We start from the raw sequence: 121896 nt of genomic DNA, 5'->3' as shown, positions 1-121896 counted from the left end.
CATGGTTATATCACCTCAGCACAACCTAAATCCCAGTGTGCCAACCTTTGAACTTTCAAGCACAAGGTTTTCCCCCCTTTTTTTTTTTTTTTTTTTTACTTCAAATCCACTTTTACAGCTTTTTGATTCATAATCAACTGAATAATATTGACATAAATTTGTTCATAGAGCTAGTCCAATTCTTGAAAAAAAAAAAAAAAAAAGAAGTCGGATTCATGATGAATGAGGTGTTTTCCTTCACCAGATGGCAAAATGCGGGGACATCAGTACGTGTGTGTGTGTGTGTGTGTCTGTGTGTGTGTGTCTGTGTGTGTATGTAGTGGGGGCGTATGGTAGAAATAGGATGCTATAAAAACACTGGCTTTGTTGTTCTTTTGATTTTCACCATAGTCATCAACATCGAACAAGATATGATGTTTTGCCTGGCTGTTAAAAGCATCTATACTTGTGGTAGAGACCACTGAAATGCCCTCTATTTTTACATGTCATTTTTATTCGAGCCAGACAATGATTACATAAGCCGCTCATATTACTTTCAGAGCAGCTACAGTATGACACCATATTCTGGAATCATTCTTCGCTCAGTGATTCTGACATTTGGACTTGTTTTAATTAAGAAATAAACTGCGACCGTATCAGCAAGTCCGAATTAGCATGATGAACGGCTGTTACGTGCGTGGGAAGTACAGTGAAAGAGTGGTGAGTACCTCTACCTCACAGTTGTAAAGTTCAGGGTTTGAATCTCGGCTCAGACCTTCAGTTGTTTGCATGTTCTCCTCATGCCACATGGGGTTGCTCCGGGTTCCCCGCCTTCGTCCCACATTCCAAGTTAGACCGCGTAGGGGGTTCTGCAACTCCTTTTCACGAGTGGCCATCCATCAACAACTAGTTTTGTTGCGATTCGAAATTTGAATTGAAGCTGAACGGCGTTGCGACATTGCAGATGTAACGGGCCGATCGGAGATGCCATGTCGCATCATGTGATCTTTAACACCAAAAATGATGTCCCCAGGCGTGCCAAGAGACAGACAGCCAACGTATACCAATACAGTATATATCGCGAGTGTCAAACTCAAGACCACATTCGGCCCGTCGTGTGATTTTATGTGGCCAGTGAAAGCAAATCATGTGCGTCAACTCCCATGAATCTGTATCGAAACTCCAAATTGTCATATGTAAGAAGTAATAACGTTGCGCTATTGGAAGCGGTTTTTGTGGCCAACACCTTTTTTTTTGTACAGTAACTTGAACAATATTTGAACAAACTATTATCCTTGACTTCGGATTTCAAAACTAGCTATCCATCCAGTTGTTGTGTATGTGAAATAATATGATGATGCAATCAAATATTTATATGGTTTCACAGTCATAACGGCCCTCTGAGGGAAACCATAACTATGTGACCAACATTCCTGTATGGTACATGCAGTGTATATTCAGTGTGTATGCAGTGTGTGTGTGTGTGTGTGTGCGTGTGTGTGTGCACGATTTGTGCGTGTATATATATCTGGTGTATAGTGAGTACAATTCCAATGAAGTTGGGACGTTGTGTTATACTTACATAAAAACAGAATACAATGATTTGCAAATCATGTTCAACCTACATTTAATTGAATACACTACAAAGACAAGATATTTCATGTTCAAACTGAACAAAACTTTATTCTTTTGAGGAAATAATCATTAACTTAGAATTTTATGGCTGCGATACGTTCCAAAAAAGCTGGGACAGGTGGCAAAAAAAGACAAAATTGAGGAATGCTCATCCAACACCTGTTTGGAACATCCCACAGGTGAACAGGCTGATTGGGAACAGGTGGGTGCCATGATTGGGTAGAAAAGGAGCTTCCCTGAATTGCTCAGTCATTCACAAGCAAAGATGGGGCGAGGTTCACCTCTTTGTGAACAAGTGCGTGAGAAAATAGTCTAACAGTTTAAGGAAAATGTTCCTCAATGTACAATTTAGGGATTTCATCATCTACGGTCCATAATATCATCAAAAGGTTCAGAGAATCTGGAGAAATCACTCCATGAAATCACTCCAAAACCAACATTGAATGCCCGTGACCTTCGATCCCCCTCTGGCGGCACTGCATCAAAAAACAACACCGCATTGGCTCTGGAAAACTTCAGAAAACCAATGTCAGTAAATACAGTTCTGCGCTACATCCGTAAGTGCAACTTGAAACTCTATTATGCAAAGCAAAAGCCATTTATCAACAACACCCAGAAACGCCGGGCCCGAGCTCATCTAAGATGGACTGATGCAAGGTGGAAAAGTTTTTCCGTGGAAAAGTGTTCCGTGGTCCGACGAGTCTACATTTCAAATTGTTTTTGGAAATTGTGGACGTCATGTCCTCCGAGGAAAGAGGAAAAGAACCATCCGGACTGTTATGGACGCAAAGTTCAAAAGCCAGCATCTGTGATGTTATGGGGCTGTGTTAGTGCCTTACACATCTGTGAAGGCACCATTAACGCTGGAAGTTACATACAGGTTTTGGAGAAACATATGCTGCCATCCAAGCAATGTCTTTTTCATGGATGCCCCTGCTTATTTCATCAAGACAATGCCAAACCACAGTCTGCACGTGTTACAACAGCGTGGCTTCGTAGTAAAAGAGTGCTGGTGAATGTGAGTCCGAATGGTTCTTTGTTTCTATGTGCCCTGCGATTGGCTGGCGACCGGTTCGGGGTGTGCCCCGCCTCCCGCCCGAAGATGGCTGGGATGGATGGATGTTGTTGTCGTGGATCGAGTGGCCCATGGTGGAAGTGGGGTTATGGTATTGGCAGGCGTATGTTATGGCCAATGTATACAGGTGCATTTTATTGATGGCATTTTGAATGCACAGAGATACCGTGACGAGATCCTGAGGCCCATTGTTGTGCCATTCATCCACGGCCATCACCTCATTTTGCAGCATGATAATGCACGGTCCCATGTTGCAAGGATCTGTACACGATTCCTGGAAGCTGAAAACATCCCAGTTCTTGCACGGCCAGCATCCTCCCCCGACATGTCACCCATTGAGCATGTTTGGGATGCTCTGGATCGACGTATACGACAGCGTGTTCCAGTTCCTGCCAATATCCAGCAACTTCGCACAGCCATTGAAGAGGAGCGGACCAACATTCCACAGGCCACAATCAACAACCTGATCAACTCTATGTGAAGGAAATGTGTTGCACTGCGTGAGGCAGATAGTGGTGAGGCACACCAGATACTGACTGGTTTTCTGACCCCCGGACCCACACAATAAAGCAAAACTGCACATTACAGAGTGGCCTTTTATTGGGTTTTTATTTTTGGAATGACGTCGGTAACTCGCGTCTGCTGTTTTATCCAACTGCATCTTTTCTTGTCGCGAATGCTTATTTTCAACATTTGGCGTTCCAAGTTCCTTTGTGTTACACGTAGCCTTTGCATTTGTAGTCCAAGTTCCAACTACCGTTAAGTGAGGACTGGTAAAATACATAGATCGAAAACCTTTCTTTTTTAGCAAATGGGAAGATTGTTCTTGAATAAAACACTAAGCCTTCCATAAGCCTGCCAGGCAAGCTTTAAGCATCCATCCATCATCCATTTTCTGAGCCACTTCTCCTCACTAGGGTCGTGGGCGTGCTGGAGCCTATCCCAGCTATCATCGGGCAGGAGGCGGGGTACACCCTGAACTGAGTTGCCAGCCAATCGCAGGGCACATACAAACAAACAACCATTCGCACTCACATTCACACCTACGGGCAATTTAGAGTTGTCAATGAACCTACCACGCATGTTTTTGGGATGTGGGAGGAAAGCGGAGTGCCCGGAGAAACCCTACGCAGGCACGGGGAGAACATGCAAATTCCACACAGGCAGGGCCGGGGATTGAACCCCGGTCCTCAGAACTGTGAGGCAGACGCTCTAACCAGTCGTCCACCGTGCCGCCTGGTTTAAGCATTTCAACAGAAATTTTATCCAGACCACAAGCTTTTCTGGCCTTAAGTGAACTAATAACATTTTCACCCTCTTCAGGATACATGGAACTGGGTCTGCTTCTAGCTTTCCAAGGGCACTGTATAGGTTTGCATAAAATTCTTTAAGTTGTTGTACGATTTCTTGGCGGCTGTGACATAATCGTTCCATCTGCCGCTTTCAAACCAAACATTATTATCTTGTGGCGAACTAATGCGCGTTTAACATTTTTTATTCCATGTCCAGCTTCAAGCGTTTGCTGAACAAGCCAAACATTGTAAGTTCTCAATTTTTCTCGTGTCTTTTTCCGTATTCTGTTCTAGCATAGCCACGTCCGTTGTCCGTAAGCAGACATAATTAGCTCGGTGATTCTTAGCACCCTCTGCCGCCGAGCTTGTCTGCCCGCCGCTGTCGGCAGAGGCTCTTTGACCTCCGGGGAATGAGGGACGTGTTTTTTGTTGTATTGCCATGAAGAAGGTAATAGGCCCTAATGTGCCAACGCTGGCCCAATCCAATGCGTGTTGGCAGATTGCCCGAATTTAGTCCCGTAGTTTTATCTACAGTTAAGCCCCTAAGCGATATATGGGGCATATATATACAGTATATACTATATATATATATATATATATATATATATATATGTGTCTTGATCAAGCGAACTAACTTGAAACGAATGTTAAAGGTCTCTGGTGATGGCATCCTCTTGTTGATTTGTTTGATGTCGATGGTAATCATGTGCAATTGAAATTCCTTTTAATCTCCAACTTTTGAACAGGTGCCTGCCAGGAGGTTTTGTGCCAAAATTCCCTGTTCCTTCTAAATAAATAGAAGCCCATTTCCAGAAAGAAAAACAGGCCGAAAGCATGATGTTGTCACCACCATGCCTCACCGTTAGCTATGATGTTTTTGTGATATTTTTGTGCCAGAAATGTCTTTTGAAATCATGGCCAAAAAGTTTTTTTGGGGATCTTATTAACTTAGCCCCTGCTTCTGTGAGACTTGTTGTATGTTTTTGCCAAAATGTGTCCAGTTTGAATGTTTTTCTTTATAAGAAAATGCTTCCGTCTGACCACCTGACTCCCTCGCCAAAAACATACAAGAAGTTGCTGTCACAGAAAGTATACAATCTGTACTTGCCAGAAATTCTTACAGCTCCCTCGATGTTGCTGAAGGCCTCTTGGCAGCCTCCATGACCAGTTTTCACATGTCTGCCAAATTTTCTCCACTTGTTGATGACAGTCTTCACAGTGGACCGTAGTATATCCTCGTAATTATTTGTAATATTTCCCTGACTGATACCTTTCAACAATTATTGCTTTTTTTGGACCGGGGCTTTTGTTGTTAAATTATGATTATTTTTTTTAAATTCATTTATTTATTTACAGTGGATAACCCTTATTTATCCAGGTAAGGCAATTGAGAACAGATTCTCATTTGCAATGCCGACCTGGCTGTAGACAGCAGGGTCAAAGTAAGTAAAATAGCAACAAACAGAACAAACTGTACAAGGAGATATATATGAATATTTACTGCATATAGTACATTACGTTACATCACAGCATATGATGAATAAAAGGTTCTTGATAGGGTAAAAGCTAGTACAGGGATCATGTACAGTATCCCTCACTAACTTTTTAAATGATGATATTGGGATAAATGAGGTAAGTTTACTTATTTGTTGCAGAGCGTTCCGTTCGTTTGGGGCAAAAGATTGAAAAGATGAATGGATGAAAAAAAAACAACAGTGTGGACTTTGGGAACAAAGAGGTTAATAAAATTGATGGATTGGAGAGTGGGCGAGGTGGTATGAATGGTGAGCAGCAGGGTTGGGTCTTGCCAATGAGTGTTTTGTAGATAAACATGAACTAGTGAAATTGTCTGGGTGAGTAAAGTGAAGGCCAATTAACAGTTTAAAAAAAAGTAAGCGCCATTTTCGATACCGGTTGTCCTCATTAGAGTCACAAGGTAGCTGGAGGCTATCCTACCCTGGACGGGTCACCAGGGAACATCTAAAGAAACAACCCTTTATACTCATATTCACACCGACTGGCAATTTATAGTCTTCAAACAACTTGCAAAATCCACACAAGAGGACCTCAGCCAATCTTCAAACTCTAGACTGTCATGCTGCCCACATTTTGGAATGCGTGTGGAAGCTTTGAAGGACTTTATGTTCATTGATTAAATAGGCAACATCAACCTCACAGTGAGGAAATCTGGGTTCATGGCTGTGTGGAGTTTTGATGTTCTCCCTGTGTTTGCATACTGTAGGTTTTCTCCAGGTACTCAAGCTTTCCAAGTCATGCATGTTAGGTTAACAACTCAGTAATCTGGGATAGGCTCCAGTTAGCAATAACCCTAATGAGGACAAGCTATCTACAAATTGGATGGATGATTTAAATAGATGAATTCACTGCTGGATCCGCTCGATCCCTCTCGCACAAAGGGGAGCAGGGCTGCTCCTGGGTTGCTGCAGCCTCCGCCGTCTCTCCCGGTGTACTGCCTTGCCTCCTAGTATGTCCTTCATGATTTGAGAATGTGCTGGGAAACACTGGGAACCTTCTGACCATAGAGGATGTACCATGCTTTTGAAACACCGTAAGCCATTTTCTAAATGTTAGAGACCTGGCAAATGACAAGGATAAAAAAAATCAGCGTGCTAAATCAGTGTGGTCTTAGTGCTTTTATACCGTAAACCGAGCTATTCGGGGTGGGGGTGATCGGGACGATCCCTGCTACAAATAACGACAGCCCCCACCCACCCCCCGTGCTTATCATTTATTGTGTATATTAATTGTTCAAACTGCAAATATACCATAAAGCCACACACACATAAATATCATTTCAATCTAATCTTTCAACATTAGCCTTAAATCGAAAAATTATTTGCAATTATTTGATTTAAAAAAACAACAACAATAATAATATGCCTGTGTCCATGCGGCAGAGACTCTCCATAACGTCCGCTAACAACCCAGGCTAAACTGAACTCCTCCCCGATAGACAAAAATCTGAGTGTCTTCTTTAAGATTTACAATGGATATAAAAAGTCTACACCCCCCTATTCAAATGCCTAAATTGTGCTACAAAAGAAATTTGACCAAAATTAAAAACTTTTTTTCACCATTACTGTAGCTTGTAACCATTGCAAAAGGATTGATTAAAACAAATAAATAAGAGGAAGTAAAGATAAACAACTAAGATAATGCAGTGGTACAAGGGTGCACACCCACCTATAACTGGGGATGTGTTCAGAATTAACCAATCACATTTAAACTCCTGTTTAATCGTAGTAAGCACACACTTGCCACTATTTAAAGTGCCTCTGATTAACAGCAAATAAAGCTTCTAATAGGCTTCTCCTGACATTGTTTTGCTTTCATAATCCACAGAGAACCTCCGCAGCATCATATTGTTTAAAGTTATCAGTCTGGAGAAGGGAAAAAAACAATTCTAATGTATTAAATATACAATGGAACCCTGTGAAGACAGTTATAATTAAATGGAGGAAATATGTCAAAACAGTGATAGTACAACGAATTGGACCCATCCATCCATTTTCTGAGCCGCTTCTCCTCACTCGGGTCGCGGGCGTGCTGGAGCCTATCCCAGCTATAATCGGGCAGGAGGCGGGGTACACCCTGAACTGGTCGCCAGCCAATCGCAGGGCACATACAAACAAACAAGCATGTTTTGGGGATGTGGGAGGAAACCGGAGTGCCCGGAGAAAACCCACACAGGCACGGGGAGAACATGCAACCTCCACACGGGCGGGGCCGGGGATTGAACCCTGGTCCCCAGAACTGTGAGGCAGACGCTCTAACCAGTCGTCCACCGTGCCAACCAAAGAATTGGATGTCCCTCCAAAATTTTTGCAGACAGCAAAATTACCAACATTGTAGAAGCAGAAGCGATTTCTGGCAATTACTGGCTCTTTAGTATATGTGACAACCATCTCCTGTCTTCTTTAAAGGTCTGGGCTGTGGAGCAAGGTGGAAAAACGGCAGCCATATTTTACAAAGAAAAACATCCAAACCTGGCTACATTTTACAGAAAGACACTTGAAATTTCCCAAATGCATACAGAAAAATGTTTTATGGTCCGAACACACAAATAGGTGAGTTTTTCATCAGATAACTAAGGATAGGTTCCAAAGAAAAAAAAAGAGAATCGGTGAATCAGAATCACAATCAGCTTTATTGGCCATGTATATTACAAGACACACGTGTGGGGCGGTGGGTGGGTGACATTGGGTCCCTGCGGCCCCCACCACTGGATGGCCGGTTGTCGGGGCGCCTCGTTGGGGCCGGCGGACCGCCCTGGGTCTCTCGGTGTGGGACGTGTCCCGTCCGCCGGGCTGCTCTCGGGAGGGCCCCGGGGCCTGATCCCGCCCCTCGATTGATTGGGTGGGTACTCAGCCGCCGCGGTGCGGCCACACCAATTACAGAACACATCTGTCAGTCTTTGTGCATGTCAAATAATAATAAAAAACAAAAATAATAATAATTCACATAATTAATGCCACTACACTTCAGTTGTACAGTCGGGTTCACGACCCTTGTCCCGCATGCTTCTTCTCCTGTCCTTCTCCTGTTGTATCTTGTAAACCTCAATTATAATACCACAGCAGAAGCTTAAAAACTCCACTGTGACACAGTAAAACTGTTCCAGCATGAAAGGGATATAGACTTTCCATTTGCTTGACCTAAAAGCCGAACTGGACCAAAAACAAAAAAAAACAAAAAAGACAGTCTTGACTGCCCATTGCAGTCTGATTTTGTCCTTTGTGGCAGCACCAAACCAGACTGTGCTGGATTAACACAGGACTGATACAAGGGCTGCTTTGTAGAACTGTCTCAACAGCTCCTGTGGCAGGCCGTGCTTCCTCAGAAGCCATAGCAGGTACAGTACATCCTCTGCTGGGCCTTTTTGAAGTTGGAGTTGATCTTGATCTCCCTCTCTCAAGACTAAAAGACGAAACAGAAAAAGCTCAATCAATGGTTAGTCTCTATGCTAACGACATTGAGGTTGTAAACTCTACTTGCCTTTTTTCTTTGTGGTAAATGACTTGGGAAACAGGCGGCACGGTGGTTTTCCCCGGGCACTCCGGTTTCCTCCCACATCCCAAAAAATTGCGTGGTAGGTTGAATGAAGACTCTAAATTGCCCGTAGGTATGAATGTGAGTGTGGATGCTTGTTTGTTAACAGTATATGTGCCCTGCAATTGGCTGGCGATCAGTTCTGGTGTACCCTGCCTCTTGCCCGAAGATAGCTGGGATAGGCTCCAGCATGCCCGCGACCCTCGTGAGGATAAGCGGGACAGAAAATGGATGGACGGAGGGACTTGGGAAACGTGATGCAAATACTCAAAATTACCTGCTCTTCCCCTATCTCCCAGCACAAAGTTTAGGTCACTTCCTAATTGGATATTGTTTCGTTTCACATCACAATCACAAAGTCCAGGGATCAGCCAAACTTGGTGTTGACTGATTACCACACAGGATTTGCAATCGGTAAATGTTGTACAAGTTTACCATATATACGCTTGTCAGACCCAACTGTTTCCCAACAGAACAAGGAGGAACAATTTTTTAACTCACCCCAAACCACGGGATAATCGAGACATACGGTAATCGGGTCTTTACTGACTTTGATCGGAAGGGAGAAAGAAAATGCTCACATCTGCCTAATTGTTGGTACATGGGTACTCGGATTGAGCAACTTTTGTGGGTAGGAGATACCACGTTAGTTACCACAAGTGGAATAATTCCTTCAGAGAGGTTATTTTGCTTATTGTCTGTCTTGATTCTTTCCACCTTTTGTCAGGGCTATTTGCACAACTACAGGTAAAATGTACAAATATTCGTTATTGCTTCCTAACTTTGACAGATTGATATCCCAGAAGTGTGATTAACTTGGAGTTGGCTTATGTGTTCCCTTTATTTAGCAGCGTCGTAGTAATATTACACAATCCCTATCATAAAGGTTATGAAATTTCTGGTCTTGGTCTCATTTCTTCACAATCAAAACCTAACAATTTGCAAATAGAGTGGGTCACGAAAGTATTCAGACCACTTAAACTTTTCACTCGTTGTTATAGTGCAGCCATTTGCTAAAATCATTTAAGTTCATTTCTTTTCCTCATTAATGTACACACGACACCCCATACTGACAAAAAAAAGAGGAATTGTTGAAGTTGTTCCAGGTTTATTAAAAAAGAAAAACTGAAATATCACAGAGCCCAAAGTATTCAGAGCCTTTGCTGTGACACTTATATATTTAACTCGGGTGCTGGCCATTTCTTCTGATCATCCTTGAAATGATTCTACACCTTTATTGGAGCCCGGCTGTGTTTGATTACACTGATTGGACTTGATTAGGTAAGCCACACCCCTGTCTATAGAAGACCTGACAGCTCACAGTGCATGTCAGAGCAAATGAGAATCATGAGGTCCAAGGAACTGCCTGAAGAGCTCAGAGACAGAATTGTGGCAAGGCACAGATATAGCCAAGGTTACAAAAAAATTCCGCTGTACTTAAGGTTCCTAAGAGCACAGTGGCCTCCATATTCCTTCAACGGAAGACGTTTATGACGAACAGAACCCTTCCTAGAGCTGGCCGTTCGGCCAAACTGAGCAATTGGAGGAGAAGAGCCTTGGTGAGAGAGGTAAAGAAGAACCCAAAGATCACTGTGGCTGAGTTCCAGAGATGCATTTGGGAGATGGGAGAAAGTTCTAGAAAGTCAACCATCACTGCAGCCCTCCACCAGTCGGGGCTTTATGGCAGAGTGGCCTGACCGACGGAAGCCTCTCCTCAGTGCAAGACGCATAAAAGCCCACATGGAGTTTGCTAAAAAAAACACCTGAAGGACTCAGCGTCATGCTGTGGGGGTGTTCTTCAGCTACAGGGACAGGACGATTGTGCGATTGAAGGAAAGATGAATGAGGGCAAGACTGGGACCAAGATCCACCTTCCAAAAAGACAATGACCCTAAGCACACAGCTAAAATAACGAAGGAGTGACTTCGGAACAACTCTGTCACTGTTCTTGAATGGCCCCACCAGAGCCCTGACTTAGACCCAATTGAGCATCTCTGGGGAGACCTGAAAATGGCTGTCCACCAACGTTCAATATCCAACCTGACAGAATTGGAGAGGAGCTGCAAGGAGGAATGGCAGAGGATCCCCAAATCCAGGTGTAAAAAACTTGTTGGATCATTCCTAAAAAGGCTAATGGCTGTATTAGCTCAAAAGGTTCTTTCTACTAAATACTGAACAAAAGGTGTGAATACTGATGGCTGTGTGATATTTCAGTTTTTCTTTTTGAATAAAACTGTCAAAATTTCAATAATTCCATTTTTTTTCTGTCAATATGGGGTGCTGTGTGTACATTAATAAGGAAAAATCATGAACTGAAATTATTTTAGCGAATGGCTGCAATACAACAGAGAGTGAAACATTTCAGGGGGTCTGAATACTTTCCGTACGCACTGTATGTGTACAATTGTTGAATATCTACCATATATCTGTTCAAAGTGGGGAGTTTTAGAAAATAGATAATACATTTTGAATTGTAATAACAATCAGTTTTAAAACAAACGTATGCTTTGATGTAAAAAAGCAACCTCTGTTGTATCCGACTTTTGGATTATAAACAAATCTTGCTGAATGTTAATGTTATCCAAGGTCCTTTCATTTCAACAGATGGAAGGAAAACTGAAATCAAACGGCCTGGCTTTATATTTCAGCAAGAAAATTTGCTCAATGTAATCAGCTTGTCCTGCCCAATCACACATGTAGGAGCACTCCGCCCTCCTGGGTCACAGGCTAATCTGTCTCTAATAACACTGATCAGGGCTTTAACAGGTGAGGTCATGGCACAGGAAATGCGAGTCAGCTGAGATAAAAAGAATGATGTAAGGTCATGACCCAGACTGGGTTTCGCTGCTCAGCTGGTGGTTTGGCAAATGCTCAATAAGGCTGCCACCCTCACACACTGTCATGGATTGTAAAGCGGAGAGGGAATCAATGATTCAACAATGATTTGAAATCAGAAACACAGACTGTGCAAAAGTCTTACGGCGCCAAGAAGTTTGCTGTTTCAGGAATTCTCAAACTAATGTCACTAACTAGAGAAAAGACTTCCATCAGTGTCAAACTATTAACAAAAGTAAACATTTCTCGCACCATACACTGTATTTGCGATTGTTTATCCATTTGTTTGTGACTTAGCATGCTACTTTCTGGTTCATGTCTAAGAAGAAGTTGGAGTCAAGGAAGTATGTTGAGGTGGTTCATCTTGACCAAGAGACAAGCTTTGTATGTTAGGGAGGGGTTAAATTTAGCCTGGGTTGTTAGTAGAAGTTACACAGACTCTTTGCTGCGAGTGCATGTGCACTTTCGGTGCAGTTTTTTTAAAAATCATTCATCTGTAAACAATTTCTAGATGAGCTTGAAATTATAGCAAAGGGTTTTAGGATCATAGTTTGTTTACTTACAACCCCCAATTCCATTAAAGTTGTGATGTTGTGTAAAATGTAAATACAAATAGAATACAATGATTTGAAAATGCTTTTCAAACTATATTCAATAGAAGAGACTACAATGACTTGATACTTAATGTTCAAACTGATAAACAATTTTTATTTTTTTTCAAATATTCACTCATTCTGAATTTGATGCCTGAAACATGTTGCAAATTAGCTCGGACAGGGGCATGTTTACCACCGTGTTAAATCACATTTCCTTTTAACCACACTCATTAAGCGTTGGGGAACAGAGGGCACTAATTGTTGAAGCTTTGTAGGTGGAATTCTTTCCCATTCTTGTACAACATTAGTTTTTTCAACAGTTTTGGGCCTCCATTGTTGTATTCTGCAGTTTATAACACACCACACATTTCCAAGACTGGTCTTGACTGCTGGCAGGCCAGTCTAATACTCACACTCTTTTACTACAAAGTTATGCTGTTGTAACACATGCAGAATGTTGCAGGGACTTCCCTGAAAAAGAAATTGCTTGGATGGCAGCATATGTTGCTCAAAAACGTGTATGTATCTTTCAGCATTAATGGTACCTTCACAGATGTGCACGTTAGCCAATCCAGATGGTCTTTCTCCTCTTTGGCTGGGAGGACACGACATCCATGATTTCCCCCAAAAATCCGAAATGTGGACTTGTCAGAACACAGCACACTTTTCCACTTTTGCGTCAGTCCGTCCCAGAGGAGCTCAGGCCTGGAGAAGCTGGCAGCGTTTCTGGGTGTTGATATATAGCTTTACATGGTAGAGTTCGACTTCACATTTGTAGAAATAGTGAGGAACTGGGGCGGCACGGTGGGCGACTGGTTAGCACATCTGCCTCACAGTTCTGAGGACCGGGGTTCAAATCCCGGCCCCGCATGTTCTTCCCGTGTCTGGGTGGGTTTTCTCCGGGCACTCCACATCTGAGAGCTCAAAGGGCTTTCCAATTAACCTGTTCACCTATGGAATGTTCCAAGCAGGTGTTTCTTGAGCATTCCTCAACTTTCCCAGTCATTTGCTGCGCCTAAACTTTTTCGGGAGTATGTTGCAGGCATCAAATTCAAAATGAGAGAGTATTTGCGCAAAAAAACAAAACTACCATTCATCAGTTTGAAAAGTAAATATCAAATATCAAATCATTGCATTGTTTTTATTTACATTTTGCACAATGTCCCAACATCATTGGAATTGGGGTTCGGACATTATAAACAATTCATATAGGCAATTATTAAAGGACCCATCTAATACTGTGAATATACGCACTGATTCCATCGTTCTGGACTTAAGAATGATGTCCGCAGAAAGGATGTCCCCCTAAAATACGCTCAGTATTAATTTCAGATCTTTTTTTTCTGATGGCGGACTTTGATTTTCGGCTAGATTTTTGACCGCCTACATTGAGGTCGAAAACCTGCGTGAGTCACACATCGGCCTGCTGACATCAGCGACAGAACGACGCGCACATTTCCTTAGACTGTCACATTGCATCGTACATGTTCTTGGTGTCTTCACATATCCAAACTATTCGTCTGTCCCCACTTCGTCTGCTACAGTATTTTTATGCAACATTAACCTGCACATTTCGCTCCTGAAATCCCTTCATGGTCTTGAGATTTCATTGTACCCTTCACAGATAAAACACACTCTGTGCTGGAAGCAGCAAAGCATTCTGAGAAGATAAGCAAACCTCCTCCATTTGTTTCCAAAGTAGGTACAGTATTCTTTTCTTCGTATGCTTCCTTTTTGTGTCTGCATAGGTTATATTGAGCTGACGTTACTTGCCAAAGATTTCTATTTTTGTCTCATCTGTCCAAAGGACATTCTTCCAGAAGCTTTGTGGCTTGTCAATATGTATTTTGGCAAACTCTAGGCTTGTCAGTTTCAAGTTATTTAGTGACCATCGCCGGTTATTCTTTCTTTAGCAAAAGGGCAGCAGCAATTTTGTCTATGTGTGGAAATTCCATATCTGCACCTTTATCCAGATCCTCAACAGAAATGAATAGGTTCTTAATTGGACCACACACCACCCCTTTACAAAGTACTAGTTACTGTCAACAATACTGCTGCAGAAGCATTCTTAGAAAAAAGCAAGACGCTTCTCTTAATAGTTTGTTTCTTTAGCTTTGCCGAGTCAGAAATTCATCCGATCACATGACTGGTTGGGAGCTGCCAATCGCTCCTCCCCTCGTTTACACAGCGCGACTAACGACACCCGAAATGTGTTAAAACACCGGCGATTCACAGGTCAGTTGGCTGACTTGGGATTGGCATTGAAAAAGGCTTAATTGGGTTATTTTGTGTTCCATCTTTTTTTTATTCAAGTGACAGACACCATACATAAAGCAGTATAAAATGGCCCTCATCTATCTGACTCATTTGCATGGAGATGCCTCTACAACAGCATTTTGGGGATTTGGTGGGTCACTGCCCCACCTGGCAACACAGCAACCAAATTCCAAGATCAAAAAGTGAAAATAAATTCCTCTGTACACACCCTTTGCCAGATGTGCACCAAAATGTGCCACTCCTCCGCCAAGTTTCATGGGGAATCAGTTATTTGTAGTTTTTGCAAAATCCCGATACCTAACTAAATAACCAACGGCAATCATAACATGAGCTGTCACTTTCAAGCTTGGCGAGAGAATGTTTAAATTGAATTCAAAGTCTTTTAAGACAACACGACTAACACAGCACTCGTGCATCGGAAGTTTGTGTGAATAAGAGCCTGTTAAAGTTTGCTTCAGCGCTTTGGCTGAACAGAGCTAAGCTGCAGCCAAAATCACCAAGCTGAGCTCCAATTCCAGTCAAACACATTCACTCCCTTCAGCTGTTCTACTGTAACACAGGATGGAATTAATTCTGCATATCCTGCTGTGACCGACAATCTGAAGAGTCAGGTGGCTTGGTTTCACTCCAGTGCATATGAACACCGAAGGGACCGAGGTTATGGAATCATTGCTCACCCAAAAAATATGAAAGAAGGTGCCCCATGACCTATGACTGTGCAAAATGGGCGCGGAGACCATCTATTCCGCCTGGGTGCCGCTGGGGCATCATTGATGATTTACACTTCTACTACAGACTACTTTAATGCGAGTGAACGAAAACAGGATAGCAAACTATTCGTACATGGCCAGACCTGCATGAAAACACTCCAGAGCTAATATTCTCTCGAAAATGTCCGCAAAACAATTATTGTCAGTGTTTAGGTGTGTTTAAATGTGTGTTTAAAAACTGACAAAAACAACTTCAGCTACCGCAGACATTTTAGTTCATAAGGAATGTTCTTATTTAGAGCGACAATCCACGAATGTCCCTTCTCACCTTTGACCAGTGTTGACGTCTTTGTTAAATGTAAATTTAAAAAAACAAAACAAAAAAGGAATATAATATCTGACGGTTGAAAGTAGATTTTCTGAAACATTAATGGCCAGAACCAGGAGTAAGACATAGAAGAAGGGAGGCATGTGCTAGAAGAAGGAATAAATGTACAACTGAGGCATAGAGCGATGAGTGACGCAAAGCGCGAGGTAGGTGTGGGGGTGGCAGATTGCAGATTCTGGGGTAAATGGAGCATGAATGTGTTCATATTTGACTGGCAGATGGAGGAGATGTTGAGGCGTTACATTGCTCAAACCCACAATTACTGACCGGCATGTGTTGGCAATACAAAGGTCAAGAAGTCAAAAATGAATGTCCTTTTTTTTTCTTCTACCTTATCATTCAGAATGCAACAAAGGTTATAAAAAAAAGTGGGATTCTGCCCAAAACACTTTGCACAAAAACTTGGACATCGCACTGTCATTATGTGTGACATTACACAAGCTCTCAGAATATCGCGTAAGAGTTCAGCAAATCGATCTTACTGAAGCCCAGTTCGGCCACCGTCAAAGAAATACATTCACAAATGTTTTGCCTTTTGACTGTATTTGTGTGTGTGAGCGTGCGTTTGTGTGTGTGTGTTTAGAAGAACATGGACCACTTGCAGGTATCAAAAAATGCTTATGAGCACTGAGCATTTTACAGGACCATCCCGCGCAGTCTGTTTGTGTGGCACATGGTAGGAGAACCTCACGCCTGTGTGAGAAAGAACGCAAAGGTGATTTATGCCAGCTGGATGTACGTCATTCAGCAGGCATCAAGTCAGCTGTCTGGGATGGCAGCTATTAGTCTGTCATGTGATGCAATATTTGTGGCAAGAGGAAAGAAACAAATAACATGTAACAATGCGGTTACTGTGGAGAGGCAGCTTCCTATTACACATAAAAAGGATGCAGTCTTTTCAGACTTGCATAAATCCTGCACGTCTGTCCTTATTTTTATGGATTGTCACTGGAGCTTCATTAATCGCCATGTCACTTTAAGAAATATGTATTGGTTCCTTCCTCGGATGAACGGGGAAACACGACAGTGCTATTTCCACCGACCCTACTCTCATCTCATCTCAAAGTTTCGACTTGGAGATCTGTGTCATCAGTGCAGCGCTGAAGATGCGCTCAAAACATCACACGCAACCAGCTTGAAGTCAGAGGGTTCAATAGAATCCCGAAAGAGAGTGTGCTGGAGAGCAGAAACAGACAACATCAGCTGGGAAGACCGGAACAAAGTCATCTAAATGTCAAAGGTCACTGACGAGGAGTTAATGGATGAAAGAGGACCTCCGGACTTTGGAGGCGCTGTCTAATGCATTCCATATCATGAGGAAACCAAGCATGCATCACAACTTCCTCCTCAAGATGTTTTGTAACGGATCACACACATTCTTTCATTCCTTCTGGGTTTTCCGGGTTTAATCCTCGTGCAGTGGACAGGTCAGCAAACTCCGTGTTTTCCAACCTGCGTTTTGTCCTGTGTAATCTGTTGGGTTTTTCCCCTCTTGTGCGATTCATTTATGCAGGTCTGAACACTGCCATTGTGCTTGGGCACAAACCAAAACAACCCACGCTGTGACCCTTGGGCGGCCTCGTCTTTCTCAAATTGGTTGTTTGTGGTGAGAACGTCATCAGACCTCAATCCAAACAATCTGGGAGGCTTAATCAGCAAGTTTGAGCTAAATGCTTCTTTTGGTCAGGCTGACCTTGCATGCACAAAAGCTGATAACCATTAGGACTCGGGTCATGGGCGCACAACCATACAATAAGTATCAAACTCTATGAAGTGCAACCTCCAAAGTAAAATGTTTCTTCAATTAAGCACTTGCACTTGTCTGTTCAAAACAACCACATCGCTTCACCTTTCAGTCCGCTAGCTTAATGCTAATGCTGAAAGCATCTATTTTGCGGAGCTATGACCCTTTCAACAACGGCTTGAACACAAACGCTGCAGCAACCCCGATGATATAACAGTACTCACAGTCATATATTCTTTATCTTCTGCGAAGAATGACTAATATTAGTGCCGTACTGATGAACGAGCGAGGAGTTTGGCTTCTCAATGAACATTATACGCACCTGTCTGTCTTATACTGTCCCCAAGTGGCCAAGGCGGGCACCGGGCAAACAACCGCACAATGGCCATTCAATTGATGCAGTGTATGTGACAGTGTACCATACGCTAAACAACATTCGTGTCAACATTGTTAAAGGCCTTACATGGTCACCTCAAATGCAGAAACACATATTACTGCGAAATAGTGTTAAGTCTTTCATGACAGATTGTATCAATGCGTTGGTTGAACTGGAATGGATGAAAACCTTTTTGAAAGCGCGTCTGTCTTGTCTCGCCCGTGGTGTGGACTGCTTGTGCTGCACTTTGTCAATGTTTGGCAGCCGTCACCTCGCCCCATGACATCATTTTTCATACTCCGAGCAGAACATTGACGTTGCAACTCGGGCTGTTTTTCCCTCTCTGTCGTCGTTGTCAGGTAGCATGTAAGAGACCCTTGTCATGCTAGCCCATGTTAATTGGAGGAAAGCCTTTGCCATAGGAACCAACGATTGAGCGGGCATGTCGAACTTTTGAATCAGAATGTTTTCACCTCTCGGAGCAAAGTGGCATGGGCTCTTGTTCCTCTGGCTACACCCACTGGGTTGGTATTTAAGCTAGAGTCCCCCACCATCCTTCTCATCAGTCAGCTCAGGAGCACAACAAGACCCAGCCTCTTGCCACAGGAACCGATACAACGTCAAACCGAGTGGACGCCAGCTCCTGAATAACCATGTCTGTGGAAACTCCAGCAATGTTCTCTCTTCTTCTGCTCATAGTCTCATCGGTAAGTTTCATTTCAGCACATCACATCATCATATCATATCATCAAAGTTACCGGCAAAGAGTCATATTAGGTATAAGTGCATCACTGTATGAATGTGTAATCATACTATATGACATCTACTGCACCTAATCGTAGGATCTGAAAGTTACTAATTGTCGGTGGGAGTAAATTACATTAGTTCCCACTTGTATGTATATAGTAAAAATACTGTACTGTACTCAACTGTAGAATCAAAACATTAAAAGCATGCGCCAACGTGACTGCAGTCCGACGTCGCCCTCTTGTGGCGATCTTTACATGTGTTAAACGACGGCAAAATATATGACACAGCCTTTTTTTTTTTTTTTTTTTTTTTTTTAAATGACATGTAATTAGCCTGGACCGTCATTTGCAGTTATTTTGAATTCAAAATCCATGATGACTTTCCACTAAACTCGTCGGCCACAACATTAGGTACACCTAAACAGAGTCATAGGATGCATTCCAACAGCTTAAATCAACATTTTACAAAGATAATACTGCTCAGCGTGGTTTATTGCTTCTAATACTATGCTGTGTTTCAGCCACACCTGAGTGCAAACTATTACAAATACTTTGAAGTTTGAAGTGGTTTCCATGCCATTTCCAACACACAGGCCTGCTTGCAGCTTTTCATGAATTGAGTCGCCTTAAATGTTTGCGTTGGTGCAGACAGTGGCCCAGGAGTGCTCGAAGCCCTGTGCCTGCCCCGCGGACGCCCCCCCCTGCCCAGTAGGCACCAGCTTGGTGCTGGATGGCTGTGGTTGCTGTAAAGTGTGTGCCAGGCAGCTGGGAGAGCCCTGCAACCTGCTGGAGCCCTGCGACCACCACAAGGAGCTCTACTGTGACTACGCCCTGCTGAGCGACGCCGACACCGGCATCTGCATGGGTAACATTCATTGTCAACTCTGTGACAGGCCCAGTTTAGTGGTACTTGTACTTAAATGATAAATATTCTTCATGCTATCAAATTCAAGTTTTGTTTTATCACGAAATTGAGTAACGATACAAGTTTCATAAATAAATACCTTCTAAACTCTTAAGTGGCCACTAAAAATATCTAACCCTCATATACAGTGAAGTTTACCCTATGTATACTAACGCAACAGCATAATAAAGAAATGCATTTGAAATGCACTTAGTAAACTATATGCATCCTTTTATACTGTATGATATTATATACTGTATATTATGCGGCACAGTTGTGCGGTTGAAGGTTTGAATTTTCGGCTCAGACCTTCCCATGTGGAGTTTATTTGTTCTCCCCATGCTTGCGTGGTTTTTCTTTGGGTGCGCCGGCTTCTTCTTACTTTCCGACAACATGCGTGTTAGGTTAATTAAAGACTCTAAAGTGTCCGTAGGTGTGAATGGGAATGGTCTTTTGTCTAAATGAGCCCCGTGATTGGCTGGCGACCAGCCCGGGTTGTATGCTGCCTATTGCTCGGTCAGTGGTATAGAAAATGGATAGACGTATGTATGTGTTATGTAAAACGAGTATACAAACTGCAGGGCAATCACCATTGTCCTTCTGTGTTTGATCAGTGGCAGTTGGTCAAGTTCTCTGTCTCCATATTTGTCCCCAGCTCAAGAAGGTCAGCCATGTGACTTGGGCGGAGTCATCTACCACAGCGGAGAGTCTTTCCAACCGAGCTGCAAACACCAATGCGTGTGTATGAATGGCGAGATCGGATGCGTGCCGACGTGTCCCAGTAACGTCCGCTTACCGTCCCCCGACTGTCCGTACCCTCGCCGCATCCACATCCCGGGAAAATGCTGTGAGGAGTGGGTGTGCGACCAGACACCTCAGGACCACCACTATCAGTCAGTGATGGGCGGTCAGTACCAGCGTTGTCACGTCACTCAGCATTCATTACAAATGCATTTTTATTTATTTTATATATTTTTTAATATATATGTTTCACCTAGAAGAAGTCAATCTTTATATTTGCGCCTCTGTCCTTGCAGGAGCTTCTCAGATTCATCCACTGCCCTCTTCACAACCCATCTCGGGATCGAAGGAGGCGCCCCTTCATGGGCCGGAACCAGAGAGTCCAAGAGATAACTGCATAGTCCAGACGACAGAGTGGAGTGAGTGCTCAGCCACCTGTGGGATGGGGGTCTCGTCCCGCATCACTAACGACAACCAGCGCTGTCAGCTGGAGAGACAGACGAGGGTCTGTATGATTCGACCCTGCAACATCCAGCAAGAGAAAGAAATTAAGGTAGGCTAATTTCGAGAGGACAATTACATGCTGAACAGTGGACAAGTTCTTGCGACAAAAAGGCGCCGTCGCAGTGACAATGTGCCCCTGACAATTTTTGATAACCCCCTCCCCTTAAAGTAAATGCTACACAATCAATCAAATATCAATTGTTATGGGTTACTCGAGTTCAAATGATGCTGTATTGATAAGATTATCGTCTTCTTCCACAGCGGGGCAAGAAATGCGTGCGGACACCGAAAGCCCAGCAAGGGATGCGGTTGGAGTTGTCAGGCTGCACCAGCGCCAGGTTATACAAACCGAAGTTCTGCGGCGTTTGTACCGACAACAGATGCTGCACGCCTCACACCACCATCACCGCCGAGGTGGAGTTCCGCTGCCCCGAGGGAGACGTGTTCACGAAAAAGATGATGTTCATCAAGACGTGCTCCTGCCACTTCGACTGTCCACGAGACAATGACATCTTCCTGGCTTCCAACACACGAAGGATGATGGGTGACTACGACCACAACATGTGATCTTGAGAAGGCCTTTCACATTGACTGCATCCTGTCCTCCTTTTGCCCACCATCTGACCACTACGCAAGACACAATTTAATCTCGAGATGCCATGTAGGAATAGGATATTTGTTGCTGTAAATGTAGTTTTGAGGACGGTACATCTTGCTTTGAGATGTTATTCTTAAAATGATTCAAAGTAACTGTAATATCTTACTCGATTGAAACGTACACAGTTTGTAGTGTGGAAGACAAAAAAGACTATATGGATGAGAAACACTTTAATCAATTCATTAGTTAATCGGGGGTTAGCACTGACCTCTTAGTCCCCCCCTGAATCTTTATTCTTCTACATAACTTGACATTTCGGTCATGCATGCCTTCCACATAGTGCCCCAGTGGAGAAAGCAAAGACCGTGAAGGCACGACTGGATGAGTTGGGTTTGCAAAATACCCTGGACAGGAACTTGACGTCAAGCCCATAAAAGTCCTTTGGTCGGGGGGGGGGCACACTAGAACATGAATCGTCAGCCAGACCCTCTCATTCTACATGACTCACACATGTTCTGGATGATTGTCCAAAAATGGCCACAGATACTCTCCAACAGATTGTTGAAGGCCTTACCAGAAGAGTGGAAGCTGTGCTTTTTTTTTTTTTATTTTTTTTTTAAGGCTACGATTAGAAGTTCTTGGAGATGCAATGGCAATCAAATTGCTTTTGCCATTTGGTGAATCCAAAATAGGAAGTACTGTATATAAATGTAAAAACTAAAACCAGTTCATGGGCAGCTTTCCCACCCTTTCATACAGATTATTCAATATGAGCCTGAATATCTTTTCCCCATGTCAGGTCACTCTGAAAATGCAATGACACACATACGTTTTTCTTTTCTTTTTTTTTTATAACCAAGAGTTACAGAACTCATCATTGTATCTTTAGGTGCAAATTGGCTTATCACCTGAGCGGTGCCCTGAAAGATATTACTTTTGTACCATTGACACTTGACTTTTGTTGCTCGAGAACAAAGTTAAAGGTACAAACAGTGCGATGATTAATTGACTCTTATTGACTACTACTGTTTATCCCTGTCTGACAATGTGTTCTTGGGTCTGAAAATGTATGCAGGGTTTGCAGTTAGTGAAAAAGATCATTAGTTGTTGTTGCGGTATATTTGGCCCAAAGGAAAAGCTTTCCGTAAAAACTACAGTATATACAACTGGTAGCTGATGGTGTACTTGTACATACAGTACTCCTGACTTTGTGCAAGGCCGCATGGTTCAGTTCCAACTCTGTGATGGTGTGAACGTGACTTCGAACGGTTGTCTGTCTATGTGCCCTGTGATTGACTGGCGACCAATACGAGGGCGAAGTCTGCCTTTCGCCCAAAGTCGGCTGGCTCTTAACTTGAACAGACGACATTGTCGCATGTAGTTACTTGCAACCTTTTTCCTGTTTAAAATGTCAACAACAAATATTTCCAAACATGGCCACATTTTGGCCACATTCAGACAAGTTGTTGGGCAGGTTTGTGTTGATGTGCCCAACTAACAATTGTAATTGACAAAAAGCCACAAGAATGTGGAGATGCTGATAGACTGATAGGTTGGCTACACACACACACACACACACACACACACACACATATATATATATATATATATATATATATATATATATATATATATATATATATATATATATGTCTTACATTCAGACAATGTTGGGACCCTACAGCATTCATTCAGTGCTTTGTAAAACATATTTGTATTTTGTATCTTGACGCACTTGTAGCACAACTAAGTGATTGCTGATACAACTTGATTATTTTCATCTTATTTAAAAAAAAAAAATTAAAATTAAAAAAAATAAAAAAAAACATAAGAAAAGACACATTTGGCAGCCAGCAAATGCATACCTAGTGCGAATACTTTGAGACCGTGTACAGTTTTGTACTATAATTTATGTTTCACGCTGACTGTATTATATTGTTTTAGTTTTTCCACTGTAACCACGACTAAGATTCTAATGAGTTATTGTCTGTTGCACTTTTCTCTTTTTCAATAAACAAAGTATATTTTTATACATACGCTGAACACTTGTTCTTGTGGGTAAATGTAGAAAATGTGGCGTTGTCTGTGTTCATTCTTGTCAGTTCTTCTGCTCCATAAGCAGCAGCTGCAGGTGAAGCAGTAGGAGGAGTATCAGTTTGTCTTAAGAATAAAGGGGGTTTGCAATACAAAAAATAATTTTGAAAAACACCGTTTGTTAACAAACGATTATTAACCTACAAAATAAATGTAACTCATCAGCAATTATTTAAGTACAGTTTTTGATTTTCAAGCACAGTGTTAATGTTTAAACTGTGCACATTGTTACAGTGGTTTACAGTAATGTTAAGTATACATTTCATGAATAAAATCTCTGCTGTGTTTTTGATGAACACCTTTGGGCCTACTATGCTACTGTATAATCACTATTAGTCATTAGGGTATTATTTTTCAAGGTGGTACTTGGTGTAAACAGTTTGAGAACCACTGTTTTAGAGCACAGAAGATGTAGTATCTGAGTACAGATTAGCATTTCATTCATGTATTTAGCATTTCATTCATGTATTCAGGACTTAAAACATTTCGTGATCTATAGACAACTAGCAGAACTTTAAAATCTATTCTCAAGCTGACTGGAAGCCAGTATAAAGACTTTGGAATTGGAGTAACATGCTCTGACGTCTTTGTTCTGGTCAGAACCTGAGCCGCAGCATTCTGAATGAGCTGCAGCTGTTGAATGCTCTTTTTAGGGAGTCCATTTAGAGGACCATTACAATAGTCAAGCCGACTTGAGATAAAAGCGTGGATGAGCTTCTCTTGGTCTGCTCGGCACATGCAAGCCTTCACTCTGGATAGGTTCTTCAGATGGTAGAAGGCAGTTTTAGTAATTGATTTGATATGACTGTTGAAAGTCAGGTCGGAATCTATCAGAACACCAAGGTTTTAGACTTGGTCTTTGGTTTTTAAAGAGAATGACTCCAGGTATTTACTAACAGCAATTCTCTTTTCTTCTGTTTAGACTGCACAGACTGGAGTGTCTTTGAAAATTCAGCTGGCAGCCTGGATGAATATACGGACACTGTCACATCCTATATCAGTTTTTGTGAAGAGGTTTGTGTACCAACAAAATCATTTCGCACATTCAACAACAACAAGCCGTGGTTCACTGCTAAACTTAAGCAGCTCCGCCAAGCTAAGGAGGACGCATATCAGAGCGGGGACAGGGCCCTGTATAATTGAGCTAGAAACCAGCTTACAAAAGAAATTAACATTGCAAAGAGGATCTATGCAGCAAAGTTGGAAAAACAGTTTAGCGCAAACGACTCTAAATCAGTCTGGCATGCATTCCAATCGCTGACTAATTACAAGCGACGATCCCCCCAAGCTGAGAATAATAGCACACTAGCCAACGACTTGAATACCTTCTACTGCAGATTTGAAATGGACAGTTTCACGCCACACACCCACCCGGGCGCACCCGCGACCACAACCACACCTCTGACTTATGCGTTAACCATCGATGAACAGGATGTGAGATGCATCTTCAAACAACAGAAGATTAACAAAGCGGCAGGCCCGGACCATGTGTCCCCATCCTGCCTCAAAGTCTGCGCGGACCAGCTCGCTCCATTCTTCACTCAGATCTTCAACAGATCTTTGGAAATGTGCGAAGTTCCATCCTGTTTCAAACGCTCCACCATCATTCCAGTCCCCAAGAAACCTGCAATCTCTGGTCTGAATGACTGCAGGCCTGTCGCTTTGACATCTGTGGTCATGAAGTCCTTTGAACGTCTCGTGCTGGACCACCTCAAGAGTGTCACAGGTCCCCTGCTGGACCCCCTGCAGTTTGCCTACCAACCGAAAAGGTCTGCGGATGATGCAGTCAACATGGGACTGCACTTCATTCTAGAACACCTCGACAGTGCAGGGACCTACGCGAGGATCCTGTTCGTGGACTTCAGCTCAGCGTTCAACACCATCATCCCTGAACTCCTTTCAACCAAGCTTCTCCAGCTCAGCGTCTCACCTGCCATCTGCCAGTGGATTTACAGCTTTCTGACGGGCAGGACACAGCAGGTCAGGCTGGGGGAGGCCACCTCATCCACACGCAGCATCAGCACTGGGGCGCCCCAAGGTTGTGTCCTCTCTCCGCTGCTCTTCTCTCTCTACACGAACGACTGCACCTCAGCGCACACGACTGTCATACTCCTGAAGTTTGCAGATGACACCACTGTCATCGGCCTCATCAAGGACGGTGACGAGTCTGCATATCGACAGGAAGCGGCCGACACAACCTGGAGCTGAACACGCTCAAGACTGTAGAGATGATCGTGGACTTCAGGAGGCATCCTTCGCCACAGCTGCCCCTCACGTTGTCCAGCTGCCTTGTGTCAACCGTCGAGACCTTCGAGTTCCTGGGAATTACAATCTCTCAGGACCTGAAGTGGGCGACCGACATCAACTCCGTCCTCAAAAAGGCCCAGCAGAGGATGTACTTCCTGCGGCTTCTGAGAAAGCACGGCCTGCCACCGGAGCTGCTGAGACAGTTCTACACAGCGGTCATCGAATCGGTCCTGTGTTCTTCCATCACAGTCTGGTTTGGTGCTGCTACAAAAAAGGACAAACTCCGACTGCAACGGACAATCAAAACTGCTGAAAGGATTGTCGGTACCCCCCTACCCACCATTGAGGACTTGCACGCTGCCAGAACTAAGACAAGGGCGTGCAAAATCCTCTCGGACCGTCTGCACCCCGGTCACCAGCTCTTCCAGCTCCTTCCCTCAGGTAGGCGCTACCGATCAATGCAAACTAGAACTAGCAGACATTCCAACAGCTTCTTCCCTCTTGCGATCAACTTCTTAAACACATAACCTATAATTCCATTACAACAAGCTGGAATTGTTTTGACTTTTTTTGACATTTCTGTGGGGCCAATTATGTATTACTCGTGCACTCACTGTAGTTGTCTCGCCATGCTGGACTATTTGCATATACTGGCCACTCATGCCAGAGTAGCATCTGCTCCATTTGCACACTGATTGAGGAGTATCTGTAACATTTGCACAACCGACATTGTCCCAGATGATCGCGCTACTCGTCACTTTAAACCGCATACACTCCTTGAAGCCTCGGCGCCCTTTGCACAGTGGTCATTGCACCGGACTACTGCAATATTAGTCATTCGAACTGCTCTAAGTGCTAGAGGACTCTGCATCTTTTTGCACAATTGTTTTTTTGTCAATGTCTTTATGTCTCCAAAGTGTTCTGTAAATTGACTGTCTGTTGTACTAGAGCGGCTCCAACTACCGGAGACAAATTCCTTATGTGTTTTTTGGACATACTTGGCAAATAAAGATGATTCTGATTCTGATTCTGATTTATTGCCCAAAACAATTATCTCAGTTTTGTTGTGGTTTAATTGAAGAATATTTTGTCTCATCCAGATATTTATCTGTTTTAGACAGTGACACAACACCTCAATTGAACTGTAGTCATCTGGAGACAATGCTAGATATAACTGTGTGTCATCTGCATAGCTATGATAGTCAAGATTAAAGTTCTGAAGAATTTGACCCAAGGGTAGCATATACAGGCTGAACAGGAGTACAGTAAATAGTATACAAAGACCTGCACCTGGACCTGAAGTTCAGTTACAAAGTACCGTTTTTTTACAGTGTTTCTTGACTTCCCAGCACTGCTGTACTGTATTGCGATCCCAGCTGCTACAAGCACCATTCTCTCATTGTGTCAACGAGGAGGATTTGGTGCATAAAAGCCGCTGCTGATGCGAGGGAGGGCGGATGTTGCTGTTGTCTGCCAGCTTTGCTGCAGTGCGATCACCTCATCTGGCCTGCCTGCTCCATCCAGACTGACACAAAGCCTGCAGCTCATCATCCACCCTGCAGGTTATTTTGTCCATAGAGCAGCATCAGCACGTTTGATGCATCCTCACACCATGGAGTGCACAGGTATTTAAACGTGTACTCCAACATGACATCGTTTTATATCCTGCAAATACGATCGGAGGAGATCAACTTTTAATTTGGGGTGTAATTTGAAGGTTTTACGTGTTTCCGGTGTTCACGTGAGCTTGACTCAGCAGTGTCGGAGCCGCGGCGACCACTCCCACGCGTAATCGCGGTGCGTGGACGTGGAGAGGGGTCCTCTTGGAGATGTGCTGCCGGCCGGCGAGGATGGTTATTACACTAGCGGGAATGTAAGCTGAGGAGTGGATGAGAACTCAAATTCTCACTGCCGTTGAAGGGAACCAATACCAAAGGTAAACAAACTATCCACTATCATTCTTTCTTCTTATTATTATTATTATTTTGTATTTTAACGACGGCATAACTGCATTAGTTTTGGCTGACAGCTATTATGATGATGATTTATTATTATTATTTAGGATTTTTAGGAGTTGCAGTGGTCAATGGCTCTGATTTATTCATATATGTGCTACCCCCCACCCCCCTTTGCATGCATTTAATGTAAAATATGTCGGAGTTCAACCTTCACTTCTGTACCAAACCTTTGTAGTCACATACTTTGTATACTTTCACAACTGTCAAATATAGTTTTTGTATTTAGGCGCTAGTGAAATGTTTCATTTTGAGATTTGTTGTAGCATGATAGTGATCATTATATAGTTTTCATGGCAGCTCAAGCCTACAAAAAAATATATCAAAACTAGTTCATTATGATGTCCAATCCTCAAGAATTGCAGGGATTTTCAAAGGTGTATTATTGGGTCGCTACGTCGACTACAGCGCGCATGCTGCTGCGGCACGGCTGATCAAATTCTCGAGTCATGTCCTGTGAGAGCTGTTGTGGCCCACACCGTTTGGCCTGCAGAACTTGCCGGTCCGGTTAGCTCCACACTCCCACAGTGCATCGCTGGCACTCTGCAAAGAGCGCTGGGCTTTAAGGCGGTGCAGACGTAATAAAACGTGGATTTTGCAATGGAAATGAAAAGCACAATAGATACTGTCAAAGTTTCACGATTCAACTTTTATACTGCCAGATGTAAATACTGTATGGAGAAGACACTTCAATTGGCATAAATGACGTAAGGATGAATGTTTCACTGCATGTTCTTTAACCCTAATTATTGCTGTTTTCTGCTTGAAAGGAAGGTCAGCCCGCATATTCAGTCGATTTAGTACATTCTACTTTTTAGCCTTCGTCGTGCAAAAGCGAAAATATGTTTGCTGCTATTAACATGAAACTATAACGGCGATATTTACTCACCCTTAACTCATGGACACAAATGGGTCCCGATTATCTTTCTGTTTGGGGGGAGTTCGACATCAACTCATTATTAAAACCTGCAAGAATAGTGGCGTACCACTAGTAGCCAGGAAGAAATTTGATCAGTGATAATGTGATTGGAGATTACTTAAATGTCAAAATCAAATCACTGCACACGTTACCAATTATGATGCAAATAATATTTTTCTCTGATTCTCCTAAATCTGACATCAACTTGAACCAATACAGTATAGTTTGAATGTTTTCAATCAAACTTCCAAATTATAAGGGTAAAATAATAATAATAATCATAATCATAAAGAATTGCATTCTTTTAAATTATTATGCACAAAAGTGTTTCAAGAGACTTTTAAAGAACTGAAAATTGTCCTATGTTTAATTTGCAGCATGAGGAGGTCATGTTTCATGAAATCAAAAGCTATTTCAAACAGGAACATCTTACTGGTCAGGTTATATTTTCAAACGCAACCACCTTATTTGATAGCATCTTAACATTTCTTGCATCCATTGGACTTGTGAGTCTTTGGAGAGTTTCTGCTTAAATTCCTTTCCCGGATGTCAGAATAACCTCCCCGAGTTGCTGTTTGGACGTGAACTTCCTCCCGCGTTCATTGACCAGCTCTTTCACCCTGATCCCAGCCCGAAACGTGACTCTGTCGCCCCTTTGCTGACGTTGCAGCCTGGTTGGGACATGGTGGCCATCCATTACTTGCACAGCACTCATCAATGAACCATCTCATGCTGCATCGTTGGCACCTATGGGCAAAAAACGAGAGAAACTCATAGTGTGGCCCCAATCCTTCCCTGATCACAACCCTGTTGAGAATCTTTGGAGCATCCTCAAGCAAAAGATCAATGACGGCGGGAGGTAGTTCACATCCACAAAGCGGCTCCGGGAGATGATTCTGACATCCTGCAAATAAATTCAAGCAGAAACTCTCTAAAATCTCACAAGTTCAACTGATTCAAAAATTGCGAATCTGCTATCAAATAAGGGGTTCTGTTCAAACGTAACCTGATCTGTTGAGACGTTTTTGATTGAAATAGCTTTTAATTTCAGTAAATGTGACCTCCTCATGCTGCAATTTCAACAAATGACTATTTTCAGTTCTTTACAATCTATAAAATATTTTGAAACTATGTTGTGCATAATAATTGGGAACAGTTTTATATTTTTCAAAATATACTGTGCTGTCATTTGTATCATCCTCAAGATTTTAATTGAAAATTATGCTGCATTGAGATCTTAGGAAATGAAGAGAAAAACTATCATTTGCATATTAATTTGGACGTCGCAGCTGCATTAGATATAAAAGGTCGACACACCCCGGTTTAAATGCCCGGTATTTGTGATATAAAAGAAATGAGACCAAGATAGATCATTGCAAAAACGTTTCCACCATTAATGGGACATGTAAATAAAAACGAGCTTTTTGAGATGCGAAGTAAAAATAAACAACTGTGGTCATGCGGTTGCAAAAGTGCGCACACACTCTGGGAATACGTCTGTGTTCAGAATTAACCGATTACATTCAAACTCATGTCAAATGACAGTCAGCGCATGCATGACACAAATATATTTTAGGTGTTCTAGTAGTCCTCTCCTGACAACACGACAACATCTGCCAAACAGGTTTGAAAATGAGCTATGGTCCAATGAAACCAAGGTTGAACATTTTGGCTAGAATTCCAAAATGTATGCGTGTCGCAAACACAACACTCCTCATCACCAAATAACACCATACCTATAGTGAAGCATGAAATGATGTATCTTGGTCTTATTTTTGTTGTATGGCAAAACTTGACATTTGAACAGGGGTGTGTAGACTTTCAATATCCACTTTATGTCTAATACTGAAGAAACCATAAGAGAACTTACAGCTGTGCACCCTGGTAAATAAACGCTTCAGTTCGCTAGCGAACATAATGACTGATAGCCGGCCGGAGCAGGGCACACACCTTCTAAAAATGTTTGGATTTTATTTTCAAAGTTTTCCTCTCCAAGATGTGACAGCACTGACACTGTCACAGAATTGAAGAATTTAAGGGCCGAGTCAGCAATTCAATCCCCGGCCTCGCCTGTGTGGAGTTTGCATGTTCTCCCCGTGCCTGCGTGGGTTTTCTCCGGGCGCTCCGCTTTCCTCCCGCGTCCCAAAAACATGCATTCATTGGAGACTCTAAATTGCCCGTAGGTGTGCATGTGAGTGCGAATGGCTGTTTGTTTGTATGTGCCCTGCGATTGGCTGGCAACCGGTTCGGGGTGTGCCCCGCCTCCTGCCCGATGACGGCTGGGACAGGCTCCAGCACGCCCGCGACCCGAGTGAGGAGAAGCGGCTCAGGAAATGGATGGATGGACGGAGTCACATGTAATAATTAGAAAGTGCTCAAGGACTAAACGAGAACTTAAACATAATGGTTCTGAAGTGAACCGTGAAGCCTGAAAATAATACAGTATGCTGTTGATGACATCTGATAACCTTTTTTTTTTTTTTTTCTTCTTCTTTTCTGGTCCACTCTGTGAAACTCTGACTCATGACTGCTGATGATGACATCTAAAAATGTTCCCTTTGGTGGAATGGTGAGTAAAAGAGCATTCCTCCCTGCTATATTTAATTGTTGACAGTATCTATAAAAAGAGCTGCACAGTTGCTCAAGTTTGTCTCATTAACAGAGGGCAAACTCATATTTTGAATATTATATTCACATTACGTATCTATTACGTACTGTATACGTATAGATCATGTAAATATTACATTTGAACTGCCTCAGTGTACAGCACATCCATATACTGTATAAGCTAAAAGCGCTCAGCGCTGTACCGTGTAATGCCTCATTGCAAATTGGCCTATCCCATCGTAGACACTTCTAAACGGTAATACGATTCATTTAGAGCACGGGTGGATGTCTGCTGGGATACAATACATTTTTGTTGTCTACAACTGTGCATTTGCAGTTATTTTTGTACATGAAGAACTTATTACAGTCTTTCAAGATTGCTGTGAATCATCATCCACTCACCGACAACCACTCACACTCACCCCCATGGGCCATTAATAATAATAATAATAATAATAATAATGTACATATTTTTTGGCGAACCTCATTATCTGAGTGCAGACACTTATTGATGTAGCCAAATTGATTTTTCATTTTGTGCCATGGGTGTGTGTTCCGGTTGTTGTCTTCCCCCTGTCTCGTACACACCTGCTCCTGAAAGCATCTTCCTCGTTTACCCTAATGACCCCATGCATTTAACCTCGTGTCTCATTCGTTCTGGTCGCCATTTCGTCGTACGTTGTTGCCACGTTCCAGCATTCCTTGCTTCCACGTGACCGACTCATAGTAAGCTTCGATGGACCTTGGCGATCCGATCCCCGGCTACAGAAACTGGCTCTAGGGACGTGGAATGTCATTTCTCTGGCAGGGAAGGAGCCCGAACTGGTGTGTGAGGTCGAGAAGCTTCGACTAGATATAGTCGCACTCGCCTCCACACACGGCTTGGGCTCTGGTGCCAGTCCTCTTGAGAGGGGTTGGACTCTTTTACACGCCACGGTGAGAGGCGCCGAGCAGTTGTCTTATTGCCCCCCGGCTCGGTGCCTGTACGTTGGGGTAGCCTCCCTCCGCCTTCGGGTGGGGGGACGGGTCCTGACTGCTGTTTGTGTCTATGCACCAAACAGCAGTTCAGAGTACCCACCCTTTTTGGTGACCTTGGAGGGGGTGCTGGAGACCGCTGTCCCTGGGGACTCCATCGTTCAGTTGGGGGACTTCAATGCTCATTTGGGCAATGACAGTGAGACCTGGAATGATGTGATCGAGAAGAACGGCCCCCCCCGATCAGAACCCGATGATGATCGACTTTGTGGTCGTGTCATCGGACTTGCGGCCGCATGTCTTGGACACTCGGGTGAAGAGAGGGGCGGAGCTGTCAACTGATCACCACCTGGTGGTGAGTTGGCTCCGATGGTGGGGGGAGGTGCCGGTCCGACGTGGCGGGCCCAAACGTATTGTGAGGGTCTGACAGAATCCCCTGTCAGAAGGCGTTGCCACTCCCACCTCCGGCAGAACTTTGCTCACGTTCCGGGGGAGGCGGGGGACATCGAGTCCGAGCGGACCGTGTTCCGCGCCTCGATTGCCGAGGCGACCGACCGGAGCTGTGGCCGTAAGGTGGTCGGTGCCTGTCGTGGCGGCAATCCCCGAACCTGTTGGTGGACACCAACGGTGAGGGATGCCGTCAAACTGAAGAAGCCTGTGGGGTGGTTAAAAAGCTCCTCGGTGGCAAGGGGATTCGCCCGGTGTGAGTCGCCCTGGCACGTCCCACTACTACTTCTTTCGGGCGGCCTGGGAACGCCTCGGGTCCCCCCGGAAGAGCTGGATGAAGTGGCTGGGGAGAGGGAAGACTGGGCGTCCCTGCTAAAGCTACTGCCCCCGTGACCTGACCTCGAATAAGCGATAGAAAATGGATGGATGGATGGCCTGTCTATCAGCCCCTATTATCGGGACAAATTCATTCTTAACACACCACAGACCACAGGATAATCCCATTGGATAATATATTAACGCATAAAATAGTGTGGCGTTTGCCATCCTTGGTCAGGGAGGGAGACTCTTTTAATACATCTTTGTATACTTTTTAGGAAATGAATCAGGTAATTTAGATGGTTTTAAATAGCGATTTGAACAATTCTTTTTTTTTTTTTATGCATCCAACTCACATGTCACAGACTAGTTTTGTTTGTGCAGGCCGTGTTGCCATGCAGTTGATTTCAGTTGTTCATGTTGTACCAAGTGTATCCAGAAGATCGCAGCAGAGAGCAATACAAATGAAATCACTGAACAGGTGGTCTACTTTAGAATGGATTATCGTCATCAGATGACATGGTGTTGATCCACAATTACATGTAAAGTGCATTCTTATCTTCTGGCAGCTCTTTACCAAACGTAATAATTGTTAGTGCTTCGGTTTGCAGTGTAAACATAAACATTGGAGCATGCAAATCAATCACTGGGAGTTATGAATACACTGAACTGGTTTCAACTGACTTTGTGTTTCATTCAAGTGATTTGGTTTCTTGTGTCAGGTTAATGTCAAATGGCTATACATCTTTTCAAAGTGGGTTAAATATGACTCATGTAAAAATAGTCATTAGTGCATGTCATAATCCTGTATCAGTGATATTGGTTTGGACAATTCAAATGTTCTAGAATTAAAATGGACACCATTGGCTTCTGAGGCATCCATTGTTTTATTTTATTTTAGGCCTGGTGAGGATCAGCGGTAATGAAAATGGATGGATGGATAGGCTGGTCAGCACGACATTGACAAATTGCTTTCAACACAAGGGGTGGACACGGGCTGTGAATGTCGCTGGTTACACTTCACACGCTTCACAGCGGCATCGGGAGGCCTATTTTAGGGTGGCTTCAGCCCCCCCCCCCCCAATGATCTGGTTTGAACAAATACATACACATTTTTAACCCCAAAAAATCTTGAGTAAGCAGGAATAAACCACCAACAAACGTTTTTGGGGAGGCCCGCAACGCCCCTCAAAAAGGAAATTGAAAAAAGAAAAAATGTATATATAAGAAAAAAGCTCCTGGCTTCGCAATGCCATTGTGAAGCTCATGGTTGTTTGCATAAAGATGAAGGAAGTTATAAAGTGAACTTCACACACTATCAAACAGGAGCTGAGTTCATTCACTTATAGTTGTCCATCCATCCATTTTCTCTACCACCTATTTCAAGTGAAATGTAGCTCGAAAGAAGTGAAAACTGTCTAAAAACAAGTTATTTTTCAGGTGATGAGTCTTATCTTAAGAGCAGAGCAAGATTTCTGACTGTGTTTGACCAAGCTAGTGCCTATTGTTGTGCTGGCGGTGGGTTAATTGAGTGGAAGCCGCATGCACTCAACGAGACGCCACAGATGTCAGTGGGAAAAGGGGGTGGAGAAAGTTCTTGAACATTGAGGCAGCAAAACAAGGGATTTATGTCAAATGCAGGGTGTGAAATCTTCAGCCGAACTGAGGAACTGCAGAAACCAGAGATAAGACGGGCTTAACTGTGGTTCAGTAGCCGTGAGAGGATGTAGATCCAGGATGTCACAATGGTATGACTTGTTCTCTGCTGGGGTCCATCTCCTTTTGAAGTCCACGGTGCTCTAATTTAACATCATGACCTGCTTGCTTACAAGAAAAGATACATTTATGTGTGGGAAATAGATATGAAAATTTCATCATTTTACAAGAAAACGCTCATACTATTAGGTTTATTATATTAGGGACAGACAATTTAATGGGACGATATTAGCATTTTTCAAATCAGCAAAAATCTACAGATTTTTGGGCGATTTTTTTTTTTCTTTTTTTTTTTACACATGAACACATTACAACATAAGGCAAAGATAAGAACATTCAAACAAACAAACAAACAAAAAATCGTCAATCAGCCGATTTCTCTCAAAATATTCTCTGTTGTAAAGTTAAACAAATATTACTAAGTATCATAGAACAGTCAAATGCTGTGCCTGTAATTCATATCTTTATTGTGGTAAGCGTTAAGGGGCCAAAAAAAAAAAAGGTTTTTAATTCATTATATTTTTTACAATTAATCGGCCGATTAATCAGTTATCTGAATTTTATTCTGCCAAATATCAGAATCAACCTACAAAATCCATATCAGTCGGTCCCTAATGAATACCCATAAAAGTCAGATATTCAGTAGCAAAAAAATATAGTCAATATTTCACCTTTGTTTTTTTTATGGCTCTGCTAAAAAAAAAAAAAAAAAAGGTTACTTGATTATGCAACATAATCCCAAATTTTTCAATAACCATTATGGGCTTTTTGATCAAGCCAAATATTAATCACTCCTTAGACATGCTAAAATTAGAATCATAATAATCTTTTACCCACCTTATATGATAAACTTACAAGTGTTTGCAGGCGGAAAACGTCATTATGTGGACAGCATTACCTCCATTGTAGCAATGTACAATTTTTTTTTTATTATATACAGTAATAGCACAATAATAGCAGTGTGTGTTTAAAAAAAAAAAGAGTATGTACGTGAGTGTGTGTTTGAGTGTGTAGGTTATATATAATGTCTAAAATTTTACACATTTCTTTTTTTACCTTTTCATATTTGACCATATTTTTCTACAAATATGAAGCATTCTCCCGTGCACACGGTCTTGAGTGAGTGGCGGCGCGTTAACGTTGAAGCGTGGCATTCTCCCGGCATCTCTCCAGGGAGGCTGTGGTGCTCGCTGCTGTCACTTCACCTCGGCAGACAAGTCTGGCTCAGCACCTGCTCCTCACACTGGGAGGAGGGGATGCTGCTATGATAGTGAACACGGGGGAGGCGGGGCGGGGGGATGCGAGGGCAAAGGGCGGCCTTTTGTGCCGCTGTGGGGGGTGGGGTGGGACGGGGTGGAGTGTGTGAATGTATAAGCAACGCTAACTGTACAGACTGCTGATGCATGGCGCGTCGGTCTGAAAATGCTGCTCCCCAGACAAAAGCGTTCCAACTGGCTTAGATATGCCAATTACAGGCAGACTGCTGCATGTGTAGAAAGGCCACTTCATATAGCGCTGTACACTGGTGCCGTACGTGGCTGCTTGTTTGGTCTTCTTTTCTACTGATCGACCGTGATGTTGCAGCTGATTTGCTTGTTCGTCTTTAGTTTTGACGAAGACGCTGAAATTGGACTTTCAGCAAACGTGTGTACCTGTTTATATTTCGTAGTAACTGCACCGTATTTACTTTGTATTCAATCTATATTCTGCTGGATTTGTTGTATTACCAAATTTTTATTTATTTTTTAAATGATGACTTGAAGGGAGAGTATGCAGTTTTCCAACAGCGAGCAGGATTTTAATGTAGCCTCAATTCAGTGTCCTCATCCTCCCCTGCCCCCTGATGAGGATAAGCACTATAGAAAATGGATGGATAGATGGATGGATTAATAGAGCGCTTCTCAAGGGACTCAAGCAGGGGCGTCACTAGGTTTTGTGGATGACGGGGCGGGGGGATGGGGGGGGGGGGGGTCGGGTGCTTAATTCCCATCTTAGAAATTACTTGGTTGTTGGACAGATTTTAAAACAGTACAATACTGAGTAAAAGTTCAAAGTAGTTATTTTAGTCCGTTTTTTTAAATACAGTACATAAACACAGGAAGTATGTTTACAGCATCAACTGTGAAAAAAAAAAATATATGTACACACTGTTACTGTGTATGCAAAACTGTATGCAAAAAAACGGTCACTGTGTTGTCATAAACTCAGCTGAGCCAATTATTTACAAGCGACGACAAAATGACAGAGAATAATTTCCCTTCGAGGAGTTAACAATGTCATCGGAATCAAATTAACACCTGCTATCACCAGCTACAGAACTTGGGGTCTGGAAGCATCAATGAATGCTGTCTGTTTTTATGGGTGGCAAATCGGTCTATCACTATGTTGCGACTCAGATACTGAACTGTGTCTTTTTCAAATGACAGTGTAAGACTGTGACTTCGTCCCCTCCAAAATACATCGAAGCCCAATTAACAACTGAGCAATGCAGAGGGTCATGAAATATTGAATTCCATATGATTCCTGGACTGCAGAACAAATGGCTTTATTCTGCGAAGTCCTGTCGACTCACATTTCCAGTAGTAATTCCTAAAGTTCAATATGGGTGGAGGAGTTCTTGTTATCATTACGATTGTTATTATTATCCACTGATGACAACTATAAGTGAATGAGGTCAGCTCCTGTTTCGTGATGTGAATTCCTGCACAAAGTTCACTGGTGTAGGACGCAGAGCTGAAGTCCACAAACGCAATCCTCGCATAGTAGTGCAGTCCCATGTTGACTGCGTCATCCAGCATGCCGGTTTGCTCCATAGGCAAACTGCAGGGGGTCCAGCAGGGGTCCTGTGATGCTCTTGAGGTGGTCCAGCACAGAAAAAAAAAAATAAAATAAAATAAAATTCATGGCACTGTAGAGTTAAAAATGATACGTTTCGTTTCTCTTGACTCTCTGTTTCGCTTTTAGGCAGCAAAAAAACGTGGCTGGTTGCGGGCAAGTGGTGAAATCATTCAGTCTCCGCTGCTTCAAGAAGTAGCAACTACACACCATGACCATATTCAATGGGGCCTTCTCACGATTTCGACATCATTCTTAGTGATAAATAATATCGATTTGTCATGCCAATATGGGACTGCAAGAATATGACCACATTTTAGTGACGCATGAAACAATTTGAGAAGATTCATGTTTAATGGCAGCCTTTCGTCATGTTGCAGCACCTCTCATAGGAAATATTTACGAGGCTAAATATATGACTGTCTATCTTTGCGTTGAAAGAACGTTCTCTCGAGAACTCCATGTGTAAATATGACTTCATTATTCACAGCTCATAAGTGCAGTACAGGGAGATATGAGCATATTTTACAATCATATTTGACATGCCAGTGCTAGCACATGACATTATATAACCAACGCATTCCAAACACAGACAACTATGATCCTCTCCGCCTCGCACAACCTGTTAAATAATAAATTCAGTCCCTGGAATCAAATTAGCAACCAGTCGCTTCCTTTTGAATTCATTGCAACGATTTCAGCCTGCGTACAGTTCCAATCAACTGAATGAAAATGGATGTATTGATTTTTATATGACTCGGGGATCATCAGTATCCTTGGCTACTGATGCCAGGAGAACAGCAACACAAAGGATGGTGATTGGTGCAGGCTTCTCCCGATGCTGCTCCCATTGGCCGGATCCAGAAATACACTTGCTTCATTGCACCGCAGCCACGCGCGCGCGCACACACACACGCACGCTCCTCTACAACAGTGAGGCACTTTGTTGCCTCCCCGAGTGTTGTCTGACAGGATTAAAACACACCTCGTACAACAGGTTGATGGCGGCACAGACAGTGGAGATGAACTTGGGTGCGAAATATTCAGCAAAGAAAATGAAAGAAAATGCTTCTTGGCATTCACGTTGTGCTTCTTGTAATCGGTTTATGTACAATTACTAAAAGATACAAGATGATTAATTCTGAATTATACCCATACGGTCACTCCCGAATTCGGATGACTAAAATCATGATACAGAAGAGTGAATTTTAATATTGCGTCTCCTAGTTAGTCATGGCTAATTATGCACCAGAAATGACGATGAAGACAAAATTATGACCTTTTGGGACCATTCAGTCCCGAATAAATGTTTCTCACTCATAAATGTTTTTTGTTTTTTTTTTCTTTCCATTGGATACATCATTTCTACTCCAACAGTTATGTCGTCTTTAAGTTTATGTGTTTCCCGAATGTTCTTTTTTTTTTTTTTTTTTGCCAGTGAGCAATGTATACTAACGGCTCGAAATATGAATAGGTATCGATATGGATTCAAACCATTATTATAGAGCACTTGAGTAAACTAATACAGTATTTGACCAGGAGTACTATTGCCTATCATAATACAGAAGCGCGTTGACGAGCTGTCGGCGCCTCTAATGCCTGTGAGACAAAACTGAGGGTGAAGCGCTAGAAATCCACGCTGGTATCGCAACACATTGGAAGCCTCTTGATAAACGCTTATGAATCACTACTTGGCTAATTCCACTATTAGACGGGATCTATCACTTGTAACTTTAACACGTTGTTATTTCCCGCTGGATGATCAGCGCTGAGCGGGTGAGTGATTTTCAACATTTCTGTGCGCGCCTGCTTAAACACAGAGAATTTGTTGACATCTTTGTCATCCCCCCCCCCCCCCACACACACACACACACATTCAGCGCCATTTGCAGACAGGTGCACCCACCGCCCTCTTTATTGGTCCCGCCGTAAAACGAGCTGTTTTATTAAAAATAAACCAAGTATATATCGGCAAAATGATGTGGTAATACACCCCCCCCCCCCCCCTCATCTGGAGAGGAGCGCGTCTCTTTTCGTCGATGCTGTTACTAGTGCGCACATGAACAGATGTGATTCAATGGTGGTTGGTCTTAACATTTAATTGTGAGTTTTATATATATATATATATATATATATATATATATATCTGAAGACGTTACAAATGTATTTAATTTAAATGTTGCTGATCCATTAACATACAGTGAACTCAAAATAAACAAACAAACAAAAAAAAGAAATCACACCACTTTCTCAGCTCTGTATGCCGTTAAATAGGCTACACCTCTCAGTCGACTGGAGTTCGGGTTGTAAACTCCAATACGATCATAAATTCATATTTTGTGGAATGAGTGTTGCCATTGTTACCCGGGGACGGTCAAGGATGTGTCATCGGTGCATGAGTGGATTGTGTTGGTGCCAGTAAACCGACTGTACAATGACACATTCACAGACATTGTCATGGTTGTCAATGGAGACCGATCAGAAATGAATTATGTGACAGAAAAAGGGAAAGCGTCACAACTGCCCCCTGGTGGCGGGTGGCGTTGTGCATGGAATGCATACATGTCCTGAGGCAAATGTGGAAATGTCACTTGGGTGTGGACTGTCAACAGGGGAACGTGTGGAAAAGTGCTGTGAGACAGTTATGATTGACACTTTAGGGGCTGATGAGGCGTGTAGAAGAGGGAGCCACTAATCATTCAGTAAGTGTCTCTTCAGAATCAGAATCAGAATCAGAATCATCTTTATTTGCCAATTGTTGTGTATCATGCGCACCCATGTATAATACACCCAAAGTTGACCTCAAAATTCTGGAAAACCCTTCTACCTATGTATAATGCATTTTTACAATGCATGTTTTTGCTTCTATCCATATGATCAGAACATTAAGTATTATCTGTATTTTGTTAGGTTTTTTTTCAAAGAATTATTCTGAAGTTAAGCACTTTATTTGAACACGTGATGCTTTCTTTTTTATTTACTTACTCTTATTTTGAAATTCACAGCCCTACTTCCATCCATTTTCTGAGCCGCTTCTCCTCACTGGGGTCGCGGGCGTGCTGGAGCCTATCCCAGCTATGTATCGGGCAAGAGATGGGGTACACCTTGAACTGGTCGCCAGCCAATCGCAGGGCACATATCAACAGACAAGCATTCACATCTCCGGGCAATTTAGAGTCTTCAATCAACCTACCATGCATGTTTTGGGGATGTGGAAGGAAACCGGAGTACCCGCAGAAAACCCACGCAGGCACGGGGAGAACATGCAAACTCCACACAGGCGGGGCCGGGATTTGAACCCCGATCCTCGGAACTGTGAGGCTGACGCTCTAACCAGTCGTCCACTATATTTGCATAAATACATTGAAACCTCTTTAGAGGACCACTTACAAACTAGGCCAAGCATGTGAACGTATATTGCAGACCTATAAAGTAGACGAGGAAATTATTTTCCGTACAACAAGCCGGTGTGCCATCCAAATGATCATGAAGCAGTTGTTTTAAGTTAAAATTAGCATGAGTCTCTAAATTTATCCTTCCTCACATTTCATATCACACACAGAGGCGAAGTGGTTCATTTGAAGTGAGTGAGGTGAACAAAACAAAGTGTGAAGACAGTTGTTTGAAGACATCTTGAACTCTTCCGTACCTTTGTAGTCTTCACTGATTCAAAACTGTCAAGTGTTTTGCAGATAATGATGAACAGAAAAGGCTGCTCATTTGTATTCGTGTCCATGGCATGTAAGCATATTTGTTTTGTCACGAGTACTTTTTGGAATACTGAAAACGTTACCATCAAGGCAATGAATTGGAACATACATTATCTTTCATTTCCTCCATGGTGATATTGTGGAAAATCTGCATCTGCTTGTACAACATCCACCCATCCATCATCTGACTCTTGCTCCATGACCTATGGGTATTTTAGTATATTTCATATACTGTACTGTGGCATGTCAAAGGTCAAACAATATCCGTTCAAGGATGCTGGCCGACCTTTTTGCACACTTCAAAACAATTTCAAAATGAAAATCATAACAATTTAAGATGCATTTCTAACTGTCATACAATAAAGGTCAGCATGTCAGCTCAACCACTCTTAATATTAACATGAAAAACAATTGAAAATAACAAAAGACAATTCATAACCAATGTCTACGCACGACTGGAGTCTGACTACATCATACATTTCGTCTATGATGGAGGTTGGAACTCTAAAGTTTATTTATTTTTTATTTTTTTTTTATAGGACATTGGCGGCATACTGCTACAAGAGATTCTGGCCAAATTCAAAATTGTTACTCCGTCAGAGACATTTGACTTGTGGGAGGGATTCATTTTTTAAGAACGAACAATTAAGTCAAAGGGCTCCATTTTCGTAATCGGTGCATCTGTGGCAGAGCTGCAAAACTGGCGTAACTTGATTTTCGTACAAGTGCAAGGCTCGCTGCACGTGTTTTGCCAACGCAACCTGGGCGTAGCGGCGCAACGAGGGTGTGACCTTTGACATGCGCCCGGCACATTGACAACTCTGTGGTAGAATGTCAGTCTAAACCAGGGGTGTCAAACTCATTGTAGTTCAGGGGCAGCATATCGCCTAATTTGATGTCAAATGGACCGGACCACGAAATTCAAAGCATAATTGATATATGTATATATAGCAATTATTAGGTTTTGCTCTTTGTTTTAATGCAAAACAAGTACATTAGGAAAAGCTTTACAATTAATGACTTCTTTTGTTATCATTTTACGCACAAAAAAAAAGCATTTTTTTGGGGAGAAAAGTTTGGTTCAGTTTGTCTTCTACACACGTGTGGCTAATAACTGATCACTGTGATTGTATTTTAGGGCACAAAACATTAAGTCACAGGAAATTTGAAACTGGAAACTGCAGTATTGCACTTTAAGCTTAAATCAATTTATGAAGATGTCGAAATTATTACCACTCCATTTTCTGCATGAGCATAATAATTCTCAAAATTAGCCATAGTCCAAAATCTTGTGTATCTTTTCACTTTAAAGTTCATCCTGCAGGCCGATTGTGACCCGCGGGCCGCATGTTTGACACCACTGGTCTAAACCTACACCTACTGAGACCATGTCTAACTTTTGCTAGCTAGCTCGTGTGACGCGGGTTTTGGTGAATTTTCAATTCAATTAGCCCGTTCTCGGGTTTATTTAGTTTTGTATTATTTACCCTTTATTCTAAAATGATAATCCATTTATTGTAAAGTTTTATTTTGCATCGTTTCCCCCTAACATGATTGTGATTACAGTATCGCTCCAAATAATCGTTATTATTTCGGCCACAGGACCTGCTAACGTTCAATGCCCCAGTCAAGCACAGATCGCCGCGTGACTATTTTGCTGCCTTTAAAGGAAATGAAAGGAACGCCTTCGATTAGACACGCTACAAGTCGGCTGTGGTGTGGTACCAGTGCAAACGTCCCTCTTTTCAATGCGCTGGGGGTCCGCCGCCCCGCGAAATTAACCTGCCTCCTCGCAGAGTTACGCCACGCGTAGCGCTGGATTTACGCCAGGTCACGAAAAAAGGGCCCAAAATGTTTATTTTTTTAGGGTCTTTTAGCTCTTGCGGCGGTTGCTGCTCATGCTTCTTCCTTCAGAAGATCTAAAATGGGTTGATGTTAAGAGTCTGTTGCTTTTTATGAGCTGCTGTCTGGCTCACTGTAATTGTCTGCTTTGACTATGATAGAACAGCATCTATCTATAGCACAATAGTTGGATGCAGTATTCACTTCCCTTCTACTTTTTTATTGAAATTTTTTTTTTTACTATTGTTACTTTGAGTGTTTTTCTGAATTATTTGAATACTGTGCTTTGTCATCTCTTTCATCCAGCGCTTGCTGCCTCTGATTTCATCTGGGTCAGGCTAGTTTCTGTATCTTCTCCACAGCTCGTGCCAACCGAGCATGTGTGTGTGTGTGTGTGTGTGTGTGTGTGCGCGCGTGTGTGTGTGTGTGTGCGTGCGTGCGTGTGTGTTTGTGTGGGTGGTTGGGGTGATGGGGAGGACGGCTGTACGCCACATCAGCGTCCTTTAATCCCACACAGGGCCCGATTAATTTTAAAGCCGCTTTCTGTTTTTAAGCTTACTTTCAGCACTCTGACTCAAGCTAACATGCAGGCAGCAACACCCCTGCTATACGTATGTTTACTTCATGTTCACAAATGCCTTTCTAATAATTGTTTGACATTTCGATTAATTGTGAAGTTCAAATTTAAAGCAACGTCAATGAATGAATTTTGCTTTATTTGGATTTTAAAACTTTGGTATATATATATATATAAAAAAAAAACATCCTTAGAACATATATCGTAACTTTATGTCTTGTGCCATATGTTCTTAAAGGAGCTGGGTGAATCACTGCCCTTTGATTTCAAATCGGCTCAGTTGCCAGACATCTGGAGCTTCTCTTTTCATTTCCGATTTTATTACCAATTAGTTCTGAGCAGTATATTGGACACGATTTGATTCCCTATCTAATAACTGAATTGTACCAGAGATCATTTTTTTTATTTTTTTAATCCAAATATATTATAGTGAAGTTGTTTGATCTCCACATTAGAGGAAAGGCTTGCAACAAGCATCTTAACAAATAAAGTCATCAAACCCTTTCCACTGTGCACACATTACACTCCCCTCCAAAAGTATTGGAACGGTGAATTTTGTTTTTGTCGTAGACTGTAAACATTTGGGCGGCACGGTGAATGACTGGTTAGAGAGTCTGCCTCACAGTTCTGAGGACCGGGGTTCAATCCCCGGCCCCGCCTGTGTGGAGTGTGCATGTTCTCCCCGTGCCGGCGTGGGTTTTCTCCGGGCACTCCGGTTTCCTCCCACATCCCGAAAACATGCATGGTAGGTTAATTGAAGACTCTAAATTGAATGTGAGTGCGAATGGTTGGATGGATGGATCAGTAGATGAATGAGATAAGAGCGCTTTTATTTCCACAAATTTACATCTGCACATTTTAGACATACACATTTTAGAAGCACCTTTTTTTTTTAATCCCCCCATTTTTAAGACGAAGAATTGGAAGACCAATCTGGGATTTGCCAAAAAGTAAAGAGGAGCGCCTAAAAAATTCTTCTTCACTTCATGCAACAAGGCTGAGGATGCACTAGCCAGTGTTTGTGTAGAAGACTATTTATGCTCCAATTTAGAGGGATGCTCCACACCATGTATGGAATCATTCTTTTGGAATGCAAAAAACGAGGATAGACTTTACACCGATCTGATCGGCTTGATCGGTATCGGCCGATCATTAGCATTTTCTGATGATCGGCCGATCGGCTTTCGTGTCATAAATCGCTGATCCGATCAGTGACGTCATCGATCGGCTCTGCAAAAGACATTTATTCCGCGTCGCGTATGAATCCAAAAGCTAGTTGATTATTAGCCTTGTCACGTGTCTTGTGGAGTAGTACTGTAACTATCTGACGGCCAATAAAGTTTTTTTCAATCTTGTCAGTGAAAAAACACGTCGTCGGTGTGGCACTATTTTGCTGAGTCTCAGACAAACAACATGTAAGTTATTTGCATTACTTATGTCAGTGGCCAATTCTTGAATGCACTCTAGAGGTCACTGATGTTTTAACTTTTGTCTAAAATTCTGGAGAACACTTTAAGATACTCTGTATACAGTGCACAAGTATAACTCCTCAGGTCAAGACTCAGCTGTCTTCCTGCACGTCCAAGAGAAAAAGCACAAAAATGTGTATATTCAGGACAGGGAAGACAGATGGTTTGGAAGAGGGGTGAGAGAGGCCATTTAAACACATGTGGAAAAACCATCACTTAACAGAGAAAGGGGCTTATGACATCACCTATCCTACGTACAATGCCGTCCTTTTGTCCATTCCAAAGTAACTCAATAATTCTGACCCCAACAAACAGCACAGCCTCCTTGACTGTTAGGTAACTCCACGACCACTTTTTAACTGAATGGAATATCAATGAGGGAGTTTCCGCCCAACAACTCCGGTGGACGGACAATGGCCTCTCGGCCCGCGGGCTTGACGGCTCTCCTCCTTTTATTGCATTCCGAAAGAATGATTCGATATGTGGTGTGGGGCGTGCCTCTAAGTTGGAGCATAAATAGTTGAGTCTTCCACAGACACACTGGCTCGTTTGTTCCTAACTAAGCCTTGTTGCATGAACTGATGGACCCTACTCGGATGAGAAACGAAACATCTTCTAAGACAAACAGAACAGTCCAGTTGCGATCGATTCAGTGCCCCGAGAATGAAACGACCCGGAAGAATTAAAATATTCACAAGCAACTGTAAGTATTGTCATGGCTTAGGCGTTCATGGCTTCTTCCGGGAATATCCGTTATTTACTAATACTCAATGATGATGTAATAAACGATGACAGCAGCAAATTAAGGACGTTTACAGAAACATGTTCTCTGCCAATTTAAGAAAGAAGCAACCAAACTGATTGGGAAATCATTCATCATGCATCATGACCAAAATACGCAGCTAAAACAAAAAAAAGGAGTTGAACACAGGAAGAAGTGGAAGGTTTTAGATTGGCCAAGTCTCTATCCAAATTTAATATAGGCGTGCATTTTACCTGCTAAATAGGTGAATGAAGGCAGTAACACCCAAAAGAAACAAACAACTGCAAGAAGCTGTGGTGAAGGCCTGGAAACACTTTACGGAACAAGACCGCAATCGTTTGTTTATGGCAGTGGGTCACAGTCTTGATATAGTTGTAAAAAGCAAAGGATTTGCAACAAAATATTAAGTCTATTCACTTCAGTCTATTTAATGCTGTTGTAATTTGCATGCCAGACCAGTAGATGGTGGTGTAATTCTGTTATCACTCAAATTGCGCACAGCTAATCACGTTGAAAAAATGGATTTGGTGATTCCGCAGGCAAAAATCTGTAGCGCTGACCCGGACTACAAAAGTGCACCCAGTCAGTTTCAGCAGCCATATGCTGCTGAGTTCCAGCACATGCTGACTGAACACTCACAGCCATGAGAACAGTTTGTTTTGATGGAACACAGTGTTTAGTCCCCCTCCCTCTCTGTGTACACCTGGTGCTTTGGAGCCCGCACTCTCATTGTCTCTGCCCCGTCAGCACTTGTGTGGCGCTGGCAGCAATAAATCAACAGTGCAGGTGGCCAGCAGCTTCTACAGCTCCATAGATTGGGACTTTTAACCTTTATTAACCCACAAATACTAATCGTTTAAGATGATTCAGAAATACCAGAAATCGCCGGTATCGAAGTTTTGTGAGCCTAAAACCCAGTCGTCGACGGGGTGGGGGGTTTGCGGATGAAAAATGTCCAAATGTAAAAAAGGGGCATTGTATTACCGGTTGACTTGCTCATACAGTGAATGTTTAATTTTCTAAAACGTAATTGTAATTTTCAGGGGGGTTGAACATCAGTTTTAGGGGGGCTAAGAAAATAAATCTTCGCCATATAGTACCAAATAATTTGTGTGGTGCTTGAGAAGTTTTTAAGTGTGTCCCCCTAAATAGGCTTGGCGACGCCCCTGTGTGGTAGGCAGGGACCCGACCCCTTAATTCTTACCTTGTCTTGTCTTATCAATACAAACAGTGCCACACGCTAAAATGATTAGACAATAATACATAACCGAAATGATTTTGTAAACCTAACCCTAACCCATCGTGGCGTATTTGGTTAGCGCACCCGTTGGTTCTGAGTTTAAATTCCAGCTTGGGCCTTTCTGTGTGGTGTTTACATGTTCCCCTCATACTGTAATTGTGTGTGTTTTCTCCTGTTACGTCGGCTTTGTCCAAATCGTGCATGTTACGTCAATTGAAGACTCGCCATTGCCAATAGGTTTGAAAGTGAGTGTAAATTGTCGTGTGTCTATAATGTTTAGAGATGAAACACAATGAACATTTCATATCACAATTACAGTATAAAGACCAAAGTTGTCTCTGTTATTGATATTATTGCCATATTGCTACCAGGAATGTAAAAAAATTAAAAATAAAAATACAAATATGGCAAGACGGTCGCCTGCAGTATTTTCTGGTAGACAGCAGTATTAATTATTCTATTAATCAGAGCAAGTTGTCCAGGTCCTGAAGTAGCAATACAGCCCCAGATAGTCAAACCGCTGCCAAAACCATATTTGATATTGCCAACACCATATTTGACTGTTGGAATTATGGTTTATTTATTCTTATTTTTTTTTTATCAAATGCTTTTATTTTTACGCCTGATTTAAAAACTTTTTTCGCATTAGCCCACACAATATTTCTCTAAAAATCTTGGGGATCGTCAAGCTGTGTCTTGGCAAATGTGAGACGCAACAATTTTTTTCGTTGTCATGTGTGAGGTCTCTCACGTATTAAAAATAAGTATGTGTACTGTGTACCAAGCTTCAGAGGGAACTGAACTATCGCTGACTACACAAGTCAGATTGAACCACAAATTCAGTGACCTGAATTTGACACAAAAAATGTAAATAATTAATCTGACCCCAAGTTAATGAAATTGCTATCTAATGTGTGAAGATACCAAATAACAGTCTTTTTATATAACCTTCTTTTGTGTCATTAGGGAGTTACTGTACCTCAAGAAGATTTTATATGACAGTAATGGAATATGGAGCGTTGTCAAATAATAATGGCCTATCTCTTACTATGTTTTTATAGCAACAGTCTGTACATCGCTGTCTTCATTAACAAATTGAATTTGCTCTGTTGCCATGGAAATAAAGCAGTTTGCGTCCTGTTTTGGGAATAGAAATTAAATCACAACCTTTCTGTGCTCCAAAAATGACCTTTGACGTCAGATGCGAACGCCCTCTTGAATCTTTCTGCAACTCTCTGAATCCTCGACCTTTGACCTCGCCACCGTGATGCTGTTATTCTGTTGAGCCTGGCGGTCTGACAGCTGCTGCCTGTCTCGATATTGCTTCCTATTTTTTTGCAGTGCTTTGCAAACTGGCTATGCCACATCAGAACCTTTTCGTTGTCAACACATTTAAGACAGAAGTAATGCGGCCCTCTGTATAAAATGCAAACAGCTGAAACTAATGATATAATGTTCCTCTCTTGCTATTATTATTGCCATTGAAATCTACAATATATCAAAGAAACTGTGTGATACGACACAACCTCGAAAGAACATACATACACATGCATTATGACCTGTCCAGTGATATGCTTTGTTTCTAAAAATGGGTCAATTCAAAGTTTATTTCTTCATTTATTTGTCATTGATTTGATGAAATAACAATTTAGTTGACTCAGTTGACTAAGTAACAAATGCAAATAAAAAAAATTAACTTTTCTACATAAGCATTTAATTCAAAACCTGGTCAACTAATTACATATCATGAGATTCAAAAAACAGGCAGCATTGGCGAGTGTTTAGCACATCTGCCTCACAGTTCTGAGGTCGGGGGTTTAAATCCAGGGCTCTGGCCTTCCTGTGTGGAGTTTGCATGTTCTCCTCGTGTTTGTGTGGGTTTTCTCTGGGTACTCCAATTTTGTCCCACATTTCCAAAACATGCTTGTTCGGTTAATTGAGAGTCAAAATTGTCCTTAGGTGTGTCTATGTCTGTCCATATGTGGCCATCGATCTGCTGTCGACCAGTCCAGGGTGCAGTGGCGTGCAAAGGTGTGTCCGGGCCCAAATAGGCTTCATGTTTGCCCACCCTAGCTCTGTAAAGTCATTCTTGTCAGAGTACATGTTGCTGATTGCTCATTCTTTTCCCCACTTTTAACACTTCGAACTTGGTGCTATTCTAGTCTCTGCTTTTTTTTTTTTTTTTAAATTCCGTTTTCCTTTCTGAACAGATTGTTGTTGCTGCAGCAAAAATCTGCTCCAAAGCCGTGGCTGGGTGTAGGTGGTGAAATGTAAATTTGAGAACACAACTGTCATATGGTGACGCTGGCCCCAAGCCAAGTCTACTGCTACCGATGGGGAGCAGAACGAATGATCATGGCGCCGACCTTCTCCTTTATCACATTTGTCACAATCACAGGGGTCTTTGGAGGTCCGTGCCTCCCCCATCAGCTAACTAATATGTAATCATTCACTGCAGTAATTCATTTACTGTATTTATTAACTGATTTGATTGTACTGTATATGTATTTCTACATAGTACAAGGCATAGAATAGAAAAGAGCTTTGTGACCTGTAGAGCCAAAGAGCGTATAAATTACAAATACAGTAAACTCACGCATATTCGCATTTTGAAATTTGAGAACATTTTGGGGGGGCTTATCCTCCATTATGAAAATCTTGCAATTAGCTGTTTTTATGCTCAGTTAAATTGTTTCCTTTGCACCATTTATTGGAATCTTGGTGTTGTTGTTAGGTTTGAATCATTGAGAATGTTTTGTCTGCCTTTAAGATGACCTTTTTTTTTTTTTCTTCGTGGTCCTTGAATTCACCTCATGCACAGTCAAACCTGAAACGGAAAGTATGCTTCTGGTTCCCTCCCGTTGCAGCTACTTTTGTAGACCATGTAGACTACATTGCCATCACAATTCGCCTGTTACTCCCTTCCCTAAAATTTCAAAAGTTGAATTTCATTACTTAATACCGTTTGTGTAAAGTGCCAGCGCGCGTATCTTTTTGCCCATGGATGATGTCCCGTTGACTGCGCCAGCATGTTATTCAGGCTAAATGCTAGCTAATACGATTATTAAGCCTCATGTCAATGTGGTTTGTTTGTGTTGAAAAATGGAACTACTGGATATAGTTGTTTATGTAACATGGCTTCATGATTGTGTACATGCTAGAGCAGTGGTTCTTAACCTTGTTGGAGGTACTGAAGCCCTTACTGCCTTCATTGAAGCATTCATATCTGGATTATTTTTTTTTTCAAATCCAAAATAGTTATATTCGTGCATAAAATCAACCATGGATCGGTTGCACGCAAAAGGAATGTGTGCAAAGAACAAAACCAATATTGCATGAATTTCACACCAAAACCCAACTTAACTCATTGAATATTTACTGCAAATCAACGTGACTTTTGCTATTGCCTTAAATAAAAAAAGTTTAGAAATACGCAGCTTTACCTTGACAATTGCCACTCTCCATATTGTATTCATTCATTTAACCTTTTACTATCCAGGTACAGCAATCGAGAACAGATTGTCATTTGCAATAGCGACCTGGTTGCAGAAAGCAAAGTAAAACAAAAACAAAAAATGAACTTGCGCAGAAAATGACATGACATTGAAGGCATCTATGTTACATTCCTTGTAAACAGTGAAAAGGTCAGAAAGTAACAGTTGCATGTGGTTGTGTCCTTTAAAATGTCTATCAAGTTACATCAATAATTTGTCACTTGTCAGCACTTAAAAATGCGGATAATTGAGGCCCATTAGAATTGACTCTAAATTTGCCCGTAGGTGTGAATGTGAGTGTGAATGGGTTTTTGTTTACATGTGCCCTGCGATTGGCTGGCGACCAGTTCAGGGTGTACCCCCACCTCTCGCCCGAAGATAGCTGGGATAGGCTCCGGCACGCCCGCGACACAAGTGAGGATGAGCGGCACAGAAAACGGATGGATGGATATAATTGCGCTGAAATTTAGCAAAACACAGAAAATGCGAGCACAAAACATGACTGCAGTTTTGTTCTTCTTGGTTCTTTTTCTTCTATGGTTTCTATTGACAGTTGGCAAACTAGCTAAATGACACATTACTGCCACCGTCTGACATTGCCCTTCCACTGCAAGGAAGCCGATGTGAATGGCTGGTGGCTTGATGTTGCGAAAGTCTGTTTGAGGGGTTTGGGTCTGAAGCGCACTCGTATCTCAAATTCTGCTCATATCCCAAGACCCCAAACATTGCTTTACTGACAGCTTGTATCTGGAAAAACTCATAGGTCAAGGCCTCAAGGCATTCGTATCTCAAGGCACCACTGTATTTAGGACATTTTCTATGCTGTTTTGAAAGTGAGTGTTTATGAAGGCTGTGCAGCAAAAGATAAAAACATAATATTGATACTTTCAACAGCACGGTGTCACATTTGTTCGCTGTTTGCCTTACAGCCAGGAAATTCAGGTTAAACTGTCTCTTGGAGCATCTTTGTTTGGAGTTTGCATATTCTCCTCGTGCGTATGTGGCTTTTCTCCAGGGACTTTGGTTCCTGGATATTAGTACTTCTATACCGTTTTTATCTTGTGTTTTTTTTAACGGGCACTTCAATACAGTGCGACGCAACTGCTGCATTGACAAAGTGTGACGAGAACCTTTTCAATCAATCAATAGAACATTATTTTAGCCAACGATAGCAACAAAGAAACATGAATATAACCTCTCACTTAATTGTCCGCTTGCAATTTTCATTTTAAAAGTGAATTGCCTTTTCACCGCATGTTATTAGCTGTCGCTGTGGTGCGTGATCATTTGTCATAATAATATGGCTTAGAGCACAGGTGTCAACCTCAAGGCCCGAGGGACAGATCCGGCCCGCCACATCATTTTATGTGGCCCGTGAAGCAAATCATGTGCATCAACTCCTGTGATTCTTGCTAAAATATGTACCAAGATTTTGAAGTGTCATGTGTAACAAATAATGTTCAAATATTGTAAGCATTTTTTTGTTACCAATCCCCCTTTTTTGTTTTTACAAAACTGAACAACCTTGACTTCTGACAACGGAATTGGTTATTCATCTATTTGTTGTGTATATGCAATAATATGAGGCGATTAACCCTTTACATGGTCTCACAGTCGTACAGTCGTTTGTGAGGGAAATCGTAACTACAACGTGGCCCGCGACAAAAAGGCTGAGAGGTTCAATCTGTCGCAGCTGCCGCCGCTGCTGCGGCCGATATAATTTTAATGTTCTTCTTAATGCTATGGTTAGACTGTGAAGACTGCATTTGTATAGAACCCATAGTTTTTGCTTATAGTTGTCCCTCCACACTTTCAAAAGACAGCTTGAATAGAGCTGCCCTTATTATTTGGAACCTGATATTTCTGTTAAACTCCCTGTACGTCATATAGTATCATAAGCAATTCAACAATACATTGGGATTGTCTACAACCATGCATTGCTAGACTTAAACTGTAATACTAGTATACTAACACTGAACAAGGTTTTCTTTGTCATTATTATCTCTTTATTTCTCTCTCTTTTTAAACCTCAATCCTATCACAGGTGTCACCATGACAACAGACGAAGCAGAGAGTCACCAGAAGAAGCCGAGGCAGCAGGAGGAGGCTGGCCAGGACGCAAAACCGTCCTCCCCAGACAAGGAACTCCTCCGGCCTCGCAACCGCAACTCAGCCGGGCGTGGCCTCTCCCGCCTTTTCTCCTCCTTCCTGAAGAGACGCTCGCAGTGTGAGAGCGAGGGAGGGGAGAAGGAGGAAGAAGAAGAAGCAAAAGCTCCCATTGCTGACCCGGAACCTGAGTTGAAGATTGAGGGAGAGGTGGCCCACGACCAGCACTCAGTCAGCAGCGCTGAGGCCCAGGTCAGGACACATGGGCACATCATTTTACATCTTTACCTGTTGTAATTCCATAAGAAAATGTTTTTCCTCGAATAGTGGTTTCTGTTCTAAGAGATGCTTTGGCCCAATTAATCATCATCCCCTTGAATAAATATGTGTGTGTACTTCCAATTGACACCTCCTTTCCCCCCCCCTCAGGAAGACATTTAAATATGAGACGAGACATCCACAGTTCCACTTTTATTGCTACTTTTTTTTTTTTTTTTTTTCTTTTCACATCTTGATCGGATATCTAACTTAGAAGATTTTTTATTTTTTTTATGTCAGCAAAAGTATTGGACCAGATAAATGTCAGTGAATAAGACCGTTTACGTGCAATAACTGCATCAAGCCTGTTAGCCATTGACTTCACTAGAATTTTACATTCTTTTCTTGTGATGCTTTTCCAGGCTTTGCTTTTTTTGGGGGGAGGTTACTACCGTCACTCATGTCTTTAGCAGGAAAAATGTATGCGCCATAGGGTTTAAGGTAGGAGAATGATTTGGACACTCTAAAACCTTCCATTGCTTGTCATTTCATAGCAGATGTTTCTATAGACTTCTTAGTTCCTTTTGCTGCTACCGTCATGCGATCCATGAACAAAGATTAGTCAACCAGTTCCAAAAGAAGCCAAGTCATAACATTACCTCCACTGAGTTTCACCGCTGATCTTGGGCATCGTGAGCAGATCCAAAGCTATAGCCTTTTCATCACATTTCCTTATCAGTCCATACAACTTTGACGCATCGTTTTGTAGGCTTGTGCCTATACTTTTTTGGGCTTCCTATTCCTCTTGCCAATAAGTGTTTTGCATGTTCGAGTGTCGGATCTGTACATTTGCAAATACAACGAGGAAATACAGTAATTTTCATTTTCAAAAACTACAATTTTATTTTGATTTCTTCATGACATGTTCAAAAAAAAAAAACTTTTGTCTTTTTCTTTCAGTTGTTATACTGGTGATTTTGTTTTGATTGATTGATGACGGATTTTTGTCAACCTATCAGTGGACTTAATTGGGCCTGGCACGACTGTTTAGTTACCGTAATGCTGCAGTAACACGACCACACAGAGAAGTGATTGTTCGTTCCACTTAAATGTGTCAAAAAGTGCCGTGATTACTTTTCTTCCTTTTGCAACTTTTGACAAGGAAAAAAAAAAAATCCAAAATAGGTGTGATACTAAACAAAACCAAACGGTACTGCTAGCGAGATAGGGCTTTAATGTACATCACTATATGCTGTCCGTTAAGCTTTCTATACTATAGTCAAAGCAAAACGTCCTCACAATGAGTATTTAACGATTGTACGTTTGATCAAATTGTCTTCCTCAGGCTGCCCGGGTAGAGAAGAAAGAAGCTGAGGAGGGAGAGGAGGAGGAGGAGGAGGAGGGTGGAAAAGACAAAGAGGTCAACAAGGAGAAAGCAGAGGTGGCTACACTGGAGAATAAGGAGGATAACAAGGAAGAGGAGGAGAAGGAGAAGGGGAAGGATGAGGGAAAGGAGGGAGGCTCTGAAGTTAGCAGTAATGGAGAGAAAGAAAAGAAAGTCACAGAAGAGGAGTCTAAAACTCCCAAAGCTCCACGTCGCCCCAAACCCATGCAGATTAAAGTCACTCTGCTGGATGACACTCTGTATGAGTGTGAGCTGGATGTAAGAAGCAATAACATTTGTTTATTTTTTTGTGCAATAACATGAATGTGAATGCAACGTGGATGTTTTTATATGCTCTTATAACTTGTAAGTAATCCTTATAATCTGCAATTTAAAATGCAGAGAACATAGACGTGTTGTCGGCATGCAGAAATGAGCGGCGCTTCCACGTCTTTTGTGCATCACATGTTCATAATTTCACTTTAAAACGTGCAGAAGAAGTCCAATGTTTCTAAACCAATGAGTGTTCAGTCTGTGGAATATAATATATTTCCTGAGCCAAATGAAACAGTTATTATTACATTAATTTTGTGAGGTGAATGCTTTGTGTTGCTTTGGTAAACTAACTAAAAAGTCTCACTTACCCTTTTTTGTAATGTCACAAAAAGCTAAAGAAAGAAACAAAACGCGCATGTTCACTCCTTTGATGCTCACTGAACTGAGGTCTCGTGAGGTACGAGCAAAAACCATTCAGATACTTGATATCTTATTTTCTCTAGAAGTGCCACTATCACAGATAAGAGATACTTTTTGGAAGGAAACAAACATCTCTCGTTTGCCTGCTTCAGTCTAACTCTAAAAGCTGTTAGCGGTCCTTTGGGCAAGTCCACTATTCCCCCGAGTCCTCTCTGTGCTGTTCTCACCATCCGCTCACCCATGTTCGACGCAAGAATGTAATCAGTGTCCTCTGTAAATCACCGTCTGTTACGTTATCAACTTGTCTCGTTCTTTTTGTGTTTGTGTCAGAAACATGCCAAAGGCCAAGAACTGTTCACAAAAGTATGCGACCACCTCAATCTGCTAGAGAGAGACTATTATGGGCTGGTCATCTGGGAGACACCCAACGTGAAGGTGAGTCGGTGGCGAATTGTCAGTCATTTGGAGTCGCTCCAGCCACAGCGACCTTCGCATTCCATCTGGATAGGATCAAAAAAGCACCTTTGAATATGGAAATGTCAATTTGAAGCAGATTAACCTGTGGCGCTGAGGAGTTTGGGATCCTCATACACTATAAGGTTGATGCTGACATGCCTTATTTTTTTTTTTTCAGACTTGGATGGACCTAGCCAAGGAAATCCGCAGGCAGGTGCAAGGTGAGGTCAATATGGGCTACAAATGTACCTCCCTTCATCATAATGTTCCCCATGGATGTCGAAGGCTATTCAAATACAATTTATCATCACTTTTACAGGTGCCAACTATGATTTCACGTTCAATGTGAAATTCTACCCACCGGATCCAGCCCAATTTTCTGAAGACATCACAAGGTATAGCGCAAGTCCGATTTTGTCAGCCTCAGATTATGATTTGACTGACTTAAAAGCTTATTGTGGACAGCCTTTTTTAGTCTTGAGGGATAGCTACAGTACAACCTCCATCCTAACACTAACAGTGACCTTGGTCCACCTTTGATTTCTGAAAAAAAAATCTTCAGAAAGGAGGGATAGCTGCGCTGGTGTTAGCTGTTCACAGTCGCACTTCAGTCCTCTCCAATCAACGCAGCTCCTCTCATTTCCTTTAAATGCAGCGCAATAGTCTCCCATGCAGACATCTCTCTGTGCAGAAGGGAAACTTACGTCATCGTAATTGTCGCTGGTCTTGACCGGTGTGGCATCATCCGATGTTAGCATGAATCCTCTTTAAATACAGAATGAGCTGGTGAAAACCGCTGGCGACTTAAGTCCGCAATCATTCGTGTGTAGCTGCCACGCTCTTCTCTAATTATGTAAAAAAAAAAAAAAAAAAAAAAGTTTTGTTTAGCCGAATAACGAAGTCAAAATGACCACATTAAAAAGTAGAATTTATCACATTAAAACGTGACATCACATTATTACGTGATACTGAACGTTTGTTCACTAGATTTGCATTAACGAGTCTGTAACTTCATTTCTGCTCATGTTGCATAAGTGTCAGAAAAAGCAAATGATGTGCAGTTAATGCTTGCTGCAGCAGCTTCCTCACACAATATGCTGATATCTCATCTGAAGTTTTGAGTGACATTAAATATGTTTTCAGAAAATCCTGGTCGAATTGTACAACCACAGGGGCGTTCAACTGTGCGTCATTATATCTTCCGGTGTACAGTGACTTATCACTGCTGGGTTACACTCAACCTTACCTTTGAGTACAACAATCAGACATCATTGTGGGATAGTACAATTCCATATTGCTAGCGTCGAGCGGAATCCTCGTGTGTCCAAAAGCATCACTTTTCAGGAAATCCCCCCAAAAAAGCATCTCATTTGTTGAACCATTTAAATTGGATCGTCAAAGAGAGCAAGCCATTTTCAATAATTGAGATTGGTCAATAAATTGTACACACAATGGGGGCTGACCAGTGGTATAGACATTTGTGAAGAAATATGAACTTGACCAAATTTGGACATAAGAGGGTTTGGAAAGAGGAAAGTCGCACAGAGCCAGGTTGCGTGTGTTGGGAGGTTGCTCCAGAACTTCTTTTTCTTTTGTGACACTTTTCCTGCTATTTTATTGACACGCCTCATTTATATATGTATATATGCATTTAGTTATTGTTTTTTTTTTTTTTTTTTCTGGCATGGTTGAAACATATACACCATTAGTTAAAAGACTTTTGGAAGTAAAGGGTTTCACTTGATAAAAAACTGTTTATAAAGTGACCAAACAATGCTCTACGAAGTCATATTATTCGTTTTTTTCTCCCCCCTGTTTTCTCGCCGATCCACTTTTAGGAGTTCAAGGTTTGCATTATTTATTGTCATCTGAATTTGTCATTTTCAAGGTACTACCTGTGTCTCCAACTGCGTAAGGACATACTGCAAGGACGTCTGCCGTGCTCTTTTGTCACCCTGGCCTTGCTTGGCTCCTACGCTCTGCAATCAGAATTGGGCGAGTATGACCCTGAGGTGCATGGCAGTGAATATGCGAAGGAGATGAAGATGGCTAACGGGCAGACCAAGGAGCTTGAGGAAAAGATGATGGAGCTGCACCACACTTACAGGTCAGAACACTGGCTCCATCAGCCAGTGGTGGAAGTGCTCAGATCAATTAAAGACAATGCATTTATATGACATATTCATATACAAGCCCTTGAAATGGTCCATGTTAACATAGAATAAAGTGCTACCTTGACTTTTTACACGGGGGGGGGGGGGGGAATGTGTGTGAACCCTTTGGGATTTCTTACATTTCTGCATTAATTGGTCATAAAATGTGGTCCGATCCACATTAATCCGGTATAATTTGCAACCTACTTCCGCAGTCGGCTAAACAGCTGAAAGCGCTTCCTCGTGGCACGGGTAAATACCGGAGTGGGACTGGGACAGAGCAACTGTCGGAACTTTAAAGGTCTGCAATGTCTTTTGATTAACACGAGATGTCACCACAGAGCCGCCAAGGACGACAATATCCAATGTATAGGCTTCTTTCATTCTTTTATTCATCTTCCGTTCCGCTTGTCCTCACTCGGGTCGCGGGCGTGCTGGAGCCTATCGCAGCTATTTCGTGTTAACATATACTGCATCATATATCATATCATATATGTATCAATTAAAGGATGTCCATGTACAGTATTTAACTTTTGCCTGAAGACACCAGCCATCAAGAAAACATTTGAGCAAGTTCGGCTTCCAACTATCATGTCATCAATGCTTAGTCGTGCTCATTAGCACAGCATACAGAGGAAGTCCACGAACCTGTTTTCTGGGTTTGGTCACATGATGTTCTGCATATAGTGGCTCAAAGTGCAAGTAACCCAAAAAGTCTCACATACATACGCACACATACACACTATAATATTTTAGTGTGTACCTTTAAGGGGCGTGGCCTAGTAAGTGACATCAGGAGCTCTGACTCCTAGCACCGGTTGGCCATTAACAATGTACAGGTAGTTGGTTTAGTGTTTGCGACTGCTCCATGCTCCTTGCAAGTGCGATCATATTGTATTTGCATGTTTGACTGTTTGTCACGTTCAATGAACGGCCGAAAGTGCATCAGCGACTTTTCGACGAGCAACAAGCAGCAGCGTATCTGAAGCTCCCTTGTAATTCAAATTTTGGCTGGTAACGCAAATCAACCAGAGGCTGATAACGAAAAAAAATCATAAGTTGGGTCACTCGTAAGTCAAGGTACCACTGCATAATATTCAGTTTCGTGGTATGTGCAGTTTTTGAGTCACACTAGATTGACAATAGGTCTTGGGGAAACACCACTGTCTTCTGTACTGGATTTATTTATTGTTCATTGTGCTTGTGGAGTTCTAATCCTGCAACCCGGATAGTTGACTTCGCTTTGGTTTTGCAGGTCAATGAGTCCAGCTCAGGCTGACATGATGTTCCTGGAGAACGCAAAAAAGCTGTCCATGTACGGAGTCGACCTCCACCAGGCGAAGGTGAACACAGCGGATGTACAAGCCCAATTCCAATGAAGTTGGGACGTTGTATTAAACATAAATAAAAACAGAATACAATGATTTGTAAATCATGTTCAACCTGTATTTAACTGAATACACTACAAAGACAAGATATTTCATGTTAAATAACTGATAAACTTGATTGTTTTTAGCAAATAATCATGAACTTAGAATTTCATGGCTACAACACGTTCCAAAAAAGCTGGGACAGGTGGCAAAAAAGACTGAGAAAGTTGAGGAATGCTCATCCAACACCTGTTTGGAACATTCCACAGGTGAACAGGCTGATTGGGAACAGGTGGGTGCCATGATTGGGTAGAAAAGGAGCTTTCCTGATTTGCTCAGTCATTCACAAGCAAAGATGGGGCGAGGTTCACCTCTTTGTGAACAAGTGCGTGAGAAAATAGTCAAACAATTTCAGGACAATGTTCCTCAACGTACAATTGCAAGGAATTTAGGGATTTCGTCATCTACGGTCCATAATATAATCTAAAGGTTCAGAGAATCCTGAGAAATCACTGCATGTAAGCGGCAAGACCGAAGACCAACATTGAATGCCCGTGACCTTCGATCCCTCAGGCGGCACTGCATCAAAAACCGACATCAGTGTGTAAAGGATATCACCGCATGGGCTCAGGAACACTTCAGAATAACCAATGTCAGTAAATATAGTTCTGCGCTACATCCGTAAGAGCACCTTGAAACTCTACTATGCAAGGCAAAAGCCATTTATCAACAACACCCAGAAACGCCGCCGGCTCCGCTGGGCCCGAGCTCATCTAAGATGGACCGATGCAAAGTGGAGAAGTGTTCTGTGGTCTGATGAGTCCACATTTAAAATTGTTTTTGGAAATTGTGGACGTCGTGTCCTCCGGGCCAAAGAGGAAAAGGACTGACCATAACAGCCCATCCGGACTGTTATGGACGCAAAGTTCAAAAGCCAGCATCTGTGTTGGTATGGGCGGTGTTATTGCCAATGGCATGGATAACTTACACATCTGTGAAGGCACCATTATTGCTGAAAGGTACATACAGGTTTTGGAGAAACATATGCCGCCATCCAAGCAATGTCTTTTTCATGGATGCCCCTGCTTATTTCAGCAAGACAAAGCCAAACCACATTCTGCATGTGTTACAACAGCGTGGCTTCGTAGTAAAAGAGTGCAGGTACTAGACTGACCTGCCTGCAGTCTAGACCTGTCTCCCATTGAAAATGTGTGGCGCATTATGAAGCGTAAAATACGATGACGGAGACCCCGGACTGTTGAACAGCTGAAGCTGTACATCAATCAAGAATGGGAAAGAATTAGTGTCCTCAGTTCCCAAACGTTTATTGAATGTTGTTAAAAGAAAAGGTGATGTAACACAGTGGTAAACATGACCCTGTCCCATCTTTTTTGGAACGTGTTGCAGACATAAAATTCTAAGTTAATGATTATTTGCTCAAAACAATAAAGTTTATCAGTTTGAACACATAATATCTTGTCTTTGTAGTGTATTCAATTAAATATAGGTTGAACGTGATTTGCAAGTCATTGTATTCTGTTTTTATTTATGTTAAACACAACATCCCAACTTCATTGGAATTGGGGTTGTACTTGTCATAGCAAAGCAAATAAATGATGATTATGTGACAAAATTACAGATATAGATAAAAAAAAAATGGCATGCATAGGAGACGAAACACATAAGGCAGCACATCCCATCTCCTAAATCTGCCTGTGTGGGCCCAACAACAGGAGGACATGTGACTTGCCAGATTTTATAACAGAAATCAGGTCAATCGGCATCAGACCAGGGATTTAATACAGACATGGTACCTTTTAGAAGAGTGTGCTGCCCCCTTGTGGTTTCAAGTAAACAGTACAAGACAATCGTTAAATATAGCCTCTAACTGCAGAGCTGTATAATCCAAGTACATTTTGCAAATTTGTATACTTAAGAAGATAATCATTCATGATGTATATATGTAAAAACATGTAATACATACAAGTGTATATACATTCGCAAGAACAAAGGTTTTTTTGAAAGGTAATATTACTCAATTATGTGCGTTATTAGATGTACAAATGTATGAAATTATAAAACATAACCCAAACAAATTGAAAATACATCATCATTGTGGCTTTTTTTGTTTCAGGATCTCGATGGAGTGGACATCATGCTGGGAGTTTGCTCCAACGGTCTGATGGTTTATAAAGACAAACTGAGGATCAACCGTTTTCCCTGGCCCAAAGTCCTGAAGGTCTCATACAAGCGCAGCAACTTCTTCATCAAAATACGCCCGTCAGAGGTACAAAGTCCGAAAACATTCACCGACTTGTGCAAATTGGTTTGAATGTCTTCAGGTTGTGGTCAGCTGTCTTGTCATCTCCTCTATCAGGTAGAGCAGTATGAGAGCGCTATAGGCTTCAAACTACCCAACTACAAAGCAGCCAAGAAACTGTGGAAAGTGTGTGTCGAACATCACACCTTTTTCAGGTAAGAGGAAATCCTTAAATCCTCCTCCTCACAAGCAGCTGTTCAAAGTTCCAAGTTCAAATGATGAGATGATTAAACTTGCCTGTGCGTGCAGGCTTACATCCACTGAGATGGTCACAACTCCCAGGAAGTTTCTGGCTCTGGGCTCCAAATTTCGGTACAGCGGTCGAACTCAGGCTCAGACCAAACAGGCCAGCTCTCTCATTGACAGGCCAGCTCCTCTTTTCCAGCGCACTTCCAGCAAGAGGAACTCCCGCAGCATGGATGCAGGTAGAGTATTCTTGGTGTTTATCGATTGTCCTCCGAGTCACTGATGGTGTAAAAGGTTCACCCACTCAAAACAGTATAGAAAACAGATGGATGTTTCCCTTTATTTATATTAATGGCATTGAATTGTTTTCATACAAAGAATTCATGTCATTGTGCCTTCACCCCTTAGGGATAAGACTAAAAATCACGTTTCCACACATACCTTGTTATTAAGTTCACAAGTTGACACCTGTAGCCGAAACACTTCTGCAATTTTGACATCGCTTTACTGTTTCCCCTCTGTGCTTACTCAAGCCATGGCGTCCACCCCAGACAACAAATCAAGCCGCCCAGTCAGCGCGCCCATCATGTCGCCGCTGTCTCCCGGGGAGAACACGCCATCGCCGCTCTTGCGCACCCTTCATTTCGTCAACCGGAGCAACAGCCCCACACCTAAGTTCCACCGCTCTGCAGACAGGAAAGCAGAGATAAAGGGCCGTAGTCGGAAAACTGATTCCACCAAAAGCCAGAGCCCCAGACCAGAGTCCACTCCAGAAATGAAGGTATTGCGCATTACTGCACTGTTAAAGAGGAATAAGGCTTCTTTTATTGATTTTTTTTTTTTTTTTTTTTTTTGGGTGTCCAAGCACGCTCCCATTAACCATCAGTGTACGTCGTGTTTGGAGGAATTTATTAGCTTTTTATTCAAAGGGTGAAAAGAAATGTATTTATGACAAGTTGGAGTTTGCGAGTTGTGGTTGGAGTCGATCGTGATATGTTTGAGCTGTGTCTGCACTACCAGACATTGGCCAGGAGAGAACGGAGACGTTCCCCCTCTGTGACCACCGCCAATGGGGAACGAGAGAAAAAGAACCAGGTTTGTTTACGCAATGCATGATCGGACCAAAAAAAAAACAACAAAAAAAAAAGAGAGATTATGTTCAAACAGTTTTCGTTAAGAAGAGGGATGAGATTTTGAAAATGGAAATGAAAAGAACATTGTGGCAGGATAGACTCGCTGGCCTCTTCATTAGGTACACCTGCACGACCAAGAATTGCGCCGAAGCAAAGTCAGGGAGGGTATTCGTTGCTTTAATCTACTTCAATCTCATTTCTTATGGTGGTTGTACACGTTTGCCACTTAAGTAGAACTGTGCTTCGGTTACCTAATGTTATGGCCGCTGAGTCGTAAGCGTGAAAACCGCCCTTCCATATGGCGATATTATACACTATACTGCATATTATGTTGATTTAATAATGAGAAATCTTTGCTACTATAAACGTAAACCATATCAGGATCCTTTGTGTTGAAAATAGTGTTGATAAGTGTCTGATATGCTGCAATTTTAGTGCATGATTGACGATTTGTCTTTAATATAACAACGTCATTTTCACCACTCTATGTGAAATAATTTTCAATTTAAAAAAGAAAAATGACTTCCTGTTATTATTTTCATAGTATGCAGTATATACTGTATAACGTTCCTAAATTTCGGCCTTTATCAGGGACTGCTCGTGCTTACGCTGGATTAATTATACATTCCATTATTATTTTACTTCATGCGAATGTTCCATTTGTTAGCTTACATGTTAGATCACTGGAAGTACTTGCACATGTATGCTCTCAGTTTTACAAATGATCTCAGAGGCAGAACCATAACACAAGCATAACTGTTTTTTTGGGGTTTTTTTTTTCTCTCTCTCTGATGGGAGAGCAGCACTCTCCTCAGGACAAAACAAAGACGGAGATGATGCGAGTGAGGAAGGTTAGCATGCATCTGCTAACTCGCTTTGTTCATGCTAGCATCACTACCACTTTTATTTTCTTTGCTGTCACATAGACATTGTTTTGGCTGCCTTTTCTGTTTTATGTTATGCCCATGACCTGTAGCTGACTTCATTTTGCAAATATTTTACTGACTGTATTTACTCGCTGGATTATTATTATTATGTTTTTAAATCAAAGGGTGGATTTTGCCTATATATATATATATATACACACACATCAAATATTTTGATGGATTACTGTAGGTGTATACTAAAGAACATAAAGTTAGGGCTAGGAATTTGTAGTTACAAATCTGAAATGACATTTACTATACAGTCAACCGCACCCTTTCACAACTCGCTGTTCACAAATTCACCTTTTTGCGCTTTTTTTCCCCCTCTTCTTCTGTGAAACCTGTCCACAGCATATTTTTGGTCTCTCTTTGTTACACATTATAATATGTCACAAGATGCTGTCAGAGCCATGGCCAATAGGGAATAGGAAGTACCTTCTAACGTCTTTGTATGTTAGGGAAAAGCTAAGTTTAGCCTAGGTCATTATCGGAAGTTGCCACATGTTTTTTTTTTTTTGGTGCTGAGTGGCTATTAAAAGGTTCATGCTAACAAACGCTGGTGCTTGAGAAATGGTATTTTTATGCCTTGCAAAGTGGCCCTTCTGGTGCTTTTTTTTTTAATCACATCATATTTTGTTATCACGGTGAGCAACTGGTTAGCGCATCTGCCTCACAGTTCTGGGGACCGGGGTTCAAATCCCGGCCCCGTCTGTGTGGAGTTTGCATGTTCTCCCCGTGCCTGGGTGGGTTTTCTCCGGGTACTCCGGTTTCCTCCCACATCCCAAAAACATGCAGGGTAGGTTGATTGAGGACTCTAAATTGCCCGTAGGTGTGAATGTGTGCACGAATGGTTGTTTGCTAATATGTGGCCTGCGATTGAGCCATAAGTATTCAGACCCTTTGTTGTGACACTCATATATTTAAGTCGGGTCGCTGTCCATTTCTTCTGATCAGCTTTGATTTGGTTCTACATCTTCATTGGAGTGCAGCTGTGTTTGATTATACTGATTGGACTTGATTAGGAAAGCCACACCCCTGTCTATAGAAGACCTTACAGCTCACAGTGCATGTCAGAGCAAATGTGAATCATGAGGTCAAAGGAAGTGCCTGAAGAGCTCAGAGACAGAATTGTGGCAAGGCACAGATCCGGCCAAGGTTACAAAAAAAGTTTATGCTGCACTTACGGTTCCTAAGAGCAGAGTGGCCTCCATAATCCTGAAATGGAAGACGTTTGGGACGATCAGAACCCTTCCTAGAGCTGGCCACCTGGCCAAACTGAGCAATTGGGGGAGAAGAGGTAAAAAAGAAAGCAAAGATCACTGTGGTTGAGCTGAGAGATGCAGTCGGGAGTTGGGAGAAAGTTCTAGAAAGTCAACCATCACTGCAGCCCTCCACCAGTCCGGGCTTTATGGCAGAGTGGCCCGACGGAAGCCTCTCCTCAGTGCAAGACGCATAAAAGCCCGCATGGAGTTTGCTAAAAAAAACACCTGAAGGACTCCAAGATGGGGAGAAATAAGATTCTCTGGTCTGACGAGACCAACATAGGACTTTTTGGCTTGAATTCTAAGCGGTATGTGTGGAGAAAACCAGGCACTGCTCATCACCTGTCCAATAGAGTCCCAACAGTGAAGTATGGTGGTGGCAGCATCATGCTGCGGGGCCCTTTTTCAGCTGCAGGGACAGGACGACTGGTTGCAGTTGAAGGGAAGATGAATGCGGCCAAGTACAGGGATATCCTGGACGTAAACCTTCTCCAGAGTGCTCAGGACCTCAGACTGGGCTGAGAGTTCACCTTCCAACCAGACAATGACCCTAAGCACGCAGCTAAAATAACAAAGGAGTGGCTTCAGAACAACTCCGTGACTGTTCTTGAATGCCCCAGCCAGAGCCCCGACTTAAACCCAATTGAGCTTCTTTGGAGAGATCTGAAAATGGCTGCCCACCAACGTTCACCATCCAGCCTGACAGAACTGGAGAGGATCTGCAAGGGGGAATGGCAGCGGATCCCCAAATCCAGGTGTGACAAACTTGTTGCATCATTCCCAAAACGGCTCATGGCTGTATTAGCTCAAAAGGGTGCTTCTACTAAATACTGAACAAAAGGTCTGAATACTTATGGCTGTGTGATATTTCAGTTTTTATTTGTTTTGAATCAATCTGCAAATATTTCAACAATTCATTTTTTTCTGTCAATGTGGGGTGCTGTGTGTACATTAATGAGGGAATAAATGAACTTAAATGATTTGAGAAAATGGCTGCAATATAACGAAGAATGAAAAATGTAATGGGGTCTGAATACTTTTCATACCCATTGTATACTTGAAGTGCTTTGGTGATAAGCAAATAAATGTTTTGGTCACTTCATGCAACTTCTGCATCAGTGTGCCAGGAATTGGGGCATTGAAAAAAAAGTACCATGTTGCTTGGAGTGTAGAAGTAGAAAAGCAAATTAAAACTGTATTTTTTTTCCCTTTAAAAAAACAACAACAAAAAAGGAATGCTTTTTAATAACAACCAATCATGGTTAAGGAAGGACATCAACCCAATGAATGAAAACATTACAGAGTCTTGACAAACAAGAAGTTGTACAATTACTGATGATTTAAATATTAACTTTATATAATATAGAAACGGGCGGCACGGTGGCCGACTGGTTAGAGCGTCTGCCTCGCAGTTCTGAGGACCCGGTGTTTGCTGCGCTCACTCGCACTACTGCTTTGGCGCGGTCTCACCTTGATTCTTTTCATACACACGCAACTTGGGTCCGCGTGTGGGAATTTGCCTTTTTTTTTTTTTTCCCCCGAATGCGCCCACATCACGCTCTGTGTTCTTGCAACCTTATTATTTTTTCACGGTTCATGATTGTTGCCCTGGCTGGTGCTTCTCATTGGATTCCATTGCGAGACAAATGCAATATTCCTTGTTGAGAATGACTGCAAAGCAATTTTCAACCAGATGTTCTGTTTTCCCGATTTCCTACAGAAGCGAGCTAAGAAACTCGAGGGCGAAACTATTTATATCAGACATAGCAATTTAATGTTGGAGGTTTGTATGGGCTTCACTTCTGTTTTGAATGTTGTGTTCACGTTCCTCCGCCCGCTTCATATTTCTGTCGAATCTTTTTTTCTTTTCTTTGACTCTTCTGTTTTTCTTTATTCATTGTATTTTTTCCAGCTTGACCCTAAAGGCTTGGCATGCACCATTTTCCTCTCTGACTCTGATGCAAGTAACTTCATTTCTCTTTGACATTGTCACTTTCGTGTGTTGCTTTCATGAACTACAGTCCACTCTATGACTGGATGTGGTTCCCTTCTGCTGCGTTAGGATAAACTGGCCGTCCAGCTTTAGCGTTGGTGTCGCAACAAACAACGCGCAGGCGAAATGTGTTACAGTTACTGTACACTTCTTACTATTTAAGGGTTGTATTAGCTTTGGTTTGTCCCAGAAAGACCACTGAATTTGATCTACAGTGGAACCTGGCACCTCTGTATTCTCTCAACTATACTAACTGTTCATACATTTACAACTACAGTATACATTTATTTGCAACCTTGCTGGCTAAGCTGTCAATTTTAGGCACTGATCCACCCTCTTATAGGGTTACAGGATGAGTATTAGGGACGTAACGCATTACACGAAAATCATTTTGATGCACTAAATGACATAATTGGTCTGGTGTCCTGACAGTCTTCCTTGAGAACTAAATGAGTTCTGCTTCCCAGTCATACAGTGCACAGTGTACAGTATTGTCAGTGAAAAAGCCATGGACGCTGTTGTTCTCTTTGTGCAGTCACATTATTTAACAATCATGCTTACTTCCTGTCCGTTTGGTTTCTTCATTGTACACACCCGCATCGTTCCTTTAACACTCACATGCTGTTTGTTCGTGTCTTTGTACTTCTGCTCTGAACATTGTTCAGTGAATACCTGTCTGATTGTGCGAGTCGAAACTGAAGACAAATATCTTCAAATAGCTCACGTATTTTTTTCTCTCTTTTGTCAAGTCATAATATTGCGCCTTGGGAGTGTACATTTCTGCTCGGTGGGATGAAAGAACGTTTGCTTTAATGAAACATAGATCATTCAAATGTTTCCTTCGGTCATCAGCTGCTATTTTGTATTGGCTGTTAACTGAGAATGTCATCAAGATAATCGTGTTTCTATTTGATTTGGATGACAGGAGACACATGATGACCTCTCTTAATTTAGTCTAGTGTCCATCCTTTCCCTCAGCATGAGTGTCCAGTAAATATCCGTAAGCCTTCCGTCCACAGTTGAATTTGGAAAGTTTGGGATGTGGGCCTCCGTGACTCTGCAGTCATCTGGGCTGTGTACACCATGCAGGATGCACATTTCCATTTATTTTGTTTTAAACCAGGATTACAATTGAATATATTTTCATTCCAATTGTCCCATTATTCCAATGCTGTTTTTCTCTCCTTTCCATGACCTATTCTCACACGTTCGCTCTTTTCGAAGGACGTGGATAAAACCCAGACTGAGATCATGCGTCACCACACAAGCATCAGCGAGTTGAAGAGGAGTTTCATGGAGTCCGTACCAGAGCCCCGACCCAGCGAGTGGGACAAGCGTCTTTCCACCAACTCGCCTTTCCGCACAGCCGGCATCAACGGCCAGCTGCAACCAGCGGTGAGTCCGGCAGCCGATAATGCCGCTTGACTCTGTTGTTGGTGTCAGACATCGTTTTATCATACAAAAAGAGTGCAAAAGTACCGTCATATTTTCATTTGAAACAAATGAATACATAGAGCACCCGTACGTTTATTATGCTGACTTACTCGAGCAAAGCACACAGCGCAGAAGCCGACCTCATAATTTTGAGGAAGCTTCTAATGTGAATTGGACAAATTCGCAACCCATTCGGAAGTTGTTCGTTATTACCAGCTGAGCTGAAAACAATCACAAACAAACTTTGCATTCTATTCTTACATTATTGCGTCATGCAGTTGCCACCTGCAGCGAATGTTATGGTAGTACTTTACTATCAATTCCAAATAAAAATAATAAAGTCCCTCCCAAAATTTAAAACCTACCTATGCTGTTTTAGGAGGTTTGCAATTGTGCATCAGAGCTTAGCAAGTAGCAATTCAAGCGACAACCAAAAGGTTTTTGGTGACACTCGGGATATGCCATTGGCATTATTCTATTTGTGATATCAATTCTATCACTCTGCCCGGCCGCAGGTTAAATCTTTGTGTAAAATTTGTATTTGAAATGTTCAAAATGTGATTTACACACTTGCATGTAGGCATGTTAAGGGCGAGAGCCTTAGCAAACAAATGGAAAGGCTGTCCATGATTGATTTTGCAGAGGGTTAGGGTTGTTGTTGTTGTTGTTTTTTTTGTTTGTTTGTTTGTTTTTTTTACATTACAGCAATGTTCCACTTGGCGGCGCTGTTGGCTTCTGTCATCACTATGCTTCTGCATGAGTAACCGCATTCAACAAGGGGGCTATTGTCTTGTTGTTAGGGTTAGTTTATTTTTGTTTGTTTGTTTGTTTATGTTTGCTGAGGTGAAGAGTGTGCAAGGGGAGGATGTGCGCAGTTGTAGCACACCAGCCACATACAAAGTAGCTGCGTGCTGCATCTGAGGGAAAAGGTGCATTGCATTTCCGTTGTCTTTGACCCAGGCTGCAAAAGGCCAACGTAGCCACGGCTTAGTGGCGAGAATGACATCCCATCCCTAACATCAGCACACTGCGCTTGGCTGCCAAAACTAAAGAATTCAGTACGCTTCGAGCAAAGCGAGAGGAGAATGCGGTGCAAACGTAAAGAGTTCGACTCGGGTTCCAAATGGTTCCGCGCAGAAGCGGGACATGTATGCAAGGCAAGTCAAAAGATTATAAATGAGAAATATATTGGGGAAATGAAGCCACCGAGCCAGGTAAGCACTTTGAAGCATACCGCTGGTGTGTTTCAGCTCTTGCATCCTAACTTCCCCCCCCCCAAAAAAAAGAAAAAAGCCTCACGCTTGGCTTTGCTTTTCCAATGGCTGCTGCACAACGTGTCATCCTGCTTCATCGAGCAATGGCTGGGTTGACCCTGATGATTTTTTTTGCATGTTGTGAGCCTGCTTGGAGTTCAAAGAGCAAAAAGAACACTTGGAAAACTCGACAGACCAATAGATAAGAACTAGAACTTTCCTCCCCTCATCTGTAATCTGTCTCATTCTCTCACCTTTCCTTACTGTCCCTCATTGTCTCTATCCCCCCCCCCCCCCCCCCAAAAAAAAGTTTTGGTGTTTTTTTTTAATGTTTTTATTTGTTTTATTTAAAACCAAAAAAGAAGATTTTTTTTTTTTTTTTTACAGTAGACCTTTCACATCTAGACAATGTAGATAAGAGATGGTCGACCTCATTCTGTATTATCTTAAATATTGGCCTTTAACTCTCATGTTTCCATTAACTACCGTGTGCTTAGTCCCTCAGGGGGAGAAAAAAATGGGACTAACTGTAATTACCCCTGTCAGAGCTGCTATAGTTCACACCTGGGACGGCAGTAGCTCATCTGGTTCGCTCTGTACGCTGTGCGAAACAAAATACAGCAGAGTTCTAAATTGAAATCCCCTTTGAGGCATTATAATCAGTAGAATGAACTAAATCAAGGAGCAAAAACATGGACTTTAAAGAATTCAATCATTTCAAATCAGTTGCCAACCAAAACAGTCGTAGATAAATGAAAGTGTGGAGTCTGTTGTAAATGAAATGAAATGAAATTAAAGTATTAAAGAATCATGCATTAAGTGGAAACTGTCATTTTCTGGCAATTAGTGTTCCTGTAACTTCTGTGCTCACTCCACAATATTGTGTGGAATTTTGCAACTTATTATTTCTATTATTTTTATATCAGATTGGAAATTAACATATTTGTGGAAACGTTTGTTTGTTTGTTTGTTTGTTTTTTAAATCTCTAGTCTTTGACAAATAAAGGCCTTCCCGTAATAAACGACTCATCACTAATGAATGCCTGGTCCTCTTTAAAGTTGTGTGACATAAATCCACTGTATTGTATGAGGAAATGCAGGATACTTCTGTTAGCACACATCTCCACTTTAATACAAAAATTCAGTCATAATGGAACTTTTTGGACAGTGCCTGAGGCAAACCTCTGATCAGTTTTATTGCAGAACGTTGGGAAGTATGACGACACGCAAGATAAAAATGAGAAATCTTCTCCACTGCATCACTTAGTTAATACTCCTAGTGGTAGTAACATTATTTTTATCCTCCATCAGGTCATGTGCAAAGCCAATACAGTACTATGCAAAATGATTTACCAACGATTATGTTTTTTGTCATGACAATTTCCCCCAGTAATCGTTTTGACATAATGAAACCGTAGATGAGCAGGATGAGAAAAAAGAAGAAAAATACAAAACCGATTTTCCACAAAGAGCGTATGTACATGTGAAAAGAAACATCCTGTTCAATCTTGGTGAGGATCTCGATGGAGCTGTAACTGTAGGAAGCTATTTGACTGCTCGTACAAATGACTAATAATCATTTTGAAAGCTATTAAAAACAAGTGTACATGTCATTATTTTAGTTAAGGGTGTGGTCTGTCTGTTTGTTCTCAGTTAGTTTGATCATATTTGGGGGGGAAACGTTGAAGGCATCTTTACGTGCAAGACTTTTGCACCCAAGATCTAACGAAGAAAAATTCCAGAAACCGGAAATTCTTCATTTGTGGCATCTAGGGGTGTAGCACCAAATTTTGTATGAGCGAGCTCGACAAGAAGTAACAGCAAACAGCGGCAGAGGCTAATGTTGCTTGCTCCTCGGGACACGCACACCCTCACGCCCAATTTTCTTGAAACTTGGGTGTCTCACAGTTTCCATTTGATTAAAGCAACCTCACTATTGAACTTTCGCAGCAACATTTATTGTATCTTAATATTTCTGACGTTGTCGGTTTGTAATTCTGACATTGTTAAATAAAAAAATTTAAAAAAAAACATCAGCCCTTCAGAATCCCTATATTTCTGTCCATTGTAAATTTCAGCTCTGGAGTCAGTGTGTGTTGTGCTAAAGACATGCTAGCAGTCATAGCAAAAGTAAGGAGTTACCTAGTGGCACCATCTGATATTTTGTTCCTGAAGGGGGTTTATTTGAGGTCTGGCATTTATTTGTTTAAGTGGACACCCCAGGGATTAATCCCTCTAATCGAGCGGAGGCCGCTATTTGAGGAATTCTGGTCCTTTGCAAAACATTGTTTAATTGTGTTCCATTAACCATAACCTTTGAAATAAAAACAGATTTTGTCAGTTGTAACCCTTTTATACACATTAAGGACAAAATATAGGGGACACATTTTCAGTTCCAACTCGACTGTGCCCCAATGCTTAAAGATGCACAAGAACGAGAGATTGTCCGACATCTGTGAGCCGTGACCTCGTAACCTTCCATTCTGGATGAATACACAAAACTTCCCACAACATCTACAAAGTCTTTCCAGAATCGTGGAAGCTGTTAATACCCAAGTGTTACAATATTTTTGTCCATATAGTGTTTTCTCAGCAAATAAATCTTACGTGATACTGTATCAGCTGCCTAAACCAGCAACCTCCAGCAATTCTGCCATACCTTTTCGCCAGTGTCTCACTTGTCCATTTCGTTTTCCCTCTGTCCACCTCTTATCTCCTCCTGTGAGCTGACCATATTCCACATGTCTGTTCATTGTTATTTGTCTTTCCTGGTCTTCCGCTGCTGAGCACAGCGAGGGAGGCAGTCACTGTTTGGACAAAAGGTAAGAGCATGTAGCTCGTCCCCGACGCCAGGGGAATCGCCGCTGTTCAGACACGGTCTTCTGCTGGACGACGAGGACAGTGAGATACATTGGGTAGATGAGGAAGAGGAGGAGGAGGAACATGAGGAAGAACAAGCCTGTGGCCACACTTTAGAGGTGGCTATCAGGGTGCCGGATGAGGCGAGGCGCTCGGACAGTTCTGGTGAGGTCAGCACATCCAGGCTCCACACACACTATAGGCACTCTCGGATGTCCTTCTTCCTGTCAGGCCTTCTTGCGATGGCTCTGACCATGCTGTGGTTGGCTTTTATTTGAACCACAAATGTATGATAAGCTTAAAAAATGTCAAACCAGACGACGCCCTCAGCAGTCTAAAGGGCTCCGCATTCAAATGCTGTTTTCATCGCTCTACTTCAGTCATTCCGCTGGCTCTGCAGAGATTTTCGTCTGTGTCCGAAACAAAAAGGCACACTTTTTGATTTGGATCGACAACCGCGCATGGATCTAGTTTCTCTCTCATCTGTTTGCACCTTTCTATTGTTCCTCCCGCGTCAAACTTTAAAACATCTTCATTGGGTTAACTGCGAAGCGCAACATTCTGCACACCGGATAGCTCCAGTTTGCATAATTAGGAGAAATCCATTGTAACTCTTTGGTTGAACAGCTTTATCAGCTCCAGCACGTAATTTTATTTGTTGCTTCAGACTGCCTTGTAAAGCTACAATCCATATACACATAATCGAGTCTGCCAATTGAATCGATTACTTTAATGCCAAAACTAGACCCTCACCTTCGAGTTAATCAGGCACCTAACAACAGTCACTAGGATACGTTCATTGATAAAACACAATTGCTTTTGTGATCCAAAAACATATAGTCGGGTATTTATTGACAGTATACCATTAAACAGTTCTAATGAAAATAACACTAATGATTGTTTACTTGCTTCCCGTTCCTGGAGATGTCCTCAGAATTGTGCTTCGAATTCTGAGTGCTATTGTACCATTCCAAGTGTTTCTCGTGTTTTCTTTCACTGTAGTAAACACAACTAGTTTAAATGACATGCATGATCGTCATGTTCATGTTGGACCAATTGAAGCAGACAATCAAGGCCGTATGCTTGACCACAAACAATCGCTGGGCGTAATAAATTTCTCAGGACTATAACCCAGCATTCTTGTTTTAATTCTTTTCCATATAATTCAAATATTGGTTCCATGAAGTCTTGAATGGTAGTTGCCAGGTAAACGTCGAGACCAGATTCAAACTCTTTCAGAGGAAAAAAAGCATGTGGCATAAGCCTTATTTTATAACAAAACAAATTGTTGGAGGGGTTGTTGTACTAAGGTAATAGGAAGACAAGTGGTGCCAAGACCGTTACGAACATAGCTTTGAACATAATTGTACACTATCAAATTATTGTAACACCGTCACAATCGAGGACATTTGTATTTTCCATACATAGTATAATGTTAGCTGCATGACAGTAAAAAAGTGATACTCTTTGTTTGCCTGTCTGCAATACTGTACACTATATATTTTCTCGCTCAATGAAGGTGAAGTTTCTACCCGAATTTGTATTGTCCAGCTCTGTGAACCCGTGAGACTTGCAGCGAACTGAGCAGAAAGGCAAAGCATGAATGCCTAATATTGTGGTTGTAAGGCAGGGGTGTCAAACTCAAGGGTCGGGGGCCAGATCCGGAGCACGGTGGTTCACGGACCGCATCGGTTTATGTGATCCGTGAAAGCAAGTCATGTGCTTCAGCTTCCATGATTCTTGCTCAAATCTGGACCAAAATTTCGAATTGTCATATATAACAAATAATGTTAACATATTACAAGCATTTTTTTTGTTTCCAATCCCCCTTTTTTTTTTACAGTAACTTAACAACCTATTATCCTTGACCTCGGATTTCAAAATTGGTTATCAATCAATTTGTCGGGTGTATGAAATAATATGAGGCAATTAACCATTTGTATGGTTTCACAGTAATAATGGCCCTTTGAGGGAAATCATAACTACAACGTGGCCTGCGGGACAAAAAAAAAAAAAAAAAAGTTGGACACCCCTGTTTAAATTGTCACGGTTGTAGCATGTTTGCCCAAAGTGTTCATTGAATATGTGCTCTTGTTGAATAATCATGTCCACTCATTCTACGCTACAATATGGACAAAAGTATTGGGCCCTAGAGAAATCACACACTTACAGCTGCTATAGATCACAATCGACAGTCTCAAAGATTTTGGAGTGTGTCATCAACCGTTTTCCCCTTTCATCCAAAAGAGTCGAAGATGACCGTGTGGACAGGAGGGCCTAGCGTCCATGGAAACATATCTCGATGGACCTTACCGGGGTACAATCATGCTGTACAAGAATAAGGCCTTACCCAAATTATTCCCGCAAAAGAATTGTCTAAAACTTCTTGGAAAGTTGAACGTTTAATAAGCAATTAGAGGTCGTGGCCAAGTTAATAGCAGCATCCCTCCTCCAGGCAACTTTAATGTTGGCACAATGACAGGCAGGTAATGTTCTCTTGGCGTTCAACAACCCTCAACTCATCCATCTGGCTGCCAAGTAGAGAATTGTGATTCATCACTCAAAAGGACACTAAACTGATTTGTTCCAACAGTACCTTCCATTGTAGTATTGTGCTCCAATTCCGGATGCTCTTTAAAACAACACATTGGTTCACATCATGTTTGCAAAAGCCAGGCTGCATACAGTGTATGGCCTGATGTGTGATTGTGTATTGTGTGACAATCAGACAGACTCAAGCAATGCGAGATGAGCGGCCCAACACATTTTCCATATGAACTAGAATGTGTTACTATTTCTATTGAACTTGGATCCAGCTGACTGTGTCGTGATGTATGCGGTGGTTTTCCACACTCAGCCATGCAGCCGTCCACGTATCGCACAAACATCACCATTATATATCTTTACCATTGATTTGAAGTAGCGCGCTTCCTAATTCCTTTTTTTTAAACTTTTGTTGTGTACCGGAGTTAAATAAACCGGCCAAGAAATGTTAATAGTCTACTCTGCGAGAGGCTGTGGTACATCCTTGCAAGTCCATGTGCCAGACATATGACAGACTCGTCGGCCACGCCTCCTGTCACTATACTCATTGGCTATTCTTGTCCCACCGTGCCCAGTTGTAAAATAATAATTAAAATTAAATTAGAGGCATTAGAAGTGGTCAGAGAGAGCTGATTTTTCAAAAGACCATTTTAATAATAATATACTGTCAGGTCATACAGTTTTAACATATCACAATAAATGTTTTTTTATTTTTTTGGGGGGGGGGGGGAACTGAAAACTCTCTCTTTAATTGTGGAAAATGTTTTGAAATTATTTTTGTCTTGGTCTCTTTTTTTGTTGTAGTTTCACAAAAAACTGGCATTCGAACTTTTCCGGTTGCGCCCATCTATTGAAATCTGATAAGCTTCCATCTCTTTCAGACAAAACAAGTGTATACATAAACACATTTCTTCCGAATGTTGTAACAAACATCACATGATCTGCAAAATTGTTAACCATCAAAAATCAGTAAATTCATTGATCATTGCCATCCCTAACTCAGAGCAAAGCTATCGTATTTTCACGACCATAGCGCGCACCGTATTAAAAGGCGCAGTCCCAGTTACGGGGTCTATTTCTGTATTTAACACTTACATAAGGTGCAGGCATGGTAAAACATACGCTAGCTTAAAACCTACGGTAGCATGCATGCACACTAAAACAATGTTTTTAAAAAGGCAGCAGGAGCAAAACTGAGTTCGGTTGTACTTTATTGAAGTATTTAACAATGTATGTTATTGTTTGATTAATCCTCATCCACAAATCCGTCAAAGTCGTCATCTTCTGTATCCGAAATGAACAGCTGGGCAAGTTCTCAATCAAACACGGCAGGTTCGAGTCAGTCTCGTTGCCGTGCGGCTCCTCAGAAATGATGCCGGCTTTTACCAAAGCTCGAACAACAGTGCAAGCAGACACGTTAGCCCAAGCATCCATAATCCATTCACAAACTCGCCCGGCGCTGCCTCCTAGTCTTAGTAAAGCTGTCTTCGCCATCTGTCATCCATCGCTCTCACGCCAGCTTTTCCTTGTAATCCGCCGGAAGTTGCTGCGCCACGGTAGTCCTTGCCCGGATGGATAAATGGCGTCGTTTCATGAAACGAAAGCACCAAGACAGACCTCCTTGGAAATGTTCAATTTTCATTTCTTCTGCAAGCGTTATTGCCCTCAGTCGAATGGTGACCGTAGAGACGCTTCTCCCGGCTGTTCTTTGCTCATTAATCCATTGCTCGAGTTGGTCTTCCAACTCGGGCCACCTCGCCTTGTTTCCGCGGAAACTCAGCTTCGTCTTCTTGACTTGGCGAAGCTCGTTTTCCTGCTTCCTCCACTTGCGAACCATGGATTTGTTGATCTTCAATTCCTCCCCGTAACTGATAGCTTGCAGTTTAAACTGTGCTTCGTAAACGTGTCTCTTCGTAGGTGCCATTTTCGGGGGTCCTCAGCCAAACCGGTGTTGTTTTGCACAATGCACACCTTGGCGCTATATGCCTACTGGGGGCGTGGCTTTAGGATCCTCCTTCACGCGCACCCTTCCCGCTTTACGTCCGCATGCTGTCCTCAGCCACGTCGGCTTTTCCTCTGTATAAGCAACGTGTCGGCAGGAACAAAAAAAAGAAAAAAGCGGGGCGCTCATCACACAACAACATTTGTAGATGTTGGAACTCGGTGCGCACATAAAGTGCGGCGCATTATAAGGCCCCGTCCAGTTTGGAGAAAATGTAAGACTTTTAAGTGCGCCTTATGGTCGTGAAAATACGGTAGTCTGTAGCTTAATCATTGTTTTCCAATGTTACACTAAGCTATAGAGGTCAATGCCCTTAATTTGCAAACACTTGTATGCATCATTTTGTATGGCATCAAACCAGCCTTCCACTTTCCAGCAGTGTGTTGCCTGCATAGTACCCAAGCAATAATAAGCCTCCTTGTTTTAAGGTCTGGGTGTGCTATGATTTTAGTCTTTAAGTCACAATCTTTCAAAATGCGTTCACTTGGCTGGCTGGCCCCTGAGCAAATGCTTGTGGTATTGACTGAGCTGACAGGTGTTATTACTCACAGTCATCTCGAGGCCTCCTTATGCATGCACTGCCTCGCTTCTGTTACCGATCACTTTCGGGTTTTTACTGTGCTGCTGACAGTGAATATCGGCAATTGCCCACCTCTATACAATTGCTACCAGGCAGAGTATCTACATTCCAGGGCCGTAATGTACATGTATATACAGTGACTATAGTTAATGCATTCATTGTGGAACTAAAGATGCTCTTGCATGCTCATTGAAGACAACTGTCAATGATTAGCAGGCTTGGAGAAAAAAAAAAAACCAAAAAAAACACTTCTTTTTATTTTTCCTTTCAGCAAGCACGATTTTGGGACAATTTTCTATGTTTTCCATCATGAATCAAAATAATCATGAATCTGCTCTACCGTTCCAATAAAGACAATCGCCAAATGATGGCACGTGCCGAACAAAGACTCCTAGAGACTGAAACCCTATACTGTATGTAGTCTCGTCAAGTTGTTTACCTGCAATGTTTTTCCTGACTTACTATATGTTGATAAGTTAAACTATATTATGTCTGAAGGAGAGAAAAAAAATACTCTGCTGTTTTGCTGTCTCAAATTAACTGAGTTAAAAAAAAAAAAGTGTTTTTGCATGTTGTACCCTGATTGGCGTCCACTTGGAATAATCATGTGGGATTGAATTTTATTTATTTTGATTTACAATAACTGTTTTCCCTTCAGGGCTGTTCACTTGAATAAAAGGGAAATGCCCCCAATAATTTTAACAATGTATTAAAGATGTTTTTTTGTTTTTTTTACCCACTTAATGTTTCCCCCTGCAGGTTTTAAAAAGTTATCCATAATATTACATTATTGGTTGTGACAGTTATTGGGACTATTAGAATAGTCCTCACAACAGTTTCATGAATATTATCAAAGAACTTTGTATGACTGCGAATGTGTCCTGTTAGCTTTCGCAGAGAGTTTGTCTCTGACTGGGTTTGCTCTTTGCAGTCTCCAGTGCTGAAGACCCAGACAATCACCATCTCAGACATCACCAACTCTCTACGAGGAACTGTGGCCTACAAGGACATCCCCTTGGTTCACACTGAGACAAAGACAATTACATACGAGTCAGCCCAGGTAAGAGGCATTCTGCGCCTGGAGATTTTAAAAGATTATTTTATTTGATTAAATATGGTAAATGGACTGCACTTATGTAGGGCTTTCTCTACACCATCACATTGCCCGAAGCGCTTTACAAAGCCTCACATTCATACACCAAGCAAGGCGCTGCCAGGCCCACCGGGAGCAAATTCAGGTTCAATGTCTTGTCCAAGGACACTTACGACTGAGCCACAGCCGCAGGCAAAACATCTAGGGCTCTGCTGGGGTGTCCTGATTTTCATGCAAGCGCAAGGCTCGCTGTGCGTATTTTACAATTCGGAAGACCAGTCTGCGCCAAGTTGGGCGTTCTGGCGCAGTGATGCTGTGTCCTTTGTGATGCGCCTGCTTTTTTTTGGTGGCGAATAGTCGCTCTAAGCTTACGCCTGCTGAGATCACGCGCAGGGTAGACTGCTCGTCTTACGCGATTTTGGTGAACTTGATTGGGGCATAGGCAGACAGATACAATCTCTTGCCGTGATCAAGAGCTTATTCTTTATACCCGCTCACATTGTTTGTTGCCACACCATGGCCAGAGAAGTGACAATTTTCCACTCAGTCACGGACCGCTGCAAGGACGCGTCGTCCTCTTCACCGATTTCACCGTCGAGACTGTCACCGCGCCACATTTAATGGGAAGAGGAGACGCTTTGATTGGGGGCAAATGAAGTCGGATTTAAACACTCACAGTAGTGCAACACGCCCACTCTGGCACCACCCCTGGCGCATAGTTGCGCCGCCCGCTGCGCCAGATTTACCCCGTTCACGCAAAAAGGGCCCATAGCGTCTACTTGTCGCAATGTGACTGCTATGTATTATGTTCTGTTCTGTTTTCTGTGTCGTGGTCGTATTTTACTGTTTGGTGGCATTATAAAAGACCCCATACGTAAAAACACAGGATTTTTAAATGCTCACTGATCTTTGCGCACGTATTAAGAGTATTAAGAGATATGGTAATGTTTCACGTGATGCCATGCAGGAGGCCGTTTTAACTGTTTTTTTGCGACATTATACAGTAGGTTCATTTTCCAGATGAACAACAACCCTCGTTTTAATTACACAGTCGGTCATTATGCCAAATTTACTGAAGTTTCTCGTGTATAATGCACATTTCTTTCCACAAACCGAGCATGTTATATTTCATACGAGGATATTTTACACATGACATGAGTAAAATATCCTACAACAATGCACAGTTGTTTCATCTCTACTTACTCTATCAAGGATGCTTCATTTCATACAAGTTGACTTTTTGCCGAGCGTTAGTTCTTCGGAGAATTAAGTGCTTAATAAGGTGATTATTTGAGGTCTAACACTGAAAAGGTGTCTCTCCCGCAGCCGGTGGACACCTTGGCAGAGCGGGACTCAGGAGTGCTGCTGAGTGCCCAGACCATCACGTCCGAGACCATCAGCACCACGACCACTACCCAGATCACGAAGGTCTGCCTCACCGACCAGTACAGATCAATACAGTCATTTGCTTGAATGCTGTGACGGCTCTTTCACCTTAATCAATTGCAGCTGCATCCAAATCCAGCAAATGGCCTTGTAGTTTCAGATGTTACAGTACACTACAAAAAAACTGCTTAGTCGTAGCTTGTCATGGCATAAATTATATATAAAATGATGAATCACTTACAGTATATAGCAGGAATGATCAGCATGTTTTTAATGAATGAATCTGTTATAAGTGTTATTACTGTTTAATGCTCTGTATTTGCTTTTGGTCTTGACCAGTGTGAGCAACAACAAAGCTCTCCCCCCCTTTGCCACGTCTCCCACTGACAGGACATAAAACAAGTTGACCTGGCATTTGGAATAATGATGCTCTTTAATAGGCATTCCGAGATGAACCGTTTTATGTAGCCTATTGTAGGTCATATCTGTGACACGAGTCACAGACGATTCAACTCACGGTGCTTTGTTGAAAAAAGCTCTTCCATATGCCGGCTGAGCGTCCTTTCAAGCCAGCGGCAATTGAACGAAACACAGCGCTAAGGCTAAACAAAAGTACTTGGACATCTTTTCTGTTTGCATGTATGTATACATACAAATGTATGTATGTATTTACATTTGTATGTATTTACATGTATTTACAAATGTAACTACATGTACATGTAGTTACATTTGTATGTGAGTTACATTCATCAATTAATATTTGTTTCTCACCCAAATTGTTGGATTGAACTCCAAATTGGGCATCATTTGGAGCGTTCATAGTTTATGTGCCATTGTATGTTAATTCATAAATGAATGAATTAATAAGTAGCCTCTTAGTTTCAACTGAATTTACCAGTATAAGAAATAGTAATAACAGTTCTAGTAACTCATTTGAAAGTAATTAGTTAACTGATGTAGAGTTGCGTTGTCTCGCGTCTCATTCCGTCCATTAAGTTCTGGACGACTGCTCAAATTTTGGGTGATTTTTAAAAACAAATTGAAATTCTTTTTCCGCTATAAATATTTGGTTTTAGCCTTATTACGTGTGTTGTAGACGGTGAAAGGAGGAATCTCCGAAACTCGCATTGAGAAGAGGATCGTTATAACAGGAGATACTGAAATTGATCATGACAAGGTAAGCTGCTTTTCTTGGTTCACATTCATACAAAAGTAGAGTTAGAAAAGTTTCTTCAAGCTGGCAAGGTGATTTCATCACGATTCGATTTGATCTATTTCCTCTATATTTGCTTTTATTGGACAATATATTTCCCATGACGAAGCAGGAATAATTTGCAAGTTTAATTCCCCTCCTATAGCAATTGCACCCGTATAACAAGTCAATCTGTCCCACAAGCTGTTTTAATGAAAGCCATTTATCTTGCTCTACTGAACAAACCTGCTATGGTTGTTGTACTTCATTTGTTCAGGCTTTGGCTCAGGCTATTAAAGAAGCAAAAGAACAACACCCAGATATGTCTGTCACCAAAGTGGTTGTCCACCAAGAAACCGAGATTTCCCCCGAGTAAGACAAGCTCATCCTTTGGAAGGTTTGCGCCCACTCTACATCACTTCATCCCTCTTATCCTCTATTTTCCGGGTCCAGTGCTGGACCGCATTCAAGTAGAAAACATCACACAAAATGAGCCACAAGCGCAATAGAAACTCTCTTCCAAAAGTACTGGAACACTGAGGCCAATTCCTTTATTTCCTGTTGAAGACTTGAATTATTGGAATTGACATAAAAACATGATTTTAAAAAAAGAAAACGTGACACCAGAGATCAACTTTTATTTCTGAACCCATTGAGAGAGCAAATGGTAGTGGCCCACTGAAAATACTCTTCTTGCATAACGTTAAACACAAACGCGCATAACAGTAAAAACATAACCAACTTCATAGCAACAAAGTGAGTTGCACAATTTACAACACATGTGCTGCCCTTCAAACTGCAAGTACAAGTGACTCGAGTCGAGTCAAATGACTCGAGTTGCCAGTTTTATGACTTGCTTGCCAAATATTGCAGAATGACTTGACTTTAACTTGGTAGCCAAGAGACTTGACGTTGATGTTGACTTGAACTACATGACTTGACATGTCATCTCGTTGCGTTTGAAGTGAGACAGTTTGAAACATTTTGGCGGATCATTCGCGCCAACTTGGCAACACAGTCCGCATTGTTGAGCACTTGCGAGTGTGAAGTAGCCACCTGCATGAACGACGATGGAAGGTGCTGCAAAAATAATACAATTTGGATTCAAGGATTATGTTGTTGGTGCCACGGTGACTGACTGGTTAGCACATCTGCCACCTACTTCTGAGGACCTGGGTTCAACTCCCGCCAGAGTTAGCATGTTCTCCCCGTGCCTGCGAGGGGTTTCTCTGGGTTTCCTCCCACATCCCAAAAACATGCACGGTAGGTTAATTGAAGACTCTAAGTTGCCCGTGTGAATGTGAGTGCGAGTGGTTGTTTGTTTTTTTATATGTGCCCCACAATGGGCTGGCGACCACTTCAGGGTGTACCCCAACTCTCACTCAAAGTCAGCTGGATAGCCTCCAGCATGCACGCGACCCTAGTGAGGATAAGCGGTATGGAAAATGGATGGATGGATTATGTTGTCGATGAAGTCTCAAAAAAGAGGATGGCAACTTGCATGGTTGCAACATTAAAGATTGCATTGCAACATTAAAGACACAACTACACCGACGTCGAACTTCATCAGTCACTGCAAAACTCACAAAGACAGGTTATCTAATGTTACAGTTTAGCTAGCTGGTCGAACATTAAAGTTTTATAGACTGGTTTGGGACAATTAAAAATAAAAATGATGTAATTGTGAACATTTTACTACAGCTAAGTAATGTAACTAGGGGCGGTTTATGATAACTGCTCTGAACTATTCGTTTCAGTTTATAGGCATGCAAAAGTCTCTCTCTCTCTCTCTCTCTCTCTCTCTCTCTCTCGTGCACTCTCGAACAGAAACTGCCGCCTAAAATATAAGCCAAAGGCTAAATGCAGAAGAAGTGAAGCAGCGTTGCGAGAGATTTGGAGATAAAGGGAAAAAAAAGGTGCTGAGATGTTTGTGGGCATGATGAAAGAGTCAGCGCTAGAAGATGCCAAGTGCGTTATTGGTCTGCTGTATGGGATCACTTTGCATTACGATCACGGCGATGTAGAAGCTATTCCACTATTACTAAGTACTACAGATTGTGAGTCGCTACGTGTGAATATAATTTTCATACTACTGAACATGTTCATTGAAGTGTCACCATTAAATAATTGTGTCGGCTCTGTGATAAAGCTGTCTGCACTATGTTTTTAAAATTGAGACTGCAGCATGTGAAACATAACCTTTGATCTAATGGCAAATGTCAATTGCCCAGAGCCAGTGCATCTAAATAAATACACAAACCCGACTGACCGATTTAATTAAAGTACAGGACACAGGAGGAATGCATATTTTGTTCACATTACTTCTTTTGGAAGGTTGCAACATTTTTATGTCATCTATTATTCCCTTAATTATGAATCTCTTTTATTCTACATTAACTCATTAGGTGCACATCTACAACCCCAATTCCAATGAAGTTGGGACGTTGTGTTAAACATAAATAAAAACAGAATACAATGATTAGCAAATCATGCGCGACCTATATTTAATTGAATGCACTACAAAGACAAGATATTTAATGTTCAAACTGATAAACTTGTTGTTTTTAGCAAATAATCATTAACTTAGAATGTTATGGCTGCAACACGTTCCAAAAAAGCTGGGACAGGGTCATGTTTACCATTGTGTTACATCACCTTTTCTTTTAACAACATTCAATAAACATTTGGGAACTGAGGACACTAATTGTTGAAGCTTTGTAGGTGGAATTCTTTCCCATTCTTGCTCGATGTACAGCTTCAGCTGTTTAACAGTCCGGGGTCTCCGTTGTCGTATTTTACGCTACACAAAGCGCCACACATTTTCAATGGGAGACAGGTCTAGACTGCAGGCAGGCCAGTGTGGTTTGGCTTTGTCTTGCGGAAATAAGCAGGGGCGTCCATGAAAAAGACGTTGCTTGGATGGCAGCATATGTTTCTCCAAAACCTGTATGTACCTTTCAGCAATAATGGTGCCTTCACAGATGTGTAAGTTATCCATGCCATTGGCACTAACACAGCCCCATACCATCACAGATGCTGGTTTTTGAACGGATGGTTCTTTTCCTCTTTGGCCCGGAGGACACGATGTCCACAATTTCCAAAAACTACTTGAAATGTGGCCTCGTCGGAACACAGAACACTTTTCCACTTTGCATCAGTCCATCTTAGATGAGCTCGGGCCCAGAGAATTCAGGCGGCGTTTCTGGGTGTTGTTGATAAATGGCTTTTGCTTTGCATAGTAGAGTTTCAAGTTGCACTTACGGATGTAGCCCTGAACTTTATTTACTGACTTTGGTTTTCTGAAATGGAAGCTTCTTTTATACCCAATCATGGGTGCCATGATTGGGTATAAAAAAAAAAAAAAAAGACTTTCTCAGTCTTTTTTGCCACCTGTCCCAGCTTTTTTGGAATGTGTTGGAGCCATAAAATTCTTAGTTAATGATTATTTCCTAAAACCAATAAAGTTTATCAGTTTGAACATTAAATAGCTTGTCTTTGTAGTGTATTCAATTAAATATAGGTTTAACATGATTTGCCAATCATTGTATTCTGTTTTTATTTCTGTTTAGCAAAACGTCCCAACTTCATTGGAATTGGGGTTGTAAATATATTTGACCAACAGAGAGCAGTCTTGACTTTTGTTTAATGGTGTTCTCTTAAGAACCGTAGGAGTTGCAAGGCTCTTACCACAAAGTACACAGCACTAGTTTGGTCAGCAATAAGGTTGAGTTAAATTGAGTTTGGAATACAATTAAAAATATAAAATCAGTGCAATAACGTCAATCAATCAAAATATCAGTTGGCTGTTCATTTAACTTTTATATAGTGTGAATACTTAGTGTTATGATGTATGGAGTTGATGAAAAAACATTTTATTTCCACTCCAATATTGGTTTCAACTGGAGCAAGATTGTATGACTTGACTCGACTTGCTTGAAATTTTGTGGCGACCTGACTTGACTTGCTTGATTTCTTTTCCCACTGTGACTCGGGACTTGCTTGAGACTTGGTTATCACTTGAAGCTTTGTTTGTGACTTGCACATGTGTGAGTTACTGGAGTTCTTGCTTTAAAAAAACTGCTTTACTTTTTTAGACAAACTAACCCGTGATCTCTGTATCGAAAACAAACAAATCCGAAGGTCCATCTTTCAAATTGTAATGACGAGGAAACAAGTGGGGAATTACTTCCACAGTTAACAGCAACTTGTTAATGATGTGACCCGAGAATAAAAGAACACATCAGTAGAATCTGCCAATGTGGGACATACTAGCTCCACTCTTAACAAAAAGATAACGTCCAATATGCCTGGCAATTGAGTTAAAAAAAAAAAAAAAAAAAAGGGATTCTCACATTCGTAAGACATTAAGATGCCATACAGCAGCTTGGTGTGCCTGGAACCAGAGCTTAATTCTTCAATTAAGAGCAGAGCCACAGAGTTTACTTATCTAACACATTCCTGTTGGTCAGCCCAAAAAGTACACACATTGAACTTGACTGCCCTTGACTCTGTGATTTCTAATTACATCTAGTGTTTAGCTGTGGCTGCACAATTTCTCCCCATTTGCAAAAATGAAAATGCACTGACAGGTTTGCTCTACCAGGGACCCACTGATCACATTTCAGTCAAGGGCTTAAACACTAAATGAAACCGCTAATGTGCCAATGTGGTAACAATAAAAGCGAGCAACGAATCTAGATGAGCACACTCTGATTACCAAGAGTCTGAGAAGAACGGGTAACGTTAATATGTGATGGTGATAAACATGGAAAACAAAATTTCCCCCTCTGAATGCATTAAGTTTGTGTAATGGCTGTTTTGTGTCACAGTAGAATGTAAAGTGTAATCCAACATGAAATAAAGCCCCTCAGAATGACGTATGTTAAATAATGGTGCCCATATGGCTTTAATTGTAGTCCTGTTTATGTGATGTTCAAGGGTCCAGGCTGAGAGTCTGGAACTGTTTAGCTGACTGACTATGCTGCAATGTAAACAGAGTATACCTCCCACTTTGTTCTTTAGTGGGGATGTGGGGTGGGAGTTCACTACTTTGAGGAAGTCAAAGCCATCAGCATCTGACAAACACGTTGGAATTGTACAGAAGTGTGTCATAAATTTGAAATCTAACGTCAGAAGCTATCATTTGTTTTGTCATACATGACTATCACAGAATTAAACATTTATTCTCTACATGCCGGCTTTTGGCAACGTTCAAATTGCATTTTAGGTCACTGAAAACTGATTTTGTTGTTTCTTACCTATTTGGATGCATCGTAGTTATTATCCATCACCGCATCGAACTACATATTGGAGATTACTTTCTGTGCAATGCCAAGGTCATGGGATGGTCGCATTTTTCTTTTGAGTTCTTTTTAGTTCTTCTGTTTTAGTTATGACAGTTTTGCTCATATGTTTATTGCAAATTGTCAAACAGACAAGGATGGAAGACTGCCCAGATGTAGAAACTGCAAACCATTTGCAAAGTGCAAAACAAAAAATTTATATATATATACATGCAGCAAAAGACACGTCTATCATCTTTTGAGTAACCATAGTTTCTGCAGTGATTAAAACAACAACATTTTGTAGACTCCAATTTGGAACAAAATATACTGTTTAAGAAGTAGAAGTAGTTGTAGCTATTTATGAAGAAGAAAGCAAAACAGTTATTTAATCTCTGCTCTGTTGAACATATTTTATTGGAGGATGTACAACACCAATTCCAATGAAGTTGGGACATTGTGTTAAACCTAAATAAAAACAGAATACAAAGAGTTTCAAATCATGTTCAACCTATATTTAATTGAATACACTACAAAGAAGAGATATTTAATGTTCAAACTGATAAACTTGATTGTTTTTAGCAAATAATCATGAACTTAGAATTTCATGGCTGCAACACGTTCCAAAAAAGACTGAGAAAGTTGAGGAATGCTCATCCAACCCCTGTTTGGAACATCCCACAGGTGAACAGGCCAATTGGGAACAGGTGGGTGTCATGATTGGGTAGAAAAGGAGTTTCCCTGAATTGCTCAGTCATTCATAAGCAAAGATGGGGCGGGGTTCACCTCTTTGTGAACAAGTACGTGAGAAAATAGTCGAACAGTTTAAGGACAATGTTCTTCAATGTACAATTGCAAGGCATTTAGGGATTTCATCATCTACGGTCCATAATATCATCAAAAGGTTGAGACAATCTGGAGAAATCATGCCGTGACCTTCGATCCGTTAGGCGGCAATGCATCAAAAACCGACATCAATATGTAAAGGATATCACCACATTGGCTCAAGAACACTTCAGAAAACTAAGTAAATACAGTTTGGCGCTACATCCGTAAGTGCAACTTGAAACTCTACCATGCAAAGCAAAAGCCATTTACCAACAACACCCAGAAATGCCTGGACTGATGCAAAGTGGAAAAGTGATCTTTGGTCCGACATTTCAAATTGTTTTTGGAAACTGTGGACGTCGTGTCCTCCGGGTCAAAGAGGAAAAGAACCATCCGGACTGTTATGGACACAAAGTTCAAAAGCCAGCATCTGTGATGGTATGGGGCTGTGTTAGTGCCAATGGCATTGGTAAAGTACACTTCTATGAAGGCGCCATTAATGCTGAAAGGTGCATACAGGTTTTGGAGAAACATATGCTGCCATCCAAGCAACGTCTTTTTCATGTACTGCCCCTGCTTATTTCAGCAAGACAATGCCAAACCACATTCTGCACGTGTTACAACAGCATGGCTTCGTAGTAAAAAAGTGCGGGTACTAGACTGGCCTGCCTGCAGTCCAGACCTGTCTCCCATTGAAAATGTGTGGCGCATTATGAAGCGTAAAATACGACAACGGAGACCCCGGACCGTTGAACAGCTGAAGCTGTATATCGAGCCAGAATGGGAAAGAATTCCACCTACAAAGCTTCAACAATTAGTGAACTGAGTTCCCAAACGTTTATTGAATGTTGTTAAAAGAAAAGGTGGTAAACATGACCCTGTCCCAGCATTTTTGGAACGTGTTGTAGCCATAAAATTCTAAGTTAATGATTATTTGCTAAAAACAATAAAGTTTACCAGTTTGAACATGAAATATCATGTCTTTGTCGTGTATTCAATTAAATATAGGTCGAACATGATTTGCAAATCATTGTATTCTGTTTTTATTTATGTTTAACACAACGTCCCAGGCTCCAGCACGCCCGCGACCCGAGTGAGGCGTAGCGGCTCAGAAAATGGATGGATGGACAACGTCCCAACTTCTCTGGAATTGGAGTTGTACAATGATTCATTGTGGTCATCTATAGCTGTGAATGAACCCATCCTGAGAGCAAGAGTGATTTGTATTTATTTATGTGTTATAATAGTTTATATTATTATTATATGTTATAATAGTGTACATGTGTATATACAGTATATACTTGTATATACAGCATATTGTCAGTAAAAACATTCAGCAGGAGTGCCATTTCATCATTTGTGTGTTTAGACAAGAGGTGATGCCTGAAAGAAGCTTTAAGCTTTCAATCCGTAACGATTCATTACATCTACTTGATTGGCCAGTAGATTCCAAAGACCAGGAGTCACCAACCTTTTTGGGTACTGATTAATGTGAAGGGCTACCAGTTTTACACACACTTCTGAAACAACAAATCTGCTCAAATTACCTTTAATTATATGTTATTACAGTAATTTCTCTTGTGTAATGCAAATATTTTCCCCCAAAAATTGTAAAACAGGCTCAATTCATCCACGACCTAAATGAGGACAATTGCTCAAGAAAATGAATGGATTTTGCTGCTGTTGAAACACTGATTCTCTTTTTTCTGTTCCTCTATTTCCCATCCATTTGCCTTCTTGTGACACCCAATTTGATCCTCTCAGATGCCTACATGCCTCTCCCACCCATATCACATCCTTTTTACCTCAGAGCCACACCCAACAGCACTGCCTTCGACATAAAACACCAAGATCACATCAGAGGGACTAACTTCTTCATGGAACTATGAACTTTAAGCTCTGTGATTGTGAAGTTGTGTCACCGTAGAGTCGCAGAAAAAAATTCCCAAGAATCCTCCCAGTTCCCTCTCCTGTTCTACTCAATGCCAAAACACTGACCGAGGGACAATTTAAAAAGAAAACATGTGTTTAAGGAAAGAGAAAAGGTACAACAGTTGTGAAACGATACCTCTCCAATTTGGAGATTTAAAGAAAAATTTCAAATGGACATTTGGTCTTTTAATCGTTGTGATTACTGAACTTTGTATTTGTATAGCTTTTCTTACAATCAGAATTGGTTATCAATACAGTGGATCACTGCAGTCAAGTGTTTGTTTTTAACAATGTGATTCAAACAGCATCAACACAGGGAATGTGGGTGATTTTCTTGGGATAGTACACATCAAGACTCACGGTTCCCTTCCCATTTGCTTCAATTTCTTGTTCAGTATGTTTTTTTCATATTTAGTTGTCACTTCCCTTTGAATGTGAAGAAAAGTTTTTTCAATCAATTTGAAAAAAATATTGCCTGTCTTAACATTTAATCAGTTGTTAGCTTATCATTGTTTATTGTTTCGTACTTGCTGTAGTGTTTGTGAAGGAGACCTTTACATTTAGTTATTCTCGACTGTCTTCTTTTTGTGTTTTTGTGTTATAGGTCCTCTAAGCACACATATGTAGCTTTATTCATTTCTATGAACAGCATTCAATTTACCACATGCAACGTTAGTCATTTCGACTGCATTTTTGACAAAAGTGAGTTATCATTGCCTCAAGCAAGACAAGCGTGCATAAGAGGTTAGATTGTCGATTTGTTTGCTTTGCTTGGGATTAAGGGATAATTAATTGAATGTTTCTCTTTGAAGTACAACAAGTATTTGTGCCATCACTTGACTCATTTGCATTTAGGCTGACGAAGGCAATAAAGAGGTCGTTGGTTTACGATTGTCGCAGCATATCAAGTTTTAAGGTGATGAACGGCATGCAGTGAACTAGTTTGCACAGCGGCGTAAGAATGATTATGGCTTTAGTACTGTGTAAGCATAGGTTAGTTAGTTAGTTAGTTAGTTAGTGAGTTAGGTTAGCTCGTTCCGATTTACATATTCCAAATTCGGGTTACATTCCCCCTATAAGAATGGAACTCTGTCGTAAACCGAGGACCCCCTGTAGGCCTACTGATAATTTGTACTAATAATTAGTAATGCAATGGAACCTCAGATGTCGTACGCAATCCATATTACGTGATGCTGGTTTATTCTAGAGCAATTATTTTCAAACCCTTACTATGGTGAGCACTGAGGTGATGAGAGGGAGGCATTCATAACAGTCGTACACTCTAAGTGTATTCATATGTCAGCTGTTGTAGTCAATTTGAACAAACAGCAAATCATGCGCTCGCCAACTGAATGTGTTGGCGTGTGGTACACGCGTGGCACTGGCAAAAGTGTCGATGAAGATTGGTGCGTGTGCCTGTGAGGTGAGTTTTGACGTTAACCCGTTACCCTCCTTCAAGAGACTTTTTTTTTTTTTTTGAATTAATGATGTTAACTTATTGTTTCTTGAACAATACAGTATTGTACTGAGCAGCCTTGACATGTCGTATTAAGTTCTATTTAATGCTTCTTTGGTCATCATTGCACTTACACTACACCAAAACACACTTGTCAATCATTTCGATGCTCTCAGAGCTGAAGTCTCCCATGATTTGCTGATGTCTCGCGTCATGCAATGTTACGCACGATGACAATTCATTTTTGTGCGGCTTTTTTGTTCAAGAAAACTTCACATTGTGACTTCAGAAGCGTTTGTCCTCAGAGGTTCCACTGTACGCACACAAAAACTAACACTTTTTTTTTTGTCTGCGTCCTAATAAGGTTAAGAAAACGCACACTATTTTTAAATACATGTACATTTACAAAGAAACCGAATGTTAATCGCTTTTGCATCACGTTTTTAAAATCTCAGTTCAATTAGTTGTCATATATTTTTTTTTACCACCATCCGACGTCTCAGGAGAGGAAAGCAGTGCACCACCAACACTGTGTATAGTGGGGATGGGGCGCTGCTGAACTCGACTCGGGACGTTGTGAGTCGGTGGGGAGAATACTTCGCAGACCTCCTCAATTCTACGGACACGGCTTCCCATGAGGAAGCAGAGTCTGGGTTCTCTGAGGCGGGCTCTCCTATCTCTGGGTTTGAGGTCACCGAGGTAGTTAAAAAGCTCCTCGGTGGCAGGGCACCGGGGGTGGATGAGATTCGCCCGGAGTTCCTAAAGGCTCTGGATGTTGTGGGGCTGTCCTGGTTGACACGCCTCTGCAACATCGCATGGACATCGGGGACAGTGCCTCTGGATTGGCAGACTGGGGTGGTGGTCCCCCTTTTTAAGAAGGGGGACCGGAGGGTGTGTTCCAACTACAGGGGGATCACACTGCTCAGCCTCCCTGGTAAGGTCTATTCAGGGGTGCTGGAGAGGAGGGTCCGTCGAGAAGTCGAATCTCAGATTCAGGAGGAGTAGTGTGGTTTTCGTCCTGGCCGTGGAACAGTGGACCAGCTCTACACCCTCGGCAGGGTCCTCGAGGGTGCATGGGAGTTCGCCCAACCAGTCCACATGTGTTTTGTGGACTTGGAGAAGGCGTTCGGCCGTGTCCCTCGAGGAGTCCTGTGGAGGGTGCTTCGGAAGTATGGGGTACCGAACCCCCTGATACCGGCTGTTCGGTCCCTGTACGACCGGAGTCAGAGTTTGGTCCGCATATCCGGCAGTAAGTCGGACTCGTTCCCGGTGAGGGTTGGACTCCGCCAAGGCTGCCCTTTGTCGCCGATTCTGTTCATAACTTTTATGGACAGAATTTCTAGGCGCAGCCGAGGCATAGATGGGGTCCGGTTTGGTGGCCTCAGTATTGCATCTCTGCTTTTTGCTGATGATGTGGTTCTGTTGGTTTCATCAAGCCGTGAGCTCCAACTCTCACTGGAGCAGTTCGCATCCGAGTGTGAAGCGGCTGGGATGAGAATCAGCACCTTCAAATCAGAGACCATGGTCCTCAGTCGGAAAAGGGTGGCGTGCCCTCTCCAGTTCGGGGACGAGATCCTGCCCCAAGTGGAGGAGTTCAAGTATCTTGGGGTCTTGTTCACGAGTGAGGGAAGACTGGAACGGGAGATCGACAGGCGGATCGGTGCAGCGTCTGCAGTGATGCGGACTTTGTATCGATCCGTTGTGGTAAAGAAGGAGATAAGCCGAAAGGCGAAGCTCTCGATTTACCGGTCGATCTTCATTCCTACCCTCACCTATGGTCACGATGCTGTGGGTCGTGACCGAAAGAACGAGATCCCGGATAGAAGCGGCCGAAATGAGTTTACTCCGCAGGCTGTCCGGGCTCTCCCTTAGAGATAGGGTGAGAAGCTCGGTCATCCGGGAGGATCTCAGAGTAGAGTCGCTGCTCCTCCGCATTGAGAGGAGCCAGATGAGATGGCTGGGGCACCTGATTCGGATGCCTCCCGGACGCCTCCCTGGTGAGGTGTTCCGGGCACGCCCCACCGGGAGGAGACCCCGGGGACGACCCAGGACACGCTGGAGAGATTACGTCCTTCGGCTGGCCTGGGAACGCCTCGGGATCCCCCCGGAAGAGCTAGATGAAGTGGCTGGGGAGAGGGAAGTCTGGGCGTCCCTGCTAAAGCTACTGCCCCCGCGACCCGACCCGGATAAGCGGTAGAAAATGGATGCATGGATGGATGGATGGATATTTTTTTTTAAATAAATACCTGTTACATTTTCAAACAGATTTTAACATATTCAACTGTATACCCAGACTATCTCTTACAGTTAAAGTCATACAAATCTAGATAAAAGATGGTGATCCATGAAATACTATTTCACTAAAGGGAGCCGATTTACCTCAGTTAGACCAGTCATAATCAACTCTTGCCTGTACTCTTTCACCATTTTTCATGTACATGTGTAACTACATCTACAAATGATTCCCAGCTATTTTTTTAATTCTAAGAACTGGTATTTTTATAATGTCCCAGCCTTGGATGCTGGCTTGACCTGTGATTTGCATTGCTGGTAAGTGTTGACACTGAAGTATGTACCGTAGATTGTTCTGTACTTGATACTTAAAAAGTAAGCGTGAATTAGATACCTACATGTCCATGTAATGATTAAAGAAAATAGCATAGTCAAATACTGAATTACTTTAATAAACCACTCAAATGTATTTTCCATGCCACCCTTGTGTACAATATATGACGGGCATACATTGTAATCCAATGATTGTCATATAAGGTTTTTCATATTATTGTACACACTAAAATTTTACATTACATTCAGGCAAATATAATTTGTTTTGAAGAGAACTTTAAGACATCCTCCCCTTTGGTTAATACTGCTAACATGTTTAGTATGGCTGGTTTTTTGATTTTATTTTTTTGCAACATGGTGCAATATTCTGTACAGTTTAAGAGGTAGTTGATTGTTGCGTGTGCTATTGTCTCTATTGTGGCTCTCCCTTGTTGGAAACAAGCAACATTTCTGTTCTCTGTTAATTGTATACCCACAGCATCACAAGGAAGACAACATGTATTACAAGAGCACCATGCACTGAATAAAATGTATTTTATCCTGTTCATTGTCAACTACTACTTGATTTCCTCTCAACAAAAAATACACAATCGTGTATACTATATGTAATAAAGACACTATGTGTGTAATTGAATAAAGCTCAGAATCGTTATAATAGCATTTATTTGTATATACGTGAATACATTGGGAAAACTGCACATATTCCGAATTAAAAAAAGAAAAGAATAATGTATCACATTTGTTACACCCTTACAGAAAGGGAAGAAAACACCTTTTATTTTTATATATTAGAATGTTGAACGGTTCAAAAAATAGCAGTGTCTGGAATGTTCTTACAAACTCAAACAATGACTGTATAAACAAAAAATGCACCATGGAGCTTGATGAGCTCACTGAATTAATGTTTCCTTATACACATACTGCTTCTGAGAACAGCATCTGTCTTGCATTGCGTTGACCAACCAGTGGCACCTGTGGGCTGATGCTCCATCCTGATTGGACCTCTGTATTTCTTTTTTCACCTCAGAAACAGCAATTTTTTTTCAAAAATTCTCGATTGTTTTTTTCCCCCCTAAGATAGCCCCAAATAAGTCTTAAAGATCAAAGGCATCAAAAGATCAGTTGGAAACTGTCAAAGCCGAAATAAACCTGTCTTCTGAAGGAAAATAAGCACTAAGTGGGTGTTGGGATCATAGCAAATCAAGTTTATTTAGATAGCACTTTTCATTTAATAAAATGCAACACAAAATGTGTCTTTAGAGGCAGGTGTTGGACCCAAAAGCAGACACTGACACCAAAGTAGTTGTATAAAACAAGGAAACAAAAGGCAGAGCTCTTGATTTACCGCTCGATCGAGGTTCCTACCCTCACCTATGGTCACGAGCTGTGGGGTCGTGACCGAAAGAACAAGATCGTGAATACAAGCGTCCGAAATGAGTTTCCCCCGCAGGGTGTCTGGGCACTCCCTTAGAGATAGGTAGGGAAGCTTGGGCATCCGGGTCGGCTCAGAGTTGAGCTGGTGCTCCTTCGCAACGAGACTAGCCAGATGAGGTGGCTTAGGCATCTGGTCAGGATGCCCCCTGGACCCCTCCCCGGTGAGGTGTTCTGGGCACCAAGGCCGACCCAGGACTCGCTGGAGAGACTATGTCTCCCGGCTGGCCAGGGAACACCTCGGAATCCCCCCGGAAGAGATGGATGAAGTGGCTGCGGAGAGAGAAGTCTGGGCTTCGCTGCTAAAGCTGCTGCTCCCGTGACTCGACCCGGATAAGCGGAAGAAGAAGAAGGGATAGAGGGATGGATGTATACATATATACTTTAGGCTCTGAACCCTGTTACCTCAACTTAAGTCATAGGTCTATAGACCAAGCAGAAGAAAAATGTTAAGAAAACCGTTCAGACTGCAGTAAAATCTTCCATTTCAGATGCACGGCATGAAGCCGATTATACAGTTGCAACCAGATACTTAAATATACTACATAAAAAGACAGATAAGCTTTTTCTTCTCACCATTTGACTTGAAATAAGACCATTCCTGTTTTAGGTCAGTTAGGATTACAAAAATTATTTCTATTTTCTAAATGCCATAAAAATTAAAGTTTTTTAGGCAATTTTTCCATTACTTTCTTCAATGTCCATATAGTAAGATTACTCAGCCTTTAAGCAATTTGGGAAAACCCAAATGATGATTTCATGTCAAGCTTTTGATAGGTTTATTGACAACATTTGAGTTAATTAGATATACACTTATGGATGTATTCAAATGAAACACACTGATTCTTTGTATAACATACTGGGACAGTAAACAAAACATTAACCTAGGTATCAGGACATGAATTTTGGACTTGCACAAGTCTGGTTCATCCTTGGGTGCAATTTCCAAATGCCTGAAGCTGCCAGACCAAAGCACATTCATTCTCCCAGAGATGAATGTGCTTTGGTCTGGAATGGGCATATCAATCCAAGAACAAAAGCAAAATATCTTGTGAAGATGCTGGCTGAAGCTTGTATACAATAGTGTCTCATTATCCACAGTGAAACAAGTACTGTACAGAGATAGGCTGAAAGGTCATTATGCCGGGAAGAAGAGATTGGCCAACTCCAAAAGAATCATAAAAAAATAGATTACAGTTTGCAAATGCACTCAAGGACAAATACCTTAATTTTTGGAGACATGCCCTGGTCTGACTAAACTAAAACTGAACTTTTTGATTATATTGAGCATTATTTCCTTTGGAGGAAAAAGGGGGAAGCTTGCAAGCCTGAGAACACCATCCCAACATTGAAATACGGCGGGTGGCAGCATCATGGTCACGATGAAAAAACATTATGTGGAAACACGGAAGCAACATCTTAAGACAACAACAGCCGAGAAGTTAAAGAAAATGGGTCTTTAAAATGGACAATGACCCAAAGCATAATGCCCCAACGGTTAGAAAGGGGCTTAAGAGATGAGAACTCATCACTGGAACGCAAGTGGGCTGAGAACAGTAAAATCATAGCATAATCAATATCAACAATAGGGGTGGCATTTTAATCTGTTAATTGCAATTAATTAATTACAAATCAATCAGTTACATTTTTTTTTACACATTTTAATTGCATTTTGTGCTCCAAATAATGCAGAACCTTTGTCAGTGCACAATTTCCTGGTACACCGATTACACTGACACACGTCAGAGCTCGGCTACCAAAACGGAATTGAAAGGAATTGGATGAAACAGCCTTGCAAGGACTGATACGAGGCAAATTTCTTTTTTTTTTTTTTTTTTTTAATTACCCAGTGGAAGCTTTGTTAAGCGTGGTCTTGTGCAAATTGTCCGTAAGGAGTTTGCATACCACTGAAGCACTTGAACGCTTCGACATGTAATCCAACTTTTCAACTGCCACAGTATAACCATTTAAAAGGCAGTACTGTTCTGAAAAATAATGTCCTGAAATGACACCTTAACTTTAGGTCTGTTTGATTTTGTTTAATATTTACAATTAGTTTTTCTACTGTTGTTGTATAGCAATGCAATTAAATACATTTTTCTCGAGTCAAGAATATTCTCTACTCTATGTCAATTATTTGATTCACTCGCCCACTAAAATCCATTTTAATTCAATCATATTGCTTTTTGGGACAAATATTTGTTATCTGATTAATATGATCGAGATGAATTAATTACAAAGCCGATAATTAATGAGATTAGTTTTTTAATCGAGTGCCACTTCCAATCAAAAACAAGTTAAAAACATTGCAAAGAACCTAATTTCTTATTCTTATTTTTCCCTCTCCCAGTTTACGGCGTTACGGCTTCTCAAACTGGAATCCAGTGTTGTTCGTAATCCACTGGTGTAACACTGTTTGATGTCTTGGTGGTATCCGCGCCCCAGTCCCTCATCTTACGTGGCCTTATTGGTTGCTCTAATACTTGTTACAGTCTCATGTTGAGCATCAGCCGCAACTGCTTGAGCGTCACCCTACTGCTACTGCTTCAGTTGATGTGGCAGGGCCGTCCTCCCCGGCCACGCTTACTCTGGAAGACAACGCCATCTCTCTGGCAGCTTCGGCATCTCAATTCCAGGATGATGAGGATGGTTGAGCTTCTGTGATTTTGGTTCAGAGATCCCTGACCTCGTCAAGTGAGGCGGTGGATGGCTCGATGCAGGCTGTCTTGCACAGGTGCCTTGCAGCATCTGCTTTTGGACATCCCACAGCAGTCTCAGTCAGCTCCGGAGAGCACCTTGTTCTGGCGCAGACGGCTCTCTTCTGTCTTTTCTGTCCCCGCGTCAAGAGAACTATTTGAGGGCGCGACATTCTTGCCGGGGAGATGATGGAGCTCTGTCCAGACTTTCAGTATGACGCTGCTGGAGCTGGCCTGGACCGGATACCTGACGTTGAGCCAGTCATAGCTCATCAGCCCTCATTGTTTGCCCAGAAGATTCACTTCGGCTTACTGTACGGTGTCCTCAACCTCAATGTTGGGTAACCAATGACAAGGAGTCAATGTCTTCAATGTATGATTAGCAGTGCCAACTTGAGCGGTTCGAGTCTTGTGCCAGCAAAACTAAGGGAACATTTCCTTCAGATGCATGGATTGCATGGAACGACTGTAGTGGAATGTGTGAACTGTGTGCGAAATAGTGCTCTGAAGCATCGCATCTTCAATGAGCTGTGTAGAGAAATGGGCTCTGAATTTGGTACTCACACGTGACATTTTCAGTATGCGTACCCGAACTGCGCATGCACAAAGGGAATATTCAGTCCTTTCTGGCGGTCTGGCAGGCATTCATAATAAGCGAGTGAATACAATACTCCTGAATGGTGAAATGCAAATCGGTGAATTGAAATTCACAAGATGAGTTTAGTGTTTATTTATTCGCCACAAACCTTGACACAAAGGCTGTGGAAATATGCTACACGTGCTGTTTGCGCGAGTGATTCACTCATAGGTAATTTACGACCGGGTCATCAGCACAAACAATGTCCTTCAAATGAGAACAATAATTATCAAAAGGTGAAACCTCTGCCACTTTGGCATGGTTGGTAATAATGAATAAACATGACGGGCACACATTAACATTTCCTGTTCATTAGGCCAATCAATATGCACCCTAAAGTGATGCCATAGCCGGAAACCATTATTAGAATAAAAGAAAGGAAAATTACACTGTCATAAATCTGTAAAAGGCTGGAGCTCATTTTAGTCCATGTTCAGGGTAACACAAGTTGTACAATTTGGAAGGCAACTAAAATGTGCCTCTAATATCACTAGTTTGGATCATTACATCTTGAGTTTCAATTTCAGAGCATGACAGAATTCATTCTGAGCATGTGTTTTGGTTGTTGTTTCTTTTTAACTGTTGTTTTGTGTGGCCCATTCAAAGTGGAAGGTTTTTCTTTGTTTTTACACTGGTTGGCTTCCATATACACTCACATGACAATTAAAAATGTTAGGGCCACATAAGCCGTGTCCGTGGCATCACCTTTGTTTTCACACCCTCGCCATTTCTAATTGAAGCTAAGCCTTGAAGGTTTTTTTGTTTAGTAATACTGTATTGTGAATGACTAACCTATTTTATACATGTAGTACATTATTAAACTTAAAGCTTAAACCAGTGCCTATACAGTTAATACCAGCGATACAATGGCCACAGTTTGACCAGGGGAGAGAGAACTTTTATTTTTGCTTTAATCTGAACAATTCTTGAATCATATCACAATTTGGTTAAAGCCGGACCCAACTGGAGGGAAGCAGGCAAGTGTTCAGGATTTACTCAAAAAGAAATGTATTTTCAAAAGGACAGAAAAGCAACACAACAAAGCAAAAAAAACAACAACAACTCACCACTACTGTACAAAAGAAACCATGAGGAGGCTAAGGTAACACGACAGCAACAATGACCTGAACAAACCCACTAAATACAAACCAATTGACGAGACAACGAGGCACACCTGGACAAGACACGAGTGGCTGGAGGGAGCTAATTGGTTGACAGGAGGTAAAGGGTTGGCGAGAACAAGGTGGAGGCGAAAACCCCACGAGCAGACACCACATGAACATGTGATGCAGGAAAACTTGACAAAACTTGAAACAAATTCAATCTAATCAAAACCAAGTCAACAAAATTTTTGACGAATCCATTTGTTTCCAAATTGTGGTGACCTTACATCTTTAAATATATTGTGTCACAGTAGCTTAAAATAAAATGCATGAAGGTTAAACTAGTGTTGAACTGAATACGCAGTGTTTCTCAAATCATATATATATTTTTTTCTTGTTTTTCTCTTTTGCACATAGACTATATGTTTCATAGATAAACTGTGCTGGAGTCTTGCTGCAGCACCTACAATATACTGTGTCTCGCAAATATATACTGCTTACGCGTACACATAAACACAACCAAGGAGATCATGACAATTGATACGTCTATAAAAACAACAGTGTCACTATATGTGCAGTTGTTTTCAGAACCACCCCAGGCAACCTGCCCAGGAAGTTATCTTCTGCGACTGAGCTCTCACTGTCGCCTCTGGCACCAGACCCCCTAGTGGGCCGCAACAATGGCGCAGTCGAGCGGCCAAGCAAACTTTTTCGAATGAATAGACTGACGGGTTGTGCAGTGGAGCGCAGTGCTTCTGTCCAGCCGCCAGTTGTTAATGCTGGTCTTAACCAGTTCCTAATTTGTCAAAAATATACACGAACCAGTGGAAAAGGTAAACAAACAAAAAAATATAGCCAAAGCACTTGCAAGCACACTTACTCGTGTTGTCATATGAGCTTTACTTTCATCTTTTATCATTCTTATAAGGTAGTGTTTGAACACAATTTTCAGGAAATATATACTGTAAATTTGGACATAACATGTCACGTGCGCTTGTTCTTTCATGCGAGACTTTTGCCCTGGTACTGTATTTAAAAAAACAAACAAATCAAAGATGAGTTTTGAGTCGGCAACCTATTGCAAGAGTGCCGTTCATTTTTCTTTTCAATTTGTACTCTTCCACCCATCTTTACTATTTAATGCTCATTGTACATCGATGCGGGCTGTTTTTGGCTGCATAACAATGTCAGCATAAATCTGCCGTGTTGACTGAGTATGAAAAGCAATACTTTTTGATCGGAAATGAGTTTGGGAATACCAGCATATCATTTTAGATTCAGTCGTGCCTCAATATCGATGGGATCGCGGAGAAACAGACAAGCTGTATTTGCTTCATGTGAGAGGAGACGTGGACGTTCACACCGTCACTGAGTTGCGATTGTATCCGTGTTATCTGCACGTAAATCCGGCTAGTTCAGCCATCAGTGACTGGATTTCTCCTACCAGTTGATTTGAGATGATTTGATTGACTTTGTGCTAAGGAAGAGTATTAAGGGTTACAATGGAAAAAAACACTGTTTCAGATAAGTAATGTGTGGCCTTATTTATTAGACTCATAATTAAGTTGCACACACTTTTACAAACCGTTAACTAGCTGTTATAAATGGCGGACATATTGGTTCATTTGGGCCAACATTGGGCTCCAACAGTCAACATTCAGCAATGTCATTAACGTCATATTATAGGGGATCCTCCTGCAGTGAGGCGCTGCAGTCAGATGCATAGTTTATGAGGGACAATGAGGGAAAAGGTACATCTAGCAAGCTTGCAGTCTCACTACTAGCAGGCTCACTGACTTTGTCCTCCTCCTTCCCTCTGGCTACTGTTGTCCTGTGCTCTGTGATTAGGTCTGACATTCTCCCCGGAGGGATACTGGTTTGTCTTTGTGATTGTCCATACTGACTGGCTTGGATTCAACCCACCAACAAATTTGCAGCAATCAAAACTGAATCCTCTCCTTTAGAATTGGAAGCCACTTTGTCCCATTAGTGTTGTGCATACATATAATAGTCTGCCAAAACAGATTATAAAATAGAATGGGGCCACAGCATCCAACTCAGGGGGGCATCTATCCAAATGGGTTTGGGTGGGCACCAACCCCCGTCGGCTGCCCCCCTTTCCATTTGGCGAATGGTTTTCGGCAATGTGGATCACTACTGGTGTGTGCCCCGGGCAGCAACACACCTTTGCGCGCCACTGGGTTTCCCTCTCAACTTTTAATGAGTGAGCTACATATCTTAACATCCGAACAGAGCATTACTGTACATACAGCAGCTGAAATAAGTATTTAACGGGTCGCCATTTTTCTCCTTGAATATATTTCCCAAGGTGCGAATGACATGAAAATTTCACCAGATGTTGGGAACAACCCATGTAATCCATACATACAAAAAAAGTGCGACAAATAAGATCAGAAATTAGGTTGTGTGTTATAATGTGCAATGACACAGGGTAAAGGTATTGAACATGCCAACTGGTATTTATTTAATACTTTGCGCAAAAGGCTTTGTTTGCAAAGACAGCTTCAAGGTGGCTCCCGTATGGAGAAACTAGGCGCATGCATTGCTCTGGTGTGATTTTGGCCCATTCCTCCACACAAGCAGTCTTCAAATCTTGAAGGTTGCGTGGGCTTCTTCTTTGGACCTGGAGTTTCAGTTCTTTACATAGATTTTCGATTAAATTTAGGTCAGGTGATCGGCTGGCCCGTTCGAGCAGCTTTATTTGTTTTCTTTGAAACCAATTGAGAGTTTCCTTGGCAGTATGTTTTGAACCATTATCCTGCTGAAATGTCCACCCTCATTTAATTTTCATTATCCTCGTACTGTAGATGGCAACAGATTTTTGTCAAGAATGTTTTGGTACATTTGCCCATTCATCCTTCCTTTAATAATGTGAGGTTTACCAGTACCATTTGCTGAAAAGCAGCCAGACACCATCAAGTTCCCACCTCTGATCTTCACTGTTGGTATGGTGTTTTTAGGGTGTTGTGCGGTGCCATTTCTCCTTCAAACGCGGTGTGCATTATGGCATCCAAAGAGTTCCACTTTGCGCTCATCCGACCAGACTACATTCTCCCAGTATTTAACTGGCTTGTCAAAATGCAAACTTTAAATGAGCTTTGACATGCTTTTTCTTTTCAGCAATGGGGTCTTGTGTGGTTAGCGTGCATACAGGCCAAGGCAGCGGAGTACATTACTTACTGTTTTCCTTGTGACAACAGTACCTGCTAATTCCAGGTCTTTTTGAAGCTCTCCACTGGTGGTCCTTGGCATTTGGACAATTCTTCGGATTATTCTTTGCACTCCTCTGTCAGAAATCTTGCGAGGAGCACCTGGTTCAGGCAAGTTTATGTTACGTATTATGGCCCCAACCGTGCTCACTGGAACATTCAAAAACTTAGATATGCGCCTGCAACCAATGCCATCGTTACGTTTTGCAACAATTAGGTTGCGATGGTCTTGAGACAGCTCTTTGCTCTTACCCATCATGAGATGTGTCTTGACTCACACTTTAGCAATGAGACCTTTTTGTAGGCCATCAATTAGGACTGAACCAGCTGATATTCATTTGCACTGACAAGGGGTTGGATTGCTGTTTGATTATTGATAGAGTTTAGGTGTTGTCTTGGCTTTCCATGCCTTTTTGCGCCTCCCTTTCTTGATGTGTTCAATACATTTTCCCTGTCATTTTACATTTTTACACACAACTTAATTTCTGATCTTATTTGTTCTAGTTTCTTTGAATGTATGGATGACTTGGGTTGTTCCCAACATCCGATGACATTTTCAGGTCAATAGCACCTTTGGAAGTATAGCGAGTGAGAGAAAATGGTGACGTGTTAAATACTTATTCCAGTCGCTGCACATGGAAAATGTTGTTGTCCTTTTCCGTTAAAGAGAGAACAATCCACAATGGTCACTGAAATAACTTGAAATTGACAAAATAATAATAATAATAATAATAATAATAATAATAATGAAAATTATAGCAACCATGATTGCATATTTTGTTGCCCAACTGTTTGAAGCAATCACTGCAACCAAACAGTTTCTGTAACTCTCAGCAAGACTCCTGTGTTTATTTTGGCCAACTCCTTGACGCATACAAAGAAAATAACATTCTATTTATTGTGTAACACTAGCTTATTTGCTGCACATGGTGTATATGTGTAGAACAAGGGTTAAAGGAAATGGATGGATACTTCACATTGTGCGCTGAAATAAAGCATTGCTGTGTGTGTATTTGTTGTGTTTTAAATGCTGTGTGTTACCATAGTGCTGTTTCCTCTGTGCATTGGTTTTGCCAGCGGTGACCTTGTCTATGTAAGGTCACCCAGCCGGCCAGGCTTCTCTCATACACTGGAGCCACAAACTTGTATTTGCTCAGTGTCTGCAGGCTTCACTGATTTGCGGTTCAACGAGTAAATCTTCCAAGCATCACTCCTCCCCATAATCCGATTTTAAATGTGATCACTGCTGACTCATCAAGCGTATTCCTGACTGATGTGTTGCCGTATTGCAGCCGTTAATAGAGTTTTCTGCGATAGTTTACCCGACTCACTGGCTGCCTTTCATGTCCTGCCTTTCTAACTTATCTATGGATTTACTGGATTTACTTAACTGTCGTTTAAAAACTAGAAATGTGAAAATAAACAAATACACTCAAATAAAGAGCCATCTGGATAAAGCGCAGTTCACTATTTCTCTCACACACACACACACGCACACAAACACACACACTGATCAGCAGCAGAGATTACAAATTTAAGATCAAAGGGCACAAGGGGAGCAAGTGATTAAACAAGCAAGCTTCAGAATGTAAGAACTAATACTATGACAAGCCCTTTTAACACTTAGCACCTCGACTGGATATGTGTTGCAAATATCTGTAAATCACTTTTGCATTGTCAACAATTGTAGAGAGCCGTAACGACATTCTTCTCATCCACAATTGTCATTTCAGGTATCAGATGAATTAGATAAAGCCTCAACTATTTGCGATTTTCGGCCGGCGCGGTGACCGACTGGTTAGCGCATCCGCCTCACAGTTCTGAGGACCGGGGTTCAAATCCCGGCCCCGCCTGTGTGAAGTTTGCATGTTCTCCCCGTGCCTGCGTGGGTGTGAATGTGAGTGCGAATGGTTGTTTGTTTATATGAATGTGAGTGCGAATGGTTGTTTGTTTATATGTGCCCTGCGATTGGCTGGCGACCAGTTCAGGGTGTACCCCGCCTCTTGCCCGTAGATTGCCGGGATGGGCTCCAGCACGTCTGGGACCCTCGTGAGGATAAGCGTTAAGGAAGATGGATGGATGGATGGATGGTTGGATATATTCTCTTCAACTGCATTTAAGACCGTCACACTATGGGACACATGACTTTTTAGCTTTGTCTCTTTTTGAGCTATAGTACAGGTATGTAGAATTTCCTTTTCAATTCCTATTATTAGTAGTATTTGTCTTTGCAGGGTTGTACTTCTTTTCTGCCAAATCCAGTATAGAGATGCACTGAGCTTACCAAATACTCTAATACTCTAATCTGGAGGAATTGTCAAGATTATTTCAGAGGACCATTTCAAACCATAAAAATGTGATTTATTGGATAACCTTCAAAACTACAGAACCATTTGGCCCCTGCTAACAGAAGCTCAAGGGTGACTAAGCACAGGCTTTAATCAAATTAATTGTGAGTTAGAAAGTCCAACATTCCTTTTCTTCGAACCGCATCACAGTACAAACAAGTCCAAATGAACCTCAGCCCTTCTTTTTTATGAAATTGATTTATGGCACAAAAAACAGACATTGGCAGATATGGATTTGTTCAAATTACATATCGCACTTCCCAGATTATTTTTCTACTTTTTATTTACTGAGGCTGTAACATCTGCACTTCAAGTTCATATACAGTATATTGAGCATGCTGCAGCTCTGATAGACAGTTCCAAAAAAAAACAAAAAACCAACAACAACAACAATTTACAAATGTATTTCTGTTTTCCATTCGGTCTTATTTAGTCAATTGTCTAAGAGTCAAATCAAGTACATTTTATTGATAGAGCACCAATTCACAGCAGAAGTTATCTCAAAGCACTTTGCATACAGTCGGTCTAGACTCCTAACACGTTAATACACAAATGAACTCCTCATGTGCAAGTGTGACAGACACAAACGGAAAATTCCCTTTTAGAATTTTCGCACAGTTATTTTACCCTGGACTCTAATCCTGACTGAAGGATGGCGCAGCGCTCCCGCCTTTAAGAACTGCACTGCGGGGTAGTGCCGAAAATAGCAACCCCGGCACATGACTGGGTACATTATGTGACGTACGTTTTAAACTGTACAAATGCCAGCAATCTGCATGCACTGTTGCACTCTGTCCACAAATGCATCATTACTTGATGAATATACACATTGTTTATCTATTGCCGCGGAGTGGTTAACACATCCGCCTCACAGTTCTGAGGTTGTGCGTTTGAATCCGAGCTCTGGCCTTCCTGTGTGGAGTTTGCATGTTCTCTCCAGGGTTTTCTTTGAGTACTTTGGTTTCCTCCCACATTTGAAAAAACATGCATATTAGCCTAATTGAAGACTCGATATGGTCCTTAGGTGTGAATGTGAGTGTGACTGGTCGTTTATTCCGTGTTTGTCTATATGTGCCCTGTGATTGGCTGGCCACCAGTCTAGTGTGTCAATCAATTGTTTAGATACAAGGAAATAACGCATTGCCATTACGCACGGCAGACTTTATACGAATGCGTGTGTGTGAAGATTGAAGGTTTTCAGGCTCGCTAGCCGCTAACGTAGGCATGGCATTTGTGATCAACAGATCGCGACGCAGAGATCAAGTGTAAGTGTCATTTCTTGTGATTGTCGTCTGTAAATGCTGAGAGCGTTGCTGAACGCGCGAGCGAGGGTCGTCATCGAAGAAAGCTTTCGAAAGAACGATAGCAGAGTACGAGGATGAACTTTGTCGAACAAAAGAGGAGATTGAGCGACAATGTCAATGACCGGACGCCGTTTCAAACCGCACGTTGTGTCACAAAGGGCAGGATTGTTCACTTCATTACTAATACTACTCTATGTATTAGTAACACTATTCCTAAAAGCTATTCCTCGTGGAAACCTCACGCTGTTTTGTTTCTAGCCATTAGTATTGAACTGTTTGAGAACAGGGATTCTTTATCTTTTTGGGCCCAGGGACTCCTTACAGTGGAGAATTTTTTTCCAAGGACCCTCCTCATTATTCTAACATCTCTTTTCATGATAAAAACTGGTCAAACCATTAAAATCATAGCTGTAATAATATACATAACAATTAGTTGCAATTTGCCCTTTTTGTTTTATGGCACAGCGATACAAGTACATTAGGAAAATGACCATATTTACCATATTTACGGTAATTTTCACCTGATTCCCTTACAAGAAATGACAGGAATCTGGGAAATTTCAGCACTGTCCAGCGTCGAGGTATTTATTAACACAGTTGAATTTTTGGCTGAATCGATTTCAAGCCAATGAATCGTTTCGGCTCGTATCATTCTAGCTGAACCAATATAGTCCTTGAATCAAATCGGCAACTACAAATTGTTGTTTAAACAAAACATTCCGCCCCTAGTTTTGAGTATGCGGTGTCACACGACAGCTCCGAAATATCGCTTGACTTCAGCTCAGTAACAAATGATTAACTGCAACCCCAAGTGTTTACTCAGACTTTTTTTTGTTTGTATTTGTAGATGTGTAGGCTGATGATTGAGTTGGTCTGCTGCAATCTTGGTTGTAAGAGTGTGCAACATGACAAGTACGGTTAATAAAGGTGTTATGAGGACAACAGTTTGACCCACGAACAGATTTATTTTTAAACGTACAATATATGTTATGGAAAAAGAGGCAGTGACGGCAGTGTTGGTGTCAGAGGGGGCATTATTTCAGCGTGGGGGGTTACATCATACCGCTCAATATGTATTTCATAATTTCTCTCAACAACGAATCCACTAATTCATCTCTTGTAAAAAAAAAATTAAAAAAAACATGCACTCGTATTGCTAGGAAATGTGAGCGCCCTGTTTCTCGCACGCTCACACACACACACACTCAACAGTAGGCTTTATAAGCAGATATGTCACAGTGGGCATTGTCAGATAAATGAAACACATGGCTGAGATTTCGAAGAGTTAGAGGTGGCGAGTGTGCGCACCTTTCTATATGCAATGGTGTCATTCCATGCACACGGTTGTAATATTCAGGTTAATTCTCTCTTATACGCCAGCTGAACCAACTGTACCTTTTATTTTATGGAGCATTGTGCGCCTGTGGTCTGAAAAGACGCCAAACGTTAGGCCAAGCTTGAAAGCCGTCAGCTCACTTGGCATCGCCCTCGGATGTGTGTGGTAGAGTACTTTGGAGCTGTTGTTACCATACTGCATGCAAATGATCAACACTGTTTTTTTTATTTGTGTTTGATCATGTTTTGTCTTTCTCTCACTGTAAGTAATGTCATTTAATTATGTTTACACATAGATTTAAAAATATATTTGTTTGGCACAAAGAAGCTACAGTGCAGGGGGGCAGGGTAACTCATTTGGGGGGCATTGCCCATAGGTGTGAATGTGAGTGTGAATGACTGTTAACCAATGTATGCCTGGTAACCAGTCCAGGGTGTACCCCACCTCTCGCTCACAGTGATCTGTGATAGGCGCCAGTACACCTTCGTGTGGATAAGCGATATGAAAAATGGATGGAAAAGTAATCAAATGTTCCATTGTGTTTGTTTGTATATGCAGTTATTATTTTTCCTGTTAGTAGCTTGCAAAGTTTTTTAATAGGTTTTGATCTTGTTTATATCATATTTGGAGATGGAGCTGTCCCGCAGTGACAACGTTTAGAGCAGCTTCAGCTCTAAAATGTGACATTCCAATGCGCACATGAGCACGCCGGCTCCCAATCTCCCACTGTTAGCTGTCACCCAAAACGAGCTTCTGCCAATGGAAATGTTTGACTGCAGTTGAAGTGGTGATTAGCATTGATGTCATTATAGATGTCTGCAAACATGCTGGTAGCTCAGATTGGTTTCCATCTCTCTTATCCTCTGTTCCCTGTTGTAGAAATGCAAACCACTTCCTCTATTGCTGGCCAACCAATTCCAGCCTGCACCTGTCTGCTCAGTGGGTGATGCTGCATTTTTTCCAGAGTGGAGAAAACATCCCTCCATCTATCCATTTTCTGAGCCGCTTCTCCTCACTTGGGTCGCAGGAGTGCTGGAGCCTATCCCAGCTATCTTCGGGTTGCCAGCCAATCGCAGGGCACACATAAACAAACAACCATTCGCACTCACATTCACACCTACGGGCAATTTAGAGTCTTCAATCAATCCACCACGCATGTTTTGGGGATGTGGGAGGAAACCGGAGTGCCCGGAGAAAACCCACGCAGGCACGGGGAGAACATGCAAACTCCACACAGGCGGGATTGAACCCCGGGCCTCACAAGTGTGCGGCAGACGCTCTAACCAGTCGTCCACCGTGCCGCCAGTGGAGAAAACAAGAGAGCAAATTAAGCACAATACTAATTTATGCATTTCTCGGTCTCCGTTCATCATTTATAAAATCTCTACACTACATTGCATCATAGCCAAACTTAATAAGGATCACACATTGCATCATAGACAGTCACCATAACAAAACAGAAAAGAGTAAAAGGGCTTTATTTCGAAAGGTTTTCACGTGCATAAACGGGTGCAAACTCGATTGCTTAAGAAAGCAGATGTGGGACCCAGGATTGCGTCTGCCTAAACTAAAAATGAACTGCACAGCAATTTTGCACATTGTGGGAGAAGTAAATGCAAATAGATAAGTTTAGCATGCGCAATATGATTTATCGAATTGAGATGAATTGCGCTGACTTTTTTTTGCATCTTTAAATTGTGCATCTGACAGGCAGGTGCAAACCAGCACGCAAAGCGGTGCAGTGTAGTGCAAGCAAAAGGAGAGGTGGGGACAACTTTTCTACACGTGTTAAAAATGTTTACGTCACAAACAAAAATGATCGCTACATGTCATCTATTCAGCAATGCAAATTTGGAGCTTTTGAATGATCGACGAACTAATTTGGAGTCCCAAGAAGGAGTCATGTCAAACCACATATGACAAAATTCATTTTAACGCTGCATTTCCTTGTGTTTGAGTTATACCAGCGCACTGAGATAATTGGTGCTGGCCTCTCCCAGGATGTGTTAAATCAAACAAAATATGTCTTTTATACGGATGGTGGCTTCCCCAAAATTGATGGCATGATCGATTCATTTTATATAATGCTGTAATATGTTTGTTTGTCTTCCAATAACGCTTCCAATTCCATTCCTTCAAGGGTCATTTTGCATTGGCGGTGCGTTCCAAAATGTTCAAAGGTGAAAACCATGAGAGTTACCTAAAGGACAAAACGCTCTTTTAAATACGGTGGTCTCCACTACTTTTACACCTGTTGCCGACAGCACGCACGATATATTAGATCGTGTGAACACGCAATGTAGCGCCTGCTACTTGGGATCTCGGAAATCAGGCCTTAAGTGTTATGTATTAATCCTCTAATGGTTTATTTAACTTCATTAATACGTCTTTATAAGCCATGAGTGGGTGGAGTGTCTGAGGAGTCGCGTGTGTGTGCGTGCGTGTGCAGGCATGCATGAATCTTTATGCTGCAGTGTGTTTTATTTCCTCTTACGTCATTGGCAATGCAGTGGAACAGATTGTCAGCTTTGCACCCCCGCTTTGATAACGCAGCATTTGTTGGATATATCTTTACCAGTCGCAGCAGATTGGCTTTGCCCATCTCATGATGTAAGCAGAGCTGACAGAGTAACAGTAAAGGAAGTTTGAACAGCATGTTTACTATGCATGTACTAGAGGGTGTACAGCCTCCGCTGCAGGAAAACAAAAAAAGTTATGTAAACAATTTGTAGATAATTTGTTAATTTTAATAAAGAAATTCAGTTCTAATTGTGTGCTCCGATGCAAAAATAGTGTGTTGATATAAGGAATTGAAAATACTTTTAGCAGCCTTTCAGAAGTTGTCCCGTGAGATCTATTTGCGCTGAAAAACATTGACCTGGAATTTGCACACACAAAAACATGGAAAATGACGCCATAAACACTCCATAAGCTTTTGATAAATAGCAACTTGCATACGTTTGTATATCGTCCCTGTCTGATCAAAAGAGTGTGTTACGATTTTTAAGAACAATTAAGAACAAAACCACAAAAGCAGCATATTCCATTACAAACACACCACAAACAACTGTTACTAGACATTGAACACCAGTAGCATAAATCTATTCAATGTATATATATTTCATGTCAAATTTGAAATTTTTGGGTTTGACATAAAAAATGCATCTAAGACATCAACATTTCAACTTTTACTTCCAGGTTTTTACATCTGACACACAACTTAGAAGATAGCACCCTTTTTGTGCCCACCATTTTTTCATGTAAGTGTGTTAGAACATGACAGATGTATTTTGTAGCCCAAGAGTGTCCTATTACACTGATTATTAAAACAATAATCAGAATCAGAATCATCTTTATTTGCCAGGTTTGTCAAAAACGCACCAGGACTTTGTCTCCGGTAGTTGTCTTGTACGACAACGGACAGTCAATTGACAGAGAATACTTTTGAGACAGTCAGACATAAAAAGAAAAAAAAAAAGAAAAAAAAAAAACTGAGCAATAAACGGTTGCCAGTAAAGTGGTAATGGCGGTACTTTTGTTTTTTTGGGGTAATTCTTTTTCGACAATTGTGCAAAAAGATGCAGAGTCCTCTAGCAATTAGAGCAGTTTGAAAAACTAATAGAACAATAGTCCAGTGCAATGATCATTGTGGAGAGGGAGCCAAGACTTCAAGAAATGTATGCAGTTCAAAGTGACTATTATTGCGATAATCTGGGACAATGTCCTCAAGATTCGGTAGGGGGGTACCGACAAGCTTTTCAACAGTTTTGATTGTCCGTTACAGCCGGAGTTTGTCCTTTTTTGTAGCAGCACCAAACCAGACTGTGATAGAAGAACACAGGACTGATTCGATGACTGCTGTCTAAACTGCGTTTAGTTGCAGTTGTTCATGAAGAGAGAAAAGAGCAGCAGAGAAAGAACACATCGTTGTGGCGCCTCGGTGCTGGTGGTGCATGTAGATGAGGAGGTGTCCGCCAGCCTACCTGCTGTGTCCGGCCCGTCAGCAAGCTGTGAATCCACTGGCAGATGGCAGGCGAGATGCTGAGCTGGAGAAGCTTGGAGAAGAGGAGTTTGGGGATGATGGTGTTGAACGCAGAACTCCACAAGTCCACGAACAGGAGTCTCGCGTAGGTCCCCGCACCGTTGAGGTGTTATCGGATGAAGTGCAGTCTCATGTTGACTGCATCATCCGCTGACCTGTTTGCTTGGTAGGCAATCTGCTGGGGGTACAGCAGGGGACCTGTGACGCTCTTGAGTGGGTCCAGCATGAGGCGTTTAAAGAACTTCATGACCACAGATGTCAGGGTGACAGGCCTGTAATCATTCAAAGCCGAAATTGCAGGTTTTTTGAGGACTGGAGTGATGATGGAGCGTTTGAAACAGGACAGTACTTCGCACAGTCTATTGAAGATCTGTGTGAAGACTGGAGCGAGTTGATCCACGCAGACTTTGAGGCAGGACGGGGACACAAGGTCTGGGCCTGCCACTTTGTTAATCTTTTGTTGCTTGAAGATGTGTCTCACATCCTGTTCGTGGATGGTCAACGCAGAAGTCAGAGGTGTGATGGTGGTGGGTGGTGCGGCTGGGTGGGTGTGGGGTGTGAAAGTGTCCTTTTCAAATGTGCAGTAGAAGGTGTTCAAGTCGTTGACGTGAGGCAAAAAGGCGAGGTCGATAATCGGAACAGAGTCTAGTCTTACTGTGAGTCGGTGACGTGGAAACAAGGAATGCTGGAACACGATGACAAGGTACAAAGAAGTGGTGACTAGAAAGAATGAGACACGAGGTTAAATGCAAGGGGTAATTAGGGTGAAGGAGGCACAGGTGGTGAAGAGACAGGGGGGAAGACAACAACCGGAACACACACCCATGACACTTGTATATACTGTATTTATTTATTGTGGGTGTATTTACTGACAATGCACTCACTTGGAGCGCATATGTTGACAGCCTGTACTGCAGATTACAGCAGTGGTTGCATTTTTTACGTCATCTCAAAATTCATGGTGTTGATCAGATTCATGTTGACTTTCTGGAAGGCAGTTTTATCAAATCTGAATTTATTGATGTTAAAGAGCACTTCTCCAGTCAGAGTATTTACAAATAGGCCACTCTGCAACAAGCAAATAGGATTATCTGCGATTCATCACATATCCTGCGTGACAAGTATGAGCTGCTTCCATCAAGTAGAAGGTTTAGAGTTCCTCACAGCAAGACAGAACACATTTAAGAACTTGTTTCTTTAAAAAAAAAAAAAAAACAAGGTCAGATTAGACCATAGCTCAGATGACTTGCCTTGGTTTTGTTTTGCACAGGTTGGTGCTATTATTACAATTCTACCACTGTATTACATTTATTAGTTGTTAGTTACCGTATTTTCACGACCATAAGGCGCACTTAAAAGTCTTAAATTTTCTCCAAAATGGACCCTAACCCTAACCTTAACCCTTATAATGTGGCGCGCCCTATGTGTGCACCGAGCTCCAAAATCTATAAATTGTGTGATGAGCGCTCCGCTTGACTGACTGTTACGCCACAACTTGTGAACGGATTGTGGATGCTTGGGCTAACGTGTCTGCTTGCACTGTTGTTCGAGCTTTCGTAAAAGCCGGCATCATTTCTGAGGAGCCGCACGGCAACGAGACTGACTCCGACGGGTACGAGAGAGAACCTGACGTGTTTGATGGAGAACTTGCCCTGCTGTTCATTACGGATACAGAAGATGAGGACTTTGATGGATTCGTGGATGAGGATTGATCAAAAGATAACGTGCGTACATTGTTAAATACGTCAATAAAGTACAACCGAACTCAGTTTGGCTCCCGCTGCCTTTTTAAAAACATTGTTTTAGCGTGCATGCATTCCTACCGTTAAGCTAGCGTATGTTTTACCATGCCTGCGCCCAGTAATACGGTGCGCCATATGTATGTGTTAAATACAGAAATAGACCCCGTAACTGAGAGTGCACCTTTTAATACGGTGCGCCTCATGGTCGTGAAAAAATTATTTTGTAATTTCTTTTCTTTCTTTTTTTTTTTACTTTTCAGCACAATGTATGTTATGGAGGAAATGTATGTTTGTCATTTAGTATTGTTGTTTTATTGTTCAGTGTTGCATGTTTAAATAACCTATTTTATTTTTGTTTTTTTAACTACTATTGTTTTATCGTTCTGTGTCCTCGTGTGTTCTTTGCGAGGTGGTTGAAATAAAATTATATTATAACACACAGGTGTACTTGGTTACAGACGATCAAGGAAAACAGAAGGACTTGACAATAGAAAAATTCTGAGATCGGTTAAGACCCTAAACAATTGTTAGTGAAAACAGCAAAAACCTCCAGGAGTGAAGGTATCACAATCGACTTTTTGCAGAAGTACAAAGGCTAAACCAGAAGTTGAGAGCCATTGTGAGCCAAGAAGGATGGCTAGGGCATGCTGGAATTTATCGAAAAGAACAGAGACAAGCCTGAAAAGGTTTTATGCACTGATGAGACAAAGGTTAACCTTTACCAAAGTGATGAAAAGGCCACAGCTTGGAGAAAGACCTGAGAAAGAGAAGCACTCTGAAACATAGTTCAGGTAATGTCATAACTTGTGCTTGCATGGCTTCTTCTGAGATGGGGTCTTTAATCTTCAGTGACGATGTAACATTATGGCAGCAACACAATAAACTCAAAAGTCTAACGAAACATTTTGTCTGCTAATTAAAAGAAAGATGCGACCTAATTGATTGAGAGAAAAGAAAACTAAAGGAGTTAGTCAGTGAAAGGTTTTAGGCTGGCCGAGTCAATCTCTAGACTTAAACCCTATAGAAGAGGAATTTTACCTGCTTATGAGGTGACTGAAGGAAATAACCAGGATCTTCTGTTTGTCTTTGTCCCTGATCTTGTCCTCGAGGTTGTCGTCTACATGGTCTACTTCATGTTGAAGGCGTGAGACTCAACCTTACCCCTTCGTGGAGGTACTGCAGCACATGGGAGAGCTAACAATCTTTTGTTATCAAAGTCAAATGTTTTCAGTCTACAGTACATCAAAAAATAAAGGTAATCCTCCACACTGTTCCAATACTTTCGGAGTAGTGATGACAGAAACCCTTACCGCACCAACAGCAAATCATTTTACTGCACCCCACATATCTGCAACATGCTACAGTATGTTAAAAATCTTGGTTTCTAGTAATAGATAAAGACAATATAGCAATAACACCTAAAATAGTGTCCCCCAGTATTCTTTGTCAGTATAATTTAGTGTAAACTTGGTAAGAAAGGCATCACTGAGAGCATAGTCTTAAAATCCATCCATCCATCCATCCATTTTGCTTCCCACTTATCCTCACTAGGGTCACGGGCTGCTGGAGCCTTTCCCAGCTATCTTCGGGCAGGGGGCGGGGTACAGCCCGAACCGGTTGCCAGCCAATCGCAGGGCACATAGAAACCAACCACCACTCGCACTCACATTCACACCTACGGGCAATTTAGAGTTGTCAATTAACCTACCATGCATGTTTTTGGGATTTGGGAGGAAACCGGAGTGCCCGGAGAAAAGCCACGCAGGCACAGGGAGAACATGCAAACTCCACACAGGCGGGTCCGGGATTTGAACCCCGGTCCCCAGAACTGTGAGGCAGATGTGCTAACCAGTCGTCCACCGTGCCTAGTCTTAAAATGTTCAAGCAATTACTTTTTCTGTCAGGTTTAATTCTAAATGGCATTCACTGATTTGTTTATGTTTTAAGGCGGGGAAATATATGTCTGTTTAAAACATTGCAGAGTGTTTGGGATATGGTGGGAGGGCTTCTTGGCACCACAGGTTAAGTAGCTGTGATTGAATGCTCTTCAATGATGGCTATCCTATGAGAGTGCTTGTATATTCCAGGCCTGCAGCTGTGTAGTGTATTTGAATTAGGAAAGATATAAGATAAATTGCCTGCTTTATTCAGCTCTCCTACAGCATTATGTTGCATTTGAGACAGCTCGCAAGCAGGAAATATCCCACTAGAGCCTTATGACACATAAACATAAGGGCCTTCTGGTTTGTTTGCTATTTGAGAATCTGTTGTTTTTTCGTTTGTCGTGGCTAAGGCAGTAATGCGTCATTGAAAAATAAGAGTGGCCTTTTTTTCCTTTTGAAGGGGGTAGAGGCCTATTATGAAAAATTATTATTTTTGTACAGAAATAGTTGGGTCTCTGGAGTACCTGCCCACCCATGAAGTGTGAAATTTAACAACCAACCTGAAAATGTGGAAGTGAGCCATTTTGAATTTGTGAGTTGAAAACTAATTCAGCTAATTTATATGATACCCGCACTCATACCGAACTTCTCCAGCCATGACTTGGCAGCTAAACTGTGTGAAGAGCTGGCATTGTCAGGTGACGAGCGGAGTGTGGGAGGGGAGGTGAAATGCGGAAATTAGCTACCGTACAAGTGCGAGATTAATTTGCAGTCTTGACGTGCATCTATTGCTCTGGAGCGAGTCTCACTCTCCAGAGTTCTCCAATAACACCACAAAAAGTTACTGCAAGTAGATTTTTCAAAACACACCCACCCAAACTGAGTGTTTGTTTTAAGACAGAGTGTGACGTGGATAACAAGTGTGCTGTAATTCCTTATCCTTTCTGTGTTTTGATGGTAAAATTTCAGAGACCTTTTATTAAAACACCTCTGTATTGTTTTATTCATTCATTCATCTTCCATTCCGCTTATGCTCACTAGGGTCGCGGACATGCTGAAGCCTTTCCCAGCTATCTTCGGGCGAGAGGCGGGATACACCCTGAACTGGTCGCCAGTTTGAAATTGTGGAAAAATGCACAATATGTCTCCTTTAATACCAAATACAGCGTTCTGGGGTGACATTTGGATACTTATAAATTATTTTAAAACAAAAGTTCATGAGAGCCTAACAGCTGCTGTCCGAAATTCCTAGTGCTCACGTGTTAGGTCTTCGTGGGATTGTCTCTCACCTCTATAACCTGATACTCCATGACTTCCTGACATTTAGTTGTACAATATAGAAAAAAAATCCATTTAAGTTGAGGCTTACTAAGACGTCTTTCTGCAGAATAAGCTGCCATTACATATTCAAGAGGCAGTAACTTAAAAGACCTCAACCATGTGTTTGTCACCCAAGTCTTTCTTCATTTGCTTCTGGTTATTCTTTATTTTGCTGCTATTGTATTGTTTTCAGAATGGCAACCATTTATCACATAAAAAGAATCAGTTCTGTGGATGAGCATTTAATTGACCAACCTTTTTAGTGATTCCTTAACACTGTGGTTTGCATAAACTAAAGAAAAACAAGGTATAATATTCAATTCACTGAAGTTCCTCTTGCTTGTTTACCCCTCCATTAATCGAACCGGCAAGTCCCAGTCGCGGTGGAAAGACGGCCGATGGTAACTTTACATTAATTCCCAAGAGAAGAAGAGAAAGCTGGGGCTAGGGTCTGTTTGGAGCGATAAGGACCTAAATGGACGGAAAGAAAATACGGTATGTGTGTTTAAAAACCCCTCGGCTTGTGCTGGTTAGCAACTAGAAAGTCCCATCTTCCTCGTCTAATCGGCACATAAACGAGGTGAAAGGGGCATCATCACCACCGATTGTAGAAGCAGACATCATTTGACCTAAGAACACATGCATTGCATGTGACCAGTGAATTCAACAAGAAATGTGCAAAAGTGGAGAGAAGTTAGAATGATAACTATGGTGATTGTGTCTGGTATCCACTGCAGGCAGGGAGTGAGGGAGGCTAATCTTTTAAATAGAAACGCTGTGTTGAGTATTATGGTGAGCTTATTCACCCTGGCAGCCTTGTCAGCTGCGGTACCCCACGTTTAGGGGGTGGGGTTTTTTTCATTATTGCAATGTGTTTTTCTATGGTTGACACGTACACGCAAAGCAGGATATATCTAATGGTTGCTGGTTCATTTACACAAAGACTAATGAGTTGTGTGTCATGTCTCGTCTCGTTTTAAGTGTATGTTTATATGTACAGTATATATAAATGTGTATTATATTTTCTTTTCCATGAAAATATTCCCCGAAATAATGGTTTTTTTTTTGTTTACTTCTGCAGAACGAATGTACCAAGTCAAGTTTATTTGTATAGCCCTTAATCACAAAAGGGTCTCAAAGGGTTTCACAGGCCCACAGTTGGAAAAGATTGACAACATCCCCAAATCTGAAAAAAAATAACCCAACACTAAATTTGTCCATGAAACCCGAAGGTCTCTATCTTTGTGATTAGCGCAGCAAACCCAACGCTGTGTTTAGCAAAACTCTGTGAGGAGGTGGGTTAGACCGGTGTTTGTAATTTCGTACACGAGCGCATCCGGCATATTTAAAAAATAGGCTGTCTGCGCCTCCTGGACGTGAACACAGCTGAATTTATTCGCTGCCAATCAAAGTGGCTTCTTTTATTCATTCCCTTGATACCCATAGCGGCGTGCCGGCTAGTTGGATGATTTAAAAGAATAAAATTAGGCCACATTGATGATAATAATTGCAATAATAATAATAATAAGGTGTTCAATGAATTGATCTCTACAATGATTTGGAGGGTTCAATGTCCGCTCTTCACACATTTATAAGTGAAATACATCTGATATACCCCACATTTCTGCAGTGCTCGTGTATCTCTGTGCCAACACCTCAATTAAATTCACCAAAATAGCGTTAGACCAGCGGCCCGTCTACTATGACGTGGTCCCACTGGGATAGACCCAGTTTTGGTCATTTCCTACACCGGTGTACCCCCAGCTCATTTAAAATGGGATGTCTGTGCTGGTCTGGGCATCACCACAGCCGTCTTCAATCCTCTCCAATCGAAGCGGGTTATTTTCTCGTAAGTAGTCTGGCATGGTGACGTCGCTATATGTGCAAAAAGACTCAGCGATCCGTGCATGACTGGAGCATTGAACATGAGCGGTATACCCTTATCAAATACACAATGAGCTGGTGAAAGAACCTAAGTTAGCAAGGTGGTTGCATTGAAGAAGAACAGCTCCCCTTCCACTGTGGTTTAGTTTAGTCTAGGTATTCACATTGACAATTGGGCATCTGCGTTTTTCATCTCGTATTTAGTAATTGTTTCTTTGTTGAACGTGCACCCTTGGTTTAATATTAATATTAATATTATTTAATATTTGATTGCTAATTTTTTGTCAAGTCTGGGGTGCACGATTCGGTGACGTTGCCCTTTCTGACAACTATGAGCTTTTATTGAGAGCAATTTGTGTCTTCCTTCTTTTTAGATGCCGTTGTTAGATAACAACTTTGCCTACAATATGCTGATTCACACATCTCCTGCCTTTGGTTATACCTAATTGGCCTGTAAAGCCTTTTATTAAGCTCCATAAGTGAACCATGTGGTTCATAATGAACAGCATGTTTTCAATGAACTGTGATTAGCTTGATGTTACAAAGGCTGGCACAGAACGTTGCGTCTTAAGCCTCGAAGAAAGAAAAAAAAAACAATAACCATCTGGATTGTGTGTTTTGTTACTCACATTACTTCAGTTGAATTACGGATCCACTCGTTGATAAGATTAATTACCTGCCTGTCTCGTTTGGTAAAAATATATCAAGTCGCTCCTGTTTTCCATCTGCTATTTAAAGTACCATCCATCCATCCATCCATCCATTTTCTGAGCCGCTTCTCCTCACGAGGGTCGCGGGCGTGCTGGAGCCTATCCCAGCTGTCTTCGGGCAGGAGGCGGGGTACACCCTGAACTGGTTGCCAGCCAATCGCAGGGCACATAGGAATAAACAACCATTCGCATTCACAGTCATGCCTACGGGCAATTTAGAGTCTCCAATTAACGTGCATGTTTTTGGGATGTGGGAGGAAACCGGAGTGCCCGGAGAAAACCCACGCAGGCACGGGGAGAACATGCAAACTCCACACAGGCGGGGCCGGGGATTGAACCCGGGTCCTCAGAACTGTGAGGCTGACGCTCTAACCAGTCAGCCACCGTGCCGCCAAGTACCATCCCAATTTTCTAAATAAATCGCCACAATAGTGGTATTAGTGGTACTCCTCGAAGTATTATTTCCATCTTGCTAGCACACTCCTGGCACCAGTCAACATATTTCCATCTCTATCCTTAATCACCCTAACCTGCTGCACATCCTTCCCATCTCTATCCCTCTGTCTGGCCAACCTGTATAGATCCTTTTCTCCTTCCTTAGTGTCCAACCTGCCATACATGTCATCATATGACATGTATATCGCCTGCCTGCCTCTCTGATCACCTTGGCTGCAGTGGTCCAGTCTTCTTCATTCTCCTGTCCACCGAGAGCCTGTCTCACCTCTTGCCAAAAAGCTGCACAACACTCATCCTGTCTCAGCTTCCACCACATGGTTCTCTGCTCTGCCTTTGTCTTCCTAATCTTCCTCCCCACCACCAGAGTCATCTTACACACCACCATCCTATGCTGTCTAGCCCCACTCTCCCCTACCACAACCTTACAGTCGGTAACCTCCTTCAGATTACATCGTCTGCACAAGTGTAATCCACCTTCGTGCTTCTACCACTGCTCTTGTAGGTCACCCTATGTTCCGGCCTCTTCTGGGAAAAAGTGTTCACGACAGCCATTTGCATCCTTTTTGCAAAGTCTACCACCATCTGTCCCTCCAAGTTCCTTTCCTGGATCCCGTACTTACCCATCACTTCTTCATCACCCCTATTTCCTTCACCAACATGTCCATTACAATCTGCACCAATTACAACTCTCTCTCTGTCTGGGATGCTCAGAACTACTTCGTCTAGCTCCTTCCAGAATTTCTCTTTCACCTCTAGGTCACATCCTACCTGTGGGGCATAGCCACTAATCACATTATACATAACACCCTCAATTTCAAGTTTCAGCCTCATTACTCGATCTGATACTTTTTTCACCTCCAAGATATTCTTAGCCAACTCTTCTTTTAAAATAAACCCGAATCCATTTCTCTTCCCATCCACACCATGGTAAAATAATTTAAACCCTGCCCCTAAACTTCTAGCCTTACTGCCTTTCCAACTGGTCTCCTGGACACACAATATATCAACCTTTTTCCTAATCATCATGTCAACCAACTCCCGAGATTTTCCTGTCGTAGTCCCAACATTCAAAGTCCCCACATTCAGTTCTAGGCTCTGTGCTTTCCTCTTCTCTTTCTGCTGAAGAACCCGCTTTCCACCTCTTCTTCTTCTTGGACTTCGACCCACAGTAGCTGAATCTCCAACGGCGCCCTGCAGGTTGACAGCACCGGTGGCGGACGTTGTTAACCCAGGCCACGACCAATCCGGTATGGAATTATTTGGATGAACGCTCACATTTGTTTGGCAAAGTTTTAAGCCGGATGCCCTTTCTGACGCAACCCTCTGCAGTTATCGGCCTACAGTTTGCATGGCTTGTGCCCCACATAGGGCTGCATTATAGTACATACATTCATTACACTTTGTAAAAATGTTTTGGTTTTTTTTACATTCTCTTTTATTACTGTATTTTTATGTTTTTATACAATACAATGCTTTTTTTTAATGAATTAAAAACAACTACAAAAATGATTGTGTTTTGGGGGCCTGGCACAGATTAATGGCTTTTAAAAAAAATTTACTCTGGGTAAATTTATTTGGGTAAACTTGATCACCAAGTGAATTAAACTCATAAATCAATGTACCAAAATCCAGTGGACCCCGAATATCAAAAGAAGCTGCGAAGAGCAAAAATCGTGAAATATAAAAAAAAAATAGCATGAATAATTGACAGCCATAACATTCCTATAATTTTTCTTTTTCTCACAAAAAAAGCATCACTAAGCGGTAAAATACCGCCAGGTATATGTTTTGAAATGGGGGGGTGTGTTGGTTATTGGCAGGCGCACCTTACTACTTCAATAAAAAAAAATAATAATAAAAAACATCTGCAGGTACCAACCCATGAATATGTGGGGGTCCACTGTATGAACATTTATTGCATCATCTATCTCATGGCTCAGTGCTTTAGTAGATCATGCTAGGTTCTTAAATCATCCGGGTTAATGATTCCAATCTTTGGACTGAATCAGGACTCATGATTCCAATCTTTGGACTGAATCAGGACTCACCTTTAACACAATGAGTCCTCTGGGTGCGCTCAGGCCACAAGGAGAGTCAGGAGAAAAAGGGAAAGTTAGCAGATTTACCAGAAACACTGCAGAGGGATGATTTGGTTGCATCAGTTCACTGACTCGAGCTACCTAACTATTGCAAAAGAAATCATGCCACAGCACATATATAGAGACTTATGGTCTTAAATGTTAAAAGACTGAAATTAGGTAGTATTTGGCTATAGGTGATGAAACGCTACATTTGCTAGACAAGTGTCCATGTGCTAACACTCTAACAGTTGAAATCTATGATTTAAAAAAAAAAAAAAAAAAAAAAAGTGCGTAGTGGGCTTT

The 121896-nt window shown here is 41.9% G+C and overlaps 2 protein-coding genes across 6 annotated transcripts; both read left to right on the top strand.

Moving 5' to 3' along the window:
• Window positions 1-536: 536 nt before the first annotated feature.
• Window positions 537-23516, top strand: ccn2b (cellular communication network factor 2b). 2 transcript variants are annotated; one of them, XM_061665092.1, is made up of 6 exons: window positions 537-699; window positions 14107-18684; window positions 19375-19591; window positions 20286-20537; window positions 20668-20924; window positions 21137-23516. In XM_061665092.1, the coding sequence occupies exons 2-6, from the start codon at window positions 18631-18633 to the stop codon at window positions 21440-21442; spliced, it is 1086 nt and encodes a 361-aa protein (XP_061521076.1). In that variant the 5' UTR covers window positions 537-699; window positions 14107-18630; the 3' UTR covers window positions 21443-23516. The 2 variants fall into 2 exon arrangements, with proteins under 2 accessions (XP_061521076.1, XP_061521075.1); XM_061665091.1 differs by lacking the exon at window positions 537-699 and having other exon boundaries at window positions 13909-18684.
• A 15773-nt stretch (window positions 23517-39289) lies between these two features.
• Window positions 39290-91675, top strand: epb41a (erythrocyte membrane protein band 4.1a). 4 transcript variants are annotated; one of them, XM_061664129.1, is made up of 21 exons: window positions 39290-39422; window positions 52786-53099; window positions 54451-54768; window positions 55516-55620; window positions 55820-55862; window positions 55961-56036; window positions 57530-57748; window positions 59050-59137; window positions 61299-61451; window positions 61542-61639; window positions 61734-61909; window positions 62204-62451; window positions 62691-62765; window positions 63607-63654; window positions 66712-66774; window positions 68209-68379; window positions 78588-78716; window positions 80076-80177; window positions 81232-81312; window positions 81605-81724; window positions 89202-89288. In XM_061664129.1, the coding sequence occupies exons 2-20, from the start codon at window positions 52794-52796 to the stop codon at window positions 81701-81703; spliced, it is 2598 nt and encodes an 865-aa protein (XP_061520113.1). In that variant the 5' UTR covers window positions 39290-39422; window positions 52786-52793; the 3' UTR covers window positions 81704-81724; window positions 89202-89288. The 4 variants fall into 4 exon arrangements, with proteins under 4 accessions (XP_061520113.1, XP_061520111.1, XP_061520110.1 ...); XM_061664127.1 differs by having other exon boundaries at window positions 66712-66951; XM_061664126.1 differs by having other exon boundaries at window positions 66712-66951; window positions 80061-80177.
• The last annotated feature ends 30221 nt before the right edge of the window (window positions 91676-121896 follow it).

The sequence above is a fragment of the Phycodurus eques genome, chromosome 20 (genome assembly GCF_024500275.1).
Source record: "Phycodurus eques isolate BA_2022a chromosome 20, UOR_Pequ_1.1, whole genome shotgun sequence".
Classification (NCBI taxonomy): Eukaryota; Metazoa; Chordata; class Actinopteri; order Syngnathiformes; family Syngnathidae; genus Phycodurus; species Phycodurus eques.
This window is presented reverse-complemented; position numbering and strand designations above follow the sequence as displayed.

Coding starts and splice junctions, on each gene's coding strand:
- ccn2b (XM_061665092.1), top strand. CDS start 18,631: ATGTCTGTGGAAACTCCAGCAATGTTCTCTCTTCTTCTGCTCATAGTC. Junction 18,685..19,374: donor TTCTGCTCATAGTCTCATCG/GTAAGTTTCATT, acceptor GCGTTGGTGCAG/ACAGTGGCCCAGGAGTGCTC. Junction 20,925..21,136: donor AGCAAGAGAAAGAAATTAAG/GTAGGCTAATTT, acceptor CTTCTTCCACAG/CGGGGCAAGAAATGCGTGCG.
- epb41a (XM_061664126.1), top strand. CDS start 52,794: ATGACAACAGACGAAGCAGAGAGTCACCAGAAGAAGCCGAGGCAGCAG. Junction 57,749..59,049: donor GAGCTGCACCACACTTACAG/GTCAGAACACTG, acceptor TTGGTTTTGCAG/GTCAATGAGTCCAGCTCAGG. Junction 61,452..61,541: donor TCAAAATACGCCCGTCAGAG/GTACAAAGTCCG, acceptor CTCCTCTATCAG/GTAGAGCAGTATGAGAGCGC.